The sequence below is a fragment of the Xiphophorus couchianus genome, chromosome 20 (genome assembly GCF_001444195.1).
Source record: "Xiphophorus couchianus chromosome 20, X_couchianus-1.0, whole genome shotgun sequence".
Classification (NCBI taxonomy): Eukaryota; Metazoa; Chordata; class Actinopteri; order Cyprinodontiformes; family Poeciliidae; genus Xiphophorus; species Xiphophorus couchianus.
The window spans coordinates 3301150-3445328 of NC_040247.1; the positions used below are offsets into that span (position 1 = coordinate 3301150).

Genomic DNA, 144179 nt, shown 5'->3' on the forward strand with positions numbered 1-144179 from the left:
GCCAGCAGCACCTACATTAGTCACTGCCCTTGACACAGATACAGGCTCTTCTCCTTCAGGAGAATTATTTCTGGCTGGCGCCGGGCGCGTTGGAGGGACGGAGGAAAACAGCAAACTGGAGGCACAAATACAGGAAAACATTCACATCCTCAAAACAGCTGGACTGGTTTTTAATCGATGAGCTTTAAGTTTAATGAACTGATTTGTTTCTGTCTCTTTAACCTTTCCAGATTTCAAAATAAAAGAAAACAAAAACAGAACAAAAAAGACAAAACTAATACAGACATAGATAAGATTAATAAAATATCTGTCAATGACAAAAACACAAAGTGTAGATTGAAAAAACTGTTATCAGAATCAGAACAGCAGAATCTGTCCACTAGTTAAATGATTTAATATGAAACTAAATATTTAGAATCAAGTTAAATATTTATTTTCCAACTAAAGTTTTAGTTCTAAATTAAATACTTAGCTTCCAAACTAAATATTTATTTTTTGAACTAAATATTTATCTTGCTAACAAAATAATTAGCTGACAAAAAGATATTTAATTTGCGACTTAAATATTTAGTTTGTGACCATGAGATTTAAAAATGCTGAATGACCTGAAATATTGCTGTTTATTTTGTTTTTACTGTGTTTTTAACAAACTTCGCTTCATTCAGAAACTCCTGTTTTTTATTTAGTTGCTGTAAAGTTAAAGTCCAACCCGGCTCACCTGGCGCCAGCAGAAACACTCAGTAAACTCACCCAGAGGTCGCGACCTCTCGGTGTTTCTGCTGCGCCCGGCTTGTTCCGGGTCGGTTTTGTTCGGGTTCCCAGCCCATTGTTTCCTTCGTCTCTCTCCACCTCCATTTCCTGCTCGCCTGTCGTCTTTACGGGTCACATGACTTCACCTCAACAAGCCAGGAAGGACTTTTTAAAAAAGTGACTTTTTGGAGTTTCTTTAATTAGCGGCTGCCGACTCCGCTGTGACTCTCTGCTGGTGCGAACCGGGCTCAGAGGTTCTTCACAGACTCTGTAATTCTTTAACCAAACTGGAACCAGCAGAGTGATTGGGTTTGATGAGCTGTGAAAAACGAACAGACGCGGAGCGGGGCGCTGGGTTCGGCTTAATTCGCCTGCTGGGATTGAAACAACGAGGTTTAAGTTTAGAGACAGGAGAGAAAACATGAAAATGGGTTTTTGATGGTTTACAGAAAAGAGAACAAGAAAAAAAGCAGAAGTTGCTCAAACATTCACAAAACTCTGAAAAAAACAGAATAATTAGAATTTTAAAAATTATTTTTACCATTTCATTGTGTTTAAATCTAATTTTTCGTGCAGAGAGAGAAGAGAACATCTTTCCAACGTTTCCGCCGTGCTGAGAAAAGTTTTAACACCCTGAAGATTTCAGTCTCTCAAATGTTTTACATCATGATATAAATATCAGATGAAACCTGAGCAAATACTGAAAATATGATTTAATTTATTTAGAAGGAAAAGAAATCTCCCCAAACCAACTGTGCCGAGTGAAAAAGTAAGTACACCCTGAATTAAGTAATGAGTCCTACATCGTTGCAGATGAACTTTGACCCTCTCTGCTCTGCTGAATAATCTAACCAGGTTATCCAGAACCTGAAGCAGGAAAGCAGGCCCAGACCATCATACTGCCACCACCATGTCTGACTGTTGTTGCTCTGAAATGCTGCAGATGTAACAGAACCTACCAGGAAGGTCCAGTTAGTCCCATCAGAACTATTATTATATTATATTATATCATATTATATTATATTATATTATATTATTTTAGCCTGCTTCATGCTGTCAGACGGGTTCTGTTTGAATGAAGTGATTCAGTTCAGCAGCTGTTTGTGGATCAGCACCAGCAGAGCGGCTGCGTTTCATTTCATTTTGCTTCCAGTAAATGTGGGCTGTGTGACGGGTCCGGGTGTTCTGGTTCTGGTGGAGCGAAGCGGCTCGTTAACGGGATGTTTACCTGTTCGCTGAATGTGCAGCGAAAGAGCGAGGCGTCATTTTCCAAAATGGAAACGGAGACATTAGCGCTGCTGAAGACATTTTGTTTTAATTAGTGGCTCTGCTGATGCTTCAGTGAGAGAAACTAACTGAACGTTTCTACTGAAACTAATTATTCTCCAGGAGCAACGGCTCTGTCAAAGTAACAAAGATAAATAACCAAAATCCTTCAGCTGCTCCTATCAGCAAACCTTTAGAGAGAAGATCTGCTGTTTATCAGGAATCAGGTGGGATCCAGTCTGGAGAGCCTCTTCATCACCATCATCATCATCATCATCATCACTGCTCTGTCACCCATAGTTCACATTATCAGATTATTGTGTAGATAAATGAATTATTATAGTAAATGCTGTTTGAAACTCCACGTTTGTCCATTTTATAAACTAATTCTTTCACTGAAAACCTTTCAAAACGTTTCTTTGTCTGCAGAGATAAATATTCATCCTGCATGTCACTTCACATCATTCAGTGGATTTTATGTTTCATTTGTTGCACATTTCTAATGTGAAGAATAAACAGATTTTGTTGTTAATGAATCTGAATCAGTTAAAACTAATGGAGGCTCCAGATTCATCATTACGTCATTTTTATGGGTCTGTTTTCATATTTTTACTGTTTTTAGTTCCATCATCATTTTCTCTCTTTCTTTGCAGTTTTAGTTGTTTGTTTCTAGTTTAGTGAGACGTTAAGATAAAACGTTTCAGATTCATTTAGTCATTAACTTGGAGGGAAGTTTAACTACCAACTCTGGTCACTTGCTCAATAGTCAGAGACCTGGTCACACTGCTCCAAACTACTGCATTTATTAATAATGGCCTTAAGGAATTATAATAATTATTCATAGCCAAACAGAACAAAGCATTTATTATAAAAATAAAAAAATCCTGGTTCATTTTGGACTGCAGCATTAATTTCTGATCATACAGGTAAAAAACTGAGTTTAAACATTTTGTAAAGCTGATGATGATGATGATGATGATGACGACGACGCCTGGCTGTCATCATCATCATCATCATCATCATCATCAAACTGTCACTTATTTCTCTCATAATCAGTAAAATTACAGCAGGATGAAAATCTGGTTCCAGTTTTTCAATTTCCTTTAAAAACTAAAATCTTCAGAAATCTGAACAATAACATAAAAGTTCTGGGTTTCAGATTCTGTAAAGAATGAAAACATTTCTCCTTTCTTAGTTAAAGTGTTGAACATTGAGGTGAGGATTAATGTGAATGTTTCTGTTCTTTGTCTCCATGGATTCTGCCAGGAATAAAAGATGCATGAAAACATTAAAACATTAAAAACTCGTTACGTTGTTGGGAATCTGATGTGACTCGTCTTCATATTCATGAAGCAGCAGCTGAAAGCAGCAGCGGGCGGCTTGAAGCAGCCCAGGCATCAGCTGCTCTGCCGGGTCAAAGTTCAAAGCAACACCAGTAATTCATTTAGATGCTAATGTAACCCGGACCCGGCGCTCCGACACGACCCCGTTCTGCCGGCGGTGACCTCCCTGCCGGTCCAGATCCGACTCAACCCGCCGCACAGGGAGGAAAACAAAAGCAGGGAGAGGATGAGCGGCCCGGACGCCTCTGGCATCAGCAGCGAGCCGCGGCGGCCGGAGGGTTTCCTGGATCAGGCCGAGGAGTCTGCAGAGGCGAAGAGGAACGGGGGAACATCTGCTGCAGCTGGCGCCGGCCGCCAGCGCCTGCTGATATGAGGAGTTCCTCTGCTGCCCTGCAGGTGCCTCTGTGCCGCAGCTGCTGCTCTTCCCCCCGGCCTCATCATCACGCGCTCAGCCATGTTTTTATCCTTCCCCTCCTGCAGAGGTCTTCCCTTTCACCAAATCCTGCATTTCAGTTCCTCAGTTACTTGGAGCAAGACAAGAGATTGATTAAATTAACTAAAACTTTCAGAAGAAACTGAAAACATTTTTCAAGCCTTATGGTTCAGATTTTTTCTGTCACAATGAGACGCGATGCAACGACCTGCAGAGAAAACTGCAAACGAAGGAATGTGATAACTACTGACCTTGTTCACCACAGATCAGCCAACATCATGATGACTGAAAGACTGTTTCCCTCCTGATGGTCCGGTCGACCCGGTTCTACTGGAACCAGAACTCCATCATCTGCTCCACCTCCGGCTGCTGTGGTTCTCTGAGTCAAACCAACCTGTTCCCCTCCTGGCCTGTGGGGGCGCTGCACCAAGAACCACTGAAGGAAACGACACAAAAACCACTGAAGACACTGAGAGCAACTTCCTTCTTCACCAGGTGGAAACAAGATGGAGGCGTCAGATTTTAGTGTTGGAGGATTTCTCTTTAGTCTTTGGCTAAAGACCAGGAGCCATTTCTGCTGCTAGCGCTAGGCTAGCATGTTAGCTTTGGCTGTATTTACCCAAAATGCCCTGCGCTGTAGTCCACTTCCTGCTTTTGGAGCGGTCTCCGGTCCACTTGATGTTCACATTCAAACTGAACCAGAGTTCACTTCAACCGAACCCAGACCGAGGTCTGGAGGACCAGAGGTCAGAGGTCAATTAGCATTCACACCTCACCAACCAAACCGGAATTTATAGGCAAATGGGCTGGAGTGGGATTAAAGCGGACTGAACCTGGCTCGTGTGAACGCTCCTGAATCAGCCATCTGCAGCTGTAGTCCATCCTGCTTTGCAAGTCAGGAGGTTTTTCCAAGGCGTGAGCGTCAGCAGTTCATTGGTTCAGGAATGTATCTGATCTTAAAGGGACAGTAGCACCTGAGGACAGGAGGCGCTAAATGAAAACAATAAACTATAAATCTGATTCTCACACAGAACTGGAAGCTGAACATGTTTAATGTCTCATCGCTTCCTTCGCTCTCTGGACGGCGGCTCCCAGAGCCACCGCCGACTGTAGAGTCTGCTTCACCATGTTCAGAGCTCACACACACACACACACACACGCACACACACACACACACACCGCCATTCAGAGCCCAGGTGAAGGCCGACATCAGAGGTCTCGGTTCATTTCAGCAGCTCAGACTTTCACTTTCACCTCTGATTTATTTTACTTCAGCCTTTGATTTCTGGCAGGTAAAACTGAGTCACAGGTTAAAGCAAAGCATCATGGGACTGAACAGAGGAGGTTAAATGCTGTCAGGATATAGAAATAATATTTAGGAACATTTTTCCAGACACTCGTCCTGTTGACTTCAGATTTTATTAATTTCAGGTTTTTCAAATATCTGAGCTTTGGTTTTTCTCAAATTGATGTCAAAACACTAAAACTATTTGTGTTTTTTGTTTTTACATGATTTCATGTTAAATAATGACAAACTCTTCATAGTGGGAAACTCTAGCAGTGAAAGAAACGACTGTCTTCATACTCAGACCTGACGCTGAACGTACTAAATAATATTTCCTGATAATCCTGAATGAGCGTTTTGAGTTTAATCTTGGAGCTTTTTCTGCTCCTCAGAGGCTCAGAGTAAAATTTAAAATAAAAATGGAAATAAATCAATCTGGTTATCCATCAGAGAACAGACTGAACTCTCCACTGAACATCACTTTTCTCCATAAAGTGCCTTGAGAAATGATTAGATGTATAAAAGGCTGAACTGAATGAATTTTGTGTTGATTTCCTCAGAATGTGTTTCAGTTCCTGTTGTCAATGCAGTGAAACAACCAAACGTTTTTCAAATGAAAGTGATCAGTCGTCAGGATCTGATCGGCGCCATGGTTACCAGGAAACGTTTCCGACTGTCGGGTCGCCGGGCGGACCGACTGCTGAAGAGACATTCTCTGGTTTTATTTCCAGCACCAAAACATCAGGGATAAAAACGAACCCACTGAGTTTGTCATCAGCTTTGGTTTTATTTAGATATAAATAAAACCAGAGATTTACATTCATCTACTGTAAACCTGATTCAAAGTCTCATTCAGGAACTTTCCTTCCTGTCGTTTCATTGAAGTTTCTCTCTGAAAGTCCAACAAAGTGATAAAACATCAGTGAGGTTTGATGCAGGCGAAGTTTTACTGTTTGTTATTTTGCGTATTATTGTAAGAAAAGGTTTGTGCTTTCTGTGCATTTCTGTTAAACTTCAGGTTTCTATAAACATGTTTCATTTTGCAGAACTTTAAACAATGGATGGAAGTAAATCAATGTTAATCTGCTGCATCGTTTCTGAACCATCTTCACGGAAACCTGACAGAAATCTCAGTAAAACTTTTTCTGTTTCCTTCTGATTGTCGCATCACAGCTTCAGCTGCTCTGTCTTCTCATTTCATCTGAGCTAGATTGACTTTTCCTCTCCGCTGTTTGATTCTCTCTGAATAATCCTGACCGAAAGGCGTCGGCCTGAAACCCGGCAGGCGCCTGTGAGGTGTGATATCCAGGAATTACCCTCCACCGCTCTGAATAAACCTCCAGGGGACAGACAGAGGCAGGCGTTTGTTCACATCTGCTTCTTTATTCGCTGTGTGAAGGAATGCTAACAGGAGGCTGCTGATGCGTCCGGCTCTTTGTGATGAAGTCGCTCCAAACGCGGCACGTTCTGATCCAGAGCGCCGGCGTTAGAGTCGACGCAGAAAGCAGAGCGTTTCTCAGAGATGCAGAAGATGAATTACATTTTTGGTTCTTTGCCTCTATAAAAGTGTTTCTCGCTGAAAGCTGCTCACATCAAAACTTTTCTCATTAACTTTCTGGAGATTCTCAGAATAAAAGAAAGTTCTGCAGGATTTTTATTTTTGAAAAGCCTCATAACATAGTTAAGCAGCTGCTGAGGACTGAAACACTGACTTATTATACAAACTAAACTTTAAAACTTCTTGAGATAAATTAGTAAAAAGTTCCTCAGTGGAGGACAGAAGGATGTCTGAGCCGGGTCTGATTCTGGAGAACCAGAACCGGAACTTTGTTGTGATTTTAAGCAGATCTTGATGCTCACTTCCAGTCTTTGACTTAAATATGATTTATTTCTGTCTGGTCGTTGGTTCTGATAATGAAATGCTGCCGCAGTCGGACAGTGAAGGGCTCGGATGATTTTAACGTTTATTCAGCTTCAGAGGATCATTGGAAATCAACGTTTTTTCCTGGTGGAAACGAGAAGCCAGTGAAGAAAGTGGAGCATATGTTTAATGTGTTCATATTTTCACCCTCTCATCATGATCTAGTTTCTGAACCAAGCAGCCGTCGGCGTCGATCATCTGGTGGTTTCATCAGTCCAGCAGCGTAAACGGGTCAGGACGCTGCCTCGGTTTAACCCAGTCACCAGTTAGAGCCGTAAATTATTCATAACTTCCATCTGATGGTCCAATGAGCTGAAACATGAAAGAAGAATCAGCTGCTTTGTTTTCACGTTTCACAGATAAAGTGCTATAAAAGTTTAGGTTTTTATAATCAGTGAGGTGGAGCCTGGATGGACGGAGATCTCCAGTCTGTGTTTCAATAGTTACCTGACAGAGATCAGCATTTATGTTCATGCAGTAACAAACATTGATTTAGTTTTAAAAGCATAAAATGATAAAACCATTAAAAACATGGCTGCCTGTTAAAAGCCTTTGTACCGAATGAAACTTTCCTCTTCGGTTCTCTGAGCGTCTGGTTGACATTTCTTCTGAAAGTCATTCCAGGCTGACGGGCAAAAAGAAGCAGTTAATGTGTGAAACTGCAGTAGAGTCACTTTGAACACATGGCTCTAACATCCGGTGTGTGTCGTAGGAACTGCGGCCTCACACACGCTGCAGCCTGTCGACATGCTGCAGCTGGAAGCCGTTTGTCCTTTCATTAAATCATTTCCACTGCAGGTTGTGTTGAAGCTGCTGAACTGAAGCAGTGCAATACTGCAAACAAACACCAAATGTCATTTATTTAAAGTTAACAGAAAAGATGATTTTAATATAACTGTAGATGATCTGAATCCAGAGTCCATCCTAACAGCTGGAGGTGGAGCAGATGGTGAAGTTCTGGTTCCCCAAAGTTCAGGTGGGAAAAAACTCTAAGTGAAAAAAAACCAATTTATCCCAGTTTGCTTCATAAAGTCTCATTTAAATCCACTCCGAGCCACTGCGGGTAAAAGCAGAACTCCGGGTTGATTTAGTTACTGCTAACAGCAGCAGGGCAATAAAAGCTTATTTCAGCTAATTATCACTGGACATAAATGACTCGGATTCTGTTTGGCCAACAGAATAAATCAAGTTTCACTGCTGAGCTGAATCTGCATTTTCTATAGTAGAAAAACTTTCTGTGAATCCGTCACCAGATGAATCACTGAAACCCACTTTGTGTTTTTATCGTTTTATTTTGTTCCTCTAACTGACCACCTGGAGACGGGCAGCTCTTCCTCCCTCCGGGGTCCGAAGGAGCGACTGGACCGATTCTGCAGAACCTGGACCCAGTCTGGGTTTCTGGGTTGAGCATCAACAGGACGCAGCTATCAGAGCCGCGCTCACCCAGACGCGTCACATCAGCCACTGAGGGTTGTCATGGCGACAAACATCACGCTGTGACCTCACATCCTGTCTGAAGGCTTGTAGCTCTGCAGGGACAGAAAAGTTACTCTGACTTTGTCCTTGGAAAACTTTATTAAACTTTATTCAACTTTATTGAACTGATTTTATTAAAAGTCTGACTTTGACTTTTGGGAGGATTTTAGATATTTGACTTTTTTTTATTCTTAAAGTTACATTTCTTTACAGTTCCCACTTTGTGCGGAAACCTGAAAACATCTGATGTTCAGTCGGCAGAGCACAACCAAACACCACCAACAGCCGGATGTGGCGGTCGCCATGGCGACAGCAGGTTGAGGAAACACTGAGCTGCTGTAGCTGCACATGAATGTTTCTCAGACTGATGGAAAAACTGTTTTTGTGTTTGTTGTTTCTCTGCTCACCGTCTGTCCGTTACTCAAATCGTCGGCCATGTTTGTTTACGCTGAACTCTCGTTTGATCTCGAGAGATTTAGTGAGATTTCCCGTCTGACTGTTGCAGAGTGAAATCTGTTTCTCGTTGTGGCTTTTTGCTCCACTGCTGTCATGTTTGGAAACATTTTAAATTCCTGCTGGTTGCGTTTTTTTTACCAGACAGAAAACAGAGTCAAAGTTCAGGAAGGGAGTTAAAGAATTTGCTCAGATGATCGTTTATTTTTATGAAATATGCCAATATTTCGGTCTCAGTGGATGGAGCCTGATTGCTACATACGAACCACAAACCCAGATAATGAGTGAAAGAGGGAAAACAACCTGAAAGGTCTGAAGGCCGCAGCAACACAAACGAGGCGCCACAGCGGCCAGTTGCCACGGAGACGGTTGGCCCGGCTCTAAAGGGATTGAACTGGAATGAGATGGGATGCTGGACCGGGCCTGGTGTCATGGGAACGCTCCAGCCCATAATACCCAGAATCCTTTGAGGGAAACACAGAGCGACACTCAGTTGACCTCCTAAAAAAAACAATAAAATGAAAAAGATTCCAGGAGAAACGTCGTTTTTCCTCCTGAAGTTTCATTCTGGGCCACATGCAGAGTTTCAGTTCAAGTCATCAGATCAACTGTCGGATATTTTTCTCCAGTTTGGATTTTAAAATCAGGAAGACGTCCAGAGCAACAAATGTATTTCAGTTAAAATGTCCTAAAAAAATCAACCAAAGTTCAACCTTTCCTCCTCCTCACTGCTCCTCTAGACTAGCGGCAGCAGCAATTAGCAAACGCCTGGAGGAACTGCACATCTGGCTGTAAACGGCACCATGGAGGAGCATTGCTGTGAAGGCAGAGCAGCTTTTCAAAGCGTCAGACCAATATCAACGTGAAGTCTAATTTATTTTAAGTTATGGTTTATATATGCAGCATTTTCACAACCGAAGGTCAGAAAATACATAACGCCCCTTTTTAATGAACACATGGTGTGTTTAGCTCTGGTGTGACCCAAAATGCTTCACTTCAAGTCTCATTTTGTGGGTTTAGAAATAATAATTGTCCTACTTAAAGTTTGTTCCAGTTATCAGTTTATAAAAACTCCAGAAAAAATGACAAAGTTCTTCGACTGGCAGAAACGTTGGGAGATTTTCACGGACACAACTTCTGCTTTATTCTGTTTGTTTGTCTGATATCAAAGAGTTTGGCTGCTTAAAGAGTCGAACAGATCAATCCGAGATCTGAAGCAGACATGAAAGGACCGAAGCGAATCAGCAGAAAAACTCCTGAGAGGAAAGAAATCCGGACCGAATCCCACTTCATGTGAAGGAGGAATCTGATTCCCGTCAGTTATGATGATTGATATTTCATCCTGCAGGACGAGGCAGAAAACAGAAAACTGCTGATCAGCAGCAAATGATTTCCTGCATCCTTATTGGACAAAACTTCAGTTCTGAGATTTTCATGTAAATGTCTGTAAATGGGTAAAGAAATGCAGACAGGCCTCAGGCTTTAGTGACGCAACAACCCGGACCAACATGTTCCAATGTTTAAACTCTCTGATGTGGGATTTATCTTTGTCCTTTTAGCTGATCAACATCAAACGCTGCGATAACCTGGCTTAGACACAACATGAGGACGGTGAAGTTGTCCGAGTAGAAACGGATCGGTCCACGTTACTCTGGCTCTGCTCATCGCAGAGACCAAAGCCTGAAAATGGAAAACCTTCCCACAGTCAGTGTCTGCAGGATTAACAGAAACCAGCGAGACGAAGAAACAGCAGCAGAGTTTACGATTCATCACAGTCTCTGTGGAAATGAGCAAAAAGGATTTAGACCGTTTTCCTCCTGCTGGTCCGGTCGACCCAGTTCCACTGGAACCAGAACTCCATCATCTGCTCCACCTCCAGCTGCTGTGGTTCTCTGAGCCTGTTCCCCTCCTGGCCTGTGGGGGCGCTGCACCAAGAACCACTGAAGACACTGAGAGCAACGTCCTTCTTCACCAGATGGAAACAAGATGGAGGCGTCAGATTTTAGCGGTTGGAGGATTTCTGTTTAGTCTTTGGCTAAAGACCAGGAGCCATTTCTGCTGCTAGCGCTAGGCTAGCACGTTAGCTTTGGTTGTATTTACCCAGAATGCCCTGCGCTGTAGTCCACTTCCTGCTTTTGGAGCGGCCTCTGGTCCGCTTGGCATTCACATTTAAACCAAAACAGAGTTCACTTCAACTGAACCCAGACTGAGGTTTGGAGGACCAGAGGTCAAAGGTCAATTAGCGTTCACACCTCACCAACTGGGCCGGACTTTGACTAGGCAGACGGACCGGAGTTGGTTAAAGCGGACCAAACTGGGTCGGTGTGAATCCATCCCTAAAGTCTGTCCAGCGTTGATTCAGTTCAGGTAGAAGCAGACTGATCGGAAAGGACGGATAATAAAACATTTTCACTGTTAGACTGTTGAAAATGTCAAAACTAAATTATTCTGTTTCGAAACATTTTGTTCGCTCTCTGAACCAATGAGAGGACAGCTGGTCAAGATACAACCAATCAGAAAGCAGCAAACGTTCATGCTCAGCATGAAAGCATCAGATCTTCAGCACATGACCCTGATCTGAATGTGATTTTAACTGAATCTCAACTTGTTCTAAACATAAAGTGTTTTATTGAGTAACAACGACGGTTCTGATTGATGAGACTCTGGTTCTGGCCAAACCGACAGAACCAGAACCTATCCTAACTGTCCTGCCAGGATGAGGAAATTTTTCAGCCACTTGTTTCCTCTATCAGTTAATATTCCTGAGTATTTTTCACCTTCCTACTTAAAAATATATATATATATGTTTCTGCCCTGTAAAAAAGAAAATGTTTTAATTTCATTCTCCTTCTATCTTCCCTCTGCTCGTCTTCAGACGCTCCTCATTTATCCTCTTCATCTCTCCTTCCGTCTCCTCCTCTCTGGAACTGAACTGAAAATAACTGGTGAGGTGTCTAAAATGCTAATTGTTTGGGTTGCTAATTATCCCAACATGCTGTTTGAAGTGTCTCCCTGTTGTTTGCGGCTTTATGTTCAGGCAGACGACAGGCTGCAGGACGTTTCAGAGTCTCTGATCGGGTTTCTGCGGCTGGAGCAGCTGGAATATTCTGATCTGGAGCTTCACGGCTGACGGACGAAACCAAACATCTGTGTTCAGCTTGTAATTAGTGAATTTATTGTCTGTAGCTCTTGTGTTTAATAGCTAACGAGTGAACAAACACGCAGATGGAAACATACTGATTATATTTAGAAAGAAGACAAAAGCAGGATGGATTCTGGGAAAATATTTCATTTCTCCTCAGAAAGACTTTCCTTGTTGGTTTTTATTTTCCTCATTCCAGTCTCTTTGCATCCACAGATCAGGGCTGCTGTGCAGCTAAAGGTCTGGTTTGGCAAAGAATGCCAATTAATACATGTCAGCAATAATTATTAACAAAATTAGTAATTATATCAAAGTTACCGAGTCAGGGCACACTGGGAAATAAATAGTTTTCATTCTCAGTTTTTGCTTATGAATATCTGCCGGATGAAGCTTAGATATTAAATAACAGTAGAAGAAGAAATGAGTCCAGCGCTGACAGAACGACTCATAGAACAACTTTTTCCTAATTTAAATTAGTTTTCAACTAATTAAGACTAAATTAAGGATAACAGAACTGGTCTGTCTTCAAACAACCAGTTCACAATGCAAAGCAGAAATGTAGATAAAATAAATAAAATTGAAAATCAGTTGTCTTTTATTATAATTGATACATTAAATCTGTCATCCAGTGGCAGAGTTAATTTAGCCAAAATGGCGGCTTAAAACCGCTATAGAGAAACTCGTTAATCAGATATTAGTTGTTTACGAGTGGCAGCGGTTTGATACGACTCAACGCGACACAAACACAAAAAGTTAAACACTGTGGAAACCACCGCACTAGCAAAGCTAGCTGCTACCTTTAGCATTAGCAGAGAGTTTAGCTTACCAGGTTGTGAACACAAATTAGCCTGTTTTGATGGACTAATTTTACTGTTTAGTGAGAGAAGGAAACAAAAATACTAATAGTGGAGTAAGCTAGTAGCAGGGTGAGCTAATGACTTACCATTCCAGGAAAAATGTTTATCTGTCGTCATTAGCAGCAATGCTAGCTACAGTAGCATTAGCATTCAGGCTCTGTTATTGGGAAGAAGCAGCAGAGAGAGAAGCTGTGAGCAGCAATTACATGAGGATGATTGGCAGTGGGAGCAGAAGGAGGTGGAGGAGATCAACGTCCCGTCCCACTGTGGTGGTTTTAATAAATATGTAGAAAACATATTTTATGTTTCTATAGAAACAAAGCTTTTGGCATTCAGCTGCCAGCGATCTGATAACGGCTTTTTTTAAAGGTGAAGCATTTTTATGGTTGTGATTAGTTCTTTAAACCTCAGTATCTGTTTGAAGCTGCAGGCCCCTGACTCTGCCTGGGGCCCCAGACTCCAAGCAGTTATGGTTTATGAGCTGAGCTGACCCATTTCGTAGAGTCAGGTGTGATTACATCCTGCAGAGCTTAATTTAGATAGCAGCCGGGGGATCCTCTCCGTCTGCTGGGGGCTTCTTATTAAATCTATGCAGAAATCAATGAGAGGAGTTCATTGCTCCAACAGAGCAACATGATTCATCTGGTGTTTGGTTAATCTATTGACTTATAATGTGGGGGAAGCCATCACTGTTGTTTTTCCTATTAGATGAAAGTAAACACAGCTCACCATGAGTAATAGGTTGTGACCTCCCTACACACACACACACACACACACACACACACACACACACACATTAAAGAGACACTTTTAATCTCAGAGAAATATGTGTCCACAGTCACACAATGTAAAAGGGAAATATGAGCCGACTTCAACAAATAAAAGGAGCAAAGTGCGAATGCAACCTAACCGGATCCGACCCACACAGGAAACAAATTCACACACACATTTTTATGAATTATTACTGTGGCGTGATGCACACACACATTCAGACGCAGCTGTATGCAGAGCCCAGCAGGATGAGCGAGTAAATGAATGAACTTAACGTTACGTTCATCAATCCACATTTACCTCAACACGTAGAACCATGATGGTGCAGTTCTCCACCCAGACTGAGGGGGCGCTGCTGAGAGTTTGTTAGATCTCTGCCCAAAGCTTCCTGTGTGTTGACAGAAAAGATCTTGATTGATTGCAGAAAACAGGAAGTCACTGCACCGTTTGACCCAAAGAGGGCAGCACTGACACAATTTTAGGTTTAAATGAAGAAATTTAGCCGGGGCCTGCCAAGGCGTGCCCGTCGGTTTGGGCCCGGCTTGTCATGCTAGAAATTAGCATCAATGCTAAAGAACGCTGCAACGTAATCAATAGCATGTGGAGAATCACAAGAACGTTAAGTACGGTGGACGTGCACCATTCAGTATGATTTAAAATTTGTCAAGGCTTTTATTTTGGAATTTTTGTTAAACTTTATTTCAAAGGGCCAAACTAATCCCATGTGTAATAGTCATTGGGTTAAATCAGTTATATAATGCTCAAAACAGCAAATACCTGATGTAAAAATTGTCAAGGCTTTTATTTTGAAATTTTAGTGAAGCTTAATTTCAAAGTTCAAAACTAATCCCATGTATAACAGTTACTGAGTTAAATCAGTTATATACAGCCCACAGCAGCAAGTAGTTCTAAAGGCCAGTTCAGTCCTGATCTGTTTCAACTGATTCTTCCACCAATAGCCTCCTCAGTTCCGTTGCTATGGTAAATAATTGTCTCAGCAAAGTGTGAGCTGTGAGTGAGACATGCTGGGGACACAATTCTCTGTTTCAGCCAGCCAGTTTTACTGAAAAAAAGCATTGGGAACAAATCCTTCCCGTTCGGGAACCGTAATACATATTCGAAAAGCGTTTGAAGCGTATGAGAGGCCTATGTGTCTTCTGCAATAGTCCCGAGATTCATGTCTCTACCTCACTCGCTTAGAGACAAATTGTGGACAAACCGTAATTGGTATCGACGAGCCGTCTTCACTTTCGAAGAGATCACAGACGTATCTACAAAATGAAATTTGAATGGCATTTCTAGGTGAATTTGTGACGACACAGAAAATCCTCAAAAATAGGGTATTTGTAGGATTTTTCCCATTGACTTATAATGGGTTTTTTTTCGTAGTTTTTTGCGAATTATGTCGCCATGTTAAGCCCAAATCCCACCAAAAGTAATAGCTCCAATGGCGTGAATTTTCTGCACGTTTTGATACCTCATTTGTAGGTGTGCACGCAGCGGTATGAGCCGCATTAACGGTTACGGAAGAAAAATAAAGAATTGGGAGAATAGTAATAGGTTCCTGCCATTGCTTTGCATGGCAGGCCCCAATGGCCAAACTGAGCAAATTTACACAAAAATGTCAAAATTCTCACTAAAACGTAAAGATAGAACCATAAATGATCTGTCTAAACAGTTTATCAGTGAAAGCAGCTGCTTTTGGTTTAGTTCTACTTTAAATGTCAGATTTTTTAGGAAAATGTTTTTTAATGCGGTAAATTGTTAGCTTTAGCTTCTCTTCTGGCGCGTTAATGACGCCGACACACCGTCTCTATATCTGCGTTTCTAGACTGTCGTTCAGTGTAGTAATCGAGACCGATCTCGGTTTCCAGTCTCGGAATCGGGCGCTGAGGACTCAGGACTTTATTTCAAGACCACAACTGTGGAAATATCACTAAACTTACAGCAAACTGTCCAGTTTATTTGTTAACATGTTTGTTTTCACTGGATGCAAAACGCACCGATTAAAATCCAAGCAATAACGTGACTTACCAATTACGTGTTTCCGTTACTCGCCCCGCCCTTTTCACCGGTTCCTGTGAACATCTCAGGTTCAAAGCTTTTTCTAACGCAATAGCTCAAAATGCAAATATATAAACCTTGATGGAAGATGAACTGCCGTAACGTTTTGGTTCAGTTTTTAGCATGTAGCTTCTTTTTAGCTGAAACCTGATCAGCGTCGATGTTCTCTGATCCGCTCAGGTTTCAGGAGATTCTGCCGTTCAGCAGACATGCTAATCTGCTTTATTCTTAGTATCGCGATGCTGGAAGTCGGCGACTAATCTGACAGCCGTCATCCATTCTGAATGAAAATGACAGTGATTCTAACAAACAGGAGTGACAGTTAATTAGTGGGAGCGTAACGAACACAGGAAGTCACTTCCTGTAACACCAGAGACACACTTCGCTCTAAAACCAGAGTAATTTCGGGCTGTGAAACCGTCCACTCTCTCAGATAATAGAGTAATAACAGCTGCAGTGAAAGTTTGATTGCAGAGCTTCAGACAGATTGTTTTACATCTTTTCTGCTTTCATTTAACTACAGAACGGGGCGACGGTCAGCCAATCACAGCCTTTCTCTCTCTGCATCACTTCCTCCTGGTTTCTCATCCCATCATGTCTTCATTTGCTCTTCTGATCGAGAGTCCAGGTGAAGCGACGCCATTCAGCTGCTTCTACCTGAATCCAGCTGCAGGAACAAACTGTCTTCTCCTCAGAGTCCCGTTGCTTTGGAGTCTTTGTGTTTTTATGGACGAGTTGTTGAGCTTTGAGCCTCATCTTTTCCTCTTTGTGCTGTTTTGAACCCGTCCAGAAACCTCGACGTGTTTCCGGTCATTCTTCTGTTGGCGACGTTTTCTTTCTCCAGAATAATCCCTGAAATAACATAAAGGTTGTAGAATTTGCTAAAAACCTCAAAAATGGTAAAATAATCATTTATTAATCTGCTCATGATCATATCAGTTACCATAACGACGCAGATGATGCACAGCTCTACATTACAATCTTAGTTTAACTTCTGCTGAACAGAAACTAAACTGAAGTTATTATATTTGATCTAGAGTTATAGATCTAGAGTTATAGATCTAGAATCAGCTTCAGTTCTTCCAGCTGGAAACCAGAGATTAGGCTGACCTCTGACCTCTGACCTGAGCCAAAGTGGGCCTTCTCAAGCTGCAGAACATTTCTAATGTCTCAGTTCAGACAAACCCATCCAGGCGTTTCTCTTTCGTCGTATTGATCAATCAGAAATCAATCCTGCAGCTGATTGATTTCTGATATCAGCGTTCACATTTCTGAAGCGGCTCCATGAAGACCAGATTAAAAACTATAAATATCTTGGTTATGAAGCTTGTATTTCTATTTATTCAATAACTGAGCAGCAAAATGTGTTTTTGAATTGAAAATGTTGCTTATTTTGTCGATATGCAGTTTATCTAATTCCATAATTCATTAATTACAGACCCTGCAATTAAAAAGTGTCGCTGCGTCTCAGTGTTTGCATCATTCCTGTTATTCTCTAAATAAACGTCAGATTATAAATCTCTGCTGGGTGAAGATGAAGCTGCAGCCTTTGACTGGACCAGCATGTCTAGAGCAGAGAGGAAATATGACAGCGAACATCACAAATCATGACAAATCTGTCTGTGATTTATTGCCTCCTGCAGCCTGTTGCTGTTTTCATTCGTCTGCCAGCATCCAGAAATATTCCTGCATCATTTTCTCCTCCTGCTGTCAGGGTAACAAGACGCTCTGACAACCAGGAGTCATTTTTCACAAAACCTTCCACAACCAGCCAGGCGTGGAGTTTCAGCTGCAGCTGAAGGTTCATGTTTCGATGCAAGAGAAGAAGAAAAGGAGGTCCAGGAGTTTCATCAGGTCGACCGGTTGATCCGAAGAGGACGAGGCGTTTCAGCAGCAACAAAGTTCTGGGTTTACGAGTCTGCTGGATGGATCAGTCCAAAACAACCTCACTCATCAGATTTATTTTGGACTTTGACTAGGCCACTCCAAAAGCTCAAGTTTGGTTTTCTGCTTGAACTTAAGATCACAACCTGAAGGTCGGACATTTTCCTTCAGGCTGAGTTCAGAGTTGAACGAAGGCAGATCCAACATGTTGGCTGAAGGTGTGACGGGTTTTTACAGCAGGTGAAGAAAGGTTTCACTGCCAACTGAGGTGGGTGGTTTTGACCTTTGAACTCTCCCATGTAGGGGATTTTAGCCCTGAGGAACGCCATCACTGCTTCAAACACAACGCTGATCACTGACATGACGAAGGTCACGACCTGATGAAGGTCACGACATGACGAAGGTGACGACCTGTTGATGGCAACAGAACCACATTATCTATGAAAAGCAAAGATGAAACTCAAAGTTTCCTGGATCAGACACACTCCCTCATTCTGACGTTGCATCTAACGAATGTAGAAAGGAAAAACACACCTTTAACAGGAAGAAACCTCCAGCAGAACCAGAACCAGAACCTGGCTTAGTACCATCTGCAGGTTTGAGAAGACAGAGCAGAAGCAGAAGAACTGAACCAGAGAAGTTTCTATGTTAGACAGAAGGAGGTCAGCAGGAGAACGATCAGGTGATGGCAGCATTATGTCAGCCAGTCTCAGCCAATCAGAACGCCAGACGCTTCAAACGAGAGAAAAGACAGAAAATTAAAAGCTGCATAACTCCAAAAATAACTCAGGAGAACCTCAGATATCTTTTAATTTCTGATAACTGACAGATAAAACCCGACTGATGCGGATCCCCGGCAGCATTCGTCATGCCGAGGTGAGTAAATCTTTGTCAGCGCAGACAGAGCAGCTGCAGAGCGCAGCATATGATAAATTGGTCTCCTCAGATCTTTGATTTTAGGTTTTTTACCAACAGAAGGAAAACAGAAAGCAGCTTCCTTCTGAAATATTTTCCTCCCTTTTATGTGCGAAGCGCTGCAGCTTCTTCTTCTCCTCTCCGGAAAGCAAACAGCTCTGTTTAGACAGAGTGATGGATCTGTATGAATGTGACACATTTAATCTGCTGCTGCCCGACCCGGTCTTAACAGGAAGCGACAGGACGCTGTGATTCCTGCTGCTGATCCGGCTGCCGCCTGATAAAGACTCAGATTACTGCTGCGGCTGGACGGACGAGTTATATTTAGGTCCAGGTTGGTGACGCAGCTACTAAACTCTGTAACATTCAGTTCCTGCATGGCTGGAAGATGGAAACGTGAAGCTGCAGCGATACGAAGATCAGATCTTTATAAGGATCTGATCGTTCTGACGGTGGTTCGACGTTTATACTGACCATCCGCAGCAGAAATAAAGTCAAAATATAATAATTATCTTTGATCGATGCATCTCATCCACAAAGCAACAAACTCAACTTTCTGTAAAACACAAAACTGAGCTGCAAGAATAAGGTGGATTTTGTGAAAGACGTTATTAATATGTCCAGCAGAAATATCAATAATATCGATACAATACTATCAGATCAATACTTTAGATTCAGATTCCGTTTTATTTTTTATCATTTATAGTGTTTCAGTTACTCAAATCTAAATTTGATTTGCTCTCAAACTATAATTTTTTTGCACTTTATTTAGGAAAAATGCACAGAAATTTGTTTTGCTTTTTTATTGTTTGTCAATTTGTTCTGAAAGTATTTTTGTAGAAACCTAAAACTTTTTTTCAAATTTATGAGGTTTTTCAAAGGAAAATCTACAAAAACAAAAGAAAAGAAATTTGTTAATATATCAAACTTAAAAAAAACTATCAGTATCAGTAACTCATCAATAAAAATGCATTATTGCTCTGATGTGTAGAAATAAAACAATCCGGTTCTAAAAGGATTTAAATGTTAAAGCTGCAGCTCCCAATTAACTTTAAATAATTAAAATGTATCATTTTAAATTGCTGCAGCTTTTTTCTAGTTTTGAGTGTTAAAATAATCCATGTTCAGAGGACGATATGGAGAGAAATGTTTATGGAAATTATGTAAGGAAAACATCAAAGACAACAGATATTAAAGCCGTCTCTCTGCTTTCTTTAAATAAATAAAATCTCTTTATTTCACTGTTAAAACACAAAGATTGATTTTTAGAAACATACACAAACACTTAAAGTGGAGCATCATTTATTATTTAATCACATTTATAGATCAAAAGGCTAAAAGTCTGTTTTTAATTCAACTTCAATATATTTTTATGTTTAAATCATTTTCCAGACAGATATCTTTACGTCTGTTTTCATCTTTATTTTTGTCTTTATTACCGTTTATGTGTAATTATTTCATTCATGTAGAGCAAAATGTCGAGCGCCTGAATACTATGGTGCGTTCACGCGTCAAAAACGCGTCCGACGCTTCAAGTTCGACGCGTTTTCACTTTGAATGCAGACGCTCGACGCGTTTCGCGTCTGCTGCACATTCAAAGACCATGTGGAAGCGTGTCGAGGGTCAAGGGTCAAGGGCACGGCGAGGGCGCCTCAGCTCTAGTTGTTGTTTTGCGTTGGATGCTCTTGACGCGTCAAAACGCTCGAAACGCTCCGCACCGGCCCTCGACGCGCCTCCACATAGACTTTGCGCCTGACGCTCAAAACGCGTTTGGTGTGAACGGAGCAAAGTGGACACGCGCCGAACTTGAAGCGTCGGACTTGAAGGTCGAACTTGAAGCGTCGGACACGTAACACAGACCTGTATGTAGTTGTTAACAGTTTTAGTCGGACAAAACCATTTAATTTCTCATGTGAATGTATGTAAATAAGCTGTGACGTTTAGAAAACGTCTCTTAGACCTTCTCCCTGCTGGGGGCTGAGCGCCCCTAGAGGTCAGATCCTAGAATCGCCCCTGTTCACCTTTCAGTCGGTTTGATGTTTCCTGTCCGAGCCGTGAAACAGAAGATCGTCTCTGCAGCTGAAGAGGTCTCACTCTGATTAAAATTAAACACTCTTTAACTCCGTTAGTCTCTCCGGGTCTGAGCAAACAGGCGGCCTGGCATTCAGCTCGGAACCGGTTCCGACGGTTACATCCTAATTGGACCCACGTGGAAGCGGCGAGGTGAGTCAGAGCAGCTCTGAGGAAACTGAGACAACAGGAAAAGGTCAGAGGAATGAAAGAACATCGATCGGAACAAGTAACGAGCTACCTGGCCGGCTGGGAACGTTCCGGATCAGAACCGGTTCTGTAGGACAAACTACCAGGACAACAAAGACCAGCAGGGGAAAATGGAGGTTCGACATGTTGAGATTGAATAAGAGACGGAGCAGAAAATATTAAGATTCATTAGTAAAGAAGTTCTGAACGGAGTAAATTAATGTTTTATGGTTTAATAAACTTTCTGTATTTCCTTTAAGTTAAAGAGAAAACGATGAAATGAACGGAACAAGAATAAGCGGGAACTAATGAACTGTTCAGCTCTGAACTAAAAGGTTTTCACATTTTTACAGTTTGGTTTGGAAAATCAAACTTTCACCTTGATTTAAAATCTGGGTTTTCAGTTCAGAAATGCTTTAAAAAGGGGTAAAAGTTTAAAAAGTCATTTAACACCATGGATTGCTTTATGTTTTTATTCCCCGGGAGTTTCCTGTCAGGTGGCTGATGGGGGATTTCACACATAATTTAAATCTGGCTCCTCTGGCCGTTTCCATTTGCAGCTGCTCCTCTGGCTGCAGGGGGGGTCAGGGCTGCAGGGCGGATGCAAATCGATTTTAAAAAACAGGATAAATCAGTCATATTTTATAGTGGAGGCAGAACTTACTGCATTTTCTCACCTCAACCCACAAACCAGAGATTTAAAAGCTGCACCAGGGACCAATTTACCACCAAGATGCAGATTTTCAGATTGCAGAAATACTCCAACGTAATGTAGCAACACCCCCCCACCCCCCACACACACACCCACACACACACACACACACAGACACACAGGAGATTAGAAATCCTGAGGCAGCAGCAGAGATAAGGAAATCCCTCTAAGAGCCGGATTAAGACGCAGAGTTCAGGCCGGACTTGGACCGGGTCGGTCTGGACTCGCAGGTCGTCCCGTCATCAGAACCGATCCGGTCTACAGTTGACCTGTCGGCGTTAGCTGTCCACAGATCCAGCCTGAGTGAAAATAAAAGTGAAAGATGAGTTTAAAGTGGTTTTCAGCCGCAGTGACCCGCTGCTCCTGACCGCCGCCTCCCTCCAAACATCCCGGCGGTGTTCAACAATGAGCTGCGTCTGCGGCGCGGCCATTAGGGAAAGGTCAGCGGCGCAGCCACGTATCGAACACAGACATCCCACCGATGTCTCAAGCTGCTTCTCTGAAAGGCGCTCTTTCACCCAGCATTCGGATTTCTCTGGAAATCCAGTTAAAAGGTCAACACTTCGAAGGCGTCCTGTTGTTCTGGAGGGAAGCGGGAGCGGCGATGTGTTTGTGTGGCGGCGGCCGTCCTTGTGCACCTGTCCTCTCTCGCCTCCCTCTGTCATTAATCTATGGCGGTTTGTGACGCCCATTCATCTTTTTGCCATTTCTGCATCTGTCTGTCCTGCTGCACTCATCCATCAGTCATCAGCTCTCCTCCTCTGGCTCTGCTGCTGTTGGAACAAACCCAGGCTGAAGCTATCGCTGCTGCCTCGTCACAGCAGACATGTTTGTTTTAGTCATATTGTTTTCTGTCCTTTTTGTTCTGTTTTTATTCATTTCAAACATTTAGCTGACATTTTATCCAATATTTGCAGAAATTTATTTAACTCTGACTGGGATGCAGTACCATCCTGAGCCTGTAGGGGCGTGGCCTTGATAGAAATGCTCTGATCTTTCCCGCCTTTTTCTCAGCAGCTGGTTTTGTTTAAAGCATCATTTGTTGTATTGAATTAAGAAACTTTGGCTTCCGGGCTTTGGTGCATTTTCAATTTGATCCACCAAAGAACTCAAAGCTTTGGAGACGCGGCCCAGATGTTTCCCCCGGGTCGGCCTGGTTCTGTTAGAACCAGAACTCCATCATCTGCTCCACCTCCAGCTGCTGTGGTTCTCTGAGTCAAACCAACCTGTTCCCCTCCTGGCCTGTGGGGGCGCTGCACCAAGAACCACTGAAGGAAACGACACAAAAACCTCTGAAGACGCTGAGAGCAACTTCCTTCTTCACCAGATGGAAACAAGATGGAGGCGCCAGAGTCTCTCCTGCCTTTCTGCTGCAGAAACATCCATAAACAGTTTTTGTCTGTTTCTCTGAAGCAGCTCCTGCCTCTAAAATCAGAGCAAAGGTGTGAAATTAACACTAAATGTGTTTTGTGGTTCTCTGCGCTGCGGCGTTGTCTCTGTCCATCCAAAGTCTAGTTAAAGGAAATTCAAGGAGACGGGAAGAAATGGACTTGACCTTTGAATCTCTTCCTGTTGGCTTGTTTGTCGTGTTTCCCTGCAGACGTCGCCTGGACATGCAGAGTAAATCCTTTCTGTTGAGTCTCTGTCTGCTGTGAGGACAGACGGAGTCTCAGTCCAGCTTCATCTGTTACATCTGGACGATTTTCACACCAGTCTCTAAAGTGGTGCATTATAAAATGTTTCCACCCCGGAACAGAAAAGGTCAAAGGGATCATTAAGGGAGGTGGGGGACATGGAGTCTGAGTGGACCGTGTTCCGTGCCTCCATTGTCGAGGCGGCCGATCGGAGCTGTGGCCGCAAGGTTGTCGGTGCCTGTCATGGTGGCAACCCTTGAACCCGTTGGTGGACACCTTCGGTGAGGGATGCTATCAGGCTGAAGAAGGAGTTCTATCGGGCCTTTTTGGCCTGTGGGACTCCGGAAGCAGCTGATGGGTACCGGCGGGTGAAGCGGCATGCGGCTCCTGTGGTTGCTGAGGCAAAAACTCGGGATCTTGTTCACGAATGGGGGAAGAAGGGAGCGGGAGATCGACAGGCGGATTGGCGCAGCGTCTGCCGTCAAGCAGGCGCTGTACCGGTCCATCGTGGTGAAGAGAGAGCTGAGCCAAAAAGCAAAGCTCTCGATTTACCGGTCGATCTACGTTCCCACCCTCATCTATGGTCATGAGCTTTGGGTCGTGACCGAAAGAACGAGATCGCGGATACAAGCGGCCGAAATGGGTTTTCTCCGTAGGGTGGCTGGGCTCTCCCTTAGAGATAGGGTGAGAAGCTCAGTCATCCGGGAGGGACTCAGAGTAGAGCCGCTGCTCCTTCACATCCAGAGGAGCCAGTTGAGGTGGCTTGGGCATCTGGTCAGGATGCCTCCTGGACGCCTCCCTGGTGAGGTGTTCCGGGCACGTCCCACCGGGAGGAGGCCCCGGGGAAGACCCAGGACACGCTGGAGGGACTATGTCTCTCAGCTGGCCTGGGAACGCCTCAGGATTCCCCCGGAAGAGCTAGAAGAAGTGGCCGGGGAGAGGGAAGTTTGGGCCTCCCTTCTGAAGCTGCTACCCCAGTGACCCGACTCCGGATAAGCGGAAGAAGATGGATGGATGGAATATTAACATTTTCAGATTATTAAGCAGGTCTGTCAAGGAACAGGTTTCGCTGGTAGTTTTTACTGCATTCAGTCTCTAATCAGGAATGTATCCATTTTCTTCTTCTTGTGATTAAAGTTGTTGACAAACCATCTTGTCTCATCTTGTGATTTCATATTTTAGGGAGTTATTGATTTGAAAACAACTCTGCGTGTTTGTTTATATCAGAACAGATCAAAAAGCTGCTTCTAAGGATTTGATTCAAGGTTTCTCTATTCAGCTCACACACACACACCGACACACACCAATACACACACACACACACACACCAACACACCCAGACACACGCAGACATGCACAGCAGCAGAAAGGATCAAGGTTAACACCAGGCAGGTTTCCATGAAGGTGGGGGTTGAAAGTTTAACACATGTACGCTCTGCATAACTGTTGCTCCTTCTGGGGATTGGTGTGTGTGTTCTCACACACACACACACACACACACACACACACACACACACACACACACACACACACACACACACACACACACACACACACCAGAGCCTTGTGAATGACCATTGAAGCTCCTCAGCCTGTCAGTCTTTGTTCTTTCTGCATAATGCTGCTGCTGCAGCAGCTGTTCTGGTCACTATGAAGTTTTGGCACCACTAAAAGTTTTCACCTTATAAAAATAATATTTTGTTCCCTCACAGTGAATCTGGACCTGCTGCGTCTTCAGTAGTGAAACATGATGCCGTTTTCTCCTGTCTTAGAGTTTGCAGCATGAAATGCTAATGCTAATGCTAATGAGACTGTGGTGGGTTGTTGTTGTTGTGGTACAGGAAGGTGGCAGCACTGGGACTGGATCTCGCTCCAGAACCGGTCTGTTCCTCAGAACCTGCAGTAGAACCGGTCGGTTCTGAGTTCTGCCTCGGCTTACTGAGCTCTGAGTGATTCGGACCAGCAGGCTCGGCTCAAAAAAACTCCGTCACCATGAACTGGACTCATTTCAACGTGTTAACAATAAATTGTGAGCCAAGGTTCTGGCCGCAGCGTGTTTCTGGTCCGCCTGTAAATCTGATGTAGCATCAGCTACATCCGCTAACATGAAGCCGCTTCTCTCTGGAGTTTAATTTCTGCTTCCGAATCGATCTGATTGGACGATGGAGAAGATTTTTACCTCACCATTTCACAAAGTTCCTCTGGTTGTTACTTTACAGGACCGGTCTGGATGTACGAAAGTTTCTGCTCACTTTTACTGTTTCTGTATCATCATTTCAGTTCTTAATAAGCTGCATAAAGTTCCATGTTTTAAATTTTATTGAAACTTTCGCAGTAGTTTTTCTTTAAGCAGAGGCTGACGCTCCGCTCACAGCATGCTAACATTAACATTTAAAATGGATCCAACAAAAACGTGGAGAATTTTTTTGACCTCATTTTTCCAGCTGCCTGGTGAAGCAGCGGCTCAGTTTCCTCTTCATCCTGGTCACGTGTTTCCTGCTGGACCCTCCCCTCCCTGTTTGCCCCCGCCCCTCCCTGTTTGCCAGTCTTGCAGGTCGCAGGAACTGTTTGGGTTGCATCACGTCGTTTCCTGAGTTGCATCATTTATTTATCTGGCTGAGTAAACAAGAAGCTGAGCTGTGAATATTTAAGCGGAGCTGTTTGTGTGGTGAAAATGCTAATGATGCTCCATCGGTTCTGATCCGCGGATCCTGGTGGTGAAACAGTTGGACTTTGTCCCAGAGACCCGGAGAGGAAAGGTTCCGACCAGAACAGGACATCCGACATGACGTCACCGCTAGCTGTTAGCCTCCTGTCGCAGTGGATCCTCATATGCATCCAAACCGAACCAGAGTTCACTTCAACCGAAACGGAACGTGGTTAGCTTAGCGTTCACACCAAACAACCGAACCGGACTTTCTGGACCAACGGACTGGAACTGGGTTAAAGCGGACAGAACAGGTGAAAACTCTTAAAGTGTGTAATTCAGACGGATTCACCAGAACTGGACCAGAACAGACTGGAAAAGTGTTTCCTGGTTCGATGAATCTGGATTTGAGTCGCAGCGTTGAGACGGTCGGCTCTGAAAACGACGTCCGACCAGGTGAGATGAACCTGTAAGGCCGAGTCTAAACTCACAGGCTCAGATTTCAACATTCATAGGTTTGATAAATTCATTATTATTGGTTAATAGCAGTAATGACCTGACTGGAACATTTCAGGAGGTCAGAATGTTCTGTAGCCATCTCGGTTCTCGGCTCTCGGTTCTCGGCTCTCTGTCGTCTCGGCTCTTGGCTCTCGGTTCTCGGCTCTCGGTTCTCCTCTCTGTGGTGTCTGTGATCTTCCATCATGGCGGCCTGCAGCCTGATTGGAGGGATTGCTGTTCAACAAGCGGCCGCTGGCGCTTTATGGTTCGGCCCGGCTGTAAATCCAGAGGCGCTGTCCGGCCTGGCGGCCCGCCTCGCTCTCTGACACCCAGTTTAATGGTCCAGGGCGCATCGACACCATCCATCTCACTCCCTCTTTCTGCACTCTTTCTCCATCCTTCCTAAATCTCCGTCATTCATAAGTCATAATGGACTTTATGTCTTCAAGGCACAGCAGTGAAATAAGCAGCTGACCTCATCTGGAAGTTCACAGATTTCTCCATCAGGTGGTTTTATTTTCTCTGCTCCTGGATGTTTTATCCCCTGTTTGCTGCTCTGCACCACAAACAGCCTCTAATCTTCACAATTCTCCTCCTGATGAAGGAAAACTTGATTATTTGTGACTGCCAGCCTCAGCTCTGCTCCTGTTTTTTCCATGCTGGTGTTTTTGTCAGATTCTTTCCAGCCGCCTCTCATATCTGCTCTGCTCTCTGCCAACGTTTGGCGCCTCCGTCTTTCTCCGTTTCTCTCTGTCTTCGTTTGAACCGGCGACATTCCAGTCCAGGCGGAGGCGACAAAGGCCTTGTGTTCACTAAAGGGCAGCGCGACAAGCCAGAGCGTTGTTCCAGTTTCGCTCCAGCAGCTGGAAGGCAGCCTGAGTCCCGCTGAAACGAGTTTTCTTCCTCTACAGAAGATCCCTCCGGCCCACAGCATCAGCAACCAGAGCAGACCATCTGAGTTATGACCACATTTAATTTCCCTTCTGGATATTTATTTTTAATCAAACTGATTTCAGCGTGAAGATAATTTCCTGAACTCTTTTTGTGTTTTCAGAACCCTGCTGTATGTTTTTCCTGGTGTGAATGTTTATATGGCTGCTGACCTCCCTGTGACCCCGCCACGCATCAGACTGGGGTATGAGGGCCACCTGACGCCCGCTGAATACTTGATGCCCAGTCAGGAGAGGCAGGCGATGCTGCGGGACGACGGGAGGAGAAAGCAGCAGCGTTGGCAGCTCAGCTGTTGTAAAGCAGTTTGATATTTTCTGTCAGGATGACGTCTGAGAGGAAAGAGACGATGGCAGGAACCAGTTAAACATTCACTAAATATGAATAAAACATGGATTTATGCCATTATTCCTCCGTTTCTCCTGTTCTTACTCATCTTCATCTTTGCTGTGAATTATGATTATAGATGATTCTGACTGGCTGTAAGTTTCCTCTGGGGAGTTTGAAGTTATTCTCAGATTCACTTCCTGAATCTGACAATAACTTCAAACTTTCTAATGATGTCAGACACAAAAATGAAAGAAATGAAAGAGAAGTTCCCCTTTACATGTTGGGACAAACAGGATTAGCGAGAACCGTCTCCAGACCCGGTCAGCTGCTCGTTCCCAGTAATAAAATCTGTATTTTCTCTGAAATTGATGGTTTTTAACTTTATTCTTCATTTCTGTTCCTGGTTTTATCAAAGTGCGTCACAGTTATGGATAATCATAACTGAGCTGTCGGTAATATTTGCTGAATGATGTCTAATTAAAATTTGATTAAAATGATGTCTAATTAAAATTTAAATTTTAATTACCAGCGAGAGCCGGACCATGAAGACGTTCAGAGGGTCCAGAAAGCATCAGAACCGCTCTCTCTGGTTCTGAAACCGGAGCTGGGACTGATCCACAAACTGCAAAAACTTTTTAAATTAAACTTTTCTCTGCAGGTCTTCCCAAACTAACGCGGCGTGTTTTAAAGGTCTGTGGCGATTCTTGGCGTTTCTGGTGTTCTCCTCCTGAATCTCTGCCGCTTCCTGTTTCTCCTCATCAGCAGCCGTCAGAAGTTTCCTCTCCACTTCTCGTCCTTCGTCGTCCTTCCTCAGACTCTTCTGTTCTCCTCTCCCTGATCTGCTCACGTCTGCTTTACCCTTCATCGTTTTCCACATGATGATCTCTCCCTCATCATCCCGCCTACTTTTCTTCTCTCTCCTCATTTTATTTGCTGTTAGCTTTCTTCTGGAAGTTCTTGCTTTAAACGTGGCCTTGACAGTCTGCTCACTTTCAGCCTCATCTGCTTTTTAAGCTTCATTTGTCTTTCCGTATGCTTCCTCATGTCTCTCCTTTTCCTTCGTGCAGCTTTGACTTTCTTGTCACTTTTTGTAATCTCTTTCATTCTCTCCACCTTCTCCTCTGTCGCCCTCCCAGTCTCCGTTCTCTTTCAATTCTTTTTGTTCTCTCTGACTCGCTTTCTCCAACCTCTCCTTATCCTCCGCCGCTTTTCATTTCCACCATCCTATGAGACTCAACCAAGAGAAAATTCAGAGCGTTCAGATCCAGCACATGAATATTAACGAGTATTTCCACCTAACGACCTCCGCATGTGGGACACGGCTAAATCAAAGCCTGATGAACTTCCTTCGACAAACACAATAAAGTATTTGCTGACTAAGAGAGAGAGAGAAGGAGCTGAGACCCAAACTCTCCCTCTGGACCAGAAGAACCAGAAACTCAGGCTGTTTTCCTCCTGATGGAAAACATCCTGAGTTTTCCATCGACCCGGTTCTACTAGAACCAGAACTCCATCATCTGCTCCACCTCCAGCTGCTGTGGTTCTCTGAGTCAAACCAACCTGTTCCCCTCCTGGCCTGTGGGGGCGCTGCACCAAGAACCACTGAAGGAAACGACACAAAAACCTCTGAAGACACGGAGAGCAACTTCCTTCTTCACCAGATTGAAACAAGATGGAGGCGTCAGATTTTAGTGTTGGAGGATTTCTGTTTAGTCTTTGGCTGAAGACCAGGAGCCATTTCTGCTGCTAGCGCTAGGCTAGCATGTTAGCTTTGGCTGTATTTACCCAGAATGCCCTGCGCTGTAGCCCACTTCCTGCTTTTGGAGCGGTTTCTGGTCCACTTCATGTTCACATTCAAACTGAACCAGAGTTCAGTTCAACCGAACCCAGATGAAGGGTTGGCGGACCAGAGGTCAGAGGTCGATTAGCTTTCACCCCTCACCAACCGAACCGGAGTTTATAGGCAAATGGGCTGGAGTCGGATTAAATCAACCTGGAGTCGGATTAAATCAACCTGGAGTGGGATTAAATCAACCTGGAGTGGGATTAAAGTGGACTGGTCTGGTCTGAATGCAGCCTCTGATGTGTAAAAATAAAATTGTCTCAGAAAACTCATGAAACAGAAAGTGAGATTGTTCTGTTGGCGTCTAATTCAGTCAAATGAACCTAAAGCCCTGAACCAAAGTGGCTCAGACCTGGTGGTGGGTTTCTATCGCTGTTAGGCATATTCATTACATATTAGTGTTTATGAATAAGTTATAATACATTAGGAGAGTGGAGGAAAACCAGACTTCATGCAGGTTAAACTACAACTGGATTTGTTTCCAACCATCCTGAACTGGCTTGTTTCCAGAAGATGGTGGATTCCATGAAGCTCCAGAACGCTGCTGCTGGAGTTCTGACTAAAACCAGGAAGATGGAGAAACCACCCGGTTCTACAGTCCTTCACTGAGAGACTTTAAACTACTGCTGGTAGTTTATAAATCACTGAATGGATTAAAGATTTGCTGCTGCTGGATCAAGCTTCAGACCTCTCAGGCCTTCTGGTTGTGGGTTTGCTCTACATCAGAACCAGAACCAAACATGGAGCAGCAGCTTCTATGCGCCACAGATCTGGGATTCATCCTGCAGCTCTTCTCTGAGTTCCCGTCGGCTGCTGGCGCCGGTCGGGTTGACGGAGTCGGACCTGCTCAGCTGATTTCATCTCAGTATTCTGGTTCCGTCTGTAGTTCAGCTCAGAGATCGATGTCCTTCCAGGAGGGAGACGGAGCTTCGGCTGATCCATTCCTCCACATTTTCAGTGAGACTCCCAGGAATCCCAGCATCCAGGCGAGGCTGCAGTAAATCTGCCTCTCCTCACTGACGGAGGACGATCTGCTGTACAAGCACCAGAGAGTATCGGCCCGCCTCGACCCGTCTCCCCTGCTGCTCGTCTTTCAGCCCGACGCATCTGCCTGCATCTCCTGCGCCGGTGGGGGGTCTCAGAAGTGGAGAGCAGCGTGACGCCATCTTTGTCTTCGACTCCCACAGGTTAAAAGATTCGAAGTGAAACAGATAGCAAGGCAGCACAGCTGAGAGAGCAGAGTCTGAGAAATCCATCCATCCATCCATCCATCCATCTATCTATCTAAGCCTGTTCCCCTCCTCGCCTGTGGGGGCGCTATACAAGGAGCAGAGAGTATCGGGCATCTCAAAGGCCTGATACTTAAAACTACACAAAAACCTCTGAAGACACTGAGAGCAACTTCCTTCTTCACCAGATGGAAACAAGATGGAGGCGTCAGATTTTAGCGGTTGGAGGATTTCTGTTTAGTCTTTGGCTAAAGACCAGGAGCCATTTCTGCTGCTAGCATCAGGCTAGCATGTTAGCTTTGGTTGCATATACCTATAGTCACAGCACAGGGCATTCCCAGACCGAGGTTTGGAGGACCAGAGGTCAGAGGTCGATTAGCATCCACAACAAGAACCGGAGTTGGGTTAAAGCGGACCGAGCAGAGCCGGGATGAGAAAGGAAAACATGCAGAGGGAATCTGGAGAGAAGGACTTGAAATCCAACAACTTGTTCATAGTTAAGTAGATAAATTACAGAATTAGCAGAACAGGGACAGAAATCAGTGGAGTGAAGTTTAAAAGAAGAGTTTGAGAGAAAACATGAGCAACTTTGTATTTTCTGAGTTTGCTGCCTGCTACTGTCAGGCCCGCAGCTTTAATTTGTTTTTCTGCAGAGCTCTCCTCAGAGAGGCCGGAGTCTGGAGGATTACAACCTTACAAGCATATTAATTGGTTTCCGTGTTGTTAATGACGAGGCAGAGGGAAAAGCTCAGCGAGCTCTAATGTAGCGTCACTTTTACAGTAATGACAGAAACCAGCCCAGCGGATGTTAATGGATTTGGTTCTGATGAGGACTAATAGAAAGTGGCTCAGTGCAGGAGATGAGCACGTCGGGGGTTATGTGCACATTTTTCACTCCACCAGATGCGAGTCTGGCTGATGAGCCTCACATCAAGGGAACGAAGTTCATGGGAGAGTTGAAAGCAAAGCGCACATCCGGTCACGAGCCTCAACCTCTGGAGCTGATGCGCAGGCGCGATACGCCGCGGCGGTCCGGCCGGGTTGGACTCAGCTGAACCTCCGGGTGGAGGATCCGGTCCAGCAGGTCCATCCTCCGTTTCTGCGCTCAACAATCTCCTCCATCAATCACGGAAGTAAATTTCCTCCCATCCTTCCTTCTCCATTCAGGTCTCATCTCGGCGCACCTGAAACGCGCTGACGCCGCGCTTACATTTCAGCCCGCAACATCTCACTCAATAATTTACGACTTCAGCCTCAATCTTAACAAGGCCGGGCCAAAAGGGAGCTTAACCCCGCTGGCTGGAAGAGGCCCCGTCAGCAGTTCAGATGTATTAACAATCACAGCGGATGTCAGCGCGGCGCAGGAGCCACATTTTACTTTTTTATCCTCTTCCTCCATCGACGCCATTGTTCCATCTGCAGATAAATCTACATTTCTAATGCAAAACAGGAACCTGGATCTGAACACACAACCTGTGAATTAAACTGACTGAATGAACCAGGTGAGACTTTTTAAAAAGCCAATTAGCATAAATTAGGACAAATTACCCTGAAATAACATCTAAAAAGCTCATTATAAATGAGAGCATCATTTACCTGAAAGCTCAGATCGTCGAACATTAACAGCAATAATTTGGGTTATTTATCCAGTCATAGGAAAAAATGGGTCTCATTTTTCAGTTTCCATATTATTCATTCCTTTATAAATAAAACAAAAAAATATTTAATTAGTAAGCTCAAATTAAGTTGATCATGCATATTTATTTCTAATTTAAATATGCAAAGTTAAATGTTTAGCTCCAAACTAAATTCAAATGGCGAATTGTTCTGCAACCACATGAATGATGCAAACTCCAAAAAACACAAACGGAAAACTACAAATCCAACAGAAAAACGATTTAAAGGAGAAAAATACTGAAACCGAAAGGAGAAGCAGAGAAAATGGCCTCCAGGCCACCAGGGGGAGTCGACCAACAGGTCTTATCGGATTAGATCCTCAGTAGAGACAGGATGACTAGAAGAAAGAAAAGGAGTATTACACTTTCACAATATTATAGAACTGGAGCATATGAAGATATTATACCGACTCCAGGCTCCCCCTAGTGGTCTGGAGGACTTGGTGTTTGTGACATTTTCCCCTTTGCTTCTACTTCCTGGTTGCATCATTTTTGTTGCATTAGTTTTTAGTGTTTGTGTGTTTTGGAGTTTACATCATTGATGCGCTTGCAGCTCGTTTGCACCTGTAAACGGTGAAGTTCAGGTTTGAAGTCTCTAGTTTCTCTCCGTACGTTTTCTCCTGACGGTGTGCGAAGATCTTCCTACGTCAAGAAATTCCTCCCAAAAAGCTTCTGCCTTACAGAAACCTCCGGTCGGCTGGAAGTGGGACAAAGACGACCAGAGAGGGAGGCGAAGCGTCTGAAAGTTCACTGAGCAGAGTCAACACGTCTCCATGGCAACCGTTAGACTCCGAACGGCAGCGGGAGGAGAGTCAGAGCAGATCGGAGAGGAGAAAGAACCTCCAGAACCGGAACAATGTGAGCTGTTTCTCCAGACAGGAAGCTTTCAGAAGTATTTAATGATTTTCTTCAGCTTCATCACTTATTCACTTTTCATTCCCATCTTTCGGGGGCGACTGTGGCTCTATGGTAGAGTAGTCGTCTTGCGATCGGAAGGTTGTAGGTTCGATTCCAGCTTCCTCCTGCCACATGTCGATGTGCCTCTGGGCAAGGCACTTAACCCCAAATTGCCTACCTATCTGCGTATCGGTGTATAAATGTGTGTGTGTTTGTGAGTGCGACTGGGTGAATGTGACTCTAGTGTAAAGCGCTTTGAATGGTCAAAATGACTGGAAAAGCGCCATATAAGTTCAGTCCATTTACCATTTACCTTTTCACCAAGAGCTTCAACTGTTTCCATCTTCTGCCGGGACGAATGTGGACAGAACATCAGATGGACAGACTGATCTGGTTCGGTAAGTAGGATCATTTACAGGAGATCTGAGATCCTCAAGCAGATTAATGTCTGAACATGTTTGTATAATAATTCATACTTCAAGACATCACCTGCAGGTCAAGCAGAACAGAAACTGGGCTGGAATTAAAATCCGTTTCCGCTCCGACCTTAACGCACGAATCTGATGAACGGACATGAAAAGAGAAAGAGGGCTAAGATACAGCAGGTGACCTGATGGCAGCCGGCAGCCCGTCCTGACGCCCTGCAGCCTCCGCCTGCACCAAATATCCTCCCTGCTCCATCTTGGCTCATTTTAACGAGGTTAAAAAAGTTAATAACACCAAATGTTCCGTCGCCGCGGCAGTAAAACCAGTTTATATACTGCAGAGAAAATGAGGCCGGTAATCACTGCCTCCCGAAACCTCAGCAGCTGCAAGCCGAGCCACGTGTGTGTGAAAGACATGCAGGTGCAACACACACACACACACACACCGACACGCACAGAGAACAGGTGACTTTCAGAAAAGACCTCCAAGGTCGTTTCTAAATCCAGACCAGCCGATAAAATAGGAATCCTGAACTTCTGTCAGAAAAATACAATCAGAACAAAATGATTGTTCTGATCATAAACATCTGGAAGTGAAAAAAATGACAACAAAACTTCAAATATCACTTCCTGCTTGTTAACGGTTAAAAATATAGGAATGAAGCTTTTAATGTGCACAGCTTAATATAATCTTTCCTAATTGGAAAAAAGGAAATAATTTGGAGACAAACTTTTTAACGATGACAAACCAAATGTTTGCAAATTATATTCAACTCTTTGATTTTCATTATCTGCAGTAATCAGAGTAAACGTTTCCTTCTTTAGGTCAGTTACCGTGAAAATATTTGTTTCCGTTTGCTAAGTGGAAGAATAACGACACATAAATCATTTTATTACTTTCTTTAACTTTGTAAATTTCTCTTATCGTAGCGTAAAAAGGGCTTTTTTCTTTAACTGCCATCTAATTTTCATAATTCCAACTTGCATAATTTCATAGTCAACAGAATCGCAGATATTTGGTCTAAAATGTGGATTTTTTTCAGCCGTATTGAAATCTTTTTATTGGTGTATTTCAGCAATTACAAAATTCAGTTTTTTTTAAGAAATGATCTGCATTTATATTACAAATATTTACCAAAACTTTGTCAATATTCCACTAATGTTGATAAAACACAAATTTGCAATTGTGATGTTTCCATTAAGAAAGAAACCATTAAAAGCATAATTCATACGTTTGTTCACATGATAAGTCATTTAAAAACCACGCAGCGCTTCGTCCTCCAACCACTTCCTGTCCTCTTCTTCTTTGTGGTTTTCGCCAGCAGTAACATCCGGTTGCTGATCCTGTGACTCCTGATGTGAAAAGAGTGTTTTCATTGTAGTTTTGTGAAATAAACCGATTTGGATACAGGCAGAAAAACCCTTTAAGTCATGAGGTCGCCTCACATCCACAAACTGTAATAATTTCCTGTTTCTCTGCAGATTGAAATCATTTTCTCATCTTTCTCTACAGTTTCGTTGAAACTTTAACGTTCTGGAATCTGACTCGTCTTTTCTTCAGGCCGGCTGGCGTCTGATGCAAACATTATGGTTTATGATTCATGATGCGATGGAACAAATGTGACTTACTGATGTCTGCAGAGAGAGCAGAGCTTCACGTCTCCTCATGTATGTTTCAGCTTCCATCTCCGCCGCAGCTCTGACAGCAGAGGAGCGTCTCTCCACGCCGCTCAGCCAGACGCGAGGAAGGTGAAGCCGGAAATGAAAGATGGCTCTCCGGGGATGAAGAGGAGCAGAGAAAAGAGCGACGAAGAGTTGGCAGAGAAACCCGGAGTGTCAGCTGTGAGTTTAGCCGCGTTTGTCTGACTGACAGTGAAAAGTGAAACGTCGAGTCTCCAGCAGACAGGAAGCTGATCTCTGCTCAGACATTTCAGGTCTTCATCTCTGAACACAGAAAACAACAAGTGTGTGTGTGCGTGTGTGTGTGTGTGCGCGTGTGTGTGTGTGTGTGTGCGTGTGTGCGGCTGCACTGCAAGATAAAGGCTGCAAACCTTCAGTGAAACATGTTTAAAGGAGCAGAATAAAAAGGTGTGACTAAATCCTGACTATTATTCAGGATTCAGACGAGTTTTACCGTCTGTCTGTCGTTTTGCTGCTTCTCTTTCCTCCAGGAGGCTTCAGAAAATCAGAAACAGCCGCACCGTTTCAGCTGCTCCGTCTGCCGATCCAAAGGAACCAAACAGCCATGTTCCTTTCAGACCGTCGACGTGTTTTAACTCCAGAGAAACGTTTCATTTTCTCATCAGTTTCTCCTCTGATCCAAGTTAAAAAGTTCCTGAAAACGTTTCGCCCCAGAGACGAACGAAGACTGAAACTCTGGATCTGGAAAACATCTTCCAAAGTTTTCCAAGACTGCAGCTCGACCGCGCCTGAGGCGAACGGGAGAGGAGAGCCAACCAAATGAAGTCCTCTGGAATGAATTTACATTTTTCAGAGTCAAAGACGACGGCTCGGCCCTGAATGAGAGACTTTCTCCTGATCATTAAGACACTTTCAGACGAGCCAAAGATGGAAATTCAGAGCAAATCCACAGAAAACCTGAGGAGGACAGACGGACGGACGGACAGATCCCTGCAGGCCGATAGGAGAGTCCACATCTGAAAACAGAGAGGAGGAAGGAGATTCTTTATTCCCTTCAACCTTCATATTGAAAATCTTACAAACTTTTAGTTTTTCACTCCTTTGATTCTAAATGTCTGAAATGTTTTACAGTTTATAAAATAATTAGTTTCCAGCTTTAGGAACATCTAACAGAGATACTTCATTTGTCCTGAAGGGAAACTAAATGTCGTCATAACTCATCTTTAAAGAGTCTCTGAATAGTGATGCTGTGGGCTGGAAGCAGCTCCAGTAGCAGTCAGTCACACAGTGACTCTGGAAAAGCCTCTGACTGAAGACTGCTGCTGTGACTGCATGCTAACAGCTCAGCATCAGGCAGCAGAGATGATGCTCTGCAGCAGAGGTCTCAAACTCCAGTCCTCCAGTCGCTGTCCTGCAGGTTTTAGATGAGCCTCAGGAATGAAACGCTGGAATGAAACGGCTTCATCAGCTCCTCCTGGTGTGGCGTTTCCTAGGCAACCAGACAGCGGACCTATCAGGTTGTGATCTGAACTGAGTAACGTTTTGAACAGGTTTCAGAAAACAGCCGTTTTCCTCCATCTTGTCTTCATGATGCTGCAGCGTTAATAGCTGGACTCACAGCGCCGCCATTGTTCCTCTCCGGTTGTAAAGAGCGGCGGGCCGCCGCCGCCGCCACCGCTCTGGCCTGTCAGCTGTGATTTACTGCGCCATTAAAACGCAGCCCTGACAACAAATGCACGGAAAATAAGAATCTGCAGGTGTTTGCACTGGTTTGCTTCACCGGGTGAAAAATCAGCCGCAGTTTACCGCCGTCAGTTCTCTCCTCCGTTCGCCCAAACGTCTCTCATGGCGGCGCTGGTCTCCGCAGAAACCAGCAGCGTTCCTCTCAGAGACACAGAGCGTCTCCAGATCAACGCCGTCTATTAAAGCGGGACATGAAGGGGTCAGGGGTCAACTCAGCAGGTGATCCGGGAAAGATGAGGAGAAAAAACTCAGAAACTTTTATTTGTATTTATTTGTTTCTGTCCAGACCTCAGAACAGATCAGACTTTGATTTTCTCCTGGTGGGTAAAACTCAGCAGCTCATCATGAACATCTCAAAACAGAAACAGAAAGCAAACAGGATTAACGTTTCCTTACAGGAAGAACTGGTTTCCCACCAGTTCCACGCTGGTCTGATGGTAGGTTCAAGTGGGCTGGGATTTTCAGGTTTTGGGTTTGAATCACATCGCATTGTGTAATTATTTGTTTTTATTCTTCACTGAAGGTAACTTTGGATCCTTTTAGTGATAAAATCTTTAAATAAATTCAGACGGAGTGGGAATCGAACCAGCGACCCTCCGATTACAGGATGAACTCCTACGCCGCCACCATCCCTGCTTCTGGACTCACAACTCAAAGCAAACAGTTCCTTTGGTAACTTCCTCTTCATATGAAAATATGTAAATATAAAGTATAAATCAGAATCTTTGTTACATCTATAACTAGGATATAGATGTATATATTTATATATATATTCTGTGTTTTCAGGATTTTTGCGTTTTTTTGCGCGGCTCCTGCAGAAGACGGTCGTGGTTCTCACATCCACCGCAGTCTAACTTCCTGCTTGATTTAACATAATTAAACTTTTGACATCCATTAACTTTGCAGCTTCATTCCAGATGCACAGAAACTTGCTGAACACATCTAATCTCACAACTTCCTCATAAATTTGAACTTTTAAGTCAGCATTACTCAGACAGACGTGAAATTAACTTTTTCCTCAGTATTTTTCCAACTTGGAATCATCTGCAGCAGGTCAGACGCCCAGCTGGCCGTCATGACGCTTCACATCAACAAAAACCTGAAATCTGCCTGGCAGCAGAGCATAAAGAAATATTAATAATGGAGAATAAAAGGAGGAGGAGATTTAATCCACTGAGGATCAAAATGAAACGATTCCAGATGAACATCTGATGTAAAATCAAGATAAGGCAGAAACTCGGGTCGTAATAATAGTAATAATAATAATAGTAATAATAATAATAGTAATAATAATAATAATAATAGTAACAGGTCACAGTAAAGATGTTGCTCAGGAAACTGAGGAAAGACAATCTGTTCACTTTTCATCAACTTTTAGCTCTTTATGCAAATTAATTTCATTTTAAATGGAAAATATATAAAATAATTAACTAAATATTTACTAGATCTTTATCATTTTATTTCTAATATCAGACACCAAAGCCTAAAATTAGCATCGTTTCTATTCGATGTTTTAATCTTTTTTTCATTTTTGAAATCGATCAAGTTTGATTTAAAAAGATTCAAACGGAGGAACGTCCAGATGTTAAATCTATAAAACTGATCCAGATGTTAAATCTATAAAACTGATCCAGATGTTAAATCTATAAAACTGATCCAGATGTTAAATCTATAAAACTGGTCCAGATGTTAAATCTATAAAACTGGTCCAGATGTTAAATCTATAAAACTGATCCAGATGTTAAATCTATAAAACTGGTCCAGATGTTAAATCTATAAAACTGGTCCAGATGTTAAATCTATAAAACTGATCCAGATGTTAAATCTATAAAACTGATCCAGATGTTAAATCTATAAAACTGGTCCAGATGTTAAATCTATAAAACTGGTCCAGATGTTAAATCTATAAAACTGGTCCAGATGTTAAATCTATAAAACTGATCCAGATGTTAAATCTATAAAACTGGTCCAGATGTTAAATCTATAAAACTGATCCAGATGTTAAATCTATAAAACTGGTCCAGATGTTAAATCTATAAAACTGATCCAGATGTTAAATCTATAAAACTGATCCAGATGTTAAATCTATAAAACTGGTCCAGATGTTAAATCTATAAAACTGATCCAGATGTTAAATCTATAAAACTGGTCCAGATGTTAAATCTATAAAACTGATCCAGATGTTAAATCTATAAAACTGATCCAGATGTTAAATCTATAAAACTGGTCCAGATGTTAAATCTATAAAACTGGTCCAGATGTTAAATCTATAAAACTGATCCAGATGTTAAATCTATAAAACTGGTCCAGATGTTAAATCTATAAAACTGGTCCAGATGTTAAATCTATAAAACTGGTCCAGATGTTAAATCTATAAAACTGGTCCAGATGTTTAAACTCTAGACTCTGGAACTGATCCAGCTGAGAATCTGAAGAACAGAAATCATTGTTTTGATTGATTATCAGTTGTAATCAGTTATTAATACACCAACATAAAAACATTGATCTTATCAAACCTGCAGTTTGTTCTGCATCTGAGTCTCACTGCGTTTGGTTTGGATTATTCAGGCTGGTCTGTGGTTCTGGTTCTGGTGGATCCTCATTATTCCTCCCCACCTTCACCTCCTGCTTCCTGCTGCTCCTCCTCTCCTCCCTCCAGTCCTCTCCTCCTCCCTCCAGTCCTCCTCTCCTCCCTCCAGTCCTCTCCTCCTCCCTCCAGTCCTCTCCTCCCTCCAGTCCTCTCCTCCTCCCTCCAGTCCTCCTCTCCTCCCTCCAGTCCTCCCTCGAGTCCTCTCCTCCTCCCTCCAGTCCTCTCCTCCCTCCAGTCCTCTCCTCCTCCCTCCAGTCCTCCTCTCCTCCCTCCAGTCCTCCCTCGAGTCCTCTCCTCCTCCCTCCAGTCCTCCTCTCCTCCCTCCAGTCCTCCCTCGAGTCCTCTCCTCCTCCCTCCAGTCCTCTCCTCCCTCCAGTCCTCTCCTCCTCCCTCCAGTCCTCTCCTCCTCCCTCCAGTCCTCCTCTCCTCCCTCCAGTCCTCTCCTCCTCCCTCCAGTCCTCCTCTCCTCCCTCCAGTTCTCTCCTCCTCCCTCCAGTCCTCTCCTCCTCCCTCCAGTCCTCCTCTCCTCCCTCCAGTCCTCTCCTCCTCCCTCCAGTCCTCCGCTCCTCCCTCCAGTCCTCTCCTCCCTCCAGTCCTCTCCTCCTCCCTCCAGTCCTCCTCTCCTCCCTCCAGTCCTCCCTCGAGTCCTCTCCTCCTCCCTCCAGTCCTCCTCTCCTCCCTCCAGTCCTCCAGTCCTCCTCTCCTCCCTCCAGTCCTCTCCTCCTCCCTCCAGTCCTCCGCTCCTCCCTCTAGTCCTCTCCTCCCTCCAGTCCTCCGCTCCTCCCTCCAATCCTCTCCTCCCTCCAGTCCTCCTCTCCTCCCTCCAGTCCTCCGCTCCTCCCTCCAATCCTCTCCTCCCTCCAGTCCTCTCCTCCTCCCTCCAGTCCTCCTCTCCTCCCTCCAGTCCTCCCTCGAGTCCTCTCCTCCTCCCTCCAGTCCTCCTCTCCTCCCTCCAGTCCTCCCTTGAGTCCTCCTCTCCTCCCTCCAGTCCTCCGCTCCTCCCTCCAATCCTCTCCTCCCTCCAGTCCTCCTCTCCTCCCTCCAGTCCTCCTCTCCTCCCTCCAGTCCTCTCCTCCTCCCTCCAGTCCTCCTCCCTCCAGTCCTCCGCTCCTCCCTCCAGTCCTCCGCTCCTCCCTCCAGTCCTCCTCCCTCCAGTCCTCCGCTCCTCCCTCCAATCCTCTCCTCCCTCCAGTCCTCCGCTCCTCCCTCCAATCCTCTCCTCCCTCCAGTCCTCTCTTCCTCCCTCGTTTCTCTCCCTCTTGTATCTTCTCTCCTTCCTTTGCGTTGCTGCTTTGGCTTTTTTAATTACAGAAACTCTAAACTTTGGAATTGAGTTTGTTTCTCCAGAAACAGCCTTAACATGGCGCCACTATCAGGCTCTAAGCTCCCGTACGGTAATTGGATCCGCGGGTGGCTCCAGGCTCCGTTTTGCGCTTAGTTAAAATTGTTTTGGCACTTTAAAAAGAAGCTTCTTCTAATTTCACCGTGACAAATATTCCCTGCCTCTCCGTCTGTCAGGTTCTCCTCTGCTGATAAAGTGCAGCTGCATCAAAGCTCTGCTGTTTCTGACGTATGAATCTTACCTCACTGCTTTTAAACAACTTTCACTGATCCGACCACGATTCCAGTTTCTTTTCTCTCCAGACTTTCAGGCTTTGTTTTAATCTGGACTTTAGTTTATCTCTGGACTTCCTGCCACTCGCCGTCCTTCATGCCTGTTTTTATAATAATCCAGGCTGAAGTGAAGGACTTCCAGGCGACCCGTCGTTTTATTAGAAACTCATCAGTTTGGTGATAATGGAGGCTCCAGATTTACTCCTGTTCCTGCTTCACTTCCTGAATGATTCAGACTGAACGGCTCAGAAGAACCAGATTTAAAACTGAAACCATTTTCAGTCTGTCGGGTCGTTGTGTTTTCATGGAGAAACATTTTGTCTCCATGTTTTCTCTGGAACATTCCTGTGATCAGACAGAAAACTCCCTGAAACACGGAGCACCACTCACATCCTCTTTCAGGAAGACGCTTCCAGTGGGCTTGTCTCACAGCTGAACCAGTTTCTGATCTGATTGATCAGAAAACACATGTAGACAGAATCTGGAGCAGCTGAGGGAAGGAAACGTTTTCAGGAGGAGAGGAAGCAGAAGCAGGGAACACAGGAAGCTTTAAAACACCATGAGAGTCCTCTTCATTCTCCTCCTCTTCCTCCTCTCAGCTCATTCACCTTCACTCACCGTCTGGGAGGAACTGGGAGGATTCCTGTTCCTGTGTGTGTGTGTGTGTGTGTGTGTGTGTGTGTGTGTGTGTGTGTGTGTGTGTGTGTGTGTGTGTGTGTGTGTGTGTGTGTGAATATCTACCACAGGAAATCTGTGGTCATTTATAAAAACAACTGTTTCTGTTTTCAGGTTTTAAAACAAAGAAAAACATAAAACATTTCCAAAATGAGGATAGATACATTTTCTGCTGATGTTTGTGGAAAATGATGTAAAAGAAAAAAAAAACAACAACTTATTTACCAACATGATGGTGAGGAAAAAATCGTAAATATTAGTCATGCTCGTGTCATTCTGTTGTGAAATTGAATGCAGTTTTTATTCCAGATAAATATCTGCAGCTTTCTGCTTCCTGCCACCAGAGCTGGATCTCAGCAGGAGGCCGGCCAGGCTGTGGTGGTATAGTTAAAGTCCCGGAGCTCAGAGGACGGAATGTGGAAACGGGCTTGATTGGTGCAGCGATGCTGCCACCTGCTGCTGACTTTAGAGATGACATGCTGTCTATATCTGGATTCAGGTTAACTTTGGACACAACATATTAGTGAAATAAATACATTTGAATGGATCCATGTTTTCCAAAGAGAAAAAGACCTGAACTTCCTGAACATATTAAAACATATATGAACTGACTGGAGGGCAGCAGTACAGAGTCATGTTAGTACTAAAGAAACTATTTCACTGCTCAGATTGAATAAACTCTTCCTGGGGATAAAATATGTAAACATATAAATAAATCATTTCTGTGGGATTTATTCATGTTTTCTAATAAAAAATATCTTAAACAATGAAACTGATCTTTGTATGATGAACTCCAGGTTTGCTCTTACAGGTAAAGTCCATGTCTGAACCTGATGCTTTCTGAACATTTCAGAGACGCTGGCCCTTTAAGAAACTCTCTGTCGCCTTGGTTACCGTGCCAATCGGGATGTAACACCAAATATCTTTAGGATGTGAACAGAGGTGGCTGGAGTCTGTGCTTTTCCTCTCACTGCCCAGATCTTACCTTCAACTCTGACCTTTGACCTCTCCACCGGAGGAAGGTGAGCAGAGAACCGGCTCCGTTAGCCTCCGTTAGCCGCCATGCTAACCGTGTAGGTCTCCGCGTTGAAGCTGTTTTTCTGAACAGAGTTCGCCTGAAGCTAAAACGGCTCATTAAAATGAATCGGTTCTTTTGTCAGGGCCGCTTTAAACCTCTTGTTTCAGTTCACCGAGTCGCTGTCCGTGGTGCTGTCCGCGGCAGCCAGACATCATTCAGAAGATCGCGTCATGAAGATGAAATCAGCCTCAGCTCACACAGCTCGGTGCTTCTGAAAACACTGGAAGCGATTTTTAACACAATATTTCATCAGTAAAAATTCGGCTCCGTTTATGAACGTTTGGGTTAAACATAAAGCATTTAATTTCCGTCTGGGCTCACTAATGTAAATTTGAATTGAGTTGAACTGAACGAAGTCAATGTTCAGATCAGTTCTATTCAGTTCAAAGGGAAATGAAATGTCGTAACTCATGATGTCAACCATTGTTTGTTTTTTTTTCTGGATAGAGGGGAAACATTAACAACCAGGTTTGTGTTTTCAGAGATGAGCGAGGTCCATGGCGGCAGACAGCCGGTCTCCTGCACAGTCAAACCTCCGGTCTACCTGCAGATCGGAGAGTCCAAAGCAGAGCCGGTTCAGTCCGGGGTCTGTGTGGTCGACGTCCCCCTCCCCTTTGGAAAACCAGTCAGTGTAAGTCAGACACACATCAGAAACAATAAAAACTTCTATTATCCTCCCATAACCTCACTCTGCTCTGCTTCGGACTGAGGAACCAGTCAAACTAAAGTTTTTGGTTCTTTACTTCCTCCAGAGAAACAAGCTGCTGATTGATGGATGTGAATGAACTGTTCATTTCTGAACAGCTAAACAGGAAACCAGAGGTTCCCTCAGCTAGGTTACATGTTACCTCTGCAACGTTTTTACAGCATCAAGTTTAAAAAGAAAGAAAGGAACATTTGTCCAAAGTTTCTAAAATCAATCCGTTTGTTTTCACTGAGTTTTTGGCAGACGACACTTTGGCTGTCAGAGACAGAAACTGGTCCGTGTTTCTGCCACAAGCTGAAACTCGTCTTTCTGTTGGACTCGGCAGTTCTGGCCGTTTGGGGCTCTGATCTACTGTCCAGCATTCAGCTGTAATTACAAACCGTTTTCAGTGCAGAGCAGCTCCTCTTTACCTCAGAGCTTCAGAGGATCCTGCTGTTTGAATCCCCAGCGGCGCTGAGGTTTGTTTTCCACCGTCTGTCTGCAGGTTGAGGAAATCACCTTTAAGAACTACTACACCGCCTACGTTACTGTGCGTTTGCTGAGGAGGCCTTCTGGACAGGATGGGCCGACCAAGTGGGTCACGGCTCTCAGAGACCTGCCGCTGATGGACAACCCGCACACAGAGAGAGGCTCCCAGGATTACTTCTCCATCCACAGGAAGCAGGTGGGTCAGATAAACGGGTCTGCTAACCAGCAGCTTCTGGCTCAGTCCAGGTTTCGCTATGAACCAAAGTCTGATTAGAAACGAGACCAAAATGGCTGAGAACAGACGAGTGGCCCAGACGATCCTCAGACGATGACGAGTCTTCTCTGGTTCCACTGGGTTTTCCTTTCTGCTTCTAATCAATCTGATTGGATGCTGGAAAACACTACTGTTGTGTTCAAGTTAAGCTAAATGGAGTTAGCCTATCAGTGAAACTGTGCTAGCTTAAAATAGCACTTCAATGCTAAAGATGTAGCCGCTAACGCTAAGCCAAAGAGCTTCCTGAAACTCTGGAAAGATGAATGGAAAGAAAAACACTTTGATGGTTGAAGAACAGATTAAAACTATAAATATACTTGATGTTGATATAACTAGAAATATGATATATATATAAAATATATCATATTTCTAGTTATTCAGTCATGTGGCAGAACAGAGGCCTGTACATCCTCAGGTCATGTGACATTAGCATGAGGTGTGTCGTTCGCCGTGTCCGGCCTGCACGACTCCAGAACCAGGGTTAAAATTATTTTACTCTTTTTTTTTACACAAATAAAGACAGAAACTTCACATTAACTTGATATTATTCTATCATCTATAAATGCCTCAGTTGGAGTTTCTATGGAAATTAGTACTCCTTAACTGTTGTTTATTTTTCATGTTATTTTTGGGGAACAGTCGGATGATATTTAAGGTGTGAAATGAAAATGGCTGCTCTGTTCTTCATCAGTAGATTTAACAGTTCAAGACTTCATAAAGATCATAAAACTTTTTTCTCATACACAGATTGTTGGTTATTACATTTTTTGTTAAAATATGTCATATTACATGTTTGGAAGAAAAGCTTGTTTATAACCAGGAGTTTGTTTCCAGCCGCGTTTCTGTTTAAAACATCAGATTTCTGAGTTATTGACTGTTAAATTAATAAGTTTATTTAATTCCCTCCATTATTTCACCTGAATACAATAAAACAGATGATTTTTTAATGTTGTTTATTTGATAATTGCCCAGTTATTTAACTCAAGTTAAGATTTTATCCTGAATATGTAGACCAGACAGACATAAACTACATTCTATGTAAATGAATTTAACCAAATTTATCTGATAAGTTTCTCATTTTAAAATACTGAGATGAGTGAACCATTAAACCAGAAACAAGCAGATGATCAGATTTTAAATCTCTGACTTTGTTTTCTCCGTCCTCACTCAGATCTTCATCTGTGAGATTTTTACTTCATCCAGAGTGTAAATGTAAGGAAACATCCGGTCAGTGAAGGTGTGTGTGAAGGTGTGTATGTGTGTGTTGGTGTCTGGATCGGAGAAGGACAGCTTTCCTCCGTCCCAGTCCAGATCCACTCGGATCCTCCGGATCTTCTTCTGGGCTGATAGATCTGAGGAGGAGCCTGGAGAACAAACTGATAATCCATCTTCTGTTAACGTTAATCCCCATAAACCAGACTGAATGTTTCGCCTCCTGTGGACAGATTCTGCTAACACACCCAGAGTCCAAACCTCACTGTCTCCAACATCGACATCCCAGCTGTGGATCCCGGAGTTAAAACCCTGAGAGCCGAGAACGGACCACCAAACGTCCAACCGCTCCGGATTATCAGGCAGCTGCTGCCTCTGTCCTGCTGTCACAAAGGTCAGATCATCAGACAGCAGGAGCTTTGGATGAGCCGTGTTTGGGTCCAGAACCAGAGGAGTGTAGGTCACCATGTTCTTCATGTTGCTCCAGATGTTGAAGGCCAGGTTGCCCAGATGTTTGGCCTGGTCTATCAGAGCTCCTGAGGGCAGCTGTGGATCCTCCAGCAGGGGGCAGCGCTGGACTCTTTCCACTGCAGCCTTGTAGTTGTGCAGGAATGAGACGTCTTCAGCTCTCAGCTCCTCCTCTGTGGCTCTGACTGTGTCTGAAAGAGCTGCTATCTCTCTGCTCAGAGCCTCCATCTTCTCCTTCATCATCCCTCTCTTCTGTTCCTCTTCCTCCCTCAGTGCAGCCAGCCTGGCCTCCTCTTCCTCTGCTAGAAACTGATGAAGCTTCTTAAACTGCTCAACAATCTGCCTCTCTGTGTGTCGGGCCTGGACCTTCATGTGTTCTGCTGTCTGATCAAACTTTTCTTTAACTTCCTTCTTCAGCTTCAGTTTCTTCTTTAAAGGCTCCAGAGATGTTTTCAGATTCTCTCTGTGTTGCTGAGCAGCTTCATCGATGGGCCTGAATCTGTGGTCGGTGTGTTTTTTTGAATCTCTGCAGATGGAGCAAATTGGTTCCAGGTGGTCCAGACAGAAGAGTTTGAGTTTCTCAGAGTGCAGACTGCAGAGACCCTCTGAATCTCTCTGGTCTCTCGGCACTAAGAAAGTCTCACACAGGTTGTTCAGAACGAGGTTACTGGGTCGATCTTCGGTGACCACTCTTGTTTTGCAAACTGGACACTCTCTTGCTGGTTTCTCTCTCCACCAGTTCTTCAGACATTCCTTACAGAAGCTGTGGCTACATGACAGAACAACCGGATCCATAAAGACGTCCTGACAGACCGGACAGCAGAGATCCTCCTCTGATCTGGAAGCCATTTTGTCTCTGAGTGAAGCTGAAACTCAGTCAGTCAGGCTCCCTCCCTCTCTGCGTGTTTTTATTTCTGTCCTGCAGCTGGATTTACTCAGATGAAGTAGTCAGTTTGTTCTGACGGTGAATCTGATCGTCTCTGTTTTACAAGCTGCTTCCTGTTTCCCCTCAGATGAGTCAGAGAAGGGGCGGAGCTAAAACCTGTTAGACTTCCTGTGAGAAGCTTTGTTTAAACCTGTAGCTGAGGTTTTTCCTTCCTCTCCTTGTTATTCTGTCTGAAGCTTCATTCAGACAGCTGAGCTTAGTAACCATGGAGAAACTAAGATGAATGTTTCTGTCGTTAATAACGGAGAGTTGTCATCTGTTGTGAGAGCAGCATTATCAATCAATCAATCAATCAATCAAATTTTATTTGTATAGCACATTTCAGCAGCAAGGCGTTTCAAAGGGCTTTACATCATATCAAACACAGAAACACAATGCAATATAGAACCAACAATCAAAACACGACATTAAGTCAGGTTCCATCAATAAATTTGTAATTGATTATGTTTCAAATACAATTCTAAACAGGTGGGTTTTTAGTCGAGTTTGCATCCATAGAAGGTTTACCTGTTACACTCCTACTGTGTTCTATGGACCAAAATACCTGTTGCTATTTTTATTCCCACTCACGCTCACAGACACACAGTTTAAAACGATGTAAACAGCATTTTATTCTGGTGAAGCTCAGTGTGACTCATTAGTGATTAATGTTAATCAGCTGATTGGTTGATGGACGGACAGATGGACGTTTTTAGACTTTAGGAACTGAAATCATTTGTTTTAGTGAGATTCTCTGATTTGTTGTCTCCACAGGTTTTTAGTTTTCTGTCGTGCTGCGTTCACTGTACCCTGGACATTAACAAACATTAAACCTCCCCATACAAACGTCAATGTTTGAAATGCTAATTTGGAAATTTATCTTCTTCAGTACCGTAACTCCTAGCTAACTCCAGACTAACTCCTGGCTAACTCGAAACTAACTCCAGGCTAACTCCTGGCTAACTCCAGGCTAACTCCTGGCTAACTCCAGGCTAACTCCAGACTAACTCCAGGCTAACTCCAGACTAACTCCAGGCTAACTCCTGGCTAACTCCAGGCTAACTCCAGACTAACTCCAGACTAACTCCTAGCTAACTCCAGACTAACTACGGCTAACTCCAGGCTAACTCCTGGCTAACTCCAGACTAACTCCAGGCTAACTCCTGGCTAACTCCAGACTAACTACGGCTAACTCCAGACTAACTCCTAGCTAACTCCAGACTAACTCCTAGCTAACTCCAGACTAACTCCAGGCTAACTTCTGGCTAACTCCAGGCTAACTCCAGACTAACTACGGCTAACTCCAGGCTAACTCCAGGCTAACTCCAGACTAACTCCAGACTAACTACGGCTAACTCCAGGCTAACTCCTAGCTAATTCCAGACTAACTACGGCTAACTCCAGATTAACTCCAGGCTAACTCCAGACTAACTCCAGGCTAACTCCAGACTAACTCTGTGCTCCTCCAGATGCTGGTGGAGGCAGACCACGTGGTTTCGGTCAGGCTGATCCTGAGGCAGCCGTCGTCCGCCTGGCTGACCTTCAGCTTGGAGGAGATCAAAATATTCCCCCACACGGAGCCGGTCAGTTTTACGTTTTCCTCTCTGTATGAGTTATATATAAGTTAAGAACAAAAAAACAGATGTATTATTATTATTATTATTATTATTATTATTATTATTAATATTATTATTCCTCTTGTCTGGTTCAGGAGCCCCTGAAGGAGGTTTCTGATTGGCTGTCTGACCTGATTCTGGTAGACCAGCTTCCTGATGTGGAGGTACGCGCTCCGTCTCACATGGTTTGAATTCATGAGGAGACTCCTGATGGAAAGCTCTGACGGGTTTTCATCTGGTCTGTGTTCTGCTGGACATCCTGCAGGGCCTCCCGGACCCGCACACCGTGTCCTCCAGCATCCAGCAGATGTGGGCTCTGACCGAGGTCATGCAGACCAACCAGACCACAGCCTCCATCGGACGCTTCGATGTGAGTCCTTCGTCTCCGGTTCACTGTCAACTCCAAGTATCGATCCCTGGAAAACAAACGGAAAACAACTTTCCGTATTAAAATGTTTCACTTTGGTAAACAAACCAAACAGCCTCATGAAATCAAGGATCTTTTGAGAAAGCTGTTATAAGAACATCTCTGGGTTTAAAAACAGACCTCACTGTGTGGTTAGCATGAAAATAAGAGCTGATCAGAGGTTTTCTAAACACAGATCCCTGAGGGACACCTCCCTGACGACGCCCGGCTCGTTTACAACCTGGCAGAAACAGGAACTCTGGAAATAAACGATCGGTTGTGTGTTTTGTGTTCCTGCAGGTGGACGGATGTTACGACATCAACCTGTTGTCGCTGACGTAACGCAGCTTTCAGAGCGACACACACTTCCTGTGTGGAGGCAGAAGACCAGAGAGCCGCCTGCTGGTTTATCACTTTGTGTCATCATATCTGATCACATCACAGCACGAGACACGTAATTCAGTTTCAACATGAGAAAAGTGAACCAAACGTTTAGCAGAATAACTCCTGATCCGGATCCGGATCCTGATCCCGATCCCGATCCTGATCCTGATCCTGATCCTGATCCTGATCCTGATCCTGATCCTGATCACGATCACGATCCTGATCCTGATCCCGATCCTGATCCTGATCACGATCCGGATCCTGATCTGATCCACGTCTGGTTTTATTTGGACTTCTTTCATTTTTTCTCTTAAATATAAATAATCTTTTCTTCTTTGTTTGTTTTTGTTTTGGTGTTGCTAATAATTCAGACTTAAAGACAAATAAAAATCATAAAACTGATCGAGTTAAATCCATTTTTCACAGGATTAACATTTAGATCCTAAATGAGGAAAAGCCAAAATGATTCACTCATTTACATAATAAGAGATTTTTGTTTCAGCATAAAATATCTAATGTTTCTCTTTTCGAGCAAATCCAGTCGACTCTTAGATATTTATGTTTTCACTTTCAGGGTCAAGATGAATATTAAAATCATCCACTGTATTGACGACATTATCGATATTTAACAGCAAATCAAGTCACTGATCTAAAGACGAAGTAATGACAAGTCTGATGATGTCATGATGTGGGTGGAGCCACGCACAAAATGAGCTGCAGTTTGATGGAGGATGAAAGTGATGAAGAAAAGGAAACTTTTTATCTCCAGTTTTATTCAATCAGATTATTTTGCACATTTTTACGGTCAGGTTAGGATTACAGATTCTTTGTTTTACTCACTTCTGAAAGTTAAGAGTTTCTAACACCTGACATTTTCTATTACAGGTTTAGGCTGTAAAAATGAATGGAAGTCAATGGAAAGTCCCCACAAAGAAAGCCACGTGTGTGTGTGTGTGTGTGTGTGTGTGTGTCTCTCTGTGTGGGGGTGTGTGTGTCTGTGTGTCTCTCTCTGTGTGTGTGTGTGTGTGTGTGTGTGTCTCTCTGTGTGTGTGTGTGTGTGTGTGTGTGTGTGTGTGTGTCTCTCTCTGTGTGTCTGTGTGTGTGTGTGTGTGTCTCTCTGTGTGTGTGTGTGTGTGTGTGTGTGGGTGTGTGTGTGTGTCTCTCTGTGTGTGTGTGTGTGTGTGTGTGTGTGTGTGTGTCTCTCTCTGTGTGTCTGTGTGTGTGTGTGTGTGTCTCTCTGTGTGTGTGTGTGTGTGTGTGTGTGTGTGTGTGTCTCTCTCTGTGTGTCTGTGTGTGTGTGTGTGTGTCTCTCTGTGTGTGTGTGTGTGTGTGTGTGTGTGTGTGTCTGTGTGTCTCTCTCTCTGTGTGTGTGTGTGTGTGTGTGTGTGTGTGTGTGTGTGTGTGTCTCTCTGTGTGTGTGTGTGTGTGTGTGTCTCTCTGTGTGTGTGTGTGTGTGTGTGTGTGTGTGTCTCTCTCTGTGTGTCTGTGTGTGTGTGTGTGTGTCTCTCTGTGTGTCTCTGTGTGTGTGTGTGTGTGGGTGTGTGTGTGTGTCTCTCTCTCTCTGTGTGTGTGTGTGTGTGTGTGTGAAACACATTGGCTCAGATCCTCCTGTTAGCTCTGTTCTGCCCGTCCAGCAGTCGGTGTTTGTCTGTCGATTCGGTGGAATCTGAAACTCGACGATTTATTCTGCAGAATTCTGAATGAAACCAGAATAAAGGTTTTATTTTTTCTTTTGGCCAGAAAAACACAGTTACTAGATTCACTAAAGTAATCGGATCCATGCGATTTGCTTTGCCAGCAGAAGGTGTTGGGGAGTTCAGCTTGTTCTGAGTTCAAAGGTCACCGTGACATCACAGTTTGCTTCCTGAAGCTCCTCCTCCTCCTCCTGCTGCTCGAACCGAACCGGGTCAATGCAGAGCATTCTGCTCTCATCTTCCAGTCCATCATGGCTGGAGGCCCAACAGACGCAGATCCAGATTTCCTGACTGGATTTTTCTGAACTTGTCGTTTTGTGTTCAGTTGCTGCTGATGGAGACGATCAACATGTCAGCAGTTTAGACGTCGGTGTTGTTTGGTCTTGACAGAAGACGTGTCAGGAACGCCAGCCGCTCTCCGTCTGAAGCTGAATTGGGTTTCGTGCCGTGAAGCTTTGTCTCTTTCTCATTAAGTCCTGCAGTCGTTTCTCCTTCTCCTCGTCTCCCTGCCCTCCTCGCTCGCTTTGATTTGATCTTTCTAACATCTCATCACTCGACGTGCTGAGCGATGCGGCTGCAGCTCCTCACCTCAGAGTCATGAATCATTTATTCAGATGAGTCTGAGACAGCCGTGTCACCGGCCGTTGCAACACCGACAGGAAGAAAAAAGCAGCTTCATGCTGTGACTGGAATAACTGAAGAGACGAGTTTCACTCAGAGCAGAAACTTTATTATCTTCTGGACGAAATGCCAGGATGTTCTCTGTGAAGGGGCAGTTATTGTGGTCAAAAAAAGAAGGAAGCAACGACTTTCCATCCATCCATTAATCCTCAGGAACACATTTTGTCACGTCTGACTTTAACCAGCTTCGTGTATTTCCTGGATTCAAAGCATTGATCACTGAATGGAGTCAGATTTCTGTTCCGTCGAGTTTTGGTGATTTGTAGGTTTTTATTGCCGACTGAAATATTTTATGTAGCGTATATTTATGCACATTTTAATGCAACATTGATTTGTGTGCATGCCAATTTGTCCAACAGTCTCTGAGTTCACAAGGTTTAGACGTGAAGCTTCCCAACATTTCCTGGGATTGTCCAACAAACTGCAGACCAGGAACAAATTACTGCAGTTAAACTTCATACTGTTGAATGTTTGAGTAAAGATCCAGTTCCAAACCTAAAGAACTTCTCCCTGGTTTTTATTTGTAGTTATGACCATTTCAGAACCACCAGCACCATCTGTGTGAGCTGCTGTGAATAAAACAGATTCTGACCCTAAAATCTTGTGACGGACCTGGAGCAGCCGATCCGATCTGGACCAATCAGAACAATCCTGATAATCCTGACTCTCTGCAGAAACCACTGGATTTAAACCAGATGCTGTTTGGAGGTGATGGACACCAGGTGTTTTCTGAAACAGGTGAGCTCCATCAGTACAACCTCAGCAACATGACTGCTGTTCCAGATGCCGCCAGCAGAGGGCGTCTCCGCTGAACTCTGCAAAGGTTTTCTTCTTCTAAACACGAATTTAATGTGAATTTATTCTGGGGAGGATATTATTATTATTATTATTATTATTTATTTGATAAAAATGTGTAAGCAGCTCTCAGGTAACAAGCAATGTGAGTGAAACCCTTGATGTTGATGATTCTGTCTGACGGCTTCAGTGAAGATGAAGATGATGAAGATGGAATCTGTCAAACGGACCGAACAGGTGTTATGCCCAGAAATGCATGCCTGCCGAGAATTGCATCCCCTGTCGCGGGAGCGCGCATCGCTCTAAACTCTCGTATATTGATGAGAAAACGGACTGAAATATGACCGAAGAGGACATTTTTGAAGATATTCGTAACATTATCACGTTTCTTAATCATGTAAGACATAAAACGGTGGGTTTTATTTCGCAGATTAATTGAAATAAATACGGTTTTTATAGCTTTATTGAAACATCTGAGTCGAACGTTTTTCAGTCAGCGTCTGATGAAAATGTTCTCCGCAGATGGCTTGAAATTCCCCGATTTTTCTTTTGACACAATGGCTTAAAGCATTACAAAGCAGAAGCCTGTTATGTAGAACATTTTATATCATCCTTAACTGTCTAGTCTATTAATGTAGCGAGATGCATTTTAATTTCTGAGCCTGACAATATTTGTATCCCCTGTCTATTGTCCTGTTGATATGAAACTTTACAGAAGTAGCTCAGAGAACAAGTGTCATTACGTAGAAAAGGTCAAATCCCTCTTAACTCTTTATTTCTCCATTTTAGCACGGGATGCATTTTACGGCAAAGCCTATTATTAGCCTGCCAAAATATGCATGCCCCCTCTATTTTCCTCAAACATTATAATATTGATATGAAACTTATACCAGCAGTTCATAGAACAAGTGTGATTATGTAGAAAAAGTTATTCCACTCATAACTCTGTATTTCTCCATTTTAGCAGGGGATGCATTTTTTGGCAAAGCCTATTATTAGCCTGCCAAAATATGCATGCCCCCTCTATTTTCCTCAAATATTGTCCTATTGATATGAAACTTATACCAGCAGTTCATAGAACAAGTGTGATTATGTAGAAAAAGTTATTCCACTCTTAACTCTTTATTTCTCTATTTTAGCAGGGGATGCATTTTACGGCAAGGCCTATCATTAGCCTGCCAAAATATGCATGCCCCCTCTATTTTCCTCAAATGTCATCCTATTGATATGACATTCATACCAGTAGCTAAGAGGATAAGTGTAATTATGTAGAAAAGGTAAAATCCCTCTTGACTCTTTATTTTTTCAAGCTAGGAGAGGGATGCATTTTTTGGCAATATCGAATTTGAGCCTGCCGATATTTGCATGCCATACCTATTTTCCCCAAATATCATCTTATTGATATAAAACTCATACCAGCAGTTAAGGGAACAAATGTGATTATGTAGAAAATGTTATTTCTTTATTATATAAGTTATATAAATTGATTTGTAAACAGACAATGTTCTACATTACATAAGAAATATAAGTAATCATAGTCAAGTATATACAGTACAGACCAAAAGTTTGGACACACAGTTGTGTCCAAACCTTTGGTCTGTACTGTATATATATATATATATATATACTGTATATAAAAACATAAAACCACGGCTGCCCAAATCACGGCAGAATTAAATGTGCACCTCAACTCTCCTGTTTCCACCAAAACTGTCCGTCGGGAGCACCACAGGGTCAATATACACGGCCGGGCTGCTATAGCCAAACCTTTGGTCACTCGTGCCAATGCCAAACGTCGGTTTCAATGGTGCAAGAAGCGCAAATCTTGGGCTGTGGACAATATGAAACATGTATTGTTCTCTGATGAGTCCACCTTTACTGTTTTCCCCACATCCGGGAGAGTTACAGTGTGGAGAAGCCCCAAAGAAGCGTACCACCCAGACTGTTGCATGCCCAGAGTGAAGCATGGGGGTGGATCAGTGATGGTTTGGGCTGCCATATCATGGCGTTCCCTTGGCCCCATACTTGTGCTAGATGGGCGCGTCCCTGCCAAGGACTACCGAACCATTCTGGAGGACCATGTGCATCCATGTATATATATACACTGCTCAAAGAAATAAAGGGAACACTCAAATAACACATCCTAGATCTGAATGAAAGAAATATTCTCATTGAATACTTTGTTCTGTACAAAGTTCCATTTGCACAACAGCAGGTGAAATTGATTGTCAATCAGTGTTGCTTCCTAAGTGGACAGTTTGATTTCACAGAAGTTTGATTCACTTGGAGTTATATTGTGTTGTTTAAGTGTTCCCTTTATTTTTGAGCAGTATATATATACTGGTATATATATATATATATATATATTTAAACAGCACTTACTTTAAGCGCAAACACACCACATGAAACCACATCTTGCTGGATGGCATGTTATACTGTTTCACATTTCCACATTGACACTTTCATCCCTTTGCTTCTCATAAATGTCCTTGTTGAGAGGATAAAATGTTAAATTAACATTCTAGTTATCCAATTATGACATTTTTTATTATAATAAACAATAATTGTTCTTGTTTTTCTCACCTTGTTACTTCCAAGCACCTCTTCACATCTTTTTGGGACTCTCCAAGTGAGTTAAGGAAACCTATTGTTATGAATATTCTTTTGTTGAAATTAATGAAAAAAAGTGATTTAATTTTTATGTTAAACCAAAATAAAAATGGTTTGTGTATGCTTTACATTTAGCAAAGATGCATTGTCAGATTTATTTCCTTCAGTATCCTTGCAATAGCGATAATAAAGAAATAACATTTTCTACATAATCACATTTGTTCCCTTAACTGCTGGTATGAGTTTTATATCAATAAGATGATATTTGGGGAAAATAGGTATGGCATGCAAATATCGGCAGGCTCAAATTCGATATTGCCAAAAAATGCATCCCCCTCCTAGCTTGAAAAAATAAAGAGTCAAGAGGGATTTTACCTTTTCTACATAATTACACTTATCCTCTTAGCTACTGGTATGAATGTCATATCAATAGGATGACATTTGAGGAAAATAGAGGGGGCATGCATATTTTGGCAGGCTAATGATAGGCCTTGCCATAAAATGCATCCCCTGCTAAAGTGGAGAAATACAGAGTTATGAGTGGAATAACTTTTTCTACATAATCACACTTGTTCTATGAACTGCTGGTATAAGTTTCATATCAATAGGACAACATTTGAGGAAAATAGAGGGGGCATGCAGATATCGGCAGGCTAATAATAGGCTTTGCCAAAAAATGCATCCCCTGCTAAAATAGAGAAATAAAGAGTTAAGAGTGGAATAACTTTTTCTACATAATCACATTTGTTCCCTTAACTAGTGATATTAGTTTCATATCAGTAGGATAATATTTGAGGAAAATAGATAGGGCATGCATATTTTGGCAGGCTCAACATCCATATTGCCACAAAATGCATCCCCTGCTAACTTGGAGAAATACAGAGTTATGAGTGGAATAACTTTTTCTACATAATCACACTTGTTCTATGAACTGCTGGTATAAGTTTCATATCAATAGGATAATATTTGAGGAAAATAGAGGGGGCATGCATATTTTGGCAGGCTCAACATCCATATTGCCACAAAATGCATCCCCTGCTAACTTGGAGAAATACAGAGTTATGAGTGGAATAACTTTTTCTACATAATCAGAGTAGTTGTATGAACTGCTGGTATGAATTTCATAGCAATAGGATAAAATTTGAGGAAAATAGGTAGGGCATGCATATTTTGGCAGGCTCGACATCCATATTGCCAAAAAAATGCTTCCCCTGGTAACATGGAGAAATAAAGAATTAAAGAGGGATTTCACCTTTTCTACATAATCAGAGATGTTCTATGAATTACTGGTATGGGTTTTATATCGATAGGATAATATTTGAAGAACATGGAGAGGCCATGCATATTTTGGCAGGCTAATAATAGGCTTTGCTGTACATGCATCCCCTGCTTACATGGAGAAATAAAGAGTCAAGAGTGAAATTACTTTTTCTATACAATCACACTTGTTTTATGAACTGCTGGTATACATTTTGTATCAGTAGAATTATATTTGTGGAAAATATATAAGGCCTACATGTATTGGCAAGGTAATAATTTGCTATGCCAGAAAATGCATCCCTCTGCTAACTTGAAGAAATGAAGAGTTAAGAGGGACTTCACCTTTTCTACGTAATGACACTTATTCTCTGTGCAACTGCTATACGTTTCATATCAACAATAGACAGGGGATACAAATATTGGCAGGCTCAGTCATTAAAATGCATCCCCTCTACATTAATATGCTAGACAGTTAAGCATGATATAAAATGTTCTACATAATGGGCCTCTGTTTTGTAATACTTTAAGCTAATATGATGTTAAAAGAAAAATCGGGAAATTTCAAACCAAATGCGGAGAACATTTTCTTCAGACACGGACTGAAAAACGTTCGACTCATTTGTCTCAATAAATGTGTAAAAACCGTATTTATTTCAATTAATCTGCGATATAAAACCCACCGTTTTAAGGCTGACATGTTTAAGAAACGTGATATTGTTACGAATATCTTTAAAAGTTTCGTCTTCGGTCATATTTCAGTCCGTTTTCTCATTAAAATGCGAGAGTTTAGAAAGATGCGCGCTCCCGCGACAGGGGATGCAATTCTCGGCAGGCATGCATTTCTGGGCATAACACCGGACCGGTGAACCCGCTCAGTGACTCGGATGCAGAAGAACCTCCAGAACCGAATCAGTTCAAACTGTTTATTTTTTAAGTCAAATATTCATGAGACTCTGATTTATGTTATTTCATTCTTCCAGGTATTGATCACACAGTAAGAACTGAGTCTGATTCTCTCCTGTTGCTGCAGATGGAGCTGATTTCCGGGGGTCACCACACGGTGGCGCTGCTGCTCCTCACATCAGACCTGCGCTCCAACATTCCTCCACATTTCAGCAACCAGCTTCATCCTGAGATCCAGAGAATCAGTTCTGCTTTTTATGTCCAGATCGGTGAAAACACAGAAACTGGGGAGGGTTAGGGTCAGAACTGGGGACATCTGGACATCTGGGGACATCTGGACTTGTGGTGATGGACCTGGAGTCCAGCAGCCGTCAGTCGATGAGCAGCACTCGGCCTGCGATGGAGGATCTGTCTCAGCCAATCAAAATCAATCAGAGCTGCTCTCATTAGCTTCACCTGCTGCTTTTATTTCATTTTTTGCTTCTTGAAGAGAAGAAACGCTGTGAGCTGTCAGTCAGGAGGAAACTCGACCCAAAGCATCAGGATGAAACTGCTGGGCTGCCGAGCATAAAAAGGCAGAAAACAACGGAGAGAGGAAGAAATGAGACGTTTCAGGAATCTAATCCCACATGAGCGGTTTGAGCTCGGAGTCTGGAAGAGCAGATCAGTTTCCCCTGAAATCACAAGAGGAGGAAACCATGAAGCCGCAGATTCTGCTGCGTCAGCCAAACCACAAACACACCTGAGTCCAGATGCAACATTATTCTCACATTTCCTCCAGCTGGGCAGAAAACGCAGGAGGAGCCCAGGGGTGGAAACAGCAGGGGGTAGCGGGGGGGCCGCCGCCCACGTAGAGCAACATGGAGGAGCATTTCCTTCAGCTGCAGCTGCCTGAGTCAACATGCAGCTCCTCTTATCATGTCTGCAGCTCCTGCAGCATCTGCAGCTCCTCCCATCATGTCTGCAGCATCTGCAGCTCCTCCCATCATGTCTGCAGCATCTGCAGCTCCTCCCATCATGTCTCCCAGCATTCTGCTCAGAATAGACTTTTTGCAACAGAAACAGAAAAATATCCCAAATCAACGTTTTACTGTTAAACTGTCTAAACGGGTTGTTTAGGATCCTATTTTTATGTTTCTGTGAATTTTGACATTTTTGTACGTTTGTTTACTTTGCCTGAAAGCGGCTCACTGGTCACGCCCCTCCTGGTTCCTGGCTCCGCCCACTTTGGTGAAATGGGTCTAAGTTTGTCAGACTTTGCTTTAGATGATTTACTTTAAAGAAGCTGCAGCTTCATGAATCTGAATCATCCTGACGTCAGCGATGAGTTCTCTTATGAACACACAAACACGCCGATCCGCTGGTTTCAGAGGAATCTTCTGTTTTCGGTGTAATTGATGCTTCCTGACTTATTTCTGCTCATTTGAATCCTGTTTGTCCCTGAACTGCTGCTCCTCGTCAGAATCAGCTCTTTGTTGGGATGTTTCTGCTTCCTGATGACGTTTTCCCCCTGTTTCCTCCACAGCTGCTGACGCGGTGGATCAGAACTGACGCCGTTTTTACGAGCTGCAGCTGAAATGTGTGCAGATGAATCCGTCTTTAATGTGAACATGAATAAACGGTTTGATTTTTAAAGTTTTATTCCTCCAGGCTCTTCAGTTTGTGTCTGAAACTATGAAAATAAAATCAGGCTCCCTCAGAAATGAGATTTTCCAGTCTGATGTTTATCTGATGGAGAAAATCTGAACTTCATTTTATTTTTTTATCGCTGCTGATTGTTTAGTTTGGGCGTTTCTGATTGGCTGCCTGTAAACTCAACACTCATGTGGATTAATGTGATTTCAGATTCTCATTATCGTGAATTTAACCTGGATATTTTTAACCGTCTCGTTCTGATGCTCCATAAAAGCAGCAGCTTCCAGTTTTAATCCGACGTGGTGATGAAGAGCCGAGAGGTCCGACGGTACTTAATCCAGCTGAGGAAACATCTGGATTACACTCCAGATTCTGAGACACGGTGGTCAGGGTGTGTGTGTGAGACTCTTGAAAGTGTGGAGGACTCCTCCTGGCTGTCAGGATGATTCAACTGCAGCAGTGAAAAGAACAAACGGCTGCAGAGTTTAAACATCTGGTTCTGAATCCATCAGAACCGCTCCAGAATTATTCTGACCTTCTGATTGGTTGACATGAAGCTGCCATCATCAAATCTTTCCTGCTGACTTTTTGCTTCTCTCTAACATGGAAAGTTCTGAACCGGGGTTTGGTTCTGGTCCTGGTCCTGGTCCTGGTTCAGGTTCAGGTTCAGGTTCAGGTTCTGGTCCTGGTCCTGGTTCAGGTTCAGGTTCAGGTTCAGATACTGGTTCTGGTTCAGGTTCAGGTTCAGGTACTGGTTCTGGTTCAGGTTCAGGTACTGGTTCTGGTTCTGGTCCTGGTCCTGGTTCTGGTTTCTTCCTGTTAAAGGGGAGTTTTTCCTCTCCGCTGTCGCTCCATGCATGCTCAGTATGAGTGGTTGCTGTAAAGTCAGTGAGTGACTGCTGTCGCCCCCTGCTGGTCAGGAGGAGTGAAAGTTATGCTGGGTTTCATTAGAAACTTTTAAAACTAATTTGAACAATTAACTGAGATTAACCCTCTGATTACCAGGATTAAAGTGTTTGGGATTGGGATTAAATTTTGTAAAGTTTCTCGAAACAACGTCATGAGGTAAACTGCACTGAAAACCAGGGTGAGCATTTATCGTATCGTTTATCGTGATAAATTTCCATCCATCCATCCATTTTCTGTTCACCCTTTGTCCCTAATGGGGTTGGGAGGGTTGCCGGTGCCTCTCCAGCTACGTTCCAGGCGAGAGGTGGGGTCACCCTGGACAGGTCGCCAGTCTGTCGCAGGGCAACACAGAGACATACAGGACAAACAACCATGCACACACACCTATGGAGAATTTAGATAGACCAATTAACCTGACAGTCATGTTTTTGGACTGTGGGAGGAAGCCGGAGTACCCAGAGAGAACCCACACATGCAAACTCCATGCAGAAAGACCCAGAGCCGGGACTCGAACCCAGGACCTTCTTGCTGCAAGGCAACAGTGCTACCAGCTGCGCCACTGTGCAGCCGTGATAAATTTATTCTAAGAATTTTGATTTATCGTTGTAGCACAATAGATTCCAACTGATGATGATTAAAACAACCCAAACCTGTCCTTACTGTTGGCACTGATAGTTTTCCTAATGTTTATGTTTATTTGATAAAAACATCAATAAATGTTAAAATACCGTCTGCAGTTTATTGATATAAAACACACTTTTTTATGATTTCTGTGCTAGAGGTGAACTTTACAGAGGGGAATGAGGAGCAGGGTTTGTAATTACTGAGGCAGATCAGAGTTTTACATCAGAAAAACACAAAATAAAAAGTCAAACAGAAACCAGTCAATATCTGAGGAAACCAGTAAACATTTTGATGCCATCAAAATCATCAATATGTTTATGTTAAAGTTTCATTTATGATGTTTGAGGATCAGCTCCAACCAGCTGGGTTTATTCTGGATTTAAAGGAACTCAGGGTTTCGGCTGCTTTACTGTTTTCTGGAAGTTTGTTCCAGATTTGTGCTGCATAGAAGCTGAATGCTTCTCCATGTTCGGTTCTGGTTCTGGATGCAGAGCAGAACCAGAACCTGAAGGCTGATACCGTCCAGACAGTTCCATAGAGAAAGATGGAATAAACAGCCGTCACTTTTAATTTTCTGAAGATGGAACCACGTGATGTCACGATTAAACTCTTACATCCGTATCGGCCCGCTGCCAACGCCTGGATGCTTTTTAATTAGTTCTGAGATTTTCTGGCTTTGGGAGTCAAAGCGGAGATCCTTTGAACTCCTCGGAGGCTCCGCCCTGCATGGATCCTGATCCGGAGCAGATTGGGATTAAAATCTCTTTTCCAATAATGTTTTATCTGATTCATCTTCACCAAGCAAATTAAAGCGTGATTAAAAGTCCGCAGTGCTTTTCCCTCCTGCAGCCGATGCTGCTCAGCGGCGGTCAGCAAGGAGCCGGCGTCTCTGGCTGGGACTCGTCTGTAACACGCCGCGGCCCCCAGGGGCCTCCTAATGTCTGCCTGCACTCCTCTGCTCCACTCCTCTTCAGAGATGTGATCATTCACTTGATTGACTGTGTTTTCTCTCCTGTCCTCTGGGATCAGCAGCAGATTGAGCTCCTAATTGACTAAGTTGTGGTTGGAGAACGGGGGGCGGTTAACGTCTGATCGGCTGCAGTCTCTGAGTGGGTGGTGGCGGCGGCGGCGGCGCTCTCAGGAAGTCCTCCTGACTCATTGATTTAGCTTAACAACAACCAACTAAAGTGACCGAAGCTCTTCACCGTAAAAACCACATCACATGCATGCATGTTTGAGAAATCCTTTAATCTCCATAGCAACCATTTAGCTGTGAAAAACCCACTCAGCTCCTTCAGACTAGCCAGCAGCAATCAGCAAAGACCTGGGGGAACTGCTGAGCCCATTATAGGAGCTGCTGCTCAGATCAACGCTGGTAAAAACGTTAAATAGAGGAGCCATGTTGGGACGACTTCCTGGAGGCGGAGCTTCAGAGAGAGCAGGAGCTTCTTAAAGAGACAGAGACCCAATTTCAATCAGGAAGTTACATTTCTTATAAGTCATATTTTATATATAAAATATGACTTATAAGAAAATTAAAATTAATTCTAAAATGGAGAAAAGCCAGTTTAAAGGAGATAAAACTGGTGTGATGTGCTCATGTCTGTTGGCTAAAAGACAGCCAGCCGTGTTCTGGAGTCTCTTATGGACACCAACGTAGTCATGATTTGACCACAGAGTCTATTTGTTTATCAAATTTAAACTCCTGATCAAAGTTATCCTTTAGGTTTCCAGCAGTGACAGAACTCTGAAGTCACCAAATGAAATACGTTCAGTTTAAAAAGGACTTAAACAGTCAGAGAAAGAGAGAACCACGTTACTGACACCGACTCTAACAGACAAATGGATTAGACACTGAGTAAGTTTTATTTGTGAGACGTCTCTGTGACGTTCGTCTGCCAGCAGGCGGTAGGACAGATCGTAGGTCAGAGGTCAGAGGGTGAGGAGATGAAGAGGTGGCGGCGTTTCCACCAACTCCAGCTGGGTTAGAGTTCAGGTTTGGTCTGTTTTTGGTGAGTCAACTGACCTCCTGACATCATGACAGTTCAAACCTTTTCTATTAGCTAACTAAGGTTTATTCAGCTGTAAATTGTAAATAATGCAGGTTATTTGTTGTGAAAGTCGTCCAGATCCTCAGCAGCATCACCAAACCGGTAATGAATCCGTTCCAGAATGAACTCTGACCCTCTGCTTTGTGACCTAACACCTGCTGCCCGTTCATGTCTGACTTGTGTCTTCCTGCAGATGAAAGCCCCATGCGGCCATGAACAGAGCACTTTGACTGGCGGAGCAGCCGTGATTTAAGGAAACGAAATGGAGCCTGGCATGGAGCTGCAGGCCTGATTCCTCGTCTGCAGCCACTTTAGATGCATATCAGTGAAGGTCGGACGGTCAGAGGAGAAGTGCTTCAGATCTGCATGTGGCCAGATCTGGTTGGAGCACTTCAGATTCATAATCAATCAATTCCCTGCTTAGAGATTCTGAGGTCAGAGCGCAGCGCCTCACACTTCCAGCGTATTAAAATGCAGCAGCATGAAGGGAAGGAGATGAGAAGCTCCATGTTTGCTGCTGTGAGGAGCAGCAAAGTGATCCAAACCTCCAGGGGAAAGAGATGTAATCAGTCACCGCTGCTGGGTTTACAGGCAGGACGGCACGTCTGAGTGTTTGATGCTGCAGGATCACTCAGATCCCGCCGAGGATGGAGAAACTCCAACACGCCGGGCGCAGAGTTCCCTCTTCTGGCAGCACAAATCTGCAGAATGACTCAAATAATGTCATGAATAAAAGTCTAAAAGCCAACAGGGAGGCTCCTCATGAGCTGCTTGGACTGCGCGACATTCTGCGCAGTTTAATGGCTGTTTATTTGATCAAAGTGACTGCCAGAGAAACAGAGCTGGGATTTTAGGACGATTCCTGTGCTCACCTCTAGGGGCGCTGTGTCACCGTTGGCGCATGCCCATTGCTGTCAATATATCGTCAATATTCTGGTTTTATTCTCATGTTTTATAAATGTTGACGTTCCACAGTCTGGCTGATATATTACACTAATATTTGTGACTTATGTAGTCTTTCTGGTCAGCCATAAATCAAGTGAATAGTCGCCTGAAGACAAAGTTTCACGTTTCCAAAGGAAGGCGTTTCTTAAACGCCACGCCTGATTGGATGAAATTAACGTCCCTCAGACGACCTTTTATTTTGAAAAACATGGCTAGCTTACTGCTGTTTTGTTGTTTTTTCTTTTTGGTTTTTGATGGGGTTAATGTGGGTTCAGCATCCCAGCATCACCATTCCACTCCAGCAGATGGCGGTAATGCACATCAATACGTTGCTTGCCAACCGCCATAAAAAGAAGAAGAAGAAGAAGAAGAAGGATCCGCCATTTTTCAGTTATTTGTTTCGGTTCAGTGGTTTGCTGAAGGTATCAAGTCACTGATGGTAAGTCTGGCCGTTTGTTTGGTCGGTGATGTTTAACCGTGTGATTATCTGTTAGCTTAGCTACAAAATGCTATTAGTCTCCGTTTCTCCTGCATTTAGTCAGTGAAGGGAAATGTTTAGTAAGATATTCATAACGGCGTCTTCCCCCTGTAGCTTTTAAAACACTTAAACTTATAATTGAGTCAGTCAGCAGCGTAATAACTCCTCCTCCCAGCGAAAAAGCTGAGCAACATGCTAGTTAGCTTCACTGCTTGAAGTCTGTGAGGATTTCTCTGTCTTCTCTGCTCTTTTTACCATTACGCAATAGAACAGAAATATATATTAATGACATAAATCCAAACTGTCTTCCTGACGGCGGCCCAGTTCCTACTGGTCTGTACTGGAGCTGAGATGCCGATCTGAATTCCTCCTCATCTCGTCACAGTTTTAAAACCTGTCCGCTAGCAAAGCAGCGCTTGTAGCTTTGCTAAAGTCAGTCCGACTGCATCACCATGGCAACAGGATGAGTTCAGCGTTTTGGTTCAAAATTCACCCGTTCACCGAATCTCTTCCTTTAAAACCCATTAACGTCCAGCTGAGACGCAAATGATCTAATAATTTCCCATTTAACGCCCTGAATCCCGATCCTAACGAGAAAAAATCCAGTCCTGATTTTTATCTGAACCAGAAACCAGCAGAACTGTCAACATATTTTATCTCACATTCTAGAAAAAACGAGGATATATATTATTATTTATACTCAAATGATTAATTATACATTTAACAATAAGAAGCTGATGATGAAGTTGGGCTCATCCAGGTGAGTTCTGCAGAATCATCAGTTTGTTTCCATGAACGTATCAATGATATTCATGAAGTGTTTTATTAATGACTCCTCGTCCAGTCAGTCCAACTCTGTGAATAAAGAGGAAAACAAACATCATGAATATTGTTGTATTAATATTGGAGCTCCTGCAGCGATGCAGCTTCTGTTGAATATTAAAGGAAATGTTTCATTTTAGCGTCTCACCATCAGGTGTTTTGTACCACCTTTCAGCTTACAAACTGGTGAACCTTTGACCTTAGTTGCAGTTTGTTAAATTATCGCAGAACGCTGCAGTCTCAATAAAATACGCCAACATTAAATCTGCTTTATTTTCCTGCTCCTTTAGTTTTGACTTGTTTCTGGTACAGCCTGTCATTTTCTACAGGTCAGATTTGAATGTTGGCTGACAGACTGTTTTTGGCTAACAGTCAGAAATTAACAGCAATAATTTTGGTTTTTAGCCTGGCAAGAGAAAAATGTGGTTTTATTTTTCAAAGTAACATCTTCATGGATAAAAGTTAAAGCTTCATACTAAACATTTAACTAGCAAGCTAAATAATTAGCTAAATGTTTTGTTTGCATATTTAGCTAGCGCAGAGCTAAGTATGAAGCTAATATCCAAATTCAGTATCAGGTGAGTGGGATTAGATTATTAGTCATATTTTTACCATGTTATTCATTAACTTTACATGTTGCAGTTTCAAGCTAAATATTTCATTTGAAAACTAAATATTTAGTTTAGTTAACCAACTAAATGATTAACTAATCGTTTAGTTAACTAAATGTGTAGTGAGTAAGCTAAATATTTAGCTTCTAGCTAAATTTGTAAATGTTAGACTAGCTCAGAGCTAAATATTTAGCTAACCTGATGTAACCAGAAATAAACAGACTACCAAAATAAAAGCTGGGTCTTCAGAACCTGTTTTTAACTCCTGAGTGTCTAATGAACCTTTGGCGCCGCTCTGCTGGCCAGAAGCAGCTGAAGGTTTTGCAGCCGTCATGTCAGACCTGATCAATGACTGATTATTGATCAGATCGGACGGAAAACGACTGACGGCAAATTAATGACTGGGAAGAGAAAAAGATCGAAACTGATTATTGATATTCCTGCTCACGTCTCCAGACAGAACTTCAGACCTAGATTGGCTCACTGATCTGGACCAAATTTACCATAAATTCCTGGATTTATTTAGTTTTTCCTCTGATCTTCAGGAGGAGTGAAGCAACAGGCATGTTTCTTTTTTAAACGTTGTGAGGAGATTTAACTAAAGTTAAACACCAGGTCATCCCGACCTGGTGCTGCCGGGTCGGGATGACCTGGTGTCGGCTGGATTTTGTCTTCCTCTCCTCCTCCTTTCCTCTCCTCCCTTCCTCTTTCTTTCCTCCTCTCCTCTCTTCCTTCTCCTCATCTTCTCCTCTCCTCCCTTCCTCCTCTCTTCCTCTCCTCTCTTCCTCCCTGCCTGCATCATTTCCTCCTGCGTCGCTCAGGCTGCCTCTGCGCCGCTGATGCAAGAAGTTCTTGGACTTGTTTCCTCCTGCTTGTTTCAAACGGCCTGCAGATCCAAGAGGCTTTGAAGCCGTTGTGAATCTGCGTCTCTGAAGTTTGGACTCCTTAAGGTTGGAGAGAAACTGAAAGTAAAATCAGCCTGGAGAAGCTCAAATGGAAAAACTCTGCATGCAGCAGAACGTCTTCCTGGTTAATATGGGATTATTTTAAGTCATATAAAGTTTTTAACAGTTGAATCTGATGAAGAAAATGTTTTATTTTTCGTTCTGTTCAGAACCTCAAAGCTCCTGATGTCTTTCCCTGTAAAACCTTTACCTTTAGAGCGACTCTGACCCTGATTGATGAGCCGCAGCCGTTGCTTCTCCGCTCATTGCTGATGTCTTTCCACCCTGGAGGAGTCGGGTTTTAACCGGCACCGATGGGTTCCCACAGCTGGAACAAACGGATCAGCAGATATCCAAAGATCTAAATATAATCTGCAGAAAACCAAAACCATAAAAATCTCCTGAGTGGGGAATGAAACCACCAAGAGGAGAGAAATCAGCTTCTGCTTCCTGAATATTAAACCATGAATCATCACTATCAAGCTTCATACTGCAGAGGAAGCATCAGGAAGCCAAGAGGTAAACACTAAGGGTGAGTAAATATATCACCCACAATGCATTGCAACAGTTTGTTTCTGTAGGTCTGGGTTCTTGGTTTCTATTTAATTTAAGCTCTAATTTTTTTGGATCAATCAACATCGGCCGCTACACCATGTAAAGTAGATCATAGTAACTCGCCTTTAATTAGGTAAAAATAATGATTAATGAAATAATTAAATGGTAGGTTTTGGTTTTCAGGCAAACGGAAACACGCAGCACTTTACCAGATGTAGTAAACCATGTAACACAGCCGAATGTCCAACCGACTCAACAGTCCAGACACTCAGAGCCAAACATCAAAGTAAGACTCAAAAAGTAATGGTGATTACACAAGATTATTCATAAAGGATCCGCTTTGCTCAAATCTAACTCCTCAGCAGTTCACATTCATCAGTCAGTCAGCTGGTTCTTGGCTGGTGGTCCCACCTGTTGCTGTCTGACCCTTTGTTGTGACATAATGAATGCAAAAGGTCAGATAGTTCACCTTACAGGTGAGGAAGGTCATCAGAGCCTCCAAATGTCTGTTGCCAGAAAATGCATGGGCTGCAGTGAGAAGATATTGGATGGTCATGTGTTTTATGAGGTTTTCTACAGAATGACTCCTCTGAGCTACCAGACTGACTTTCATATCCGACACATTTTGAGCTGAAAAACAGGGCATGCAGATATTGGAGAGCTAATAATTTGCTGTGCCAAAATATGCCTCCTCCTGTTAACTCAGCCAAATGGATAAGAGAGATGTAAGCTTTTCTACATAATCGCCCTGTTCTCTGAGCTACTGGTATGAGCTTCACCTCAGTAGGATAATATTTGTAGGAAATAGACAGGGCATGCAGATGTTGGCAGGCTCTCAAGTGAAAATGTTCGCGTTCCCGCGACAGGGCGTGCGTTTCTGGGCACAACACCGGGCAGCACTTTGTCCTGAGGTCCAGAAAGACACAGCAGTTCAGGAACGGTGCAGTTGTGTGGTCTCCATGTCCACTGGTCCTCGTTTCCCATGGAGACGAGGACGGTGCAGTTGTGTGGTCTCCATGTCCACTGGTCCTCGTTTCCCCACGGAGCCAGAGGTTCTCTGAGCGGGTCCGTCTGTTGTCATCCAGTCCGGGAACGATCTTCTGCAGCAAAGCTACAGCTTACAGTAGTCCTTATTAGCCAACAGCTAGGCTAGCTCCACAGGAAGTGACCTCAGCTCCACTCTTATTAAAGGAAATCAGAAAGAGTTTAAAGCAGCAGAGAGGCGGAGTTTGCTCTGCGGTTGGCGCAGCATGTTCCTGCAGGACCGGGGTCAAGGTCATCAGGTGAGAATTTAAATAAACACCAGGAGCTTCATCTTTCCACAGACCAACCTGGACAAGTTTAAAAACCTTAAATTTGGTCCAACCTTCCCTCCAGGAGCGACGGTGGAATATCTAAAAGCTCCTGTCTCTGAGACTCCAGGAGGAAAACGGGCGGCCCAGATCTGAGCTTATTCACAGCAGAACGGGTCAGAACCACTGGATGGTTCTGATGGACTCTGCTCTCATTTGGACAATCAGTGGAGATTAGGAGGAGGAGCTGCTTCCTGTAAAAACCACGAAGAAGAAATCTGACGTAGACGTTTGATTTCCTGCAGAGAAACTTTGTGGATTCCTATCAAAAACCCGACCAGGACCCGTGAAGAACCTGGACCCGTGAAGAACCTGGACCCGTGAAGAACCTGGACCCGGGAACAGTTTCAGAAACGCGTCTCAGCAGCTGGTCTGCTGCGATTCTCCCAAACACATGGAACAGATTATCAATAAATTCTGGACTGATTTGTTTAACTATTTATTCATAATCGGATGTTTTCTGGGTGAATGAATTTATCTGAATCTGTGAGACGAAGCGTTGCTGCTGTCCAACCTGAGGTTCTGCACCTAAATGGGTCCGGCCCGTTTCCCTGCAGGGACCAGACGGCCTTCAGAGTTGAAGCTTCGTTTAATCAGCCGATGATGGAAACATCAGAGCTGAGACAGACGGTCTCCTCCTGCGTCATTTAAATTCAGCGTTTCTGTCCCGTTCTGATGCAAATATCTCAGTAAAACTCATTTAAAACATATAGCAGTTTGTTTTAAGAAATTAATCCCTTAAAATTGATGAAAAAGTTCAAATTATTTCACTGATGACATGAAGAAATAAGTAAATTAATCTGCCAATGGAGCCAGAACTATTTAATCGATATTATTTACCTAAAATAAACTTCTGTATTTTGCTGATATCTATAAGTTTTGACTTCTTTAAAGTGTAATAAGATGTTTTGACTACAAATAAGACTAAAAATACTAAAGACTAAAACCATCAACCAGAACCAACCAGCGTTCAGCATTGAGCTGAAGAATCAAAGATTCGTATGAACATCAATTTTCTGTTTCTACTTCTTTTTTTTCAGAGTAATGTTTTGTTTTTTATGGACATTTTAACAGAGAATAAGAAAATCTTATTATCCGGAAACACAAAAAACCCGTTTCCTGATATAACGTGAAACTCTCCTTGTTATTTCTGTTTTATCGTGTTTTAACCGTTTTCTTCGTTTTTTCAGTCTCTGGTGTGAAAACCTGGTTAAATAAAAGTTATTGTTATTATAGATAAGAAACTTTCTTGTTTTAACGAGTTTCGCAGCTCGTTATACTGAGAAAGTTTTCTTGTTTTAACGAGAAATCTCTCCTGGATTCATTTCAGCTCTGGCTGTTAAACCCTGGAGGTTTTTGTTCCTCCAATCTGTTTTTGACTCATTTAGATACAATTTATAGTTACATCTTGTTTTTATCTTTATGAAAATAAAACTCTTTTCCTGCAGCTTCTTTAGTTTATTTCCAAGATCTGCACATGTCGTTGGATCTGGAAGTCCTCGGAGACTTTTCCACTTTATTCAGAGAGTTGTTAATAAAGTCACATGATGATGTTTTGCATTTTTCCACACTTGGTAACTTCAGGTTTTTGTATTAAAATGAGATAAAAACCACATGAAACATGAAGAAAACGTTTCGTAAAGAAAGTTTGAAGACTTTCTGTGATATCTTCAGAATAAACTCCAAAAACCTCCAGACACACAATCAGCCAGGTCAAAGGTCAGGTCAGGGCCTACATCAGGCCTCCTGATTGGCTGTTTGACGCTCAGTGACTTCCTGTGAGAAAGCGCTCGTCTCTCCGTGTTTCCAGGAGTCCAGCTGCCATATTTCCTGCAGCTTTCCGATTCCTCCTCCCTCACAGCCTGACGAACGTTTGCTCCCGTAAATCTGCCCCATCGATCCGACACGACTCGAATCTGCAGCGAGGCGATCGATCATCTTGTCTATGGAGCGGCGCTCTTCTCGCTGATTTTCAGCACAAACTGAAATGGGGGTGTTGATGGAGGAATTAGGAATCGTGCAGCTGCTTTTGTTTCCCTCCTGCAGTAAATATCTGTTTGACATCCGAGGCTCAGCGGAGGAGCAGGAGAACGCTCCTTCACTCTCCTGTGGATGTTGCAGGCCAGATGAACCAGAGACAGAAATCAGAATTATTCATTATTTAGTTTGGATATTTCAGAAGTTTTTAAGAAAACTAATTGTCAGACCAGAATTCATCAATTAGTTATGAATCAAATGTGTTTTTAGTTAAATGAACTCGGCGTTTCGGCTGTTTTGTAGTTTTCTGAAAGTTTATTCCAGATTTATGGTGCATAGAAGCTGAATGTTGCTTCTCCGTGTTTCACATCCTAAATGGACTCCAAGTGGTCCAGTCCATCTGTCATTAACTTTGATTTTGTTTTATTTTTAGATTTGTCCCTCTTTGCTTTCCATATCTAATTATTCAGTTTTAAATATTCCTAAAGCTTCTGGTTCTGTTCTGGAATATTTCTGTCTTTGTATTTGTTACCAGCCTTTAGTTCAGGTTTGTCTTTATTTCTCATGTGTTTCTTTGCAGCGTTTTGTTTTGAATCTGATAAATTCTGCTGGTTTCTGGGTTTTTATTCTGGTGTCTTTGGTTCCTCCAGCTGATGTTCATCCTGCTGATCAGACCAACCTGTTTTCTCTCTCCCTGGTGGCTTTGCTCCGGTTTCATGGTTCCGTCATCAGACACAGCATCTGTCAACTTTAACCTCACCTGGCTGACATTTACTTCTGTCCAAAAGTCTTTTGGTTCTCAACCTTTCCTGCAGTGAAGCAGCTGAGCTTATTGCGTTGGACTCAGGACTTCAGTCATCTGAACGAACGCTCCACTCCTCACCGCTGACATTTGATTGATCAGATTAGCAGCTTGTTCAAATCAATGGGTGTAAAGTAAACATAATTATTAAATCAAATATTCAGAGAAGAACAGACAGTAATCCATTAAATTTGTTCCAGAAGTACATTTTGTTCTGGTTCTGTCCAATCAGGCGAGTCGGAGGAAAAGTTTCACCGACTCGACATTAAAGTAGCAGCTTATGTTGATGAATGAGATCAGAAGGAGAAATATTAAAGTCGTTCTGCTTCAGGTCAACTAAAACTGAACGTGAAGCTGTGATGAAAATGATGTTTTTTCAGTGGACATGAAAAATAAAAGATGAAAACCAATCTGACCTAATTATTCATAACTACAGAAGAAATATTTCCTCATGGTGGGATAAACAGATTCCTAATGATGTGGAGAAAACCTGGTTGAACTGAAGGATGTTTTGGTAAAAATGGTTAAAATGAAAAGTGAATCGTCCAGAGGTTGAGAAACTCTGCGCTGGATTTTCACGCCTCGTTCAGCTGATTGAAGCCCAGATGTTAATCCCCACAGAGACGACAATGAAAACATGATTTAATTCCAACTCAGATTGTAACAGTCCAAGTATTCATACCAGAACTATCCGGTCCAGTCCTGTCGGTTCGGCACCAAACCAATACATCGCTGCTTTATCGGCCCTCTGCAAAACCATCAAGTTCCCAGGCTGATGTTGATGGAGTTCTGATCCTGCAGCTTCTCCCTCCTGATTGGTTGTTGATTTGATCAAATCAGACACTGAATTCAAAGCAGCTGCACGATTCCTAATTCCTCCATCAACACCCCCATTTCAGTTTGTGCTGAAAATCAGCGAGAAGAGCGCCGCTCCATAGACGAGATGATCGATCGCCTCGCTGCAGATTCGAGTCGTGTCGGATCGATGGGGCAGATTTACGGGAGCAAACGTTCGTCAGGCTGTGACACACTGAATTCACACCTGATTTTACCACAATGTCACAAACGTGTTGCTCTGTCCAAACAGAGACGGTTCCAGGTGACTCTGTGAATGTGTTTTATTGTTTATGTCTTTCATCCAGTTGGTTTCTTCCAGATCAGGAACCATCGTTTTTGAAACCTGGTTACAAAGCGGATAAATGTTAAACTTAGGTTTCATGTTTCTTTTGGCGCTGCATCTCTATTTAAACAACGATCCTCTATTATCTCTCTCTCATATTCGTCTCATTCCCATGAATAACAAACATGGCGTTGTTCAGTGTTTTTGTAGTTCTGTGGCGGCGCTACAGCGCCATCGATTGGTCTGACATGCATACTACAACATTTTCTCTGGTTCTGCATCCTGTGGCGTGAACTCACATTTTTTCTTAACATTGACTATGCCTGTCTTTATTTGCACAGGGCAGTAAAGACATAAAAGTCTAGATCAGGGCTGTCAAACTCCAGTCCTGGAGGCCCGCTGTCCTGCAACGTTTAGATGAGCCTCTGCTGCTTCATCTGAATAGAATAATTGGGTCATTAAGGTTCTGGAGAACTGATCTACACCAGAAGGAGGAAATTAAACCGTTTCATTCCAGCGTTTTGTACCTGTGGCTCATCTAAAACCTGCAGGACAGTGACTGGAGTTTGACACCCCTGGTCTAGATGCTAACCAGTTCATTATGCTAGGCTACATGGTGGAAGGGCTTTTTCTTCATGGTTAATTAGACGCAGTCTTTCACCTTAATGCCAAACCCGATTGCATCTTACTAATCTTAGTTACTTCAAATGTACATGAAGGTTAATCTTCTGACCTTGTAAAAAATGTTAGCTGCAAATTCACTGCCAGTCCTTACGACTGACGGTTACGATCGCCATCTTCTTCCCTCATCAAACGCTGCATTAAATGACAAGTTTGGTTTGGGTTCTTGTTGTTAGCCGACAACGCAGCATCTTGTGACCATTTTACTGTGAAACCAGCTAAATAAAAGCGATATTAGGAAACCAAACATCTGCTTTAGGAGTTAATGTAGAAGTGTAGGTTGCTCTGTAGGGTCAATTTAAAAAGAGACACCAGATCAAACCGAGGACTCCCAGCTAATGCTAACATTAAGGTTCACTTTCAGCGCAGTTTGACTGTGATCAGTTTCAGGAAAAGTCACTGAGCATCGACACATTTCTGAGTAAAGATCCAAAATCTTCATCATACCAAACATAAAAACCATGAGCTGACATCCGGTGAGAACGGAGCTTCCGCCTGCAGGAAGCAGATCAAGAATACGAGTCAAGAAGGAGAAACTGCTGAAATCCCTGAGGGTGAAAGTCCCACATCCTAGCCCGGCTGCAGCGGAAGTTTAAAATGCCACTTTACGGAGACAACCACTTTCATTTAGAGCCCATCAATGTCTTTTTCAATATCCATTAGCGGCAGAGAGGCGAGGGATCAATGGTCTGATTAAAGACTCACAGAGACCCTCATGAGCTCCAGTCTCTGGAAGATTCGCTCAGCAGCTGAAACCACGGTTGGAGCGAGTTTGAGGAGAGGTTGTTAATGATGTGGCTCTGACCGCTCGGCTCAACGCCTCACTTCACTGAACAAAGGTCATCATGAGCCAAATTACCAACTTCATTGATCCGAAGGCATTTCCTCCTAAACATGACGAGCTTTTACCTTTCTGACAGTTTGTCTCGTTTCAGACATTTTCTCTCATTTTCAACATGTTGAAGCAAACAAACAAACATTAGCAGCAAATTCATAAGAATTAAAACAATTAGAGATCAGAATAAATCTAAAGAAAGTTAGACAGAAAGCAGTTTCAGTTTTATTTTGAAAATTTAAGATCTAAAATCTTTGTCTCTTATTTCACATCTACCTGCTGCCACTTAGCTCAGGCGCTAACGTGTTAGCCGTGTCCATCCTGCACAGCTGGTTCTGGTTCTGGTAGAAAACAGAGATGTTTCTGTCTAACCAACATTCACATGAATGAGAAGGATGTTTAGAAAAATCTGGATTTTACTGCAGCAGAGCATCAAACTGAACATCCGTCCCGTTAGAAAGGCAGATCTAATGAGAGAAATTTTAACTTCATTTTCCATCTAAAACGTGATGACAGCAGTTTTTATCACGAGTTTCTGTTAATAAATACAGGAAGTAACCCGATTCAGAAACATGAGTGGGGAAACGCTAATAAAACAAGGAGTTTAGCTGGAGTAAAAATTAAAAATAAAACTTGTTTTTTCTGTTTCTTGAAGCAGCAGAGTCAGAAAAAGCAGAAATTAAAGCAGAAGCTCCAAGCAAACACAAAGCAAACAGGAGTCCCAGATTAATCCAGGGAGCTGCCACCAGGACCTGCATTGTTTCATAAAGCAGCTCCATCATTAACGCGGCTCCACCCGAGGCCTGCAGCCGCGCCGCCGCCATCCCTCACTCTGTCCACAGTCATCACCGCTCTTTATTTGCTGCCTTTATTTATCCGGCCGCCTCCTGTAAGCATTGTTTACCCTGCTGGCGCTGTCCTTGGACTTCCATACGTCTCAGAAATGGATAATACCTGCCACTATCTAATTTGCAGCATCCCGCTGCATCCCCTCCGCGTTTCTGCTGCCTCTCAGAGCGCAGGCAGGTCCGTTTGGGTCCGTTTGGACCCGGAGATAACAGATATCTGACCCTGTCGCTGTGGATGAACGAGATTAGAGAAAACCAGCAGAGATGCGCAGCCGGACCAGGAGAGGTCTCCACGGACACGCGGTGTGTGTGGGCGTGGGCGTGGGTGTGTGTGTGTGTGTGGGTGTGTGTGTGTTTCTCTGGGCTATTAGCCAAACTGATAGATCAAACCGTTTATCAAAGAGAGCCTGGACTGACCACCAGGAGGAGTTCAGTTTAGTAGTTTGCTTCAAACATGCCTGGAAAATAAAAGACTGAAAGAAACAGAAAAATAACTTTGTAAAGTTAAACTCAGAATTAAAAGACAAACATGGAAGCTCATTCTTCAAAATCTTCATATTATTAACTCATTTACAAAATGTCAAAGTTTTAAAAATATTATTGGTAGGAAAGCTAGCTTAGAGCTAAATATTGATCTAATATGCACATTCACATGGTAGCGGAAGTGGACTATCAAAATAAAAGCTGTGTCTTGACTGAATGCGGATCTGTTGCTAAACGTCTGGATTGTCTTAAAAACGGCTTTTCCTCGTTTTCAGCTGAAATGTTGGACAAGGAAAGAGGAAAAGTAAAGATGATGAAGAGGAAACATGAAGAGACTCGACAGCAGGAGTTTATTACGTTTTTATTTTGGTAGTCCACTTGCAGTTACCGGCAAGTGAATCTACATATTGGCTAAATATTTAGTTAGCAAGCCAAATATTTAGCTTGACATTTATAAATGACTGAATAACCAGGTGAAAATATGACTTTGAAAAATGAACTCCTTCTTTTCTCTTACGCTAAATAATCCAAATTTTTGCTGTTAATTTTTAACTCTGTAAATTTGCAGAGATGAAAAGAAAGAAATGATTCCCTCCACAGACAGAAAAACTAATATTTTTACAGCTGGAGGATCTTCAGATCATTTTTTTTCTGGTTTTATTGCCGCCATCCCAGTCTGAAAATATCTTTTGCAGATTTACAGGCAGCAGACATTTTTGTTCTCTGCAAATAAAACAGATTCATTTTGTTGGATATGTGCAGTGTGAATAATTCAGGGCCCCACAGTGGCCCCTGAGGCTTCTCCAGGTGAAAAGCAAAACTTCAGGCTCAAAGCTGCAGGTTTTATGGAGATGGATGGAAATATGTGGGAAAATTACTGTTTAGCACTGATGAATGTGGGTAAATAATTTACTGTGTGTGTGTGTGTGTGTGTGTGGCCTTCTGAATAATGCACGGTTTCTGTCAGAAATATGAAGTATTTAATCATGAGCTGTAACAGAATCTGTTCTTCAACACTAGTTCATAAGTTCTTAGAATGTGCTTATCAAGTAATGTACAAAATTTTAAGATTAATCTAAGAAATTTCCTTTTATCTTCCAGAAAATCAGTTGGGTTTTTTTTCTAACAAATTTTCACATTTTGGAGCTCAGAAGTGTTTTGTTTTGTTTTTTTCCCCTAGAAAAATTCAGAGTTTTTTGGGGGCGGAAATCTAGTGTGTCTACATCACATGTGTCAAACTCGAGGCCCGGGGGCCAAATCTGGCCCGCCGTAGCTCTTTAGGTGGCCGTCTAAACTCCCAAGTTATAGTAGTACTTACTTGAGTAGATTGATTTTGCATACAGAAATAGACTTCAAAGATTGAAAATATTAGATTCTTAGACTAACAAGATTACTCAGCATTTTTGTTTGCATCATTATTGTTTAGAGTGTATTAATAAACATGGTTATTTTATTTGAAAGGTTACAAAATGTTTATTTATTTTACATTAAAAGCCCTTTTACTGTCTCCCCACAAAATCATCTTTCTGATCATTCGAAAGATACAGCTGATAAAAATTGAAAGAGAAAGGGAGACAGATTAAAAAAAAGGTTAAATACATACAGTACATAGTGGATGAATATCCACTATGTACTGTATGTATCTTGTCTTCTACATCACTGTCACTCCCTCAGTTGAGAGTTCCCACTCCGTAAACACAAAGTATGGCCTGTGTTCAGTGCACTGAATTATAAAAGATGATTCCATCTTCACATCATGAAGATAAAAAATCGGCACATGATGATTCACACTGATGAAAAGCAGTAGAACTATTTTCCATATTTGTCTTATGTTGAGCTTCATTATATAAGTCATTTAGATGAAAACTGGAGGGCTTTTTTGTTTATAAAGTGGGAAAATGTTTTAAGTTTCTAATGGGCTCTTTGCACCTGCTGCGCTGACGTCACAACCGCATGCCCAAATGCGGCTCTTTTTTTCCCGCTTTGAGTTACCATGACAGCTAGAAAAGACAAAGTCTTATTTATAAAAACAATACTATGAACATTGCTGTCTTCCTAATATAATGGGCTTTTAAGTTTTCATGGATTTCCAAACGATCCTGAATTAAGAAGACGGTGGCTTGTAAATATTCGTCGCTACCAGTTAAAGCTAACGCCGCACAGCAAAGTTTACAGCCTTCACGTCACTCCGGATCAACTTCTTCAGCCTAAAGCAGAAGGTAAAGGAGCCTCCTGTGTTATTTCCATGGAATCACTTCTGTATTCAGCCTGAAAGAGTTTATGGGAACTAGAGATCAGACCAGAGCAACTGGTACACACTGCTGTAAACACCGTCCTGCTTCACAAGAAACATGCAAAACTAATAAAGTGAAATAACACGGAGACCTTAAGGAACACGGCCATATTTTTCTAAAAGCAACAACTCTTAACCTGAACCGTCAGCTGAACTAGAACTCCAACACCAGAGCTGCTCTACTGTTAAGCTATGGGCTTGTTGTTCCTCAGGCTTCAGAAGCAAAAAGCCTGAACCGTAAAATCCCCGTTACTTGGTCTCTGACACTAACGACAATAAATGTACATAATATACTTGAAAACAAGGTAAAAACATTGTCCGTTAGAATGGATGAAAAATGTTTAGATACTTAAATAGCACATTTTTACAAGAAAAATGTCTAGCATAAGCTAAAGCTAATGTTAGCCACAAAGTTTAAAAAAAGTAAAACTCACCTTCGTATCTGTGTATAACGAGGCGAACATCTTAAAACCTTTCTCCAGCTTATTGTCGGGGCTTCAGATCGATGTTCATCATTAATTGTTACCTTGGACAAGCCCTGCAAACACCCAGTGGAAAGAGCCTTTTTCAATAGATCGGAAAAGATTGAGCCGCTTTTCCCCGAACGCGGAAGCTGAGGTGCAAAGAGCCCATTGGTTAAATGTGATCATTTCGATACTTAAGATATGTACAATATGAATGTGAAAAAGGCTACCTGGCAGTCTGCTATGTTGAGCCCTTTAAGGGGCGGAGCTTAGAGCGCCGGTGAGCAGCATGCAAACAAGAAGGGGAGAGAAAGAAAAAGGAGCTGCAGAGTTTTATGGTTCGCAGTTTGTGTATTTCGTCCTGCTGGTTGCAGTTTGTTGTCGCCTTCTTTCGATGTGTGTGAATGAAATGCAAGTAAGTAATGCCGGGGGTTGATGACATTGTCTGTTCAACAGAGTATTTTAGTTTGCCCTTAATTGATGGCATGCTTTGTACAAGTGTGCACTGAAGAGCCACACAACGTGGGTTTCTGTTCTCGTGCTGTGTATTTATCTAGAAACCAGATGTTTCTAATTATTAATATTGCAGTCATTTAGCATGTGTGATGCTAGTTCAGTCATTTGTTGGGAATTATTCGGACAACCTGAGTGAAGTTGGCCCCCCCACCTTCTTCAAATTAGACAAAATTGGTGTCAATCAACTCTGCTACGTTTGTGCTGGTTTGTGCAGCAAAAATTTTCGTTTGTGCCGCTATCATTTTAAAGATATAAAGAAATGTTTTTAGAGGTCATCAAAGGTCAACCAGCCCCCCACCTTCTTCAAATCAGACGAAATGGGTGTCAATCAACTCGGCTACGTTTGTGCTGGTTTGTGCAGCAAAAATTTTTGTTTGTGCTGCTTCGGTTTTGAAGATATTAAGGAAAGGGTAAAGGTCAAAAGGTCAACCAGCCCCCCCACCTTCTTCAAATCAGACGAAATGGGTGTCAATCAACTCGGCTACATTTGTGCTGGATTGTGCAGCAAAGATTTTCGTTTGTGCAGCTATCATTTTAAAGATATTAAGAGGGCTGGTTGACCTTTGATGACCTCTAAAACATTTCTTAATATCTTTAAAATGATAGCAGCACAAATGAAAATCTTTGCTGCTAGACCTGAGTGAAGTTGGCCCCCCCACCTTCTTCAAATTAGAGATTGACACCCATTTCGTCTAATTTGAAGAAGGTGGGGGGGCCAACTTCACTCAGGTATTCGGACACCGATGTTGTATTGTTGTTTGTCTTTCTAGAAAACCACACAGTTAGAAAATAAACAGCAAGTACAAGTTGAACCTGAGACTCTGCGGTTCTGGCCGGACTCACCACAGTGATCTGAACTTTCCACCAGCAATCCCCAACTTTTAAAGAACTTGAAGTATTGATTTCTATTATTCAGTATGGAAAAATGAGTGGGGTGAATGAGGTTTACTTTAATACATTTTGTATCCAAAATAAAATGTGCTGTTGTGCGCTATTTATAGATTTTCATTAATTGTTTTTCACTTTGAAATTTACTGTATTAAAAAAATTTTTTTCGATAGGTTTGTCTTTAAAGCAAAACTAGACTGAAACTGATGCTGTTGTTTCAAATTATATTAACCATTCTATATAAAAGCTTTTCAAATAAATTAATATGCCCTTTTGCTTAGAAAATGTGATATACAATAAGAACATATTTTCCTTCATTGATTGTTCTTTATTGTACAAAGTATGTGTGATTATTCTCTCCAATAATTTGGTGTATAGCTTGTCGTAGTTGTATAATTTTTCTATTTTCTGCTGTGGCTGTTTTCTATTAAAGATCACTATCTTTTTTTAAAGTTGAAACGACCAGGGACTCCATCCCTATTGAGTATTGATATTTATTTACAGAACAAGTACTTTTAGTTTCATTTCTTTATTTCAGTTTGTTTGTGTTGGGTTAATTGGGTAGAAGGGTGCAGCATACCATGTGAACTAAGAAGGGTAATGCTCTGAAGTTATATTAAGTTTGATTTAATTTCTTGATTGACTTTAGGATTAGGTTATTTCTAATTTGCATGCATGTAAATATTTATTTGTACCATTGATTTTGTGTTGGGTTTGTAAATTATTTATGGTTGTTTGTCACCCCTTCACCTGGTGTGGGTGGACGTGGCCCAGGGATAGAGCCGGCTGCTGTGCTTCTCAGTCAGAAATGGGCGTCTGTGTACTGGTGACCTGCAGCACCAATAAAGCCATTTCCACCATGTCTTGTTGCCTTGACTCCCCTCCTTTCAACGCAGTGCCGCCGTCAGAAAATGACAGTTTAAGTCCTTACAAAGTCACTTGATCACTTGAATTTCCTTTGAAAATGTAGTGAATGCTCAACGCTACTGCTGTAATTTGCATAAATATTTGAGTTTAAGTGCATAATCATGCATACAAAGGTAAAGTATAATATATATTGAATAATTTTAGTATTAAAGAGAGCAACAACTTTTAACCCATACTGCAGTAACAAGAGTGTATAAGCTAACATTAGTCAAAAAGAAAACTGTTAGCTTAAATATTAATATCATGTTGGCTTACGCTAGCGTGTTGGTTAACACGACTTAACCCATTAAATACGGGTGGTTTAAGTTTTAGGTAGAAAAATGTAATCTAATGTTAGCTTATATTCTTTGGTTACCATGTTGCGGTATGTTAGCAAAACATTAACTCAATCCATTGAGTAAGTGAAGCTTAGCTTTTTTGTCCCAATTAAAGAAAAGCTAATGTTACCTTAAATGCTACATCATGTTGGGTAACAGTAAATTGACCTGTTAAGGTTAGCAGCTACTATCGCTGTGGGGTGGAGAGCGACCTCTTGTGGCTGAGAGGATGGCTCTGCAGAGGCTGGTCAAGGCTGCACAAAGGATGAGGGGAGCAGCCGTTCAATTCTTCATCTGGGACCCGAGAATAAATTTCGTACCACAAACTATCAAGGTGGTATGACAATAAAAATCCTTCAATCCTTGAACAATTTCTGCATCGAGTAATACACTTAACATGCTACAGGTAAATGTTATTTAACCTCCAGTTCTTCGTAGTGATTCTAGTTTTAGCTTCATTTCTTCCTTGTGTCGTTATAGTTTGTTACTCTTAGATTTACTTTCTGTTTCTGATCAGCCATCTGTTCCTTGTTTGGACGTTTTTCTCTTCAACAGAAAATTAGCATTTAGAAATTACTCAGGTAGTCTTTGATATATGGGCTTCTTTAATACGAAACATTTCAGAGATAAAAAGTAAAATAATGAAAATTGTGATGTGGTTAATAATTTTGTACGTCCCAGATTAGGATTCATTTCTAGGCTTTAAGTTTTTATCTAGTGGAGCGACTGTAAATGTTTTCCATCTGCAGCTGAAGAGCAAATATCCAGTGAAATATTCACTTGGATGTAACGTCACTAAATAACCGGCTGTTCTGACAGCATTCCTCATGAAATTCAGAGTTAAACCTGCAGAACGAAACGGCTGATGAGTTCATGGCCGTCTTTGACTTCTGCTTAATATAGAGTCAGTTTAACGGCTCCTCCAGCCTCCCTTCTGTTAAAGGTACGTGGATGTTTTCCTGTAATGGCCCAATTATCCTCCTGGCTTTTAGTGCAAAGTCAATGAGGAGTGACTGATGCAAAATTACCACAAAGTCTTCAGGGTGACTCCAAGAAGAATCAGTTTCATTCTCTCAAACTGAGCGTTGCTGGAAATCATCACATTCAGCTGCAGTCAGAAAAATAAAGCATTTTAATCTGTTTACTGAATAACTGACAGGTTTCATAACCAGGCGTTAAACTTTAATAAACCTGCCAGGTCCAGGGACTTCCTGTTGTTTTTCATCTAAACTTTAACGACATTCAGACAAACTGGCTTCAGTTCAAACATTTTCACAGGTTTTTACAAAGTAAATGTTTAAATGTGAAACAACTTAAACGTAATTAGACAAAAAAAACTGGATTCAGGGATTTTTGTTTCTCATTTCAAGTGGCATTTCATCGCGTGGCGTCTTGTCTCGCTTCGTGGCGTCTTGTCTCGCTTGGCGTCTGAGTCGGACTCTATTTGACCTTACCTGAGGAGCCGCTTTTCATTGGCTGATGCCCATTCTACGTGGTCACGTGCGCGGCAGTCTCACAAACACACTTAGCTTCCCGTTAGCTAAGTACAGCATAATGGCAGAACTGATACAACTTCTACACCTTGAAGCCTGTCTGCTACACAGTCTTACGTTAGATAAACAGATCAATATGCAATGTGTCTGTATCTGACATACACTAAAGATTTTATTTTAGCAGAAAAGGCTTTGGACTAAACTGTTACTCCTGTTAGCCACGTTAGCACCAAGTACAGCCAGTCAATCAACCATCGCTGTGTTCAGGGAAGCTGATTAATAATCCAGAAATAAATATCAAGCCTGGAAACTTGATATCGTAACGGACTGAATGTTGTTTTTAACATAATCTTTGCTCGTCTTGCGGGGTGCAGGCGGTTGCCAAGGTAACAGGTGTGCTTAAACTACAAAGAGAGAGAGAGAGTAACAAGGTAGGAGTGGTTTTGAGTTGATCACCTGTTCAGGTTATTTTACCTTTGTTTCCCTTTGCTGTGGCTCATTACAGCCGCTGTAGTTTCTAAACGTTGGACTAATTACCTCGTTCGTTTGTGAGTTTACGTCATTCACAACAAACATCAAATAGAACAAATACATTTCATAAAATTTTAACAAACAAATGGCTTCTACCGCGATAATTATGTGAAATTAAATTAATTATATCCCAACTTCAGAAGATTTGCCTTTACCTTTACAGAGCTCTTTGGTTCCTCCTATCAGTCTGTAGCTTCTCATATTGAGGTCAAAGTTCAGATCTACCATAACTGACTGACACCTGCTGGCCTCAGGTTTGCAACCAGCTTGTGACTGAGAAACCAGTAACCTCCTCCCAGATGATGACATGAACTTGTTAGATCCTCTGTCCATTTAGTAGCTGATATATTGTGAAAATCCAGTAGAAATGATTCACTGATCAGTCATGTTTACATAGAAACAAGGAGGCTTTGTTTGTGAGACTTGCGGTCACGTGGGTCGGTTGTGGGCGGAGCTTGGTATGGTCCATGTCCATCAGAGGCTCTTTGTCTGACATCATCCTGGTCGACTCTCTCCAACGCTGGATTTCAGCTTCTCCTGCTCACCACAGTTTAGGTAAAGAGGCTTAAAGTGGATTTTTTTTATTCGAATTGGATTTGCATTCATTAGGAGACGGATGATTAGAGAAAACTAATCTGCTGCTCCTCCTGCAGTTTTCTGATCTTCACCTGCTGAAACATGAGGTTTTTAATTGTTTTTATGTTTCTGGGAAAGAAACATAAAAACAATAAAAACATTTTTATTGTATAAAAATAAAACAAAGCAGAAATAAAGAAAATGGACACAGGATCAAAAATATTTAAAAGTAGAACGTGTGTTTGGTGCGTCGTGTTTATCAGATTAAAATTACCTTTTGAAAATAATAACCTTTAAGCATAATTTTCATTAAGACGGATTAAAATGTCTCCCTAATTGTTGTGAAACTCATCATAATTACCAAATAAGTTTTAAAACATCAGCATGTGTGAAATTAGTTTATATAATGAGCTGCTGGCACAAATGAGCTTTCAATAATCCTCTCATTTATTAAAATGACAACATTTTGTATGAATATATGAGATAGTTTGAGTTTTTCTGTGTATTTATTTAGAGTTTCTGTGTCTCTGAGTCTCCGTGTTGTCCTGTTTACCCCTTGATTGTTTCCAGGTGTGTCTCGTTCCATCTACCTCTTGTTATTTACCCCACCTGTGTTCTTTGTTCCTCGTTGAGTCTCAGCATCATTTCTGTCCAGCCTGTCGTTCTGTCCACTCGCTTCACCAGTTGCTACCGGCGTTGAGCCCTGGCCTCTGCTCAGCCGTGCTGCCTGGGTTTTGTGGACTATTTATGGATTGTGCTTTGGACTGTTTGGACTATTTTCATCATTAAAATATATTTTCTCATTTCAACCTGGGTCTGCCGCGTCTGCCTCACCACTTCACACCACAACTCTTGACAATATATGTACATGTCACTGATTTGTTCATTTCAGAGTCGCTCAAATTATCCTTTTTTCCAATAATAACCCATTTTATCCCTAATATGGTTTTATATTCATTTAGAGAAATATAATTTTATTAGTGAAATTTTAGAATTATTTTCATGAAGTAAAATTAATATTTCTTCAAAAGGTGCAAAATGGAACCACAGTGTGTTATTGCAGAGAAAATGATTGTATAAATATTTTCATAAAGTATAAATGTTAAGATTGCTTATTAATGTCACATCAATGAATTAAAAGATAAAAAACTAGTTTTTGTTCAGTCTGAAGGTTTTTATTTAAGGTTTCAGGAGGTTTGGACATGCTAGTTATCTAAAACTAAAAGTAACGTTGGTCTAAGAATATTTAAATGATTTAAAGAAGTTCAGAAAATGAATCTGCACAGCTAAAATAATGTCAAACGTCTTGAGATGGAAACAGAAACACCTGGAGGAAAACCTGAGGAAACGCCGCAGCAACAAACATGTCATTTTATGAACTCCTGAAGGTGTTTGGTGTTTTTCTGACCAGGCAGAATATTTATGCAGTCATTTAAGTTTCTGTTTTTGTTCAGATAAAGTCTCCGTGTTGTGCGGACTAAATATTTCAGTGGTTTGGAATAAATTACAGATTACACGGCTCATTTAAAGCTTTTATGTGCAGCTCCTGAGTTTTGTTTCTGCAACAAATCTCATAACTGTTAAATATTTAGCAGGAGATTTTTTTTACAGTTAGCTGACCTTCATTTATCCCGACTCAGCAGGAACACAGTGCTGCTCTTCACAAAGTGGAGATTCTGATCCGAGTTGCAGTTTTATGAATTACTTACATATTTTCTCCTCATTTGTTTCTAAAGAGTGCAGACTTTGTTCTCTTTTGTCCTTTTCTTTTTTAATTTAATGAAGTAATCGCAGTGATTTTGAATCCGCCAGTAGAACCGGGTCAGAACATGACACCATTCCTCCTCGGACCAAAAGCAGCAGCAGGAAAGTTCATCCTAATTTACAAGGATCTGGTGTTCAGAGATTCTTATGACCCACTAAACAATATGAACTGTGGATAAAAAAGGACAGAAAATTAGTTTCCTCTTATTTATACCTTAAATAAGAAATGCAACATAAGAAAACCAGGAACAAATCGCCAGAATAGAAACGGAAATAAAAACTAAAAACACCAGTTCCTGAGAAAAAACTGTTCTTTGTTTCTTATACTGGTTGAAGCTTCTGAGGTTTTACAAATTTATGTTTGAATTGTTCACAGAATAAATCTGAGCTGTGGGAGAAACTCATCTGATTAACACACCGGAGTTTATTGGTCATTCACACAGTTTAGTTGTTGGTTTCAGCCAATGAGATGCAAGTTTGAAAGAAACATGTCTGCTTAACATTACCAACACGACGGCGACGGGCCGTTGGAACAGAAACCCAGACCAGGTGACCAGGCGGTAACCAGGCGGTAACCAGGCGGTGACCAGTCATGAGTTTGGTGCGCCACATTGGGACATCTGCACTAAGGAAGTTTAACTTTTAGGAGATGCTAATGCTAATGCTCTTTGGTCCGTGTCGTCAAATGAGACGTTTTCCTTTTGACTTGCTGTGTTTTTCTGCCGGTGTTGGAGTGTGTGTGTACATGTTGAGCACGCTGCAGGAACACACACTCTGATGACACTTGTTGTTGGTGCCAGAGATGATTAGCTTCTCTGCTCCATGCTTCAGTCAGCTGCTAGCTGGAGTTCTGCTCTGGCAGAGATAGATGGACATAAAGAGGCGGTCTGAGTGTTGGTGCATGCATGCGTGTGCTCATTGGAAATGAAGTGTGTGATTTTCTTATGTGAAAGGAGAACGCAGCAGTATGGAAAGAGATGGATGTGATAAATGTGGGTGGGTCGAGCTGACCTTGTGGCGGTGAACGTACTCCCCATTCTGACAGTCGCCGCGTCGCAACGTGAGCTCAGGCTGGAAGCAAACAAGGTGTAAAATCTCGCTAAAAAACAAACTCAACGGGAAAATCCTTCAGAAATTCATTCAAAAAGAAGTTCAGCCATTAAAGCAGGAAGTAGAGACTTCACCTCTCCCTGGGTGCGTGCTGCGGAGCCTCATGTGGGAGTTTTGTGATTGGAAATGGTTCACACTGAAGTCCGACTGGTCGTATTTAATTAACAATAACGCTGAAAAAAATCATATTTCAGACAAAAAATACAAATCTGAAGCTAAAATCCAGTGAAACTGTCCCAAAACACTAGCATCGTACTAAACAAACCAGCCCTTCATGTTTTCTGAATTAGAAATGAAAACGACTTTATGGTTGGAACAGAAATGATGCAGAACCAGAAATAAAAGTTTTTACTTGTCATCTGGGTTGGAGCGTACAAACAGACGCTCAGGCTGAGCTTGGCTCCAGGAAGTGTCCCCACATGACTAATCAATATTTAACTGCCTCACTTCCTGTCAGTTTACAGCAGGTTTCATCATCAGCATCCAGCTGGATAATCAGATCCACTCTGAGCGTCGTCCTGCTCATTCATCGGCGTTTCTTCATCATTTAAGCGTTTTCTTTCTCCAGCGTAGCATTGTGGTTTTTAAAGGTGAAGAAGAAGACATTCGTCTCCTGGACACTGATGCTGTTTGTGTCACATAATGAAAGTGGATGATGGACTGCAGAGCTTAAGGACAGTTTCACTGCCGATGGAGCGACGCTGAGGAAGCAGGCATTACCCACAATCCCTGCAGGTTGAGATTAATCAGCTGATCTCAGAGGACCGCCGGGCGGCGACTGACGGCGCTCTCTCTCCCTCTTCTGGTTCTGACAGGATAATAAGCTGGGAAGCTGCTGGGATTACTGGGAGGGCACCAGGAGGCCACAGGAGTCCATTTCTGCATCATAGCTGCCGCTACCAGCTAAATGTCCCAGAATGCACCAGGCTGCTTGAGATGCACCAACATTCACATCACATCAAATATGAAAACGTTTTCCTCATGTTAAAATGGTGAGAATGATCAAACTGATGGGAAACGATCGATGATTAAACCCAAACGCTGTGAATCTCCTCATGATTATGTTTGAGTGTTTTTACTTACTTTTGAGTTTTATTTATTATTTTTTATCAGATTGATCTGGTTTCTGTTTTACTTTAGTTCAGTTTCTTGTTATTCTTTAATGTTTGACTCATTTTCCTACTTCCTGTTGTGTGCTCTCGCTCGCCCCCTGTGCCATTCCCTCTCTCTCCTGTCACCGGGTCGGCCTGGCCTGTTGCAGCGTTCGCCCAGTTTTTATTCCTCTCTCTCCTTCCTGGTTCCTCCTGCTGAACCTCATTAGTTCCCCGTTTCATCCCGCTGAATTTTCCTTCTGGATTCCTGTTTTTGTTCGACTCTGGCTCCCTGTCGGTGTTTAAACGTTTTGTTTTAAACATCCTTCATGTAAAAACTTCTCTGCTTTTGGGTTTAAACAACACCATGACCTGTTCTACAGACTTTAATACCCATTAGAGTCAGAAACTGTTCATACTTCAGGATTATGTGCAAAAGTCTTCAACCAGTTCCCACATATTTTCCTGCTGATCCGTTTGTCCGTCTGTTTCAAGAGTCACAGATCTAAACTTAAGACGACCTTTGACCTGCTTTCACACAAGCGAACCTCCTTACATATGAATGACATTTTAAAGTACCTATTATCCTAAATTTACTTTATGCATGTTTCTGTGCTTCCATTTGGGGCTCTACTGATTCCAGAAACAAACTCATGACAGAAAACCCTGCAGTCGTTTCCTGGCAGTAATTTGTGTTTTTTGGTGTCTGGAAAACGAGCGGTTTCACAAACCAGGAAGTGTTTTGTTGTCTCGCCGTTCAGAAACTCTGCTGCATCCAGGAGGCTCCACTTCTCTGCTCCAAACATCCACCCTTATTAAATTGTGCTTCTGTTTGCAGCCATTTTTACAGTGTAAACATTGATTTGGGGGCGTGGCCAGCAGCAGCTTATTTGCATAAAAGTGACAGTTCATGGTGAAAATAGGAGAAACTCCGCAGAGAAACTGGATCAACAAAAAATGTAATGAAGATGTTTGATCCTGATTAGTTTAACAGGAAGTGAAACAGGTTCCCTTTAATCTATAAACCACCTTTAACAAATAAATCTACCAATAATCCATAGATTGAGTTTACAGGAACGGTGAATGCTGCTGCTGTCTGACTGACAGAAAAGACTTTATTACTGGAATGAGGAACAAAAACCTCATCATAAGAGCAGAAGTCTAATTATTTATTGAGGTTTCTGAAAGTGTGCCAGAGGCTTTCAGCCTGAAAGGTCCAGAAGAGTCTGAGCTCTTTGTTTTATTCGCTGAACATGTGACAGGAAGAGAAGTTCAGGACTTTGTGAACAAAGGCGCTCAGAGAAGCTGCATGACAGCCAGAAAGACAAAAAGATCCAGAGAGAGATTCACTTGAGGCGATTTAAACGGAGCGGCGGCACGGACAGCAGAGTGGCAGGCTTTTCCTCGGCCGTCACATTGTGAGTCCAGTCTCCAAATCTCCTGGGAAGGAGCGGAGAGAGAGAGAGGAACGAGGCAGGACAGGACCTTCCAGCCCATCACATCAAATCCTGACACTAACTGCTCAGCTGAGACTGAATAAAAGAACCAAAAGAAGTCGTTACACGCTGCCACTGACCCAGCGGCTCCATCCGCCGCTTCTGTTCAGAGAGGCTTTCTGAGAAAACCTCCCGTCCGATGGTTTAGGAAAACTGACAGGAACGATGTGGTCAGGCTGGACAACAGAAACAGGATTACATCTAAACTTTCCCCACAGCAGGGTGACCAAGCCCTGGTTCCCGGGACCATCAGCGGCCCTGTGAAGGGTTCAGAGGGCCGATTCCTCCGGATCGTCTTTTCAGAACCAACGCCGAGGATTAATCATAAACTTTAACATTTCACATCAACCAAGGAGTCTGAAATCTGCTCCAACTGAAAGTCAAGGAGACGGCGACGAAATAACAAACAGGAAGAGGAGATTACTTTAAAGATGGCCGCTCCTGAAGGACCAGATCCGGTCATGAACGCTCAGCAAAAAGCAAAACAGAACTAAGATTAAACTGAGGAGGTTTATATCTGGAAGGAGGATCAGTACAGGAAACCTGACCATCAACAGGCTGAAATTAATAAAGAAAGTATTTTTATTTCCATTTTTCTGCAGTAATTCAGAATCTCAGAGACCAGAATCACCTGAAGCTCAGATTGATCAGGCTGGAGGAGTCGCCTCTTTAGTTCATCCATGTTGTGACTTTCAGTTTCTGCTCAGTAATTCAGTGAAACAGAGAAAACATTTAAACTTCTGGAAGCTTCCTGTCTGCGCTGCGGATCCGTCCGACACGATTCCCATGATGCATCTGGGCAAACCGCCACGTCTGCTCCCAGGAGGGAGGAAGGTGAAGCTCTTTGCTTCGAGTCGACGGCGTCACCGACTGAGGAGAAACAAACTGCAGCAGGTCAGAGAGACTGAAGAGATTCAATCTGCTGATGGAGGAAAAACAGCTCAAAACAAAATGGAGTCATATTTAACATTTAATAAATGTGAAAAAGATACGTTAATGTCTCCATTTGTGGTTCAGACTGGAGCAGATCAGGAGGTCAGTTTACTCACCGACAGATTGAAGCAGAAATAATTAATAATCGATTTAAATCGACTGGTAAGAGTAAAAGATTCTCATCAGATGTTTTCACCTGAACTCAGAAAGTCAGACTGAAGATGATCTGATGTGAACCTTTTAGCGAGGAGGAAAAGATGAAAAATTCATCTGTGATGTTGGGTTCAGATTCTCCCACTCTGGGTCGGATCGAGGCTCAAACCGAGCTTCATGTTCTGGAGTATTTTACCAGGAAGTGAGGAAGAGGACGGTGGCAGCTGCAGGAGCGCCAGCGAAACAGGAGGAGACGGAGCCTCACACCGTCTCCATCCTTCACGAACAACCGGTTCGTTCTGCTGGGACAGGCCCGGTTCTGATGGAACAGAACCGGTCTCAGCTGTTTGTAGAACCAGTTGGGTTTGTTGGGACAGCAGCAGGTGGAAAAGCCAAGCAGACTTCCTCTGCCCTGATCCTCCAGTGCTGGTTTGAAACGGGAAGCGGTTTGCGGCGTTGAGCCTCCAGCGAGGCTGTGAGCGAATCAGATAACAGCGTGAGACTCCAGCTTCCTGTTCTCCGCCGTCTTTATCTTCATTACTCGCTGCAGCTCCGCTGAACATGCACAGCCTGATCCTCCTCTGTGAAAGCCGCCGTGTCTTCTCGGATTAGATCCTGAGGTGTGTGATGTTATCCCGGCTTCCTGCAGGGATAATGTCGCCTCTGTGGGGTTTTGTCAACGATGTTTTCTTCTTCATGGCATTTTACCGACAAAACGGAGCTTCATTCTCACAGAATTCAGTTTGGAAGCAGAAAAATGAGTCAGAATCAACAGGAAGTCAAGAATTATTCATTATGACGCTAATCTGACTCAGATTTTACTCTGAACAACCAATAATTAGATTATAGACGTTTCCCTCCTGATGGTCCGGTCGACCCGGTTCTGTTAGAACCAGAACTCCACCATCTGCTCCACCTCCACCTGCTGTGGTTCTTCGAGTCAAACCAACCTGTTCCCCTCCTGGCCTGTGGGGGCGCTGCACCAAGAACCTCTGAAGGAAACGACACAAAAACCTCTGAAGACACTGAGAGCAACTTCCTTCTTCACCAGATGGAAACAAGATGGAGGCGTCAGATTTTAGCGGTTGGAGGATTTCTGTTTAGTCTTTGGCTGAAGACCAGGAGACATTTCTACTGCTAGCGCTAGGCTAGCATGTTAGCTTTGGCTGTATTTACCCAGAATGCCCTGCACCGGTCAATGAGAGGTGATCTGCGCTGGCTGCTAGTGGTAAATAATTTTGTTAGCGTGACTGTAAATAGTTTAAATATTTTGCACACAGCGAGACGTCGACTGATAATCCCACAAGATTATAAAATGATTATTCAGTTATCAAGTAGAAAAATGAAACTCAAGATGTGGAAATCTTTGCTGGAATCGCTCTAAACGTCTGTTTCTGTGTTCAGCCTCAGTGTTTTACGGTTTCCCTCATTACGTCACAAGATGGCGCCGGCATTTGACTCCGTCACAAACGGCAACAGCAACGCTCTGCATTTACAGTATTCAGTGATAAATATTTATCATTATTAAAAACTTCAGTGTAAACTGAATGAAAGGCCAGCGGTTCAGAATGAATGGATTATTCGGAGCACAGTGGCGGCAGCATCATGCACCATCCTGTTGGAGATCAGTGAAGACGTTTCCCAGGAAGCATCTGGATGCGGAGCGTCGTGATGCTCTTACTCATCTCTGATTTTTAATTCTCAGGTTTTCCTGTTTTCCTGCTCAGATCCCAATCAGACTCACTCCTCCTCCACAGCCAGACATCAGACCAGATAACGTCTGAACAAATCCGATAAGCCCGCAGGACGCAGCGGGGAGCCACACCACGCTCCCCTCCTGGGGAAGTCCGCCCTGAAACTTTCTGCTGTTCTGTTTTAGTCTCTGAGGACAAACTGTGAAGAAAAGAAAAAAAAAACTGCCCTTAAGCCCAGCAAACATGTAAACAACAGGAGGAAACGCTGCTGCGGCGAGTGGGTGTGAATAAACATGAGGGGGAATCAGCTTTCTGTCCAAACGTCACAAAGTGCAGCGAGGAGAGCGAGGGGGCGGTGTGAAGGAAGAGAACATGATTACATGGAGGATAAAGAGAGAGAGTGGGAAGAGGAGTGGATTTGTGACGATCAAAGAAGGAAAAACTGAGAAAAAATATGAAAAACGACAGAGAGGAGGAGATCTGGATGGCGGTGAGCGGATCGGGGGACGGAGGGAAAAACAGATGATGGGAGGGAGAACAAATCGGCCTCATGTGGTCGTCGGGCTGCAGCGCACGTTAAAACAGAAAAACACAGGAAGTTTCCTGCCTGAAAACTGCGTTTCAATAAAAAAAACACAATTTCACAACTTTGGTGATTCCATTAAATAAGAAATACAATAAAATAACACGTGAATAACTTTGGTCATGATATAAATCATTAAAAATCATGAGATAGTCATAATTCAGCCATGGTGGCGCTAGCACTCAGCATCGATGGCTGGGGCCTTTTGAGGAAACTAGTTTTCCAGGAGAGCTTTGGATTCAACAGAACGTTTTCTGAACAGCCAGCTGCACATCGACTGAACCAACAAAAACAAACCATCGAACCGCCACCACTTCCTGTCATCGCCTTCACCGTTTCCACCAGTAGTAACATCCAACCAGGAGCAGTGGGGAGGGGATGTGATGCGTTCACTGACCCAGACTGTGTTCATCAGGTCATTAATGTTCAGGCATTGTTTGTTGCGTCTGCCATGTCTCACTTCAACAATGTAGAAATGATCCGATACGGTTTAGATCCACATCTGCAACTGGATAGATCGAATTGTTTGTGCGTTAAAAGATCGGTTTGGGTCGATTTTTATCATCCTTACACGTAGAAACAGAAACAGCTGCGTTGAAGGAAGACGGTGAGGATGCTAGAGCTGTACAGAGTCAGAGGAGTTCCTGGAACTGACCGTCTGACGATCCATCGCTAGCTCCTGAGAGCCTCGACCACAACCTGATATTATTTACATAACAGTCATGAAGACGTCAAAGCTGAAATTCATCCAACAATATCAGAGAATTCAGTTCAGATCGCAGAGACGTTTCATCACTTGGTCTCCAAGAACTCACATGGAGATGAAACTGGAGCTGAAGGTCACTGAAGGTCAGGAGCTGAAAGCTGGAGGTCAGCTACTGGTTTCCAGACCCGGAACAGGAAGACGTTAAGTTCAGAGTGGGCGGAGCTTCAGCAGCTATAAAACTTAATGAATCGAACTATAAAACTATATAGTGATCAAATGAGCAACGTTTTCAATTCTAAAACAATTTTTGCTGCTAAATTGTTGAATAAAAACACAGACAAGCTCAACAACAAAGATATTAATTTTAATATTCAGGTTATTTAACCTACAGATGAGTTTTTATTTAACAAATCCTTTGGAAATGTGCTGACATTAGCGTTAGCGTCTCTGCTGCTGCTATGTTTTTAGCATCAAGATGCTATTTTAGGCTAGCATAGCTTTGCTGCTAGGCAAATCAGCACAACTTGAACACAACTACAGTCTTTTCCACGTCCAATCAGATCATTTGGAAACAGAAATGAACCCTCTGCGACCCAGAGAAGCCGCTTCGTCGCTGCGGTTAGCGGACGTGACTGTGCGCCAGATTTACAGGCGTACCAGAAACGTGAATAAAAAGGTTCCCTCTGGAACTTTTGCATGTAACAAAAGACGTGACTGATTGCGTTAAACTTTTTAACACATTAAAATTGATGTAATTAATGAATTAAAATGAACGAGTTAAAGTTGCAGCCCCGTTAGAAACGGCGATCTGAACGATGACGGACTCGGATAAAGTCTGACAGCTGATGATGGTTCAGTTGAAAACATGGAGGCACAAACTTTGCTGCGCTTTCGGTGTTTCCACTAATTCCTTTCATTGTTTATGAGGATTTTTATCTGCAGTTTAAAATAATTGTATAAACTTCTCAGAGTTAACAACTTGTTTCCCACTGGAGCTGCATGTTGGATTGATTTTTCCACTGCTGTGGGAGGAGGAAGGAACCAAACACATTAATGAGATGGAAGAAGAAGAAATGCCTTGAATAGCAATAACTGTGCCTCTATGATAATAGACTGGCGTCTTTAAAATTTAATAATAATGCCACCTCTGCTTTCGGCAACAAATAATATCTCGTTCTGTGGAACATTACTGAAATAAAAACACGATGGAGTGGAGAGGAAAAAACCAGGTGGAGGTGGAACAGGTGTGCAGCCATGGAGGAAAATAAATTGGATGCAGTAAATGGAGCATGAAGAGGAGGATGATTGATCAGCAGGAGCACCAAGGAGCCACAATATAGAAACATCAATCATACAATATGTGTTAAAGTTAGAATAAACAAGTTAACCACGTGTCCTCCTTAAACTCCGACTGTTGACCTGGACATAAATATAAAACTATGGGACGCATTCATTTTGATTCATTAATTAGAGACTTTCTTTTTACTCCTCCAGGGGGTCTTTTGTGGGCTCTAGTGTCCCTTATATGACAGCAGGCTGACAGGAAACGGGGAAGACATGCGGCAAATATCGTCGGGTCCGGGAGTCGAACCCGCAACAGACTCAAGGCCTCCAAACATGGGTACCTCTATCCCCTACGCCACCACGGCACGCCCTAGTTACATAATTTTAACACGGTTACATTTTTTTATTATGTTAAAAACGTTAACACAATTAATCATGTTTTTATATATATTCAAAAGTTTCTGCTGGAACCTTGGTATTTGTGTGTTTCTGCTACGCTCCTAAATGTGACGCACAGCTACATCCGCTAACAGCGGCAGCTTCTTTCACACTGCAGGTTCATTTCTGCTCCAAACGATCTGATTGGATGCTGGAAAAGACTATTGTTGTGTTCAAATTGTGCTAGAAGGAGTTAGCCTATCAGCCAACATGTTGCTAATGCTAGTGTTGCTAATGCTAACGTCAGCGTCCACATTTCTAAAGAAGCTGCATGAATGAAGCTGAAGTTTTTAAGAACAGATTTAAAAATTAATATTTGTTGTATTTATTCAATAGTTCAGCAGCAGAAATGGGTTTTAAATTAAACATGTGGCTTATTTTGTCAACATATAGTTTTCAATTAAAATGTAATTACTTACAGAGCCTGAAATGACCTTCATTACAGAACTTTAATCCAGTCTCACCTCTAAGATATATTCATTTATCTGCTGCTCAGACCAGAAAATCAGAAACTAAAACTCTGAAATGTTGCCGGGTTTTTGGTTCCGAACCATTTAAAGTCGTCAGCATCATGACTTCAAAACTTTAACATGTTGCAGGTTTCACTTCTTAATAAATCTGACTCGTTTCCTTGGTGATGAATGAATCCATGTTTTAATAAACGTCTGGATCCATCCATCCATCCATCCATTTTCTGTTCACCCTTGTCCCTAATGGGGTCGGGAGGGTTGCTGGTGCCCATCTCCAGCTACGTTCCGGGCGAGAGGCGGGGTTCACCCTGGACAGGTCGCCAGTCTGTCGCAGGGCTAAACGTCTGGATGTCATGATGAATATTTATCTGCCCGCCTCATAAAAGCTTCTTGTTGTTTGAACTCCACAGCTGTTGCTGGTTTTTATCCAAGTGCCTAAAGTCGCCTCCTGGCCTCTGAGCAGCTTCCCTGGTCACTGATGAAGTGCCTTGCTCAAGGGTTTGATCCCAGCTGGTGAGGTCATTAATCAGACCTTCAGTCTGTCAGCGTTTCCCCGTCGCTTCGGACCAGAACATCTCAGCTTCCTGGACCAAGTTTACTGGGTTTACTGCAAATCATTCACATCTTGTTTTAATGTTTGTGTCTCGCTTTTGGTGTTTTCATTTAGTTTCATCTCGTTTTGTTTCGTCTCGTTTTGTTGTTTCGTCTCGTTTTGTTGTTTCGTCTCGTTTTGTTGTTTTGTCTCGTTTTGTTGTGTTGTTTCGTTTTGTTGTTTCGTCTCGTTTTGTTGTTTTGTTTTGTTTCGTCTCGTTTTGTTGTTTCGTCTCGTTTTGTTGTTTCGTCTCGTTTTGTTGTTTCGTCTCGTTTTGTTGTTTCGTCTCGTTTTGTTGTTTCGTCTCGTTTTGTTGTGTTGTTTCGTTTTGTTGTTTCGTCTCGTTTTGTTGTTTTGTTTCGTTTTGTTGTTTCGTCTCGTTTTGTTGTTTCGTTTTGTTGTTTTGTTGTTTTGTTTTGTTTCGTCTCGTTTTGTTGTTTCGTCTCGTTTTGTTGTTTTGTTTTGTTTCGTCTCGTTTTGTTGTTTCGTCTCGTTTTGTTGTTTTGTTTTGTTTCGTCTCGTTTTGTTGTTTCGTTTTGTTGTTTTGTTGTTTTGTTTTGTTGTTTTGTTTTGTTTCGTCTCGTTTTGTTGTTCTGTTTCGTTTTGTTGTTTCGTCTCGTTTTGTTGTTTCGTTTTGTTGTTTTGTTGTTTTGTTTTGTTTCGTCTCGTTTTGTTGTTTTGTTTCGTCTCGTTTTGTTGTTTTGTCTCGTTTTGTTGTGTTGTTTCGTTTTGTTGTTTCGTCTCGTTTTGTTGTTTCGTTTTGTTGTTTTGTTGTTTTGTTTTGTTTCGTCTCGTCTCTTGTCGTCCCTCTGTGTGTTTCTGTCTGCGGCGTTTGGGCCGGCTGCTGGCAGCAGCCCAGCGCTCTGACTGAAAGGTTTTCACACAGACAGATGGCGGTGGCGCATTGTGAGGGTTTCTGGCAGCTGCACTGGGAGAAGCTGTGCCAGGAAGCAGCCGGTGTGAAGAATCGGACCGAGATCAGAACCAGCTGTGATTGGGAAAATGTTTCTTTGTAACTATTAGAACTGATTGGCTGTTTAAGTGGAGCTGAGTTTTGATCAGTTTCTGTTTCCTCTCATGAACCGGATTTCTGTCTGCAGAACGAATAAAATCAGAAAATATTCTACACACCGACACCTGGAAGTCTGTCCATCAGGGTCAAAGGTCAGGACTCACCTCAATGCAGGCAGAGTGCAGGACGCATCGGTGCCGCTTTGGGTTCAGACGTGTAATTTAAAGTTACTAAATCAGAATAATTTAGTGAATAAATCTCTAAATAGTGTTCAATTTAAAATTAAAATTTTGTATTAATCCCAACAGGAAATTAAATATTGTAACTCATTTTAATTCAAATTCTTCAGAGTTATTGCAGATGCTGAGGGCTCTTCAGGACAGCTCTCCTGCAGCAGTCTGTGTTGCAGCACCGTTGTAGACGCCTCTGACTGAAGACAGTTTTTCTTCTTTGGTCTGATGAAGAGGATGATCAGGCTGGTCCATCATTTTCTTGATTTTGTGTAAAATCACATGGAAAGAAGTGAAAACCGTTTCACTTCCTGTAGCATCAGACTGAAAATTAGATTTGGATTCAGACTCAAAACCAATCTCCAGTTTTCTTTCTGCAACATTTTGATTTTTTTTAATATTAAGCTTTCATAAAGCCGTAATAACTCTTCAGATTGATGGCGTGATGCTGGATTATTAACATTATTATTGTTCCTCTGTTTTACTGAGCTGCAGGTCGGATTCCCGCTGCAGACGGAGGAAACAGAAACCGAAGGATTTCCTGCTGATTCTCTCAGATAAACGAAACTTTTTCATATTTCTCATCGAACAGAAATGAGTTTCAGAGGAATCTGATCTGATGAACATCAGCCAGTGGAAGGAAATGTTTCTGTTCCTGAACAAAGATTTCGATTGAAACTCATTTCGAACACAGAGAATGAAATCTGTTTGAGTTGAACCTTTAAATGTTTAAAACATTCAAACTAAATTCTGTTGGTTTCATGTTGATCTGATGGAACCAGAAGTTTAAACTGTTCTGAGCTTCTCCACATGCTGCTGATTATTTCACTAAATATTACAGAAATATTCCTAAAAGCTCAAATATTAACGTGAATCAACTTTTATTGTCAGTTATGACGTCCAGAATGTGTCGGTAAAAACTTCCTCGTTTTGTTCTCACAGCTCTGAATCACAAAGTTTATTATTAGATTAATTTGACCAGAAATATTAGAATGAATAAAACATATTTCTAAATATGTTTTAGTTCAGCCTGTTACTCTGGGTCTCTGCTGGAAACTTTTTATTATTGTAAGTAGAATTTAATTTTCCACTTTTTAAAAAATATATTTTATTGTTTTTCTTGGATAAATCAAATGTGATCTCAGAGTTTCTAACAAATGATAAAGATTTAGGACTATGAAAAAAAGTGAAAAAATAAATTAAGATAATCAGCTTGTCGTAGAGAATAATATTGTGGCTTTATTGTCATAATGATTTTTATTTTCCCTGTGGCTCTGAAATGCTCCCGCCTGTTTTTGGGACTTTGCTCCTCAGGTGACCTCGCCGCCGGCGCCTGGCTGCTCGTTCTGTTGCCTAGCAACCCCCTGATTGCCCATTAAGCGTCACATCCAGTCTGAATTAAGAACATCTCATTAAAATTAAAAGCACACAATAGGCTTATTTGTCCCATTGATGTGGAGGAAATCGGTTCAGAGGATTCTGGGAATGCAGAACAAAAAACCTCTTCATGCTGCTTTTATGAAGAGTTTTCATCCCAAAGTTCCCATTACAGCCAACTGGGAGTTCTGGTTTTTAAGTAACGATTTCCTCCAAACAGTTTAACACAGAGAGTCGCTGATGTTCAGGCGAATCCCGGTCCGGAGGAACGCAGAGTCAGCAGATAGTCCGATGTTTTTCTTGGGCCAGAGTTTATGCTGCTGCAGCATCAAACTGCTGAACACGCCTCATTCTACCGGGCCGGGCCAGGCCGGGCCGGGCCGGGTCCCACTGGGACCAGCAGCGCTGTGGATGCGGCCAGGAATGCAGTCAGAGCGGAGACTGACCGAACCTGGAGCAGAAACTCGTAAAGTTATTAAAACAATCACATTCAAACTCAGACAAAAAGAAAATGTTCATCAGAGTCGCAGCTCCTGGTCTTTATCAATGCCTCCGTCTCCATGGAAACAGGAGTTTGGTCAGTTGGATCAAAGAGAATGGAGGCTGATGGCTCTACACACACACACACACACACACCGACACACACACGATGTTTCCGCTGACGGTGAGAATCGTCTCTAAAGATCTCGGTTCTAAATCAGCAGCTCTCAAGTTTCCATAGAAGAGAATAAAAGTTTTAGATTTCTGACCTTGAAACAGGAAGTTATTTAATTTGATCATTTTAGCGTTTGATTAATAATCGATAGGAATCAGAGAGACGCTCTGCCAGCAGCAGGTTCTGCATGGCGGCTTCTGCTTCATAACTTTCAAATCTTTTTTATTTTAGTTTCAAAATCAGTTTTGACCAGATTTAATTTATCTCCATATAAATTGATTTTAATTGTTACATTTGGCTTTTATACCATTACTGGAAGCTTAAGAACAAAATAAATAAAACATTTATTTTGTTCTTTTTTATTAGAATACATTAAAAATTTTCAGATTCTCTAGTTGTTTTATTTAGATGTAAAAACTCTGATCCAGTTTTCATTTCAGTTAAATCTCAGCTTTAATCAAGTGTGAAATATTATTTATGTTTCTTCTCTGCAGGTTTGATGATTTAGTTTCTGACTCATCTGGAAGAAAAACTTCAGCTACGAAGGAAAATGATATTTTATTGAAAACGTTTCTGTTTTCAGGCGGATTGTGTGCAGGAGGCCCGCCGTCGATCATGAACTCTTAGCCAAACGCTGACAGACGCTGAGGCGCCTGAAACCGATTCACGAAGCATTCGGTCGCTGCAGCTGCAGCATCCGCCATGATGCTGCAGCTGCAGAAAACATTTTGTCAAGAGTGAAATTCAGATGGAAAACACGGAGCAGCGTCTGACCTGCATAAGTACTCACACTCCATCTGATCTCAATTTAGCCAAACACGAGCGGCGGATGTTTCCGCTGTTTGTCTCTCCACTCAGCTGTGGAGCGGAAATGCCGGGTTTGTGCTGCTCTCTGACCCCCATTACTCTGAAAACCTGGAGACGACCTGGAACGTGTCTGACTGAAGGGAGCGGAAGGAGCGTTCACTGTTTAAAAAGGAAAAATGCTTTCCTCTCGCTCTGCTTTAAAAGCTCTGAACTGCATGGAGACAGCAAGGAAAAAACATAAATAAATATAGAAAACAAACATAGAGCTTCAGTTGAAGTGACCAAAAGCACATTTTCTACAATAAATTCTGCAAACTGAGCAGCACATTAGCCCGACCCGGTCTGGGTTGTTCCACTGCAGTTTGTAAAATTACACAGTAAAAATTAACAGCAATAATTTGATTTATTTGGATTAATGCAACGCCATGAGATTCTTATTCATTCACGTTTCTGAAAATCATCCGATTCAGAATTACATACAACTCTGAACTTTAATATTTTAGGAAAATAAAACAATAAAATCTTTTTTCCAACATGTTTGTCAAAGCGAACAAAAGAAAACATGAATCGGGATTTAAAGCATAAAGTCAGAAACAGGATCTGACAAGGCGCCGTGGGGAGAGTGATTACCGGTCAGCTACAAAATGGCCGACTACGTCAGACCTAAACCTGAACTCATGTTGACGGCAGAAAAGTTTCATTTCCTTCAACTAGTTTGACTAAACATTTTAATTGAGTTGACTTTAATTAATCAATAACTATATAATCAATAAATTGAGAAACATTTTTTTGCTGCTAAATTATTGAATAAATAAACTCAACAACAAACATGTTTATTGTTTTAATCTGATATTCAGGTTATTTAAACAGCTGGTTCTTTTTTCTTTGAGCAAATCCTTTAGAAATGTGGATGCTAACATTAGCGCTAGCTGCTACATGTTAGCATCACGATGCTATTTTAGGCTAGCATAGCTTCACTGATAAGCTAACTGCTTTTAGCACAACTTGAACACATCATTGGTCTTTTTAGAAACAGAATTAACTCGACAGAAGCCGCTTCATCATCGCAGGTGTTAGCGGCTGTAGCTGTGCGTCAGATTTACGGTCGTACCAGGAACTGGTGAGTACAAAGGTTCCAGCTGGAACCATTATATGTTAAAAAATATTTACTGATGAGAAAAGGTTCTGCTGTCTTTAGGATTTATGCGTAGCTTAGCAAATGTTTCATAAACTGTTTTTATTTAAACATCGTTGGTTCTGATGTAAATGTAATAAATATATTATTTATCCGGTGAAACTCCGCGGTTGTACTGATGAGTTTTCTATGTTGAGGTTTCGTTCAGTTGTTGCTGCTTGGCAGCTTTTGCAGTTCTGCCTGTTCTCCATTTGTAATTCATTAATCCTCCACTTCAAAACGTATGGATGATTAAACATAAGCTACATCCAATTAAAATTAAACTCCCGTAATAAAATCCACAAGCTCTGTTGTCAGAGTTTCACATTTAAGCAGCCGACATAAACAGTAATTATCCTTTCATTTGCATCATCCGGCAGCCTGGATGCTGACGGCAGCAGAACCGACGCCGGAGCAGAGACACGGTGAAGACGAGCGGCGGCGAAACCACGGGAGGATGAAGATGTCATCCAGGAGGCCGAGGTCAGAGGGTCACCGATACAGATTAGGCCGAACCGAACCTCACAGCGTGAAGCAGCTGCTAATACCTGTAATACTTACATGTTCAGAATGTTTATTCATTATTTTAACAAATTTTCAGAAAGATGAAGATGTGAAACAAAAAAATCTGCAACTTCTAAGGAAGTCAAAGTTTAACGTATTGATGTTTGAACTTTCTGTGACATGAGACAAAATCACCAAATTAACAAGAGAGGAAAAAAATCTTTACCTGCTCAACAACAAACCAAACATGTTTGTTGTTGAGTTTCAACAAAACATGAAACTTTGTTGTTGAAATGCGTTCAGGCGATGCGTTCAGGCGTTGCGTTCAGGCGATGCGTTCAGGCGCTGCGTTCAGGTGATGCGTTCAGGCCTTTCTGTGAACCAGAGAATCAGCTGAAATGTTCCTGGCAGGACTCAGAAAAATGTTTCTGTCTGATTCTTCACGGTTCTTCTGAAATCTGGGACATTTGCTCTTACATAACTTAGCAGTTTTACAAAAGAGGAGAAAACACTGCAGGAAAGACGAAGGTTCAGCTCAGCGACTGACTTCTCAGCACAGATAAACAGTGAAAGACTCAGTGATGCAACAGGCGGGAAACAAAGGAGACAAAGAAGCGCAGAGAATGACTGATGGGGGCTGGAAGCCTCTGCAGACCTGCTGAGACCTGAAAGTCAACTTCACCTGACTCACTGAAGACTAAACTCATCCAGACTCTCAGCAGCCAGCTGCTTGTCTTTCTGACTGTTTTGGTCTGGAGATGAAGAGCAGAAACATCCATGAAGCCCAAATGAGAATCTGAAAACCGTTTTTCTTTCTGTTCTCTTAAGGTGTTGATGCTTCATCAGCTCAGGATTTTACTCTCACTTCCTGTTTCAGGCCCAGCGGCGCTGCAGAGGTTAAATTCCCGGGTTTCAAACCTGGTTTGGGTCTTTCTGTTCAGAACAGAACGATGTTGGAGACGCTCAGCAGCTGGCTTTGCTTTGACCACTGGCTTTTCTCCCATGATGCATCTCTGCAGCTCTCTGGTGCCTCCAAGCAGAGAAACTTTGAGTTAGCCTCCTGCTAACCTCCTGCTAGCATCCTGCTAACCTCCTGCTAGCATCCTGCTAGCCTCCTGCTAACCTCCTGCTAGCCTCATCCTGTCACAACATTGAAGCCCAGCTGAGCTACCAAAGCTAACAGAGCTAACTCTTAGTGAGCTTCAATCATCCAGATAATTAGTTATGGAGAGAAACTAATTGCCAATTAAAACCTGAATGAATCCTTTGTAGCCGTTTGAATGGAGCAGGAGGGAGAGCTGCTGCTCTTTGTTTCTGTTCCTGTTTGAATCCCAGAGGAACCAGACCCGGTTCTGAGCTCCAGACCCGGTTCTGCTGCAGGATTTTATCCGCTGCATGCAGAACAGACGCGGATCCTCCTGCATGCTCTGCTGTGGTTGGCAGAACCACCTGTTCATGTCTGATGGGACTTAAAGGGCCAGTGTCATGTAAATTCCACGTTCCAGCGTTGCATGGTGTTATTGTCGACCTGGAGCTTTGAGTCGTTGCTGTTTCTGCTCAGGTTTATTATTAATCACATTCACAACCAGCTGCTCACCGATTACATTCACATTTCATTCAGGTCACAATGCGCCGCCAGTCTGTCAGTCGGGCTCAAGTCTTTATCGTTTATCATCCTCTCAGCAGGTCGATTCGTCGTTCATGCTGCTGATGCAGGAGTCTCTGATCCTGAGCATGTATGTGGTGACAGTGGGAAGGAACAACTCCTTATTAACAGGAAGAAACCTGCAGCAGAACCAGAGCCAGACTCAGGCAGCAGACAGAATCATTTAGCGATGAGTCCAGATGAATGTGGGAGCAGGAGGAGGAGCAGTGGCAGGAAGTGAGGTCATTTATCTAAATGAAAGTTCCTCTTTGATCCTGATCATGTGACCTGGTTTGGTCTCCATTCTCACTGGTTTCTGTGCTAAAAACCAGTTTGTCTGGTTTAATGGGAGTTTGAGGTGCTGAATGTAGAAACACAAAATCCACCAAATATTTAGTTTCATATTGACTTAAAATGCTGTTTCACTTACAACGTGGGAATAGAGTGATGAGGAAACATCTGCCAGTGAACGTGTTACTTTTAATCAACATTTTAAATATTTCCTGCTGAAAAGTTATTTGTAAATTAGTTTTGTCTTATTTCAACTGACCTACCTGAACAAAAATACTTTGTAATATTTAGTGTTTTTGCCGTTTCTATGTGACAAACAGCATTTTAATTTTCTGAAAGAGTTTTTCAGCACAGGGAAATCTGTCTGTCTGGCCAGCCTGGCCCGCCAAACGCTGCTGGGAGTTGCTTTTAACAGCTTTCACAATTTGAAGAAGTAATTTAGATGTTTTTCTTTCTCGTCTGTCATCACCTCCAGGTCCCTGGCGCGCCCGCTGCCGGATCGTACGGTTCTGAGAGCTTTCAGCAGCGTTCAGTCATCCCTCAGCCGGATCAGAACGCGGCGTGCTTTCAGAGCGGGAATGTTCGCTGAGCTGTCACGGCTCACAGTGGCAGTAATACGTTTAATGATGCCCATTAAAACAGGATCTGCTGCCAGAACTGAAGAGAAACATTCGATCGGTTTTAGCCAGAAGAATAAAGTGTGTCTGCTCTGCTGGAAGAAAAACACGACCATGAGGATTAAACTGGATTTCTATCGAACCGGAACCAAACAAACCAAACGTCTCAGGCCACGCCCACCGCTGTCCGTCCTCACACACCACCGTCCTCACACACAGGATCATTCAGCGCTGGGTTTATGATGTTTCTAATCTCTGAACAGTAAATGCTGCTGCAGCTGAAGGAGACGAGAAGCTCTGCAGGTTCTGACCCGAAACCTGCTGGCAGCGGCGTCGCTAGGCAGAAAACAGAGGATCAGTACAGCAGCTGCGTTAGCATCTCTGCAGCATTAGCATATCTGAAGCATTAGCATCACTGAAGCATTAGCATATCTGAAGCATTAGTATCACTGAAGCATTAGCATCTCTGAAGCATTAGCATATCTGAAGCATTAGCATCACTGAAGCATTAGCATCTCTGCAGCATTAGCATATCTGAAGCATTAGCATCTCTGAAGCATTAGCATCTCTGAAGCATTAGCATCACTGAAGCATTAGCATCACTGAAGCATTAGCATATCTGAAGCATTAGCATCACTGAAGCATTAGCATCTCTGAAGCATTAGCATATCTGAAGCATTAGCATCACTGAAGCATTAGCATATCTGAAGCATTAGCATCACTGAAGCATTAGCATCTCTGAAGCATTAGCATATCTGAAGCATTAGCAGCACTGAAGCATTAGCATATCTGAAGCATTAGCATCTCTGAAGCATTAGCATCTCTGAAGCATTAGCACCTCTGAAGCATTAGCATCTCTGAAGCATTAGCATCTCTGAAGCATTAGCATATCTGAAGCATTAGCATCACTGAAGCATTAGCATCACTGGAGCATTAGCATCCCTGAAGTCCAGGTCAGTCTAGCAGCTGCTCTTATTTGCTGCAGATTGAAAGCAGAAGTTGGAGGATTGAGACAAACAGAAACTCCAGGATCATACCTTCCTCTCCTCACCCTCTCCATCTTCTTCTCATCTTCCTCTCCCTCTCCATCCTCCTCTTCCTCCGGGTCACACCTGCTCAGTTTCAGTTCCTGTCTGAAATGAGGCAGCTGCGTAAAACCTCCTAAGGCATTATGGGAAGTCATTGCTGAGCCTGAAGGGAGAAACGCCGCCGTCATGCAGTGATCACCTTCAAACTGAGTCCGTTTAACGGCGCGCCGCAGCCAGGAGTCCGTTTCCATTTAATAAAGCTTTAAAAGCTTCTGTCGCCTCCTCGCCGCCTCTCTTCCTTTACGGCTGCCGCTGAGTGTTTTATGGAGATGCATGAGCGTCATAAAAATGTGTTTAGCTTTCCGCATTGCTCTTATTGCCTCCCATGATTGTAATGGACACATTGAAGTGATGCTGTCTATAAAACACACATTAGTCACGTTAATAGGAGGCGTCCCCAGAGTGCAGATATGTGCAAACATCATGTGGCCCCCAGGAGCCCGTTACCTGGCTGCGTCCGCCCCGCTCTCCTCCGGAGGTAAAACCTGCAGCTCAGACCCGTAAGAAGCTCCGCCTCCTGACCCTGCAGTTTAACCAGCGGAGCGACGCAGACACATGTACAGTCTGGATGAAGAAACTTCCTGCTTTTCTGCTCCATCATTCTTGGAACCTGAAACATGCAACTGATCCGTTTCCTCTCCATCCGCGTAAAAACTGGGATGAACGTATTTCTGTCACCCGAAGAGGTTTAACCTGCTCCAGGAAGCATAAATCAGCAGGGACTGCCGTCGCCTAGCAACGCCACCAAAGCCTCACCCGTTGCCTAGCAACTCCCGCTTTATTGTTGTTGACTTCCAGGAACCACTTACTGGATTCTTGTCGGTTGTGCAGGAGGCTCCACTAATGCTTTTCAAAGATGTGGTTCTATTTGCAGCCATTTTCAGGTGTGAGTGTAAGCATTGACTTGGGGGGCGTGGCCAGCAGCTTATTAGGATTTAAAGTGACGGAGGCCCTAAAACAGCTCAAAACAGGCAGGACTGATCAGACTGCAATCTGATCGTCTCAGAATGATTTTAGATCAAATGTTTAATGAACATGTTTCTAGTAGCCAGTAGACCCGTCCTAACCTGATCTAGGAAGCATTCTGCCTTTCAACATCATTCCTCCTGGGAGCAGGAAATGGTGAGGTTGGATCCAGTGTTTGAAAAGTCAAAGATTTACAGCAAGTAAGCTAAATATTTAGCTTCAGTTTCTGAACAAGCTAAGGGCTAACTGTTTAGTTTGAAAAAAAAGCTGAATATTGAGCTTGCAAACTAAATATTTGCTAATTAAGCATTGAGCTTGGAGCTGAATATTTAGCTCCAATGTAAATGTTTAGCTTGCTAACTGAACATTTAACACAGTTAGATGTTAAATGTAACATCTATATATATATATAGCTATAAACACATATACAAGCTAATATAGCTAAATTAGCTTTGGCTAAATCCATCCATTTTCTAACACCTTGTCCCTGTGGGGTGAGGAGGAGCTGCTGCCTCTCCAGCTAACGTTTGGGGTGAGTGGTAGGGTCACCTGGACAGGTCGCAGGGCAACACAGAGACAGACAGGACACACAACCATACACACACACACACACACACACCTAAGGAGAATTTAGAGAGACCAGTTAACCTGACAGTCATGATTTTGGAAGCTGGAGAACCGGAGAGAACCCACCATGCACAGGGAGAACATGCAAACAGAAAGATCCGGGCCAGGAATCGAACCCAGAACCTTCTTGCTGCAAGGCAACAGTGCTACCAACTGCGCCACTGTGCAGCCCTATTAGCCTGTGGCTAAAACTAAATATTCAACTTTAGCTAAAAACTAATGAATGCTGAAAGTATTTATTGATTTGACCATAAATGATTATTTATGCATTCAAACATCTCATCCATAATTTGGGGGTTTTTGCAGACATTCTCCAGCAGCTGTTTCTGGTCCGCCGATGATTTGTGCTGCTGGTTGTTTCCGACTGCAGCTGCAACACGGATCAGGAAGAATCAGCTTTGTGTCGTTAGGATCCAGGAAGCTTTCATCCCTCCATGCTGCCTCCCATATGTTTCCTCCTCCTCATTTCTCCTTTTCTCTCAGAGAAACAAACTGAGAATGTCTCTCTCTCTCTGTTCCTGATTCAGTTCTTGGGTCTCTGTTTCTTCTCTGAATCGTTGTCTCTGTTCCAGGTGAAGCGTTGAAACTCTTCCTATCTTATCTTCAGGTAGGAGGTTCACAGGATGAAGGTTTGTGTGCTTTAGAGTTTGGATCTTCTGCAGAGGATGGAGCAAAGCATTATCTGAGGAGGAAGAAGGTTCTTCTGAGCTTAAACTGACACCAAACAGGTTTTACATCTTCAAGGTCCGTTTGAGGAAAAGCGGATTTAGATTTTAGGAATGTGTGAAACGTTTTTCTGTCTCTTCTGTTTTACCTTCTGTCGTTTTCGTCTCCCGCCTCTGTTATCGCCTCGCTGTGTTTCGGCAGCCAGTCTCCCTCATATCTGCTTTCCTGGTGTTTGTCTTCAGATCCAGCTGGACTCTTCTCCTGCAGCACATTTCTGTTTCTGCTGGGTTTTACTGAAGGTCTAACTGGCGTTTCAGTTTCTCCTCGTTTCTCTTTGTAGAAGTTTTTATCATTTTTACTGGATCCAGTCCAAACCGGTTTAAATCCATTTTATCCTGATGTCAAACCCAAACTGTGTCTGAGTTTCAACCATCTACTTCTTTATTTTCCTATATATATATGCTACATTGAGATGCTATTTTACTCTAGTATAACTCCACGTCCTGTTAGCACAGCTTGAACACAACAATAGTCTTTTCCAGTGTCCAATCAGATGGATTAGAAGCAGAAATGAACCCAGTGGGACGAGAGAATCGTCCATCGCTGCTGAGTGGACGTAGCTGTGCATCAGATTTATGGCCGAACAAGAAGCACACAAATACAAAGCTTCCAGTCGAGGGAAAAAATGTGATTAATTGCTTAAAATCGTAACGTTAAAATTTATGTAATTAATTAGTCAAAATGAACGCGCTAAAGTCCCAGTCCTAATTAATTTATAATTATCTGAAGTGATTATCTTCTCCAGTTGTTCTGTAAATTGGTCCTAACTTATCTGGATCAACAGTTTTCGTTCTTCTTCTGGAACCTCCTCATTAATGTGAGTATTCATAACAAACAAACCCTTTAAGGAAAAATAAACTGCCATTATAGGTGCACATAAACATCAAACATGGACATGAACTACTAAAATGCATCATAGATATTGTTTTGTGTGTAAAATCTAAAACATAGATTAGAAGTTGTTGCCGCCTGTTTCTGTGCAGAGTCTGTAAAAACGTAGCTTCAGGAAAAATCTTTCTGTTTCACATCAGTCTTCTCTCGTCCGTCATCCAGTCAATCAGCTGGAGTCACATCAGAGATGTGGGTCAGACGAAAGGAGGACATTAGCTCAGAGAATCAGGTTAACCCAGATCTCTTCTTCTGATATTAACATGGCCTCGGGTGGAGGGGAAGTAAGTGATTATATCAGAAAAGTTTTCTGGCACCTGGAATACGAGTGTCTCTGGAACGAATGTCTGCCTCGTCTTACCTTTTTGTAGAAAGTAAGAGAGAAAAGTTCCCTGTAACCAGAGAAAATCCAACCATCCATAAATCTTCTGCTCATATTTACGGTGTTTCTAGGTGTTGAGGATCGGTTCTGGTGGGTCGGGTCTCTGCGTTTTGCAGGTGAAATGGTTCTGGTGATTTCATCAGGTCGTGACCTTTGGCTGTCATTGGAGCGGTTTGCAGCCGGGATGAGGACCAGTTCGTCCAAACCCGACACCAGGGTCTCCGGATTAGAAGCTTGTTCCCACCAGTTGGGAACAAACTTCCAGAAAACTGCAAAACTGCTGAAACACTGAGTTCCTTTAAAACGAGGCTAAAAACCCTCCTGTTAGATTCATAATCACTGGAACACTGACTGCTACGTTTGATCATTTTGATGATAAACTTGATCAAATCCATCAGTCTGGAAGTGGTTCCTGAACCATCTATAAGGTTCTGGATTCCACAGAACCGCCAGGATCCACACCTGCAGAATCTTCCCAGGAAATTACTTCTGGAGCAATTAGTGTTATTTTAATTTCTATGATTATCCCAGAAGGAGAAGCGTTCCTCTGGTCGTGCCAACCAGTTGAGAACCAGCTGATGTGAAGGCGGTGGAAGCGTCCAGGGCTTCGCCTCCATCAGCGTTCGCTGGATCAGCCGCAGGTGGAACAACCCGCTCCGCCTTAGTTTCTGTCCATGACCTTGTCAGTGTGATGGAGCAGGATGAAGAGTCGTCCCTCCTCCTCCTCTCGCTGCTGTAATTGGACCATTGATTGGTGCTGTCTGGACACAACAAAGGAGTGACGGCATCAACTGTCTGCAAGCAGCTGGAGACGGGAGGAAGCGACAGAAAGGAGACTAAACTGTACCTTTAGAATAAAAACCGGCTGAATTTCATCATTTGATCAAATTCCTGCTTCCTGAATGTAAACTGGAAGCAGAGATGTTGTCTGATTAACCTACAGATGTGCTAACCAAGCGTTCCTGTTCCCACAGGGAACCGTTCCGCTGATTTTTAAGGAAGGTATCTGAATTTCAAACGCGGCGCCCATCTGGCAGCAGCTGGATCTTCAGCTGATGCTGAAGCCGGACAGAACCGAGTCCAAATCAAGTCCAGATGAAACCACTGAATTAAAATGCTTTCTGCCAACAGGAGACATCAAAGCTGATGAAACAGAGCTGCTGGCACAGGTCAGCAGCTTAATTAGGACGAGGACGATGCTTCATCCTCTGAATCCTGAAGTCAGGAGTTGACCTTCCTGCTTCTCTGATACCATCAGACAGACATGCTCTGCAGTGCAGAGACGGGCCCAGTCAGTGAAGACGCATCAGTCCAAACCAAACCATCAGTCAGACACTCGGTGAAGGTCCAACAGATCTCTGGGATCCAATAGATCCACCAGCTTCTCCGTCATGGCTCCTCAGGTGGATCAAATATCATTATCATCATACGCTCAAACATCTTAGGACTGGAAAAACTGACATCTACGGCTTTCATAGTCTCCTCTGTTGGTGTACGACCAAAAAGTCCCAAATAAAATAAATCGTCTTTTTTTTTGAAAATGTTTGATATTCTATGAAAAAATATGTGAAAAGGTGAACCTTCCACAAATAATGTGGAGTTACTTAACATTGTAATGTTTTAAGTATAGATATAAGAAATGCAGATTTTAGTGTTGGAGGTTGTAATCCTGAGTAATTTAGATTTATTAATATTATGTTCATTTATTTTTATTTTCTGCATTTGAATGTTTTCTTAATTTGGTTTAATATGTGAAAAAGTAATTAAGTTGCCTTAGTTTGTGTTGGTTTAGCGCCATTACCTAAAAGATCCACTAGGGGCACTCGCGTGTTTTTTCCCTACTCAATACAAGCGAGTGAATGCGGGAGAATCGATGCGGTTCCCTGTGGTTGTTTTCTCCTTCTGTCTCCCGCCTTTAAGGTAAGTAATGAGGTAACACTTTAAAGAGAACGGCGTGTGGATGTTTGTGTGTGTTTGGTTTGTACCGCAGAGTTGTGTGTTTGCTGCTAAAATAGTTAGCTATTCAGCTAACTAGCTAGCACTACTGCTAGCGGCAGGAGGCCTCGTGCCTCGCTATGGCCTCCGGAAGTTTGACTTAAATACAAGTCGTGTTTACGTCATAATTTTTGACTTTGCAATAAAATCATTACTTAAATAATTAATAAAATGCTTAAAACTGTTGAATACATTTAATGTAAAACACTTCTTTGTGTTTAAACAATTTAATAATTTACAGTTAAAATGGTTATGCAAAATGGCGTCAAGAGATTTTTAGATTAATTTAACAATGGGATGTTTTTAATAATTTTCCACAAATATTTTATCAGAAGAAAGTGTATCATCCTCTTATTTCTTCTCAAATGTTTCCTTTAATTTAACAAAAATAGAAATAAGATTTTTCGTAGATAAATTTCCATTTGTAGATATAACAATATGGCTTTAAGCTGGTTCATGTTGGTGAACTGAATGCAAAATATTGGAAAGCTTTCTGACCCCTGGCCTAGTCAAAGTCCCGTTCGGCTGGTGAGTGAATGCTAATCGACCTCTGAACTCTGGTTCGGTTTGAATGTGAACACCAAGCGGACCAGAGGCCGCTCCAAAAGCAGGAAGTGGACTACAGCGCAGGGCATTCTGGGTAAATCCAGCCAAAGCTAACATGCTAGCCTAGTGCTAGCAGCAGAAATGGCTCCTGGTCTTTAGCCAAAGACTAAAGAGAAATCCTCCAACACTAAAATCTGACGCCTCCATCTTGTTTCCATCTGGTGAAGAAGGAAGTTGCTCTCAGTGTCTCCAGAGGTTTTTGTGTCGTTTCCTTCAGTGGTTCTTGGTGCAGCGCCTCCACAGGCCAGGAGGGGAACAGGTTGGTTTGACTCAGAGAACCACAGCAGCTGGAGGTGGAGCAGATGATGGAGTTCTGGTTCCAGTGGAACCGGGTCGACCAGACCATCAGGAGGGAAAACATCCAAAGTGTGATGATGAACCGTTTCACTCGTCTCGATTGAGGAGGTTAAACATGGACGGTCTGTGGGTGAGCTCTTCATCCTCCTCATCAGGCTGAGATGTCTGTGAGCAGCAGATTTTAGGTGACAGACTGAACTGATGACTCTGTGTGAAGCCGCTGCTGTTGTTCCTGTGATTCATCAGGATCTCTGGACCAGGCGCGGCTCCAGCTGAGGTCAGGATCTGCTGCAGGGTTCCAGCCGTCCTCCACGTTCAGCAGCAGCTGACGCGTAGCAGCTGGAGGACAGTGCTGCTGTCTAACGTGAGGACGGCTGCTGTGAGTCAGCGCCGGCTGATCTGAGCCGGCGTGTCGCAGTCACGACGTCGGGGGAGGCGGCGCATCGGGGTGCATGTGGTCAGTGTGTCACTGCTGGTTAGATAATGATGACGAGGATGCAGAAATCTGAGGCTTCAGAGAAGAAAACTTTGACTTTTCAGACTTTTTAACGAGAAACAAAGCAGGTGGGATTTTTCCTCCTCTTGGTTTTTCACAATATTTGTGATAAAAAAGTTAAAACTGCAGAACTCCTCATGGGAAGTTCACCTGAAGAGAAAAACTCAGATTTATTTATGAATATTTGCTTCTCTTACATGTTTCCTAACAAAGTCTGTCCTGCAGGACAGGCGTCCTCTGCAGGCGTTGACTCATCAGACCTGAGTCAAAGTTAGCGCTTTGTTAGCGGTTCAGCTGAACAGACAGGAGCTAGACATGTTCCCATAGCAACTGGTGACCCCTGAACCCGCGCGGGTCCTTTGTGGATCAGCCGATGATCCCGGTGAGTTTCCTGCTCTGCTGGGAGCCTGTAGGCGTCTGCTGGAGAGACTTCAGGATGAGTTAGCAGGTTGGAGAGTGGGTGTTCAGGTGTCAGCCTGCAGATTCAGGTTCTGCAGGAATATTCTGGTTTAATGCTCTTATTTCTTTGGGTTTGGCTGAAAACCTCTCAACATTCACTGCAGTTATTTCTTGTCTCTTGGTAATTATCCAGGAAGAGCTGCAGCTTTGAGCTTCAGCTGTTAATAAAATGTCGTCTGAACTAAAATAACCAATAAAAACTAAAACTGAGACGTTTCAACTAAATATCACAGAAAATAAAGAAACGGCAGTGGAAAGGGAACTAAAACTTCTCATCCTTTTAAGTCAAACATTATCAGTAATAATTTGGGTTATTTGACAACTAAAGTTAGTCAGCAAACTAAATACTTAGTTTGAAGCTAGATATTTAAATTGGAGTTAAATGTTTAGCTTCAAACTAAATATTTAGTTCTGAGTTAACTAAATATTTACCTAGCTGAGAGCTAAATATTAACTTTAGTTAGCCTGATCACTAAATATTGAGGATAGACCACAATAATTAGTTTGTAAACTAAATATTGAGCTACAACCTAAATATTTAATTTGCTCAATATTTAGTTTGAAACTGTGATGTTTACAGATGAATGAACAACGAGTCTGAAATCCTACCTTTTGTACGATGTGTTAAATAACCCAAATTATTGCTGTCAGTTTGTCTGTGTAACTTTTCTAAAACACACAGGAGAGTTTATCAAATGAAAACAGATTTTAACCCAAACAGAAACACAGAGTGAGCAGAAGGTTAATAAACAGCTGGGGAACCAAAATAGAGAGATAAATCAAAACTGAAAGCCAAAGTGACCCGGAGCGCCCGAGTCCTTCAGAAACCCACCGACCGACTGCCGGAGCCGGATTAGAGATGACAAGGTGTGTAAATCAGGCCAATGTCACCTTGTTTCACTCAGGTTGTCACATCACGTCCGTCAGCTTTTGCAGGTCAGTCTCCACAAAGCTCTCCGCTGGCCATTTTCAGCCCCGTCAGCCATGATGCATGTTTACTGCTGACGCTGCAGATTCAAGGGCACAACATTCAAGATGGCCGCTCTGCTGCAGCTCAGGTGCTCCAACATGCCGGCATCAAGAAAAGCAGAGCAGAAATCATCAGATTCAGAAGTGGAGCATAACCCTAATCTTTCCTTTTATAATGAAAGGTTTTTAATGTAATTCCACCTCAACATCTCAACAGATCTTTTTATCTCCAACACACCTGAAAACCTCAAAACTAAAACTTCTTCTACTTCCTGTAGTTCCAGGCTGAAAACGAGTCTCCAGTTTGAGCTGAGATCTTCAGCAAGATGGAAAGACTTTCTGTCCTGGTTGATCATCAGCATCAGACTCTATTTATCAGTTTTGCTCCTTTCATTATATTCAGGATTCATTCTCGCGTATTTGTTTTGCCTGATTGGTTTTATCTTGTGCTTTAAAATGAACATAGAAGATCTTTGATTCTGAAGAAGGAACCGATCCAGAAACAGACTCCGTGTTTCCATCCAACCGTCACGCAAAGAAGAAGTGAGTTAGACGCGTTTCCATCTACGGTTTGGAGCGAATCAACAGGCTAATTTAGTCAGATGTTGATGCTACACATGGCTGTAATAAACAGGAAGTGGTAACAGTAATCATCATGAATCACGTCTCAAAACAATAGGAGTCGTTCCTCTGGTAAGGCACGGACTCACCACTGGTTGGGTAAAAAGTTCTTCATATGTTCCCGACTTGCCTTTAGTGCTTTAACTGTTTCAGAAAAACTGAAAACCAACTCAGGCAAGTGTAGAAAGGTTTTATTTTGAATGTTGCTGTTTCCATCAACTGTTTCTAATACAAAACTTCAAAACACGCATAAGAAACATTGATGTAAATACGACTGATGCTGCTGACGCTAACACAGGATTTATGACAATAAACTGAGGCAACAAAGCAGCGTCCAGCGAGGAAGAGGAGGAAGCAGCGCACTGAGGAGGAGGAGGAAGCAGCGCACTGAGGAAGAGGAGGAGGAGGAAGCCTTCACTGATCCAGAATCAGCTGATGATCATTCACTGCGACTGGAGCTTCACGTTTCACACATCCTGTAAAACCAGACGCTGTTCATGAACACACTCCTCCATCATTCATTCATTCATTCATTCATCCTGCCCAAGTGTAGGATTAAAAAATTTAATTAAATCCAGCAGTGGAGGAATCATCCATTCATTACAGCCAATGACAAGCAGTGACCAGGAGGAAGAGGAGGGAGGCCTTCCTCTCTCTTCCCGCCGCCGAGCCGTTAGTAAGAGAGGAGGAGGAAGAGGAGGAGAAAGAGGAAGCCGGAGTCACAGCAGTGATAATGGCGGCTGATTGAGACGATGGTTCTGTTGGGTTCAGAGGAAACGGCGCCTTCGGGTCAGAACACCAAGAGGAAGAGCTCAGGTTTCCCACAGAGAGAACATCATCATCCTCACTGGAGTTCATCCATCCTCAGCTTCTGATTGGCTGGAGCTCTGGCGGCGTCCAATCAAACGCCTTCCTTCCAGTGTTTGTACCGCTGTTCTCAGGTCTGGACCGACACCGGGCCGAAGTCGGATCCATATCCGATCTTTGCTCCACCAAACGATCCGATCTGCTCCACTTCCAGATGTGGATCGGATCGTTTCTAAACCGTCTGAACGCTCATGACGCTTTTATCCGACTTCTACATGAAATACTTTGTGAATTTAATGTTGGTAAATATGTCAAGTCACCAGAGAAAGTTGTAAAATTAGAAGAAAGAAATTGTTTTAATGAGAGAAAAGTTTTGATATAGTTTTATTTTTTCAAAATAGACTTAAAGTCAAAGTTCTGCTTCTGAGCTGGTGTTAAAAAATTTATTATTTCCTTGTTTGTAAAACTGATACCAAAGCTTAACTTCCCGAGACGCTCAGTGCTGTAATGATTTTATATTCTGACCCGATTCTCCCCGTCGTAAAAACAAAGTAACCCGTTTAGTTCATGGCGTTCATGTCTCTGCTTCCTGGTGGGACAGACACGATGACGATGATGATGGTGGTGATGAAGAAGAGAGTGAAGTCCTGTGAGATCACAGATCCGATGACCCAGACTCGGTGAACCCTTCAGACTCGGTGAACCCTTCAGACTCGATGAACCCTGCAGACTCGGTGAACCCTTCAGACTCGGTGAACCCTTCAGACTCGGTGAACCCTTCAGACTCGATGAACCCTGCGGACTCGGTGAACCCTGCGGACTCGGTGAACCCTGCAGACTCAGTGAACCCTGCAGACTCGATGAACCCTGCGGACTCGGTGAACCCTGCGGACTCGGTGAACCCTGCAGACCGGACCCAGCAGCTTCTGCGTCAGGAAGGTCTGGACGTAAAACCGGCAGGAAGGAAAACCTGAGAGGGGATTTCTGAAAACGGTGTGTGTCCAACACGGCTCCTGTTTGACTCCCATCAGCCCCAGCGGGCGCCGAGCCTCGGTAAACACGCAGGAGGATCGACGGGATTCACTCCGACTGATTGCTGCTGCAGTTCTGGGAGGATTTAAACCGTTGGAGCAAAAATCAAACTAAATCTCATCAAACCTGCGACCAGACCAAATCTGCTGCACATCACGGTGCCTGTAGTGACTCTGATGTTCATGAACTCGACTATTTAGTCCCAAAAACACGGATTTTTCTTCTCCCTTTGCTCTGGCTCAGAAACGTCAGACAGCTTCCTCTGCAGACTTTAACTAGACCACAATCCTTCTCTGTAACGTTGACTAAAAATGATTACAAACTGTTTTTAAATACACATACAGTAAGACATCTTTATCTTTATACACTGCCTGGCCAAAAAAAAAGTCGCCACCAAAAAATGGTCACACTCTCTAATATTTTGTTGGACCGCCTTTAGCTTTGATTACAGCCTGCATTCGCTGTGGCATTGTTTCAATAAGCTTCTGCAGGGTCACAAGATTTATTTCCATCCAGTGTTGCATTAATCTTTCACCAAGATCTTGTATTGATGATGGGAGAGTCTGACCACTGCGCAAAGCCTTCTCCAGCACATCCCAAAGATTCTCAATGGGGTTAAGGTCTGGACTCTGTGGTGGCCAATCCATGTGTGAAAAAGATGTCTCATGCTCCCTGAACCACTCTTTCACAATGTGAGCCCGATGAATCCTGGTATTGTCATCTTGGAATATGCCCGTTCCATTTGGGAAGACAAAATCCATTGATGGAATAACCTGGTCATTCAGTATATTCAGGTAGTCAGCTGACCTCATTATTTGGGCACACAATGTTGCTGAACCTAGACCTGACCAACTGCAGCAACCCCAGATCATAGCACTGCCCCCACAGGTTTGTACAGTAGGCACTAGGCATGATGGGTACATCACTTCACCTGCCTCTCTTCTTACCCTGATGCGCCCATCACTCTGGAACAGGGTAAATCTGGACTCATCAGACCACATGACCCTCTTCCATTCCTCCAGAGTCCAATCTCTATGCTCCCTAGCAAACTGAAGCCTTTTTTTCTGGTTAGCCTTACTGATTAGAGCTTTTCTTACGGCTACACAGCTGTTCAATCCCAACCCCTTGAGTTCCCTTCGCATTGTGCGTGTGGAAATGCTTTTGCATTCACAATTAAACATACTCCTGAGTTCTGCTGTTGTTTTTCTTCGATTTGATTTGACCAAACGTTTAAGTAATCACCGATCACGATCATTCAGGATTTTTTTCCGACCACATTTCTTCCTGGAAGACAATGGTTCCCCACCATCCTTCCAGTTTTTAATGATGCGTTGGACAGTTCTTAACCCAATTCTAGTAGTTTCTGCAATCTCCTTAGATGTTTTCTCTGCTTGATGCATGCCAATGATTTGACCCTTCTTAAACAGACTAACGTCTTTTCCACGACCACAGGATGTGTCTTTTGCCATGGTTGTTTAAGAAATGAGGAGTTACTCATTGCATCAGCTGGGGTTAAATAACTTGTTGCCAGCTGAAACATAATCGCCTATGCAGTACTTATCCAATAGGAGGCTTGTACCTATTTGCTTACTTAAATCCAGGTGGTGACTTTTTTTTGGCCAGGCAGTGTAGTAACTGTAATACATTTTAAATCTATTTTTGTTGTGATTAGGATGGAAATGTTTTTTTTACACCAGTTTACTGAAACATCAACTTTATATGTAAAAAAAATCAGAAATCCTCTTTGCAAAATTGTTTTTATTTTATTTAAAAAAAAAAAAAAAAAACACCAAATTTTTAAAAGATGAGTTTTAAAATAATACGTTTTTTAGAAGTGATCTGACATCAGCGGCTCTAAACGGGTTTATTCAGCTGAGAAGGCGGTCCAGCAGGACGGGATCACGAGGGATCATCAGTGGTTCTGATTCATCCGGGTCCGACGGCCCGGTCCGACCTGAAACCGCTCTGAGCTGAAACTATGAATGGAGTCTCAGTAAAGCACCAAATAAACATGGATTATTAAAATAATCAGTGAGCAGGAAGTAAGTTTGGAGCGAACTCATCGTTTCCTGGGTTTTTCCCGCCTGGTGCTGAATCGTGTTGTTTGCTGACTGGATCAGCTCCGGGGTTAAAGCAGGCGCAGCGGCCATGTTGCCACTCAGCCATGAGTGATAAAATGATCCAGGTTCATCCAGAAACACAAAGGAGTCCAGAAAACGGCTGAAGGCTGAGCTGTGGAGGAAACGGGTTTCTGTCCGTCCTCTCAGTTCAGCCCGTTTGGGTTTAGTGATTCTGATGGTTCCAGTCGGAGAGGAGCCGTCCAGTTGACCCGTCTTCCTCCTCTTCCTCTTCCTCCTCTTCCTCGCTCCGTGCAGACGAGCCTTTACAAGCGTCCTCCTGTGTGCAGGAATCAGCTTGACTCTGCGGCTGTTACCATGGCGACGTGGGTTGAGGTGAATCTCGTTGTTGTGTTGGTAACGATGTGAGCAGCGCTGTTTGGGATGCGTTGATGCTTTCAGGCGGTTGGGAACGCCGGCGTGGGAATGACACGAGGAAAGTTTGATCCTTCGGCCCGTTTCCTGCTCTCTGGGTCTGATCTGTGGAGCGAAGGCAGCGGGAAGCCGGGACTTTGACTGTGAATACAGCAGATGATGCCAGATTTCTGTTAGCAGGAAACCCGTTAGGAGGATCATCCTGCAGCTGCTGGAGGTTTGATCTGGAAAATCTGTCAGTAATTAAAATGTTGAATTGATCTCTGGGAGGAGTTTACAGACGCTAGACAGATCTGCTGTTGATGAGCAGCTGCAGGGAATGAAGGATGTTTCCCTCCTGATGGTCCGCTTGACCCGGTTCCGCTGGAACCAGAACTCCATCATCTGCTCCACCTCCAGCTGCTGTGGTTCTCTGAGTCAAACCAACCTGTTCCCCTCCTGGCCTGTGGGGGCGCTCTGAACCTCTGAAGACACTGAGAGCAACTTCCTTCTTCACCAGATGGAAACAAGATGGAGGCGTCAGATTTTAGCAGTTGGAGGATTTCTGTTTAGTCTTTGGCTGAAGACCAGGAGCCATTTCTGCTGCTAGCGCTAGGCTAGCACGTTAGCTTTGGTTGTATTTACCCAAAATGCCCTGCGGTGTAGTCCACTTCCTGCTTTTGGAGCGGTCTCTGGTCCACTTGGCGTTCACTTCAACCGAACCCAGACTGAGGTTTGGAGGACCAGAGGTCAGAGGTCGATTAGCATTCACACCTCACCAACCGAACCGGACTTTCAAGACAAATGGACTGGAGATGGGTTAAAGCGGACTGAACTGGGCTGCTGGGATTCCATCCTTGGATTAAAAGTTCGTCTCTGAACTCCAAATTTTCCAAATCTGAATGAATCTTCAGGATTTTCTGAACCAACCAGCAACTTTCAGAGCTTACAGAATCTGCTGCAGAGGTTTGGAGATCTTTGGAGCTCCAAAGAGTTGATTCAGAGTTGGAGACGTCTTTAGTTACCCTGAGGCAAACTGAGGAGGAGGAATCAGAGGCTGCAGTGATGAAGACGTGTTCAGGCTGCAGCATCATCATAAACCTGTCCCTGCCGCTCCGTGATGAGCTCCGCTCCGTCTCTTCTCTGCGGCTCGCTCGTTTGTTCGGCGTCCTGCTGCAGCTCAGCGTCTCATCCTCAAACATAATTACATCCTAATACGTTCAGTCTGAGTGGAGCTGCATGCTGGAGACAAAGAGACGCTGTGCAGAAAGAAAATAGGAAGAAACATCCAGAAAGCTGAAAGTGTGAAGCTTCAGTCAGACTGAGATGATTTATTGATAACTGCAGCAGCAGAGAGAGAACATCTGAGGAGCCGCTCCGCCTCTCCATGCAGGAGTCTGAAATAAACACATTCACCACTCACTTTCATTACTTTTACATTTCAGGATTTGTTTTTGCCAGACTATTTCTTTTGTGAGTAAAACTTATCTCTTATTATTAGTGACTACTTAAATAAATTATCCTTTTAAATTATGTCTATGCAAACAAGTTAATTTAGAGAAATTTATTGACAATTGTTAGTTTATATTTTTCACCTACTGTCAGCTGCTATCATCTGATTTCATCTTTAATTGAGAATCCAAACTAACATCCTAAAATCTGGAAACAGCAGATTTAAACTACAGATGGATATCCAAACCCCCGGTACTTGCCAAACGTTTTGAAGCGCCGTTTGGTTCTAAATGGCGTGAACCGGTCATGATGTGCGATCTGGTCTCATCGCCGCCGCCGCTGTAAGGCTTCGGCCGTCACTTCCTGTCAGACAGCCTTTGAGTCTGGGTTGGCGTGGTTCTGCTGTCAGAAGGTTCAAGAATCGTTTTTCGGTCCCAGATCTGAACGTTGAGCTCCGTCTGTTTGCTGATGACACTTTCATTTACGCTGCAGATTTCCTAAATCCACCAGTTTCTCACCTGACCGTCTGGTCTGATTTGAACGGATCCGTTTGTTTCCTTGTTGGTCCGGACTTTTAGTCCAGCTGAACCCACTCCACTGAATCTTGCACCGGACCAAACAACCGTACCCAGATCCACTGTCTGATCTGACCAAACCAGCTGTGGTTTGGTTCTTGTGTGAAAACAGACCGGTTTGGATCCGAACAGGAAGTAGATTTCTTTCTGGACTTCCTGAGCCGTCGTAGTGGGCGTCATGGTAACAGAGAGCTAGCAGGTTGCCTAGCAGGAACTGGTTTGGACTGAAATGGTTCCTGATCCGTTTTAGCGGTGCTGTTAGCATGTGAGCATCTCGTCTCATTGAAAAGTTTTTTCTCCCGTTGCTCTCTGATTCTAGGATCATTTTATATTTTATTCTATATTTTATTAATGAATCTAAAAGTTCTTCTCCAGCTGCCCAGGCGCCTTCATTCCTCTTCTTTTTGTTTTGGTTTTACTGAAATTAAATTTTGTTGTATAATAAAAAAATAAAACATTTTGATTCTAAAATCGTTTAACTGAGGAGTTGCTGATATTTTCAATAAGACTTAATCCTATTCTTTGAAGTTTTTATTTAGTATTAAGTGAATCTTATGGTTTTGTTTTTATTGATGCATTTACAGTAACAGCGCTGTGCCTCTTGCTCAGGTCTTCTTTAAAAAACGGACGTGACTTTAAAATAAAAGTAAAATAATGGATGATAACAGAAATAGTTTGTCGTTTCAATGTAAAGGTTGTGTAGACCGTCCCGGCGGTTCGGCGCCTCGTTGGGCTCCAGATGAAAGACTGGGCCTTTCAGCACCAGAACACGACTGGCTTCCTAAAATAGCTCTCCACAGTGAAGCTTGAGCTGGTTTCTTTCAGAGAGACGGCGGCGTAATGAGGCAGCTGAACTCTGCTCAGGCGAAACTCAAAGCAGAAGAGACGGCTGAATGCTCCTCTGGGATTATTTACACCTTCATCAGCTCAGCTCCTGTAAAACACATTCAGAGGGGGAAATGGTAACAGTTAGATCCTGGTGGACAAACAGCAAACCAGTGAGGAACTGGCTTTTTATGGGAAATATCAGAAATCCTCTTTATTGTCCCTCAGTGGGAAGTCAAAGCGTGAAGATGAAGACAGAAACAAACGTTTCCACTGGACCCAGTTGGTCCCAGTCTGAAGTCCTGAGTCCAGTCTAGTCGTCCTCGTCTGGACCTGACTGATTCAGTTGGAGGTTTTGACTGGGCCGTTTCCTCTATGAACAGCTGCTGACTCCAGAGTCGATGAAACACTTTGGAGAAAATCAGTTTGAAAACTTTAGAGCTGCCAGTTTCAGATATTCTCATGATTTTCTGATTTCTCCTGGAGATTCGCTCGTCTAGAAGTCGTTCTGTGCTAGATGCTCAGTTTTTATCAAACACCAGCTGTGAGTCAGATAACATGAACAAACAAACAGCTGCTGAGGTTTAAGTCAGAGAAACAGCAGACTCCAGGTAAAAATAACCAGAGGTGTTATTTATTAGTAATATCCTCCCAAAAGTTGGGTTTATTATTATCCTTATTGTTTGTTGTTTCCAGCATGTCCTGGTACTTACTCTGTTCTACCAGCAGGGGGCGTTGTATTGGACACACAGCATCTTAATAAAGTGCCTCACTTTATTAAGTGGAAACGGGACATGAGCTATTTACGATTGCAAATCGTGTTGCAGCCATGAAACTGCAACAGTTTTATGTTCTGGCGTGTTGAGGAGAGCGTTTCCACCAGCCCCGCCCACTCTCGCTGGGTGACCCATCATTTGTAGCAATTTGATCAGTTTTTCTCCTGGTTCGTTTTATTAAAGCTGAGATCATTTCCTGTCTTCAGACTCGTCTGATCTGGATTTGCTGCTGTTCTCTCATGATGCTGAGCTCCAAACAGAAACGTTTGGACTTTCTGGACCTCCGTTCGGAGCCTCCAGCCCCCCCAGTCTTCACAGGAAATTCACCACAGCAGGAGGCTTGAATGGATGCAGGAACGTCTGCAGCCTGATTCTTGTCCCATAACCGCTGCGGTGAAGCAGGTCAGCAGACGTTCCTCAGACGCTTCAGCGGCCCGATCTGATGGGAAAATACCAAAAACCGTTCAAATCCAAATGTAGAGCCAAGCTCCGCTGGGATGAACAAACTTTAACCGGTTCCATTAAAGAGCTGGCTGTTCACTGATTGGTCAGATGGTCTGGGGACGGGACAACCAGATGTAAACACAGGAAGATGGTTCTGATGCTGCAGAGTTGGAATGGTTCAGGTTCCACCTGGTCACGGTTTTCTCCCCTTGCTCGTAGCTCATGCCTGCCAAGGGTCAAAGGTCATATGTGTCCAGATTCCTGTCAGTTTTCTGTCTGAAACTGGATCAAAAACCAAACCTGGATTTCTGCTAAAGGAAACCAGTTTGTTGTTCCTGGCAGGTGAAGCCAGATGTTTCAGTGTTCAGCACCACATTCAGCATGAAATCCAAAATAATCTGAAGAGACGTTGTGACGGAAACCAAAAACAACTTTCTGGGCTTTTCCTCAACTCTGCAGGGAGCCGGTTCTGCTCTCCAAACCGAGCCGGTTCTGTATCTCTGCCGGTCAGCTTTAGCTTGAAAATCCATTTCTCTTAAAGCCACCCAAAGTCCCAGACAAAACGAGCAGCAGGATTACTCTCCTTCAGAAAAGCCTCATGCTGCTGCAGTTCACCGTTTAGCAGAACAAACATGTTTTCCTCAGAACCAGCAGGAAAAATCCAGTTTTAATAACGCATGACTGCGCATCAACTGATCCGCAGTCAGACGGAGGTTATGCTGCGTGTTGCTCTCTGCAGACGACTGAGCGGCTCGACTTCCTTTACTGGAACAGGATTAAACATTTCTGATTGCATTTTCTAACCTAAACCTTTCCTATACCCTCCAACCACATTTCACCAGGCTGCAAACTGAAGGAAACGTGCAACAATACTGTAACTTCATACCGACTGCTGGCTAATCTGTGTGTGCGTTTGTTTTTAATACCTTGTGGGGACCATTTTCCTGACACATACTACGTTGTGGGGACCCACTGCTCCTTGTGGGGTCTGAAGCCTGGGCCCCCCACGGGGAAACGCTGTCAGGGGTCAGATTCAGGACTAAGGTGTGAATTGAGTTTTGGTTGGTTAGGGGTAAGGTTCAGGATGTAGAAAGGAATGGAAGTCAATAGAAATACATGCTTGTGTGTGTCAGTGTTTGTTTAGCAGTCGGCCTTCAGGGAGAAACAGGAGTGAAGTCAGGCTCAGATTTTCAGTTTAAAATGACTTCCAACAGTCTCAGGATGAAAACCTGATCACCTGGGTTGAAGGCTGACTTCAGGACGGCCGCTGGTGCAATGAGAGGAAAGCTTCCTGTTGACAGAAAACAGGAAATGTGCTGGAAGCGACAACCAGCTCCTGATCCGATGAGGAAGATGGAAACAAAAGATGAAAAACGGATCGGGAGGACTGGTGCAGCCGGCTCGTTAACAGTCACAGCTCATTAAGACTCGACTTCATCAGAATTCACTCACAGTCTCAGCTCCCAACAAATTACTAATATTGTGACAGCATAATGAGAGCAAAAACAAGATGTCAGTTAAAAACGAGGAGCCTGGAGCGTGTGAGTCTGCAGCGTCGTGTCAGCGGCGCGACGCGCTAACAATGTCTCTGTGACACAAAGCATCTGCAGCCGCTCAGCGCAGCTCCGTCTGGGTTCCCTCCCTGCTCTGACAGCGAACATACACACCTACACACACACAGCTAACATACACACCTACACACACACACACACCCACACAGCTAACATACACACTGCTGACACACATGCAGCTAACACACACACTGCTAACACACACACCCCTAACACACACACTGCTGACACACACAGCTAACACACACACTTCTGACACACACACAGCTAACACACACTGCTAACACACATACCCCTAACACACACACTGCTGACACACACAGCTAACACACACTGCTGACACACACACACAGCTAACACACACACTGCTAACACACACATACCCCTAACAAACACACTGCTGAGACACACACAGTGCTAACACACACACAGTGCTAACACACACACTGCTAACACACACACACACAGCTAACACACACACTGCTAACACACACACTGCTAACACACACATACCCCTAACAAACACTGCTGAGACACACAGCTAACACACACACACACTGCTGAGACACACAGCTAACACACACTGCTGACACACACACAGCTAACACACACACTGCTAACACACACATACCCCTAACAAACACACTGCTGAGACACACAGCTAACACACACTGCTGACACACACACAGCTAACACACACACTGCTAACACACAAATACCCCTAACAAACACACTGCTGAGACACACACAGTGCTAACACACACACTGCTAACACACACACACACACTGCTGACACACACAGCTAACACAAACACCCCTAACACAGTCAACACACACACAACATGAACTGTGTTTTTCGGGGTGTTACTGCTTTTTCCATAAACTAAATTCCATTTTGCAACGGAAACTTTATATTCACGTTTCTGGTACGCCTGTAATTCTGGCGCACAGCTACATCCGCTAACAACAACGATGGCAAACGAAGCCGCTTCTCTCTGGGTTCATTTCTTCTGCTAAACGATCTGATTGGACGCTGGAAAAGACTGTTGTGTTCAATTTGAGCTAAAAGGAGTTAGCCTATCAGCAAAGCTATGCTAGCCTAAAATAGCATCTCAATGCTAAACATGAGCAGCTAACGCTAATGTTGGCGTCCAGATTTCTAAAGAAGCTCCATGAATAATCAGAGAAACTCTGGAAAGTTGAACTTTGTTCCAATCTGATGGTTGAAGAACAGATTAAAAACTAAATCTATTTATTTTTGAGCTCAGATGGATATTCAACAACTTAAGGGTTTTCAATTGAAACACCCAGAGTGAGTGTGTGTGAGGACATTCCACTCACAACGCTGGCATTTCCACAGCCTAACAGCTGCGTTTGTCTCTGGAGGCTGAGAGGATCGCTTCTGGATCAGGCGATAACCCGACCAGAACCAGCAGAACCTCTCAGGAGGTCTGATTGAGGAACCGGAGGCGCGTTTCTATGAAACCTGGAAACATCGTGTCACTCTGAAACCAGCCTGACCTTTCCCTCCCACCGCAGTGCGTGTGTGTGTGTGTGTGTGTGTACTGCTGCGTCTTCATTGGTTTTAAAGCCGTTTAGTTCCAGATAAATTTATTATTCATCATGTACAGCAAGAAATGAACAAGAATATAGAAACTCTAAAAGATGGCATCATTGCTAGGTGTTTGGATGATGTGTGTCCAAACATACACCAGACCCTATTAGCCCCCTGCACACACACACACACACACACCCACACACACACACACATGATTCCAGCCGTTAACGCTGCTTTATTTCCCAGTTCACTCATAAAACGCTGCTGTAGCTTTTATGGCTCCAAACATCCCAGTTTAACAGCAAACTGGTTTTATATTGTTGACAAACTGGAGCTAACATGACCCAACGGGGGCGGGGCAGCAGGTTCTGGACCCGGGCCGCGGGTCCAGAACCTGCAGCTTTAGATTTATTTCTCATTACAAAGTTTATTAGCATCAACCATTTTCAGAAAAACTCAACATGTTTTAAATGGAAAATGAAACAACAGACGACGGTTTATGATGTTATTCATAATTCATAATTATGTTATTGATGATGACTGAGAGCGTTAAGCCCCGCCTCCTGGCTCTGATTGGTTGTTTTGGTGCATTTCTTCAGACGGTGAAATAACTCAGGCAGGAGATTGATAAACAAAAGTTACTGCAGCTTTAGGTGAAACGTGATGCTGCTCAGCTGAACACAAGTTTTCAAGATTTTATTTCTGATAATTAAACACATTTAACTCCTGAATATTACATCAGGTCAATAAAATACATTTTAATACATAAATGTGGGTTTAATGAAAATAATCTTTAATGATTAAAAGTTTTATTTTCAACCTGACAAACGAAAGCTGAATAAATAAATGTTTTGATTTGATTTCAGTCACTTTCATATTTAATTCTGTTAATCGCCACCAGAACTTTCAGAAGCAGGAAACCTTTAAAGTTAATCCTGAGCAGAACCAGAACCAGGACGCTTCATCTGGGCCCCGTAATGACCCGCCGGTCCATACGGACCTCCAGCCCACCATGGTGATTAACCAGCAGAACCGCTCAGTTTGTGATTTATTACTGCGTATGATGCGTAATAAAGAGGCCGTATGTTTGTAATCTGGCTGAAGCCCAGAAACACCAACCGACCCGGCTGGCTCCTCTGCCAGCCAGAACCGACACGATGCAGCCGAACACACGCAGGCTTAAACACGCCCACTACTATTCATATTTATTATGGAACCAAGGAGACAGAACATAAAATTAAAACAAGCGGATCTAGACGGTCAGCAGGTTAAACATGAAGAAAATCAGATTAAAACATGAAAACTGATCATTCAGATGAATGAACTTTAATAACTGAGTTGTTTTATTGTTTTTACATTTTCTCCTGCTTTCCCTTTGGAACGACACCTTCGGGTTTAGAGTTTGGTTCTGGTTCTGCTCGGACCGTAACGAAGCGATAAACTGGAAGACATTTCAGCGCATTTAAAATAAGACAAAACTCATTTAAAACAGGATGTTCAGTTAAAATCAGGAGTTTATTTTACACCAATAATTCCTTCATGCTGATGAAAACGACTCGCTTTAAATAATCTGCAGTGGAGCAAAATTTATGTCCTGTTGTGAGTTCAAATGTTTTTTCCTCTTCAAATTAATAAATAATTATAGCTATTAGTTAATCCGTATCAAGGGATTATTTTTAAACCAGCTCCTATATTTGGTGAAAAGTTACACAAGTTAGTTTTGTCTAACTATTTTCACTGGAATCTAAAGATGCAATGATCTGATATTAATGTCTGTATCGATCTCAATATTGAAAAAATTCAAGCGTGGATATTGGTGACAGCATAATGTCAGATCTATTCACTCTAATTCTGTTTGGACATCAGGCTTTATTATTTATTTTAGATTAATTAAAGTTTCTGAACCAGGTTTAGTTTGTTTTAAATATTTGACCCACATCCTGTTGTTTCAGTTTTTAGCCCAAACTGCACTGAATAAATTAACGTTGTTTTGTTTGACATGGTGAAGCCGTTCTGGTTCAGTTACCAGGTAAATTAATAATTCAGAAATGAAAACAGCGGATCGGAGCGGCCCGACCACAAACTAAACCAGAACTAGCTGGTGATGTTTAGTTTTTACAGCGCTGACCTCCGGCTGCCTTCGTTTGGTTTCGTTTGTTCTTTGGTCTCAGCTGAATTTCCTCGCCGCCTCCCATCTTTCAGGGCTTGGATATGAAATGTGATGGTGGCTCGGCCGCCATCTGTTCGCTGCTTCAGACGGACCCGCTGCGACCCGCCGGACCTCAGCAGACTGCTAATGAGGAGCAAACCAAACTGCTGTCCGCAGATGGAGGTGCAACATCATTACTGCCGAACAGAAACATAACGGAGCGTCAGGGAAACCTTAGAGCTGAAACTCATCCAGCTCCTTGTTCTTACAGAACCAGTAAAACCCGCTAGATCGCCCCAATGAAAGCTTTGACTGCTGGTTTTGGACCCAGGTGTCATTTTCTTTGACTGGGAGAAATCGTCAGTTTGCTGCAGTAAATTTAGCCGCTCTGGCTCAGGGTCGGTCTACCTGCCTGCTGCCAGATTTCATGAGTTTCACAGGATGAGTCACAGAAACTGGAGGCCCGACGGCGCAGCAGCCAGTTAAAGAGAAAACGGCTTTTCCTCCGATGGCACGAAGCAGAGAGGACGACGACGCATGAATAAAACGTCTTTCATCCCTTTAGCCGAACGGCACCGGATTCAGCCGTAAACACTGAACGGTTTCACTCATGGTTTAATTTTCTGAATTACTGATGGTGATGCTGAGAGTTTAATACTGTTGGTCTGCAGAGAAGAAACTCCAGCTTTACATCTCCACCTATGTTCTAACCTCACCTGAGAACATGAGAGGAACCGCGACAGGAAGAATGAGAGCCTGGGAAGAGAACGTAAAAATGAGATGCTGGTTTCAGTCTTAGACCCGGTTCTACTGGAACCAGAACTCCATCATCTGCTCCACCTCCAGCTGCTGTGGTTCTGAGTCAAACCAACCTGTTCCCCTCCTGGCCTGTGGGGGCGCTGCACCAAGAACCACTGAAGGAAACGACACAAAAACCTCTGAAGACACTGAGAGCAACTTCCTTCTTCACCAGGTGGAAACAAGATGGAGGCGTCAGATTTTAGTGGTTGGAGGATTTCTCTTTAGAGTTTGGAGGACCAGAGGTCAGAGGTCGATTAGCTTTCACACCTCACCAACCGGGCCGGACTCTCTGGGCAGATGGACTGGAGTTGGATTTAAATCGGACTGGAGTGGGATTAGGACTGGTTTGAATGCAGCCTTAGTGGTGAACACATGGACCTTCGGTTTGCATAATTAGCTCTTTCTCAAGGGAACTATATGCATTTTATTGTTATTATATTATTATTATTATTATCTCCAGATGGAAGGAAGGTGTGGAGCGTCTGCTGATCAGATTCTGCTTATCAGGGGGAAATTCAGTCACAAACAGTTGAACATTTCCTCTCTGGTCCTGCACTCGGTTCAGGTTCCTCTGTCAGCAGCAGCAGCTTCTCTACGGTTCAGAAGAACCTGGAGCTTCAGCCTGGAGGCTGGATGCGTAACGTCTCTGCTGTGGAGTGAAGTCATGTGACCGGTTGGACTCTGTCGCAGCTCTGGTTCAGTTTTCTGACATCTTGTTCATCAGTGACTCAGGCTCTGGTGTTAAAATGAATCTGGTGCTGTGGGCAGCGGAGACGGCAGATGAAGAAGCAAAATTACCCAAATGAAAACAATAAATCATGAGCTATTGCTGTCATCCTCATGCACAGCCCAGAGCCCTTCAATTAACTCCAACTGGCTGCGTTCCTGTCATAATGTACTGAAAGAGCCGGTTCTGCGCCGCAGAGCGCCGGCTTCACCGCTCACTGGGCTTTACTGCCGTAATGTTGAGGCTGCCGCCACTCATCACCTCAACCCGCAGGAAGACGCGACCAGATTACGAGTCGGCGTTGATTTGCACGAGTCACGCTGTGGGAAACGACAGTAATAAAGCAGCAAACGGCCAGAACTTCATCTGGGTCCGCTCCCGGTTCCGACCGGTATGGACAAGAAAAAACAACATATGATTTAGGATGAAATAACATTATGATTATTTAATACGACTGTTTTAAACAGAGACTGGATTCAGATGAACCTCAGCAGTTTGAGTGGAGCTGACATTAAGAAACGGAGGAAAACCAGGCCAGAAATCCACTTCAAGTCCGGTACAACTCGACTCCAGTCCGCTTCAACCCGACTCCGGTCCGGTACAACCCGACTCGGGCCGCTTCAACCCGACTCCGGCCCGGTTTAAACCGATTCCGGCCCGCTTCAACCCGACTCCGGTCCGGTACAACCCGACTCCGGCCCGCTTCAACCCGACTCCAGTCCGCTTCAACCCGACTCCGGTCCGGTACAACCCGACTCGGGCCGCTTCAACCCGACTCCGGCCCGGTTTAAACCGATTCCGGCCCGCTTCAACCCGACTCCGGTCCGGTACAACCCGACTCCGGCCCGCTTCAACCCGACTCCGGCCCGGTACAACCCGACTCCGGTCAGGTACAACCCAACTCCAATCCGGTTTAATCCGACTCCAGTCCGTACAACCCGACTCCGACCCGCTTCAACCCGACTCCGGTCGGTTTACAGTTAATTTCTATAAAAATTGTAGATGTACCAATTTAACTTTATTATTGACTCTTTATGGAAATGTTCCTTGAAGCAAGGCAAAAACCGTTTAAATAGAAAAACAGAAAATGTATGAAATAATAAAACAATAAAACTGAGTGAAAACATCATGCCAGATTACATTTAAAATTTCTCTGAATAATGTCCTGGCTGGAGAAATCTCTCCCAGATGGTTGGAGCTCAAACTCACCATGATTTGGAGAACGGAGAATATATTTCTGTCTTTTTGCTTTTTGTACGACTCTGTTAAAACTGTAGAACAGTCGTATGAGTGGAAACACGGCAGAACTGTATGATATAAAATGGCATTTATGGTAAAAATCAACTTGGCTGCAACTTCCTGGCTGCAAAGTGCAAAACAACAAAGGGAGGACTGCAGCAATGTCCGAATATTAAAATATAAAGGAAATAATAAATCAAACCAACTGTAAACAAAATTAGACCATAATTACAGAAACTATTTGTGTTTACACATTCTGTGAGTAAAGAACTGATCCCATTTCCAGTTCTTCATTCCTACTTGTTGGTTGATATCAGTCAAACTGGATCTGAAAGATAAAAAATTAATTTTTCATGATGGAAAACTCACTCAAACTTATTACAGCTTTTAGGGGCCATAAACGGAAAAAAGAACCTAAAAATTAACCTCAGAAATGTTTTAGAAAAAAACCTTGTAATATGTTTTTAATAAGTCAAAACGTTTCTAGAAAACACTCCAAAATTTTCAGATTCATCTCAGAAATTTTAAAGGTTAAAATTCTAAGATTAGTCTCAGAATTTGAGTTTTTTGGCAGAAATTTGCTCCTCTAGTTTTCCTCTCTGATGCGTCGTAGAAACTGTTTGGAGCTCCGCTCCTTGTTCCCACCAGCCGGCGTGGATCTGCAGAATCCCAACATGACGGTAAAAATCTGCAGCCGAGTCAGTCAGTGAAGATCTGAACCAGTTTTATTTCTGTAGTTTCTGCAGGTTGGACCCGGTTGGTTTGGTCCAGATCTGTCCAGGTGGAAACATCAGCAGCCAAACGGCGACCTGAAGTTTGTCCATCAGTCTGGAAACCTGCAGAGTCCGTCAGCAGTAAGTGCAGCTGCTGCTTGCTGTTTAACAATGTGAGATATCGACTGGCAGTGTCAACAGATTGCTGGTTATTGATGCTGTGCTTGTCCTGCAGACGGCGTCGATGCAGCTGGACCCTGAAGACGATGGATGCGGTTAATGGATGAGCAGAGACGCTGTTCCACGCCGTTCTGCTGGAGATTCTCCAGCCGACAGCAGGTCAGATTTTATTAGAGTCGGGTCATTTTTACACCTGGCAGCGCTGGACGTCTTACTGCTAACGCAGTTAGCTGCATGCTAGTTCTGACAGCAAGACTGGAAACCGATTCCTGTAAAGTGTAACTCAAATCACCTTGTTTAGCTGACAGATGTCTAAACAGATTAAGGTTATTTCTTTGTTTCTGTGCAAATTTGCAAACTTCTGCATTATTTTTGCCGAACGCCGTTTCACTGCTGAGCCCAGCAGTTCAATATGTCGTTTCCACAAATCTGAACCAGAAGTGAGCCGCGCCACTGATCCGCCATCTTGGTAGGCAAATGCAGCGCAGAGCGTAGCTGAACCTTCATGACTTCCAGACCAACATAAAGAAAATATCTGGAGAGTTTGACCTGAAATCTATGCAACATACAACCACAAATATCTCCAGGACTGAACTGATTCATTTAACAGCTCATCAACTATTAGCATTAATGATTTTTAGAAATGAAACGTTAATATTAATGTGAAAAACGCACCAAAAACAGAGAAAAACATTTTTATTTTCTCATTCATAGTTTAGAGTATTTTTGATGCCCAGAGGAAACGACTGAATTGACCGGTACCAGTTTGTGACTCAGGACGTTAAAACTGGTCACACATGGAGTCAGGGTTTCGTTTTCCTTCGTTTTCCAGTCGGTCTGCAGCAGAAAACGGATTTCCAGCCGTCTGACGTTCAGTTCGACATCAGAATCCTGGAGAATTTTCCTTCCGTTTCATATTCAGATCAATAAAACAAGATTTGATTATTTTACACAAATGTCTGAACTTCTGAAGCAGCTGCCACACTGTAAATATTTCATTGATTTAAAGCTGTTTAGGTCGTGTTGTTGACATGAATGATTTATGACATCATAAGCATAGCAGTCAGTCGGATCTGCATGTTTCTGCAGGAGGGAAGCAGAAAACGGAGGAAGTCCTGATCCCTCAGAAACATTTAAAGCCCTGGAACGTCTGGCAGGTTAAACGCTCACAGGAGCCTGCAGATACAAACACACTGAAACATTTATATTTTCCCTGACAGAGACGTTCCTCTTCGCCGCCCTGTAGCGTTTTACTGAACTCTGTGTGAAGGAGCTGACTTTAGAAAACGGCTCCTTCAGCACCTTCTCCTCCTGTTGGGAATCCGTCCTGCATCAGAAACTACAGAAAGATTTTCACTTCTTCTACCAACCAGAAGCTGCTGCAGAGGAAACTCGAGTCTGTCGGCAGTTTTACGTTTCAGGGCGGATCAGCAGGCGGGAGAAACTGATTAAAATGACTTCAGTTCTGTTTTTATTGACTCATAAACAAACAAAACGCTAAAACTTTTAGTTCAAAACAGATTAAATGCAGAAAGAATAAAGTTCATCCATCAAAAACTAGAAAGTGCATAAAAATCTGAAGTTTATCACAAAGGAAGCTAAATGTTGTCACATCATTTAAAGAGTCTGTGGATGCTGATGCTGAGCATCTCCTGTAGCAGTCAGTCAACCAGTGACTCTGAAGAGGCCTCTGGCTGAAGACTGTTGCTAGGTAACAGTTTCATTATTCTGCTAACATGCTAACAGTTCAGCGTCAATCAGCAGAGACGACGACCTACAGTAACATGACTGGATGACATCATCAGCTGCTAATCCACCTCTTTTGCTTTTGCGAGTCGGACTGAGAGATGTTGGAGTAGGGGATAAGATCCATTCAATACCGTAATAAATGTAAAACTCTGTCTGGGTTTGAAGTTCATCCAGTTTACCAAAGATTTCCTGTTTCTCTTTCTGATGAGAAACAGGAAGAGACAATTCAACTTCCTGTTTCTCTTCCTGATGAGAAACAGGAAAAGTCCAGCAGCTGGACTTGAGGTGAAGTTATCGTCTGTAATCAATACGGCGAGAAACAAAAAGTCACATTTACTGTCAGACATAAACACAAATACAGGAAAATTTCTTCTATTTCTAAATTAGCTTCACAAAATGTGTTATTTTTTATTCATTAAAAACATGTAGCTACTGAATTCAGACATATAATCTACTTATTATAGAATAGAATAGAATAACTTTATTCATCCCAGCAGGGAAATTACTTCGCAGTTACAGCAGCATAGAGACAAGACACACAACAACCACCACTGAGTAGCAATGTAGACAAAATAAAAATAAAATATAACATGCTGTCAATATAAAAAGCAGCTTAGAGCAGTCCTTGCAAAGATTCAAAAAATGCAGATACAGTATGTATATGTAAATATATGTACAGCAAGTGTACCACCGTGCAGTTGTGCAAAATTGGACTGATTAGTGCAGAACAATGATTCAGCTTTTATTGTACAGTGAGATGGCATGTGGCAGGAAGGATTTCCTGTATCTGTCCCTACGACAGCGGAGCTGGAGCAGCCTATGTGAGAAGGAGCTCCGCTGTCTGTCCACTATGTGGTGGAGAGGCTGCTGTTTATTGTCCATAATAGACAGAACCTTCTTCAGTGTCCTCCTCTCCTTATTATTTAGTTGATGGTTTTATGCATTCTGGTTCATGATTTGAGCCAGAGTGAACCTGAGTTTGACTTCCTGCGGTCGTTCAAACCGATTGTTCAGGTTTTGAAGGGAGGGACGAACTGGAGGAGTTTTGGTTTGAGTCGTGGAAACAGACGGTAACCAGGCAGTCAGGGGTGAAACTGTGTTTCCTCTGGTTTCTGCAGCAGCGTGGACTCGGACGGCTCAGAGCCGCGCCGCGCCCGGCCTCCCCGCCGTAACGATCTTCCTACAGCAGAGGATGGATTTACTGGATCATCCATCCAGCAGGAAGCGCAGCGCTGAGCTCTTCCTGTTGTGGCCTTAACGTCCAACCAGCATGTCTGCCCTTCATCCTTCATCCACATTTATTCACTCAGCCTCTTCTGGTTTCCTCCTTGATTTTCTCTGGTTTTTCTTCTATTTTTACTGTTTAACTCCTAAACATTTTGATTTCTGGGTGATTTTCCTTCAGTCCAACTCTGTCACCTGAGTCTCAGATGTTTATTCCTCTCTTGTTGGGTTTCATATTTTATCACTCAGAGTTTTATCAGACAGGAAACAGGAAGTTTTGGTTTGACGGCTGGGAGGAAGGCTGAGCCACAGAAAACTGGGCTGGCTGTCAAACTGACCAGGGGGAAGAAATGAGGATCCAGAAAACGTGAATAAAATTAGCCACAGAAAAACCTTGGACATAAACAGAAACGTCCAAAATGAAGGAAGAAAGCCAAATGCACAAAAATATGAATGTGTCCATCATGCAGCAGAAAAGACTAAATCAGGACAGAGAATCTTTTTCTGTCTGCAGCTTGTTAGCAGTGATGAAGAGGCTGATGAAGGTTTGGACAGCAGATCATGTGACATCATCGCTTCAGGCTGGCCACCTGCCAGAGAGCCGAGGCGGATCGTTGTCTTCACGTCCAACTCAGACTGGAGCGGCAGAGACTCACCGAGGAGCAAAAACAAAGATGAAGACCTGCAGGACGAGAGCTGACCAATCAGAGAGCTGACCAATCAGACAGCTGACCAATCAGAGAGCTGACCAATCAGACAGCTGACCAATCAGAGAGCTGACCAATCAGACAGCTGACCAATCAGAGAGCTGACCAATCAGACAGCTGACCAATCAGACAGCTGACTTCTAAAGACTCCAGTAGTTAATATTTTTATATTTTCCTAATTTTTCTTTCTTATAAATCACTTTGATCTCAGTTCACTACAACTCAGAATAAATAACATCTCAGTGCATTTTCTCTAGTGCAGATTTATTTTCACCTTCAGGTTAAAGTCTCTGATCGACTCTCTGACTTTGACCTGTTGCTGGAACAAAGCCGATGTTTTTCATCTGTATTATCAGGAAGATAACAGACATAAAAGTGGATTCATTGAGCCAACCAGATTTGCTCCAGCTTCCAGAGGAACCAGAGATTCTCCGAGTTTCATCATGAAATGTTTTCCACTGTAAAACCGCGGCGCCTGTTTCTGCTAAACTCTGATAAGTTGCAGCTTTGTGTTGGGCTGAGTTCTCCGTCTGCTTCCAGGTACTTTTTGCTCCATTCGCTTTTCATTTCTTCCTCCATTATAAACGTCTGAGGTGTTTAAAGCTGCTGCACGGCCTGCTCCGGCTTTCTGCTCGGCGGGGAAAGAAAGGGAACTTTGAAGCGGAGTGTCGGCTGACGGAGGAACCAAGCCGTCCCCTGAGACGGCGTGTTTCTCCTCCCTGCCTTTTGTTTCCTTTCAGACGTGAGAGAGAAGATTTCTCTTTGAAATGTTTGTTCTCTTCAGAAGAGTCGAGTCAGAGGGACAAAGCAACCTTCAGCTGGAAGTTTCCACAGAAAACCTAGAAACTGACAGACTTCTCCTCAGTCTACCCAGCTACTGACGCGGCGACGGCTTCCACTCAGGAAAGATTTACACGACAGACGGAGTCAAACGGATCCGGATGAAGGACAGCGGCGACAAAATACACAAAAAACAATAAATTATCAGGTAAAAGGTTTAATAATTTAGTATTTATGACTGAACAACCAGGAAAAACCTCCCCGCCGGCGTTCTCTGTTACTTACAGATTCAGAAGACGTGGTTCTCTGAACCGCGGAAACCTGAACTTTAAATTCACGCCGTCGGGCCTGAAACGCCCTGAGATTCATCCAGAGGAGACGGGTGAACATTTTCATAGCATATAAACTCTTTTTGTTTTGTATTTATTCGTTATTAGCAAAAAACAAAGATGTCTCTGACTAACGGCGACTCCAGGACTGGACCGTGTGACCCGACCCGGGAAAAGTGTTAGTTTAACGTAAATACATGAAGGATCACACAAACCTTTTCATCCGGGTGTTTCGGTGCTGCTGTTCCCATCAGATCGCTCAGCTCAGCCCAGCCCAGGTCCAGATCTGTTTGGTTTGGTCGCTATCTGCAGTCATCATGTTCTACAAACGATAAAAGCCCATCAGAACCTGAACCGAGACATGAATGAAGCTTCAGCAGGACACGGAGTCCTGGTGAGTTTTCAGCGGTTTGTTTCTGGCTGGTAGCTTCCTGAATCGATCCACGCCACCTTCTCTAACCGCTGGTTTGGGGAATCCTCGTTTCTTCTCTTGCCTGGTTCTGGTCATTTGAGCCGGACCGCAAATGGACCTGTTCCTTTCAGACTTTCATTTTATTGGCTGAGAGCGATAAACTCTGTTAGCAGTTTCCCTGCTCACATTTACTCTGTCAATCAGCTGAATTCAAATACAAAGTTTATTAGTTTAAAACCTCTGAAACTGTAGCAGTTTCCTCATGACATTAACTAGGACATTTAGCAAAAACTGCTAAATCTCTAAGATGTATGGTTTTCATGTTTTCTCTGTTTCTCTCTGATGAATTGTTCCTGTTTCTTTCACAAATTCTGCTCAGTTTCTCTTAGATGTTGATGGGTCAGAACAGGGTTGGTTTCTGGGCCGGTTCCGGTCGGGTCTGATTTAACGTGGGTTCGGCCCGGTGCCTGCAGCCGGCTCTGTGTAATTAGCATGTTGTCTGGAGCAGAAACGCGTTTCCCTCCAGCCTCCACTCCGTCAGTAAAGTCATAAATTCCTGTTTTTGTGTCGGCTTCCTCACTCTGCTGCTTAGCGACGTCTAATTAGCTCAGCATGTCTGCAAACTGTGTCGGCGTTGAACTTTGTATTTTGTCATTGAAATGAGCTTTTAGAAGTGAACCGCTGAGACGTGACGTGTCGCCGGATCCATAATCCTGAAAGAATTGTTTACCTCTGACAGCAGCAGAGCTCGTTATGGGGAACGGCGCCTCCTGCAAACACAGGCGCTTATTAATCAGAGAAAAGATGCTTTTAGACAAATCAATAGAGATTCAGAATCAGGAACAAGTTCAGTTGCTGCAACCAACTCCCTGCATCCAGTAGGTGGCGCAGGTTGCTACAATCAATAGTAGCAACACAAGCAGACGGAAAGAAACGGCAGGACAACGCTTTCATTCTATTGGCTGAGAGGTTGCCAGGCGATGGTGGATTTTTGTTCCAGAAGCGAGCAGAAAATGTTTCGTACGCAAAGCAAGGAGTCCGAGCAGAAACTATGTCTAAGCGCGAGAAGTTTGTAGTTCAAGCATTACAAGTTTTGAGAAGAAAGACATGAAGTCTTCAGATGTAATCTCTTGGATTATGGCAGAAAAATTCCTCCATACTGGTTCGGTTTGAATATGAACGCCAAGCGGACCAGAGGCCGCTCCAAAAGCAGGAAGTGGACTACAGTGCAGGGCATTCTGGGTAAATACCACCAAAACTAATGTGCTAGCCTAGCGCAAGCAGCAGAAATGGCTCCTTGTCTTTAGCCAAAGATAAAGATAAATCCTCCAACCGCTAAAATCTGACGCCTCCATCTTGTTTCCATCTGGTCCCTTTAAGATCCAGGATCCGCCTGCAGTCGTAGTGTTTATATGAAATCTGAAGGCTGTGTTTGAATCTTTCTTCAGGTGTTGATGTTTTTGCGTTCACGCCGGCTGCGGCTCGTCCTCGACTCTCAGTGTTTTGGTTCTTCAAGGTAAAAACGTGTCAGAGGATCCAGGAGATCAATTATAAACCCGACAAAGAGGTTATGAACACATTCAGGTTTTAAACCTGTCTGAAGACAAACAGGCTCAAACTGATTATAAACCACTCCACTGGGGGGCACTGTGGAGTCTCAGAGCAGACTTGACCCTGCCTGTCACTGCTGCTCCTCTCCTTCACCTGCTGCTGATGCTAATCCATCCAGAAAGTGTGTGCAGACGTCCAGCCAGCAGAAAGCATGAAGGTGAAGCTTTATTGATCCACAGGAGAAACTCTGAGCAGATCAGAGCGCCGGCGGCTTCAGCAGCTGGCGGAGCCCGCGTCAGAGCCAGGGCCTTTCATCACAGCAGATGCTGCCTGACAGCAGGTCGCGACCCCGCTGCCCCCACCTTAAACACACACACACACACACAGTTCACTACAAGTGGCTGCCAGTGGGCCAGATTGGAGCTGAGAGAAAACACTGAAATGTTCTACGGAGCAGCATGAATCCTGAACGCTGCAACAATAATCAGGATGAACTTCATTAGAAACTCCTGCTGCAGCTTTAATGAGGATTTTACGTCTAACCTGGACTGCAGTCTGCAGGACGGCAAACCATACCGCTTTTATCTATGAAGAACTTTAGAATAAATGTCCACAAAGTGACAAACATAGACAAGTTAAAATAGATAAGATCATTCAAACAAAGCCCACCTGTCAGGATGAGCAAAAGGATTCAACAAATAAATGAGTTTTAAGACGATTCAGAAAGAGAAGAGAAACCTGATCTCTGCCTGGATGTAGGAGGATAAACTCCCATCACTTTAATCCAACTCCAGTCCGTTTGCCTAGAAAGTCCGGTTCGTTTCACCAGCCTCCGTCACCTCCCGATGGTCCGGTCGACCCGGTTCTACTGGAACCAGAACATCTGCTCCACCTCCAGCTGCCTGGTTCTCTGAGTCAAACCAACCTGTTCCCCTCCTGGCCTGTGGGGGCGCTGCACCAAGAACCACTGAAGGAAACGACACAAAAACCTCTGAAGACACTGAGAGCAACTTCCTTCTTCACCAGATGGAAACAAGATGGAGGCGTCAGATTTTAGCGGTTGGAGGATTTCTCTTTAGTCTTTGGCTGAAGATCAGGAGCCATTTCTGCTGCTAGCGCTAGGCTAGCATGTTAGCTCGGGTTGTATTTACCCAGAATGCCCTGCACTGTAGTCCACTTCCTGCTGTTGGAGCGGTCTCCGGTCCGCTTGGCGTTCACATTCAAACCAAACCAGAGTTCAGTTCAACCCAACCTAGACAGAGGTCAGAGGTCAAATAGTGTTCACACCTCACAACCGAACCGGAGTTTCTGGGCAGATGGACTGGAGTTGATGATGAAGGTTCTGGTTCTGGTTCTGCTGCAGTGAAACATGTTGCTGTATGTAGTTGTTTTCCAGTTGGAGGTTGCTGATTGGCTCCTGGTCTCCATGGTGAGCGGTTTTCTCACGCCGTGCCTTAACATGCTGGCTCTGCATCCTGTTGCCATGGCGCCGGGCTGCAGGGCGGAGGAACCACCTGGAGGCTCCGTGGATTCTCACATGCGTCACTCTGCTCCTCTTCATCCTCCTCCTCATCCTCCTCTCCCTCATTCACACCTCGGCAGTCAGGCTTCGCTCGCTAACAGGAAGTCATTCAGTGTTTGCAGCTTTCTCACGTCTCTCCCTCCTTCCATTCATCTATTTCCATATTTAACTTTTGTTCCTCCTCCTTTCAGAATGAAATTCATTTTCCTCTTTACTCATCCTGCTGCCTGCTGTCCCAGTTTCTCCCTCTGGCCTCCTTCTGTTCAGGCTAACAGCGGCTAACACAACGATCGCACCAAACAAACACCACGTTTTCCTCTGGACTCACTCCGTTCTTCTCCTCCTCCATCTCCATGTCTTTCTCTCTAACAGTAAACAAACAAACTCACCTTTTCTAAAAACTCATTCATTTTAATAGTTGCCTCATCATTCAGGAAAAATCTCCGCTGCTCATTATTCTTCATCTCAGAAGCTGGAATATAATAAATTCCTTCGTTCTGGCTGGGGGCGTGGCCACAAGGCTATCCTTAGAATCTGATTGGCCAGCTTGCCTGGCCCCGCCCACCACAGTCAGTTTATTTCATTTCGGACATAAATTAGTGTTTTCTCCCAACTGCGTGTCAGTACACAACACAAATGTTCCTTTTGGTCTTGTTGAATGTTTTAAGTTTTTTTTTTTTTTAAATAGGACATTACATATTAATCAACATTTACATGTAAATACATGAGATTACAGCCAAATTACTAATTTCCATCTCTATTCCCATTGGCAGGATGATGTGTGTCAATCAGGTTTATTAGTGTAGCATATTTTAATGCAGTTCAAAGTGGATTAAAATTATCACACAGAAATAAAAAAAAGTCATAAAAACATCATACAGTCACCGATGGATAAACCAGAAACAAACATTACGTTTTGGTGAACGCCATCATCAGAATAATCAATACACATTAAATATGTTGGTCGATGTTTCATTCATTATGGTTCAGAATCAACTCTCACCAGGTGGCTTTAAGTTTTGGTTTAAAGGCTCTCAGTGTTTCGGCTGTTTTTCAGTTTTCTGGAAGTTTGTCCCAGATTTTGGTCCATAGAAGCTGAAAAATGTTTAATGGAGAAAATAAGGTAAATAGTTCAACAGTTTTTGCCATTTTTAGTCAATAATGGTTTACTAATTTTGACTTTAAGTTAAATAAGTTGAATAGACTTAGCATAATGGTGCTTGTGCTAGTGGTATACAACTAAGCTACGCTAAGCTAACCGGGCTAACAGTGTTCTAACACTGTAACAAACTGAATAGTTTTCACTGTTGAACAGATCCTTGTGTTTCATTTGGATAAATAAATAGTTTGCTGTTCAGGTTTTAGTTCAGTATAATCTGTATTTTGATTAAATAAAGTTTTAGCGAGTTTTTCCTTCTGTAGCAGCGTGTAGACGCGGCCGTGCCGGCTTTAATCTAAAGTCAATGTTATTGTAATAATCATATAAATCATGCTGCTCCTCTCCTCTTGGGTCTCCGGACAGAGACAAAGTGATTCCTGCTGCTCACAGATTATCGGTCAGTTTCCTGGAAGGTTAAAGTCTCGGCCTGAAGCCGAGCCACCTGATGAATTCCTGCGACCTTGTCTCCGTCAGCTCCTCGCTCTCCTTCTGGACCGACCTCCTCCCACCACTGAAGGGCTTCTGCTAAATGTCAAGAATGAAGTGTTCCCGGCCCGATCAGCGGCGCCGAGCTTATCGGTGTCTGGATTCCTGACGGAGCTCCATTAAAGCCGTAAAGGTCATCAGAACAAACATCCAGGTCCGACACGCCAGACGAATCCTCAGATGGGTCCGGTTCACGGCCTGCTGCAGCAATCTGATCAGAGATGAGCTCCACATGCAGAACCAAACGGATCAGAACAGATCGGTTCTCCTCCGTTTGTCGTCTTCATCACAATGTCTGGACTTTCTGCCACACAGTAAAATTACTGCAGAGGCTGTTTAGTTTTTATAAATACAATAAAATATTTAACACAAAGGTCGCCATGTTGTTTACGCTGCAATGCATGCTGGGTAGATGGCGCATGCTAGGTGCTACAGTGTGTTGAGAGACTCAAATAACCATCGCTTCAAAAACAAGCCTCTCTAACCGGGTCTTAGATATTTCAGACAAAAATGAGCCACAAACCAGAAAGTAAAATCACTCAAGACAAAGAGACATAAACTCAAACACAAACAGCAATACGTTCCTGCAGGAGGAGGTGAGAGTGAAACTTCATACTTTTATCTCTCCTCCTCGCACCCCAAGACATCGAAACCCCTCCAATTATCCCCATACACACAAACTATAAAACACTCCACTCTTGGCTGCTAATCATTTTGTGTTTTATTGTTGGTACTAGATGTTACACCTTTCTGCCAGAAACTTCCATACGGCTACTTCCTGTTCTAGCGTAATTTGCGCTCCTTATCTAACTGCTGCATACAAACATTTTATCTTTAGCTGAAACATTTCAAACTATAATGAGAATACAAGTTTCTAAAGGGTTTAACACAGTGTAGCAATATGAAGCATTATATTTCATATTCAAAAAGTGATTACATTATTCAAAATTTAAAATTCACTCAAAGCATGAATATACTTGATGATTACATTTTTACTGCTCCACAAGTGGTAGCTCCGTCCAGCCAGAACAGAAACTGTCAGCCATTTGAACCGGAGCGTTGAAAGAGAAAGAAATGACAAAAGGAAATAGAGACGAGGAAGAGGAGAGAGTTTCTAACTAGCTGCTAACGGTTAGCATCAGCATCAAAACATTTCTCAAATATATCAAAAATGATGCTGCAAAGGTTGAAAGATGCTGCAGTGTCCCTTTAAACATCTATTCATTATAGTGACATTTTCATAACCTGCTAGCATCGTGGGCCCAGCGTGAAAAAATGGCGATAAAGATCAACAGCTTCTGAAGTAATGATGAGTTTTTATGGAACACAGTAACTTTTAGGCGAATAGAGAAATTACAAGATATTCAGGCCAACTTGGTCTTCTGTGTCTTTGGTTCTGCTGAGTCGGGCCACGCTGCCGGATCTGGAGCTGCTCTGGTTTTCTGGTCACAGCAGTTCGGTGGTTTTTCTGAGGGGTTTTTGTTTCTTCTGTCTTCTGCCTCCCTCTGGGAGTTCCTGCTGCTCCTGAACGCATCACGGATCCATGCGGTCCTGCTCTGAATGCGGTGAGGCTCAGGTGAGCTGCCGCCATGCAGCCGGGTCACCTGCTCCTGCTGGCCTCTGATTGGCTCATCAGCTCTCCTCAGGCTGTAGCATCAGTACCTGGAGGAGAGGAGCGTGACTCCTTCATCAACGGCCCGATCAGAGAGCCAGGTCACATGGACGACCTCTGACCTCCACTGTCAGCAGACATCATCATTAGACCGTCTGAACATGGAAAGACAAACATCACCAAAATAACCACAAGCTTTTATGATCATATGTTATTTTTTCCTGAAGGGAGAAATGTAAAGAACGTTCAATGTACAAAATTGGATCAGTTTGTTTTCCTATTAAATATTTCTGACTATTAAAATATATTTCATTCCTACAGCAAACCACCAACAGAGAGGAAAATAAAAATTATTTTTAAGACTTTGGGTTTTTTTGCTTTGGTTCTGAAGGCCGGTTGAATCAGAATTTTTCTTCTTCTCATCCAACAAACAGAAAAAGGGATTTTCTAAATGTTTCTCTTTCTTTTGCTTAAACATTTTTTTTCCTGTCCTGCATGAAAAGAAAAGAAAAGTACTATTTTTTTCCAGTTGCCCTTCAGGGACTGAGCCAAACAAAAGAGAAAAATGCAAAGAAAACTCTTTGTTTGACTCTGTTGGATGTTTGCTGAAAAAATATAGTTTTTTAAAGTCAGAAAACCGTTGATGAAATTTTGGACGTTACGTTTTTTTAACTCTTTCTGGTGAAAAATTGTTCCACAAGAAAAAAACCTTAAATATTTAAATGTCTGCAGGACCTGCTGCCGGTTTCTGTCCTGAAAGCAGCTCATCCTGCAGCACGGCGGTGGGGGGATGGTGATGTGGGCTGCAGCACGGCGGTGGAGGGATGGTGATGTGGGCTACAGCTCATCCTGCAGCACGGCGGTGGGGGATGGTGATGTGGGCTGCAGCACGGCGGTGGAGGGATGGTGATGTGGGCTACAGCTCATCCTGCAGCACGGCGGTGGAGGGATGGTGATGCGGGCTGCAGCACGGCGGTGGAGGGATGGTGATGCGGGCTGCAGCTCATCCTGCAGCACGGCGGTGGAGGGATGGTGATGTGGGCTTGTGCTGGAACAACCAGACTAAAATATATATTTAATTTATTCACTAATAAAGCTTTGTTTGCCAGACGTTTTAAAATAACCTTTATCTGATATTAAACATGTTTTCATTAAATCCACATTTCTGCTTTTAAAAGTTGGTTTTTTATTAGTTTCATGTAATATTGTATTTTTAGATGTTATGTTTTCATTAGTTAGCAGAAAATCATCATAATTAACAAAACATAAATACTACATGATGTGCTTCTTGTAGTGTTATTTATTCTGAAATAAATAGTTTTGTTTTATTAATATTCTAATGATTTTATGAGTACATTTTACTCTACAGACGTTTATTGTTTATTGAACCTCTCCACTGTGGATCAATAAATGATATTTCTCTTCTGACCGGTTTGGTTCTGATTATTGGACAGTTCTGATCTGATCTGATTCTTTACTTCCTGTTTTCAGGTGTCACTTCCTG

General features: G+C 43.1%; 2 protein-coding genes and 4 long non-coding RNA genes across 12 annotated transcripts; 3 read left to right on the forward strand and 3 right to left on the reverse strand.

Moving 5' to 3' along the window:
• Positions 1 to 7107: 7107 nt before the first annotated feature.
• On the reverse strand, positions 7108 to 39700 carry LOC114135862 (uncharacterized). 5 transcript variants are annotated; one of them, XR_003593670.1, is made up of 4 exons: positions 39559 to 39700; positions 35793 to 36315; positions 18180 to 18377; positions 7108 to 8527 (listed from the first exon to the last, which is right to left on the reverse strand). It is a non-coding gene; the product is annotated as an uncharacterized LOC114135862 (long non-coding RNA). The 5 variants fall into 5 exon arrangements; XR_003593668.1 differs by lacking the exon at positions 7108 to 8527 and adding an exon at positions 15570 to 16613; XR_003593667.1 differs by lacking the exon at positions 7108 to 8527 and having other exon boundaries at positions 15570 to 18377.
• LOC114135863 (uncharacterized) lies at positions 25177 to 34169 on the forward strand. 2 transcript variants are annotated; one of them, XR_003593671.1, is made up of 3 exons: positions 25177 to 26268; positions 33020 to 33194; positions 33559 to 34169. It is a non-coding gene; the product is annotated as an uncharacterized LOC114135863 (long non-coding RNA). The 2 variants fall into 2 exon arrangements; XR_003593672.1 differs by lacking the exon at positions 25177 to 26268 and adding an exon at positions 30986 to 32162.
• A 3077-nt stretch (positions 39701 to 42777) lies between the features above and the next one.
• nicn1 (nicolin 1) lies at positions 42778 to 49860 on the forward strand. The gene is made up of 7 exons (XM_028003518.1): positions 42778 to 42943; positions 43482 to 43630; positions 44190 to 44369; positions 48522 to 48635; positions 48764 to 48832; positions 48934 to 49038; positions 49375 to 49860. Exons 2-7 carry the CDS (start codon positions 43484 to 43486, stop codon positions 49414 to 49416), a joined length of 657 nt encoding a protein of 218 aa, XP_027859319.1. The 5' UTR covers positions 42778 to 42943; positions 43482 to 43483; the 3' UTR covers positions 49417 to 49860.
• Positions 45615 to 47373, reverse strand: LOC114135860 (nuclear factor 7, brain-like). Its single transcript, XM_028003517.1, has one exon. The coding sequence runs from the start codon at positions 46974 to 46976 to the stop codon at positions 45615 to 45617; it is 1362 nt and encodes a 453-aa protein (XP_027859318.1). The 5' UTR covers positions 46977 to 47373.
• Positions 49861 to 62499: 12639 nt separating the features above from the next.
• On the forward strand, positions 62500 to 79686 carry LOC114134993 (uncharacterized). Of its 2 annotated transcripts, none has more exons than XR_003593503.1 (3): positions 62500 to 64004; positions 66638 to 66952; positions 79117 to 79686. It is a non-coding gene; the product is annotated as an uncharacterized LOC114134993 (long non-coding RNA). The 2 variants fall into 2 exon arrangements; XR_003593504.1 differs by lacking the exon at positions 79117 to 79686 and adding an exon at positions 67842 to 67977.
• A 39203-nt stretch (positions 79687 to 118889) lies between these two features.
• On the reverse strand, positions 118890 to 120616 carry LOC114134963 (uncharacterized). Its single transcript, XR_003593497.1, has 2 exons — positions 120105 to 120616; positions 118890 to 119985 (listed from the first exon to the last, which is right to left on the reverse strand). It is a non-coding gene; the product is annotated as an uncharacterized LOC114134963 (long non-coding RNA).
• Between the last annotated feature and the right edge of the window lie 23563 nt (positions 120617 to 144179).

Bases quoted from the DNA above. Each gene is read 5' to 3' on its own strand.
- nicn1 (XM_028003518.1), top strand. From the start codon at position 43,484: ATGAGCGAGGTCCATGGCGGCAGACAGCCGGTCTCCTGCACAGTCAAA. The intron at 48,833-48,933 runs GTACGCGCTCCG...GACATCCTGCAG, and splicing joins ACCAGCTTCCTGATGTGGAG to GGCCTCCCGGACCCGCACAC. The intron at 49,039-49,374 runs GTGAGTCCTTCG...GTGTTCCTGCAG, and splicing joins CCTCCATCGGACGCTTCGAT to GTGGACGGATGTTACGACAT.
- LOC114135860 (XM_028003517.1), bottom strand. From the start codon at position 46,976: ATGGCTTCCAGATCAGAGGAGGATCTCTGCTGTCCGGTCTGTCAGGAC.